Source organism: Hypomesus transpacificus, chromosome 9, assembly GCF_021917145.1.
Source record: "Hypomesus transpacificus isolate Combined female chromosome 9, fHypTra1, whole genome shotgun sequence".
Classification (NCBI taxonomy): Eukaryota; Metazoa; Chordata; class Actinopteri; order Osmeriformes; family Osmeridae; genus Hypomesus; species Hypomesus transpacificus.
This window is the reverse complement of record NC_061068.1, coordinates 13,630,905-13,755,273: the sequence shown is the minus strand read 5'-3', so window position 1 is coordinate 13,755,273 and position 124,369 is coordinate 13,630,905. Positions and strand designations below refer to the sequence as shown.

Below are 124,369 nucleotides of genomic sequence, written 5' to 3'. Positions count from 1 at the left end.
GATTTAACTATTTCTGAAGGGGAGTTATAATCAAACATCAATTAAACACGTTCTAGGTAAATGAGAAAACACACATTATAACACATCGACTACTGTCATTGAATTAGTGTCCATGAGCCATGTAGTCCTTGAGAAATATGTTTGTAACTCCACAAAAGAAAGTTCTCCCTTATACTCCATTGTCTGATACTGTGTGACCATGTGGTCTCTGTTCCTGACCCCATGCTGGGTCAGGGCTTTTGAAGCATCTTCTGGGAGATAAGGACAAAAGGGGGAAGGACCCTTCCCCCTTTTCGGGGGTAGGGGAAAAATGTGGATGGTACCAAGCTTTGTCTGTTGACTCTCTGCTACAACATTATTACCCACTTGAATAAACGCAACATATTGAATATAAGCCCTGTCTGTGCGTGTCTACTGTGATCCCCTCTCTCCCTTGACCTGCCCCCCCACCCACATGAACAAATTTAAAATGTGTGTCTAAGCAAGGAGGATTCTGTCAGACTGGGAACAGACTGTTGGTTAAGGCAGGAGGACTCAGTATAGAATGTACTTGATACTTTATTGCACACGATACAATACATGATTGTAACACTTGATTTGGCATAATGGTGCCATGCCGCACCCAACGGAGACACCGTCTCGACCTCCGAGCAGAGAGCAGCAACGCTGATGTTGAGACTCTACTAACCATAATCCTAACCATCCCCCTGCGAAAAGAAACACAGAACCAAGACTGGAGGCAGCAGGACGACTGACGTCTGTGTCTCACTAGCAGTGCATGTACCAGGATACTATTATCCTATTACGACTCTATTATCCTATTGGGACTCGCCAGACTTTCGGAGATGGGCATCACTGGCACTGCACTTCAGTCTCATCCTACCTGTCGGGAAGATCCTACCAGGTCTCCTGGGGAGGCAAAATATCGGCCCCCCGCCAGTAGGCCGTAAGGTGAAGCCGTTTTTCGTCAAACAACAGCAAACAACAAATCAAGCGGTTCCGGTGTTAAGTTCACTGGTTTCTTTCACTGGTTTCACTGGTTTCTTTGAACCTACAGAACAGATCCTGGCCCCATCTGCTGTGGTGGAGTTGGATCATTCGTGGCTTAACTGCATATACCGTAAACCAGGGGTCGGCAAGTAACTTGGGCAATAACTGCGGTCCTGAAACCACGGTCCTGTCACTGCAGCTCTCCGGCAATAGTATGAACCTGCGGAGCCGGAGACCAGTAGAGCTGCAGTTTCAGGACTGCAGTTTCAGGACCGCAGTTTCGAGACCACAGTTCTAGGACCCTCGTTATGACGTGTCACTAGAGTACGTATCACTAGATCGCAGGCCTTAAGGTGAAGCCGTTTTTCGTTTTATCCCGTTCCCACATATGGGGCACTACATTCCTTTGATTCTGATCAAAACACCTTTTGGTTTTGAGCAAGAGAAAAATGTGGAATCCTGCAGTTATTTTTTTTTTTGTGTTTAAAGTCAGCACTAGTTCTTTCATCGCGTGATTATATTTTGATCATGAGTGATGAGGAAATCATCACGTGCTTGCCGCTAGACCAATAAAGTGGCTGCTTTTTGTAACAACATTTAAAGAGTCCAAGATGTTTTCTCCATCAATCTCGTAAATATCAAGTAGCGAAAACGAAATTATTAAATTAAGGTCAGACCTTCAAAACTATGTGGTAAGGATTTTAAACAATGCTATATGCATCTCACGTCCAAAAAGAAAGAAAAACTAAGTATTTTACCTGCACACGGTGGGATATATTCCGAAACCGGGACAAACGGTGGCTTGGCTTGAAGGGTGAGAATCAGAAAGTAGCGGAAACTTACAAACATTGTCTAGAAGTTTGCAATGTTCCCGAAGACACTGAGTCTCACTCCACTTGCTACAGGCGTTTCATTGACATTTATGGGAAAGGCAAAAGAAAGGCATTTTCTGTTGCTTGTGAGAATGATGAATACCTGACTGCATTTACAATGGGTAGCAGTTTTAACCTGGACCAGTCTAACTTTGTTCATGTTCAAGTATTTTACTGTCAGATGCACAGAACAACACAAGGTCAGACTGGGCACTGAAATTCTTAAGACAAGACAACGTAAGCACCTGGCATAGCATTACATATAAGTACACAGAACATTAATTACATCTATGCTAAGCTTAAATAAGTAAACCTCCTAAATGTTCAGATAAATATAAAAATACAATATACTAAACCCTAAATACACATAATAACCTATTGTTAACCCTATAAACCTATTCTAAACTAAGTGAAGTACAATAGTGCAATATCACTGATAGTGCAACCAGTAGCTGAAAATGACAGTGTGTAAGTAGCTAGTAAGAAGTAAATCAATGACCATGTCAATGTCCATTCAGGAGCCTGATGGCAAAGTACAGTGAAATACATTAGTGCAATGTTAGTAATAGTGCAACCAGTAGCTGAAGTGACAATGTGTAAAGTGACTAGTGTGCAGTAGATCAATGTCCACATCAATGTCCAATCAGAAGCCGGATGGCCCTTGGATAGAAACTGTTGTCCAGTCTGCGTATGCGCGACCGAATGCTGCGGTAACGCCTGCCAGAAGGCAACGGGGTAAAGCGACTGAAGTATGGGTGGTAACAGTCTCTTAGAATCCTGCCAACTTTCCTGAGGCATCGTGTGTGGTAGGTGACCTGTAGGGCTGAGAGCTTCCTGCCGATGATAAACTCAGCAGAACAGACCACACTACATAGGGCCTTGCGGTCCCTGTCTGATGCAACCGGTCAGAATGCTCTCTATAGTGAATCTGTAAAAGTTAGTGAGGATGACTGAGTCCATGCCGAACTTCTTCAGTCTCCTCAGGAAAAAGAGGCGTTTACGGGCCGCGTTGACCACCTTGTGAACAGACCAGGGATGTGTTTCCCGATAACGATGGATCGTAGCTGTTACGAGGGTTCTCTACAATGAAAATAACGATCCATCGTTATTTCTTACGTGCGTTTCCCGAACATGCTCGTAAGAAAACCATTGTACATATCTCTTAAGTTGCACTTAACAAGACGCTGTCCATTGTACTGAAATGTGATTCTTCTGACGCAACTTGAAGACTTTAAAATTAAAACGTTAACCAAAATATTTGACGAATTACGGTAAAAAAAATATATTTTCTGTAGCTACAGAAAACTTTACATTTATTATAGGCTACTTATTTGAGTACTTTTCAATGTGATGCTACATGAAGGTAAAGACAGTAAGGTGAACGTGCAAACTATGCTGCATCTGAGTTTTACACCGGTGTTAGGACCTTGCAATCAGCGACACGGGATGCTAAATACCAATAGGAGGTCTTGGAAATTAAGTGGGCTCGTCTCCAAATTGAGGTGAGGAAGCTTTTGTTTGAAGAGATGAAGTTCACAAGGCCCTCCATTTCTGTGCCTATTCTCCTGCCCAATCAACAAGGTAGTGTCACATTTAGGTTACCTTATAGCCTAAAGCAGACAATGTTTATTTAAATTAAGTAAAGGCTGAATTGTGTATTGTATCATATATTCAGTGTTGCCTGTCCAATCCTTACATGTTCACCTTATAGATCCATGTGAGGAGCAGGAGCAGGGAGAACAAACTCCCATGAAACAACTATTTCTCAAATTACTTGTGCCTTGGTTTTTAACTCTTCTTGGTACTCCACTTTCCATAGGCATATATATATGAGTCCTATATTTACTACTTGATTGAACTACAAGGTTAAAAACCATGCATATGAATGGTATCACACATGGCATGTCCCAGCTAGCATCCTAAACAATTCAATGTACAAATACAAGCATCTCAATCCAACATATTTACTGTCTTATTTTATAGTGCTGACTATATCTACAATCTTGCATAGGCCAACAGCTTCCCAAGACCATGTTTGCAATCTCATAATTATCACATATTGGCCACAAATGACATTGTGACAAATGACAAACACATAAGTAATGAATACCCCATGTCTTCAACATGGAATCATTGTTTCTGACATGAATAATCAACTCTACTTTAATTGATGGTTGATCAATTATACTCATTATGAGTGTAAGATATGTCAGATGACATCATGATATCATGATGCTCCTGAACCACATAGAAGCAGACCTGCAGAGGCTAACAAGGAGGTCCTTTGCACTGACCCCTGTAACCCAACTACTGGTAGTGTTAAGGTTCTATGCCATTGGCAGTTTTCTGGAGGTTATTGGAGATGGATATGGGCTCGCCAAGGCCTCAGTGTCAAGATCTGTGCAGGCTGTCACAACTGCATTACTTTGCCACATCTCAGACCACATCCAATTCCCCATATCAGAGGGGACAAGTCTGCAGTGCAGGACTTAGGCTATCTTCAATGGCTTTTATGATTTTCGTACGAGTTTTCACTCCCTCCCAGCCCCTTCACCCTGTGTGACTTCCTAGTCAACCCTGTGGAGTCTTTCCATTTCCTGGGCGCCACCATCTCCTAACATCAGGCTCGGCTCTGCCACCAGCCTCTTCATCCACCGGGCTTGGCGTGCTACCAGCCCTATAATTCTAATAAACATCTTCAATGTTCAATTGTTGTTGTGTTATTGTACTCGTAAAAACGTTACGTTAATGCATTTCTAGTTTCTATTGCACATTACAACAGCCATATTTCAATGTTATAGTATTTTGAATAAGACTGACATGTGTTTTTTAAATACCTTTATTGCATGCGCCAAACCCACTAAATCAAATTATTTTGTTTAACCTAAATTTACTTGAGGATAAACCGGATTCTGATATTTTTTCGGCAGTTAAACTTGTATGGTTCACTAAGAAATATCCCAGTTCCAGCGTAACTGGTGTAAAAAGAGGACCAAAAAAATCTTATTTTCCATCGGAAGTAACTTTCAGCATGAGTTTAATGTAGTTTTCATGGTCGGCCTACGCGTGTCTCCACTGAGTCTCTGTGCTACGATGCACTTAGCGATCTACGACTGGTCTGGAGCTCTCGTTGATCTGCGACGATTTTCAAGTGCCTCTTTAGCTACGATGGTTTCGGGAAACGGCCCGTACAACTAAGATCCATCGTACGATGGACTCTACGATCAACTTAGGCTTACGATGCTTTCGGGAAACGCACCCCAGGTGAGGTCATTGCTGATATTCATCCCTGAGGAACTTGAAGCAGCTGACCTTCTCCACTTCGGATCCATTGATGTGTAGGGGTGCATGCTCCTCCTCCTGCCGCCTCCTATAGTCCTCAATCATCTCCTTGGTCTTGCTGACGTTGAGAGAGAGGTTATTGTCCTCAATGTAAATTAGGAAGGTGTGCCCCGACTGGAGGCAGCATTTTCTGCGGTTATTCACACTGAAAATCTGCGGAAATCTGCGGAATTCCGCCAGCCTTCCTGTTCTTATGTCGGAGCGACCGAAGATGTTCCACAACAGATTGACGCGAATATGGTCGATTAAATGTTGACAGACTTTGCAAAAAAGTATTGATCCACCCTCATAAAGATCGGCTGAAAACTCCCCGGCTCTGTATCCTGCTGTAATTTTGGTCGATAAATGTTTCCTTTTCAATTCTTAGCATTTTTGGCTAACATTTTTATAATAGAGACGTAATATGAGTTGAAAAGTGTATTTACATTTTGCCTCAGACCAATGCATTCTACTTGAAAATCTGCGGGTTTTCGTCGGAATTCTGCGCCTGCGTATTCCGTTTGGGCCTGCTGATTACATTTACATTTAGTCATTTAGCAGACGCTCTTTTCCAGAGCGACTTACAGTAAGTACAGGGACATTCCCCCCGAGGCAAGTAGGGTGAAGTGCCTTGCCCAAGGACACAACATCATGTGGCACGGCGGGGAATCGATCCAGCAACCTTCTGATTACTAGCCCGACTCCCTCACCGCTCAGCCATCTGACTCCCTGCTTAGCTTCAACAGAGCGATAGTCTGGTGTGTTTGATACATCCTCCTTTAAGGAGAAAGGGGGCAGCATCAACATCCTGACATGATTCATACTGGGGAGTGGAGTGGAGGGTTGGGGGGCACAGGGGGACATTTCTGGGCTCCAGGGCCAGGAGTAGGGTATCACATCCGCACACGGGCGCCAGCCCTCTAGAGGGCGACACTCACCCTAGAGCACCAAGCACTAACCTTCTTCTACACTGGGCTCCACACCTGCGGTGATCAACACTTCCTATTTAAGCACTGGGTGTCCTTCCCTCTTCACTCTGTCATGAAGTTTGTTGTAAGTACGCCTTCCGTTCATGTATTAGGTGTGTGCCTCTACACCGAAGGGGATACTTATTTCCTTTTGGATTGTACTTTTGTTTGTGGATTACCTTTTGTTGGACTAAACCATCCTACCGTGGAGTACCCCTTTGTTAAATTGGAATAAACCATTTTTGTTGCACCTGACCTGTTATCCGCGTGTGTGCCTGAAAACCCTGGCCTGGTATAGGGTGGAGGTCGGGGGGAGGGAGGGGAGGACTGGGCTCTCAGCGGAGGGGGGAAGGGAAGGGGAGAGTGAGGGACAGAGGGGAACAGGAGTCCAGGGGGGCCTTGTGCTCCTGCAGCCAGCACCCCCACAGCCTCCCTCCTGCGTCCTCCTCCACCCCCCTCTCACAGGAGGAGCTGCTGCCCCCCGAGCCCCAGCCGGGTCAGGCCAAGTCAGGCAGCCAGTCCAGCCTCAGCCCTCCCCCTCTCTGGCCCCCCCAGCCTTTGTCCAAGCTCACCGTCTGCTCCTCCTCTCTCTCCTGGTCCCCATCCCTCCTCCCCTCCGGCCAGAGCCAAGCTCCAGTACCAGAGACTGCGCTCCCTGCCCCAGTCCTGGAGGTTCAATTGCCCCCGCTTGCCCCTCAAAGCAAAGAGGCTCCAGCCTGGAGAGGGAGGTACGACGGGGGAAGACGAGAGAGGGAGACACACGAGCCGTCAGCACCACCCATGACCAGGCAACAGGAAGTAAGGACCCCCACTCCTCTATTAAGACCACTGCCGCCTTGGCAACCGCATGCTATGACCCGGTGGCCGTTGCTATAGGAACAGAGACGGAGGGTTGTGCTGTTTGCTGTCTGCTAGTGAGAGCAGCATGGTGACTGTAGACAAACTGTCTGAAATGTCCTCAGGTAAACAAGACCAAACACAGATAGGCCCAGAAACCAGCTTGAGCTAGATAAGCCCCAAAGCACAGATGTGACCTGTTTTGGAGACAGAAACACTGAGACATTGATAAGAAGTGCTGACAGAACACACACAGGACTGATCAAACAGCCAGACTGGACAAAGGGGACAGATATGCAGTGACAACATGTGTTTCTGTCCACTCATGATTAGGTGGGGGAGATTTCCTTGGGTGTATATAATTATTTCCTGTCTATTGCTCTGTGCACCCTGCCAGGCTTTCATGAGGATTGTAGAGAGGATTCATTTGTAAACCATGTACATGTCTCTTTTCCTTAGTAGTTTAGAGTTTCAGCCTCATTATTTGTAAGGATCCCCAAAGCCCAGAGTCCTCCTCTCCAGACCAACATGACACAGAGGGTTCCTGGACTCTGACCACCACAATACTGTCACAGCTCTGCACCTCTGATCCGTCATGTACTGTATACTCTCTATACACACTGTACCTTACGTATCACTTTGGATACAAATGTCTGCCACATTCATCACATGTTAATATATGAACTGAGAGAGTTCCGGATTGTCTGGAACCTCAACACCCTGATTGTTAGACTTAAACTTGACTTCTTGAATTGGTGTTGTAGTTGGTCCTGTTTTCACTCTCCTCCTTCACTAGACCTTTGCCCAATAACATCATATAAGGCCACAACACATAGTGCTTGTGTTGTGGAAAGTGTCCCCTTTAGAGTCCAACTTGATCCACATTTTTTTAACTGCTTACACACGTTTTTTCTTTTCATCATTTCTTTTCAAAACTGTACACACAAATCCAAGAATTGCACACACAAAATGCAAAATGCCTTGCATATCTTGCAAACATTTGTTTTATGTTGCATACACCTTTACCATAATATTACATTTTTGGATATATCATATACACACAGTTATTCAACACTTAAAACTCTTCTTTCATGAGCTCCTTTGTACATTTCTGTATTGGCACAGATGTTGAAATATTCATGGTTAACACGAAAACAAGATCAAAAACATTTTTTCAGTAGGCATTTGTGGTTGTGAATACATTATTACACAGTACGAAAGAAAGAGTGTAGTAGGACAGAAACCAAACCTAATTTAGAAAAAGGTGATTACGGAATGGTGTGTGTGCCATGAACTGTAGCATACAGTTAAATATATACTATGTTCTACAATATTGTCAGAGTGTCTTCTTACAGTCACTGTACCGTTTCACAGTATGATACAGTTATCCACCAGACTGTGACCAATCATGCAGTGTACTGCAGTCAATGGATGCATGGGTGTTACAGTTTTTCTCAATTGCTTAAGCACGATTTTGATAGTTTTGGTTTTCAAAACACCTCACACAATTAGCACAACCACACACCCAATGAGCAAAACACATCAGATCCTTTGCAAAATGAAACACTCTTGTAAAAACTACTTATTTAACAAAACCATATTTTTTTTCCATATGAAACACACACGTTTCATATGACTTAATTCTATTTGTACCAGTTACACATTGCTGTTGCACACTTGACACACTTTTAGCAATTCTACTTATCAGTGATTAGTGTAAGTGAAGTACACAGAGAAAGTGCAAATATACAATAAATTCACCAAACACACAAGACCGATGCTGCAGACTGATGAAAATCTAATTTATTTTTCTCCATATACCCAAATTTTCTCAAAATGGAGAATTACAACAAAAACAACAAAAAATGTCTCAGTTTTCATAGCTGCATACTGTGTAAGCTATCGGATAAACACAACATTGTATCCAGTACCCCAAAAAAAGAAGCAAAAAAAAGATCTGAAAACAAAACTGAAAATACAGTACAGAAAATGCTTTACATCATCTCTCCGCCTAGCTGGATCTGGCCAGAGAATTTCATCTACATCACAGTCAATATCCTCATTGGCAAGGCAACGTGGGAAGAACCGTCTGGAATGCTGAATCCATCCTTGTACTACCGCAGCGTCAATGTGGTCACAGGCCTCCTCCATGGCCTGAATGAGGGGTACCTGAGCCTGGGGCCGGAGATCGTACACCTTCCACCGCCATGGCCAGAAAAAGTATTTGATTGGGTTAAGAAATGGAGAGTATGGTGGAAGGTAAAGGATTATGAACTGTGAATGGTGTTGAAACCAGTTCTGGACCAGAGCAGAGCAGTGGAATGACACATTGTCCCAGACGACAGTGAATTGCATCTTGTGCATGTGGTTAACTGCAGTGATGATGTTTTGTATTGGTCCGAAAATGTGAGGATGTGAGCTGTGTTCTAAGGGCCCATATTGGCATGACGGAGGAGGAGCCCATTCTGGGTGATGGCAGCACAAAGGGTGATGTTACCCCCACGTTGCCCCGGGACATTCATGATAGCCCTGTGGACGATGATATTTCTGCCTCTCCTTCTAACTTTTGTGAGGTTGGACCCTGCCTCATCTATATTTATATAAATTCCTGAGGGATTGCCTCAGCATCCATCTGTAAAACTCTCTGAAATAAAGTGAAAAACAAGATTGTGTAGTTCTGAATACATTCAGCATAGATTTAGTATACAGTACATTTACATGTAAAAAGGTATGCAACATTAGAATCTTAAAGTGAACAATACATACCTCCACATACTCATGCCGCAGTTGTTTGGCCCTCTCTGAGTTACGCTCAAAAGGCACTCGATAAATCTGTTTCATCACAACCTGTTTTTTGGTCAGGATGTGTGCCAGTGTAGAAAGAGAGACCTGATTGACATCATGGAAAATGGCATGGTCGCCAATAATGTTGGCTTGGATTTCTCTGAGTATTATTGCATTATTGGCCAGAACTATGTAAATGATCTCTCTTTCTTGCTGTTGCTTGAATATGGGCGCCCACCCCCCCTACTCTCTAATATGTTCATGAACATATTTTAATGAAAAATAATTGTATTAATGTTTTATCTGTTATAGTGATAGATCTATAACTTATTTACCTACCTGCTTTTCTTGAAGTTATTCACATTTGAGACATCATTGGAAAGCCTAAGATGTCCTCTCAAATGGACAAAGAATAAGTGTAAAATAAATACAATGGGCAGTATGGTTGCAAAGTCACTAGTCCAAAACCAATGTTAGTTACAGAGTAGACAAAAAGACAAACTATTACCAGACAGCCCCATTTTGTCAACCTTTCTAACTGGACAAATCCCTCAGTGTTTAACCCTGGTCTCAACTTGTGTTCTTTCAGTTGGTTTCCCTCTTCCTCTTTCAGCTACGTGTCAGTTTCCGTAACACAGCTCAATGAGAGAACTGTTTCTCAACAGGAAATGTCCACTCCCAACCTGCACTCATAAAGAGAAGACACAATACAGTAAGTGTAACATACGTTATTTTATTTACTGAAACAGAGGAGATTTTATGAAATGATTTCCGGAACTCCATGCACCTCAATTAATTGACTTGGTGAACAGCACTGTTGGGTGCTTGTTGTTTACTGTGCTGATTCACTATGATGGTCAGTTACCTGCTGTAGACCTTCAGACCTTTATTCAACATAGATCTAGTTCAGACTCACATTCTGGTGGATCAACAGACCAAAAGACTGACTTTCCAGACTCCAGAGTGTGGTGTGTGTGAAATATTTACATTCAGTTGGCAAAAAAATCTACTGTGTGTTTTTGATATTTATCCTATTAAAGTTGTGGTAGCCAAGTGTTATTCAGACATAGTGAACCATGTTTATTCTACAGGAGTCTTTAGGTTACCTCCCATCTTGGTCAAAGTTCAAACCTATTTGTAGATCTAGCATGTTCTGAAGAGGTATTTGATCTGACAACAGACCAAAAATGGACTAAATACCTTTGGAGTGACATCAGAGGCGTTGTTAGACATAAAACTCTACTGGGGCACAGGCCCCTATTCATATCCCTTTTTTTCTTTCAAGCTTGTGCACAATGCATGACTATGCTACAGAAACTCCAGTTTGATATAGGCTTTGGCAGGGACATCAATAGTTAATGCGAGCGCGCACATTTTTTTCACTATCAGTTGAGTGCAAATACAGTTTTTTGAGCTTCATTTAATATTGTTGTTATGTTTTTGTCAAAATATAATGATTGGTAGGTCTATCATTTAGAAACTTTCTTTAGTTTTGTAATGTTTTCTTAGCCTACCTCAATTCTGACTTGTGTGCCGAGTCCGACACATGGACTTCTGTGTGCGTGCTGCAGTGGCTATTTGGCAAGCTCAGAGGGGCGCGCTGACATGGAATTCTGCGGCATTGGTTTGTGTTTTCGGTTAAACTGCTTTCATTTTACAAGTCTTGATTGGGATACTGCGTTAAAAAAAAATACGGAAAAAAATTACTAATAAAGTAAATTGTTAAAACTCAAACTTTTGATTTTACTGGGGCACAGCAGATTTATACTGGGGCACGTGCCCCTGTAAAAAGGGTCTAACAACGCCCCTGAGAAACATGCTGTATGCCACTTTATTATTGGCATTGAAAGGAAATATATTATAACTGACAGGTTGTAAATGAACTAAATGCTAAACAAAAGTATTTATTGTCCACGGCAGATACAACAGATACAAAACATATTTTAAAGAAGACACTCATCAAAGAGAGAATTGTAAAACAACAGTATAATTTTCTTTCATCTTACGTGCCTGACAGTGCGTTCACACTGCAGCGATGTGAATCGCTTCCCTTCCCACAGTTCACCACGCTCGGGGGCAAATCAGACAGATTAGAATTGTAGTTCTCTAAAGTCACTGTTGTCGTTGTCATGGCCAAGTGTGCAGACTTGGGTTTACGTACTCGCAACATCGATCAAAATACAACTTGTCTTCAAAATACAAAACTGTTTAATAGACATACACAATAGACATCTGTAAAAAATGTTTAATTATATTACTCAAAGTTTCTGCTAATCTGTCGATACAATAGGGAGTGCCAGCCGGGCTAGCTAGCTAGTTACCACAGAACGAAGTTACGTAATGTGACGAGACTGAATTTGAAAGTACAAGCACCAACAACTTCGGCAACCTTGCGCCACGGCAACTTTGCATCTCTGCTACAAATACAGCTATGCATCGTACAGGACTGGGTATGCAGCCACACAAACGATTAGTTTCTCCTCCACCTTGAAACCTAGAAAGCTAGAAATGTTTACCATGGTTGCTACGTTACGAGAAACAAGAAAACACTCCGATTGGCCATTGCTAGAGAAAATCACTCCTCGTTTGCATAAAGTTGATAAAATCTCAACTCGGTCGCGTTGCATCGCACGCAAGCAATTTGCATGGCTCCATAGAAAATGAATGGAAAACATGTTGTCGCTCGCATCGCTGCAGTGTGAACGCACTGTGACACTGTCATTTATCAGCAGTGGTGGGGGAAGTTACTCAAAAAAGTAATATATTAGTTATTCCTTTATTATTATACTTATTACTTATTACTGTTCAGTAAAAGTAATGTGATTAAGTTACATTATTACTTTCTGTCAGTTAAACGCATTTAAACGCATTCCACACACTTGTTTGGGCTTGCGAGCCGGCTTAAGAGTAGCGGAGCCCGTTTACGGATATTAGACATTCCCTGGTAGTAGGCTAATGTTACGTTTTTAGTGGATGGCGAGCGCGAGACGCCGAAATAGATGCCAATAAGATTCTGAATGGAAAGTTTACTTTAAAAAAATTACCAAATGGTTCCATTGATAAGACCAAAGTTATCTGTGTGTTTTGTCGTTGTAAACCGAGCTATCATCGCAGCACGTCGTCCAGTCTTAAGTACTACTTGATGGCCAAGCACTCAGCTGATGCGAATTCTCCGCCCTCTCGTCAAAGCCAGGCATTTGCAATGTTGTTTTCCATTTAAAAAAAACATTTGCACGAAGCAATACAAACCAATTTTCCATGTTGATAAGAGCAGTTTGCATTTAACTTGAATGTTTCTTCCAATATCTTCAACGAAAGCTAAATATATTTCCACGCTTTAAACGTAACACGTTCTGCGGCCATGATTGCTGTTGTGTTTGCCTGCAGCGTGAATCAAAGGCAAACTGTCAGGCTACTGTGCCCAGGGGTGTTGTTTAGGGGCAATTCCATGCAAAGGTCACCCTTACCATAGAAAAAAAAGTTGTGCCCACACAAATGTAACAGTTTTAAAAATGTTCACTTAGTTCTATATTTTGTTGCATGTAACCACTCTGATCTAATTTTATAGACAATTGCACTCTTTTACAAGGCTCTCAAGTTTTGAAGACAGGCAAGAGTGACATTCTCTCCCCCTCCCCACCCCTTCAGGTGGTCAAAATTAATTAATTGCTTTTCACCTGACATCTTTGAAAGGCAGCAATGATTAATGCATCCATGGCCAGGATATAATAATAAAATATGACATTATTTTAAAAGTCGAATCCGGCGTTTTCAAATGTCTCCGGCTAGGGGAGCGTATTCGAAAAGCTCTGTTTTCAGTGTCCGAATACGCCGTATTAGTGTGGACAGGAGGTGCAAACGCAGACATAGGTGTGTCTGCGTTTCTAAATTTACCCGGGCTAGTGTGGACGTTGCCTCTGTCTCTCAACCGCTCTCACCACTCTGCAAGAGATTAGGACTTCATGAAGGCCTAGGATGTTTTGTTTTTTTCCCGCCCACTTGAAATCAAAGCGTGATTGGTCGATTTGCCCGTCACTCTTCACACCAAAACACATAGCTTGGCCTTCCCCAGGATTTGTGAAGTCCTAACCAATGAATGAGCCAGCTAACTGGGCCTTAATATAGACAGACGATTCTGATTGGATAACATGTTTTCAGGACATGAACTTGACAGTAAGCTTAACTATAGAACATAGATGAGAGAAAATGTATTCAATGTATTGTATTAAATTAAATGAGATATATATATTTTTTTAATTATTTATTGAATACTTTATTATTAGTATTAAATGTATTATTATTTATAATTTGTTTAGGCCTTCTCTGAAGGCGTAGAAGGCCCTGAAGGTTCCCCACTGACCGATACACACCGGCTATATCTATGAACTACTCGTTCTGAGCAGGTGTTGTCAGTGAACAGGCTGTAAAACTGTTGGTTAAGAGACTCGTGAAAAACTGATGCTAATTATCTGGGAAACATTTTTTAACAGCAGTCAAATTACATTTACATTTATTCATTTAGCAGACGCTTTTATCCAAAGCGACCTCCAAGAGAGAGCTTCACAAAGTGCATAGGTCACTGATAATAACAACAAGATAGCCCCACAGCATTGCGGGTAGTCAAAAACAAGAAGTACATATTGTGAACAACCAAAAAATAGTGCTAAAGGGAAGAAACCATAAGAGCATGTAGTTAAACAAGTTAAAAATTACACAACATTAATCTCTAAGTGCAGGTGTACCTGTAGGAAAGCAATAAAAATAGGATTAACTAAAAAAGAATACAACAGTTTAAATCAGCTACCACTAACCAACAAGAGCAACAGTCTAAGCAAGAGTCATTGTGAACCTTGAGGACACTAGCGTTGGGTTCAGCAAACCAGTCCTAAGTACCATTGTACTCCCGGAACAAGTGTGTCTTGAGCCTTCTCTTGAAGGTGGAGAGACAGTCCGTGTCTCTGATGGAGGTGGGGAGTTGATTCCACCACTGGGGTGCCAGGCAGGAGAAGAGCTTGTGCTGGGACCGGGCGGTCTTGAGAGGTGGGACCACCAGGCGGTTGTCTGTAGAAGACCGTAGGTGGCGGGTGGGGGTGTAAGGCTGCAGGAGAGACTTGATGTAGTCGGGCGCAGTCCCGTTCACTGCTCGGAAGGTCAGTACCAGGGTCTTGAATCTGATGCGGGCCGTTATGGGTAGCCAGTGGAGGGAGATGAGGAGCGGGGTAACGTGGGAGCGTCTGGGTAGATTGTAGACCAGGCGGGCCGCTGCGTTCTGAATTCTCTGAAGAGGGCGGGTTGCGCATGATAGGAGACCGGCGAGCAGGGAGTTGCAGTAGTCCAACTTGGAGAGGACAAGTGCTTGGACAAGCAGCTGGGTGGAGTGCTCAGACAGGTATCTCCTGATCTTCCGGATGTTGTAAAGGGTGAATCTACACGACCGGGAGACCGCAGCAATGTGGGCCGTGAGGGAGAGCTCATCATCCATGGTAACCCCAAGGTTCCTGGGTTGTCATTGTTTGTGTCAAACAAGTTGTAAATTTGTTGTAACATTAAAACAGGACATCATGACTGTGCTCAAAGTGATGCTCGAGCTCCAGCGGTTTGCTTTGTAGGTGAACAAAACTTTCGGAAGACGTAGCAGAAGCACGAAAAATTACAGGATATGCTTTTTTTTGATTGGTTGTTGCATTAACTCTTACCCAGATACAATGGTGCTATTTTCCGATTGGCTATTGTATAGAGACTTTTTTTTTTTATTGGCTGATAAGTGTTTTAATATATTATATATATTAAATATATTATAAATATTTTTTTTCTGCGTGAGAAATACAATGTGTGGCGGGAGGGCGTGACTAAAGACCAAAATGAGTGACTGTCACTCTCAATGCGTGACACTTGAGAGCCCTGCTTTTACATAATATACAAGTTGAGCACTCATGCAAAAAAAACATTTGTCAAATGGCCGTTTTGTACCATTTCAAGAATGGGGTAAATGGACTCCAGTTTTCAATAACATTTTACCATTTAGCATTTTCCTGATCGACAAGGGAATGATAGAGCATTGTGTATGCTCAGCTTGAGTTAAAAGCACAACTCCTTAACTGCATTAAGCCTCTTGTTCAGGGACGTGCACAGGCTATGGCTAAGGTTGCCCGGGCAACTGCCCTTTTGCCCTCCTCGAGTCAAAGTGCCCCTCCGAGGAAAGTAAATAAATAATAGTGAATTTAAACAGCTGCAGAATTTCATGTAGACCTAGATTTTAAAAATCGCCACCCGAAACATTTCATAAAGTAGCCTTATTCACTTCCAATCGATAAGCCTATGGGCAACGAGAGTGGAAGTCACAAGGGGGAGGGGGTATGCCTCCTACTCTGTTTACTCTGCTGTACTGCACGCGACCGCTACCTGAGCCTGCATTTTCTTGCACTTAAGAGGCGGTCACGGTTGTTTTATAAAAACGGTTGTCGATAAAAAAACTGCTGTGACGTTGTCAGAAAAGGTGAGTTTTAAGTTGTAGAAATGTATAACAAACGAACAATCATCATCAAGTTTAATCAATCCAGGCTCAGTTTGCCACGTTTAGCCTAAATAATCAGACGGCTTGCTTGCCTACCAGACAACCAGCCTGTTATCACATGCTAATTCTTTGGTAGGAAAACTTAGCTACATGTCTGCTGAATGTTAGTTTATAAAATGTATTTTAACAAGAAGAATAAATGATGGAAGTAAAGCATTACATGAATTATTATCATTAGTGGGCAGGCTATTTCTTTTCTTTTTTTTGGGGGGGGGGGGCTTTTTTCAGGCCAGCAACTGCCCTTCAAAATTCCTGTGCACGTCCCTGCTCTTGTTTATGAGTCAGTAGTGATGGGAAGTTCGGTTCATTTTACTGATTCGGTTCTTTGAATCTCGTTCAGTAAAATGAACAAATCTTTTTTCGAGTCATTCGTTCATTTCAACGGGGGGGGGGGGGGGGGGGGGGGGGCTATACGTCCACTGCAAACACGTATGATATTCTCATATAGGTTAGTGCATGACATGTGCACCAGCAGATACTATTTCAAAAGAAATTCCTGCATTAAAATAATGTATCATGACTTTGTATGATTTGATTATGTATTATCACACTAGCATTTAATTATCACGTCAAACAATTACACTGCACTAAACTGTAAGTGTAAATGTTAAGTGAAAATAACAAAACCAGTCAGTATGATGACTTGAGCGAATATCATTCACGTCTTACTAAAACAGCGGCCACGCGAAAGGGAATAAGGAAACTGTTTCCTCTACTAAAAAATACAATGCGGGCCACTTGAATAAAGGATCCAAAGACTCGTACAAAGACCGAGTCGGGAAATGAACGAATCATTAGTTTCCTCTAGCTACAGAGCCTATGCAGGTCACGTGAAAAATGATCCAAAGACTCGTAGAAAGACCGAGTCGGGAAATGAACAAATCGTTTGTTTCCTCTAGCTACAGAGCCTATGCAGGTCACGTGAAAAATGATCCAAAGACTCGTAGAAAGACCGAGTCGGGAAATGAACGAATCGTTAGTTTCCTCTAGCTACAGAGCCTATGCAGGTCACGTAAAAAATTATCCAAAGACTTGTAGAAAGACCGAGTCAGGAAACGAACTAATCGTTTCCTGATCAAACTAATTATCCAAAGAACTAATCAAACTAATTATCCAAAGACTCGTAGAAAGACCGAGTCGGGAAATGAACGAATCGTTCCTTTCCTCTAGCTATCAGTACAAAGCCTATGCAGGTCACGTGAAAAATGATCCAAAGACTCGTAGAAAGACAGAGTCGGGAAATGAACGAATTGTTCTTTGAGAGGACTCGTTACTCCCGAGTCCTTGTAAGGATTCGTTCAAAATGAACGAATCGTTCACGAACGGCACATCACTATGAGTCAGTGAGTTCCAAGTCACGTCTGTAACGTTTTGCAGAATACGTTTATGCCTATCAAACAGTGCCGATGCTACAACATCCAAAGTTTCTGTGCAAAGCTTATTTATACCAATGGTTAGTGTAATACAAAAATCTTGCCCCTTTGTTGCTTTTTAATGATTAAAGAATGATTAATGATTTAAACTTTAATGATGTGTTATGGACGTGATGTTACGGACGCTACACAATGTAAATCTTCACAATACATTGTTTACAACACAATGGAAATGTTCTCAAATGAAACGGCAAAGCTATAATCGTGTTTTTGGCTGTTATAACCCCTTTCACCGACGAAAGTTAGTCTAAAGTCAATGGCGCGTTATTCAGATGCTATTTTAAGGGTGCATGCTTGGCCCGTGCGCACTACTGGCGAGGCCAGGCTCCTTTTCCTGCAAGCTACATTACATTTCTTCCATGTCAATGATTGAAAAGAGTTTCATGAGTCTCTGTATGTGAACTTGATTTTTAACAATTGTGGCAAATTCCGTTATAATGGTAATCCGCAAGATAACAAGCGCGCCTGCTCTTAAAGGAAATGTGAGATGTTGCTCTGATTGGTTTATTGCACGTTACGCCCAAACCACACCTATGAGTAATGTTGCCACTTCAGACCAACCCATTTTAGATTTGCGCCAGGCGCAGAGTCATTTATCCCGCCGGTATAATAGCAACAGCGCCGGAGACCCGCCCACAAAGTCACTTGCGTTTCACTTTTTGTTACTTACGTTTCAGATTGTTAAAATAAGGCCCAAAATGTCATTATCAATGCTATTTTGGTGGCCATCTTGAAAATCTCCAGTGACATTTCAGATGGTTTTCTTAATGTTAAAACTATTTCACAAGTTATTTTAGATGTTGAGAAAAGCGCTGTGAAAGTTTGATTCTTGATTTCCCAACAGATTCTGTGTGTATTTCAGACACGTCACATCCATAACAGAATAATGTCACATCCATAACGCAGGTTTTTCCTCATAAAATTCTGCATAAAAGAATAAATGTTTTAAAAGTGGTTATTTTTATGTTTACCTAAAACTCCATGATCATGTCAATATCAAACTTTCTACATTAGACTTAAGGGTTCACATAGTTACAGAAAAAAGTACAGTCTCCAGAAAATGACTGTCATTTTCTTATCGCATCCATAACGCAGGTGTTTTTGTAATAATTTTGTGTCTGAAAAATATTTTTGGCTAAAAATGGTTTTCCTCCTCTATTCTACCCATTGAGTACTTTCAGAATATGCATGATTAATTTATATATTGTAAGAAGCTTTGTTTTACTGAGAAATTGTCCTTGTCATTTTTAGTACAAATGTCACATCCATAACGCTGGAATTGCCCTAAGGCAACAAACTGTATTTATAGGGCTATTTAAGTCATTTGTTGAATTAATGCAGTAACTTGGACAAGTAAGTTACTTAAAGTTAAATATTACAGTTACTTAAAGTAAGTTACTTACTTAAATAAGTAACTGTAATAATATTACTCAATGTCAAAGTAACGTGTTACATAATATTATTATTTAAGTGAGTAACGAAGTAATATAACCAGAATATTACATAACGCGTTATCCCCAACACTGTTTATCAGTATCAGTTATCTCCCTTGTCAACACAGTCTGTATGGTCAAACCCTCACTGATATCATTAGTATCCAGATTCAGTCTGTATGGTAGAACCTTTAATGGTATCATTAGTAGTTTAGTGTATAGTATATAGAAAGTATGTGTAGTGTATAGTATATAGTGGGTCTGTGTAGTGTTTAGTGTATATTAATAGTGTGTCGGTGTAGTGTATAGTGTGTAGTATATAGTGGGTCTGTGTGGTGTATAGTATATAGTTAGGATGTGTAGTGTATAGTGTATAGTATATAGTGGGTCTGTGTGGTGTATAGTATATAGTTAGAATGTGTAGTGTATACTGTGTAGTATATAGTGGGTCTGTGTAGTGTATAGTATATAGTTAGAATGTGTAGTGTATAGTATATAGTGGGTCTGTGTAGTGTATAGTATTTAGTTAGAATGTGTAGTGTATAGTGTGTAGTATATAGTGGGTCTGTGTAGTGTATAGTATATAGTAAGTATGTGTAGTGTATAGTGTGTAGTATACAGTGGGTCTGTATAGTTTATAGTGAGTCTGTGCGGTGTATAGTCTATAGCAGGTATGTGTAGTGAATAGTATATAGTGGATCTATGTACTGTGTAGTGCAGGGGTTAGGGCTGCATAATTAGTCAAATTGTAATCACAATCAGAATTTTGGCTTCCCACAACCCAGATCTCGTGATCGAGCAATACTTAAAATGTGTCAATGTGTGTCATTAGTATTAACGTTTTTTTTTGCTTCCTAAAATATATTAACACAATGGAAAATGGAAAATAGTGCCATGTTGAAGTTTTGCTGCATTTTATTGATTGTTTTATTTATTTAATTTTATTTATTCTTTAAGGAGATGCACTGAATTTTGGTGAATGAGAGGACCTATTTTATTTTGATGCACATATTAGATGAGAAGTTTTCCTTCCTGATTCACTCAGCTCAAACTGAGAACTGGTTTTGAGCAGGAAATGTTCCCAACAGACCACAACGCTTCCTCTTGAAGAGAAGATGGAGCCTTGCACAACAAAACCTGTCTTGGCTGGCTTTTAGTCTGTGACAAAAACGATTGCACACATGGGGTTGCAAAGTTATTCATGTACTGAACTAAACTGAGAAAAGCAGTCAACAATAACTAAGGGATGGGATGTGTCCATTAGTGAAACAGTGAAGGGAGTGTGAGTTTGGGTCAGGTTGGTTATAGGTGCTGGACTGTGGGCATCTGTGAAGCCCTCTGTGACACTGCTGATTGGTTATAGGTGCTGATCTGTGGGCATCTGTGAAGCCCTCTGTGACACTGCTGATTGGTTATAGGTGCTGATCTGTGATCATCTGTGAAGCCCTCTGTGACACTGCTGATTGGTTATAGGTGATGGTCTGTGGGCATCTGTGAAGCCCTCTGTGACACTGCTGATTGGTTATAGGTGCTGGTCTGTGGTCATCTGTGAAGCCCTCTGTGACACTGCTGATTGGTTATAGGTGCTGGTCTGTGGGCATCTGTGAAGCCCTCTGTGACACTGCTGATTGGTTATAGGTGCTGGTCTGTGGGCATCTGTGAAGCCCTCTGTGACACTGCTGATTGGTTATAGGTGCTGGTCTGTGGGCATCTGTGAAGCCCTCTGTGACACTGCTGATTGGTTACAGGTGCTGGTCTGTGGTAGCCTGACGTTGTCATACTCATAATTCTAGTCAGAATATGAGTGAGAACTCTCTGTTGGGCTGTGACTATGGGAAGTGTTTCAACCGAACTCGTAAAACAAATGCCTTCACTCAATTGGATAGACCTACAAAATCAGAGCAATGTAATATGTTGTTTGTTGAAAGCAAATTCAACCCAAGCGCTCTTTGGTGACGTGGTTGATTATGTTACTGTTGATCATCTGTCCATCATCGTATAAAGCCCGCCCTGACAATTTCATTGCTCCGAACAGCTCCTGTTCGGACATAGTTTTTCCCCAACCGAGCTGCCCAGACCCAACTTCCCGACCAAATGTTTTTGTGGGCGGGGCTAAGTTGGGCAGGCAGCCAGGCTAGGTCTGTGGGCATCTGTGAAGCCCTCTGTGACACTGCTGATGAAAGGTTGCTGTTGAAAAGGGCTATACCAATTAATACAATGGATAAATTAGCGAGACATCAGAATATAGGGGTACTGGAAGCTACTGGAAGAGCTGGCAGTAAAGCTGAGTGGTGATGGTGAAGGGAGGGTGAGAGAAGAGCCTGCACTTCAACAGGTAGGCAGGCTGCATATAGAGGTCTGTACAGGGCCCTGTACTACCAAGCAAGTTCAACACAACCGGGATAAATTATCCTTATCTTGCTTCACTAAATCTAACAACCGCGATCACGCAAAGCAGTATCGCGACGGTGGTTATCAACTTGTAGCGTCGCGAGAAGAGCCGACTAGCGCAGAGTGAGGCAGTGCAACGGGGCGGGAAGGACAATGCAAACACAGGTTCAACAGCAAGACGGCACTTTATTTTCCATGAACAGACAAAAATAATAAATTCAGGCAGGTTCCTCCTCCAAACTTCCACAGTCCAACAAAAATCCACAAAAGTTAAACAAAAACTACTTTCCCCTTCAATGCCCTCCTTCACTCACCAAACAGGGCTTAGAATTCAAACTGCTATTCTGGTCCAATCTAACCAGCCATGTGCCCTTTGTCTCTCTGGTTTATCTCCCTGTTCTTTCCCTTCCCCCCTTTTCTAGTCCTAACTTAATTAGGTGGCTCACACAACTAAACCTATCCAATTGGTGGGAGATGTAGTGTCGGCCATTACCACAATTTTGGGGTGTTGCCACCTCACTGGTCCAGTAACATGGATGTAACATCCCTCCACTACCTGTCCCCTGGTGATGTCACAAACTCCTTAACTCAACCCAGGTGTCCCCAATTGAGCGATGAGCGCGTTCACATAAAGGCGTGCTTGCTAAATATGACCAACTAGACAGCATACAATTTCTGGGGAAATTGTGAGGGTGTGCTTGCGGCTGCCCCAGCTGCCCATAGTCTCCTGGTGTTTAAATATTTCAAAAAGCATTTAAATGTATGACTGTAGTTCTGACCATTGTGTTCCCTTGATAATAATTTTGTAAAAATTACATGTATCACTCAGATGGAGGAGAGGTGATACTGGTAAGGAGGAGGCCAAATGTAGCTCATGAAGATGCAGCGCTTGGTAACTTATTAAATTGTAATCAGATATAAACAACTTGTTGGTTGCCCAACAAGGGAAGACACAGCATCTGCTTCTTCAACTCTAATCTAATCCTCTCGAGGCAACTGTTGCACCTGGTTATGAGGTTGTAGGCTATGGGACATCTAATATTGCATTTGTCTAATTATGTGTAGGACCGTATTTCTCAAGTGGTAGGACGTTTTGATTCATAAGAGCATCTAAATGTAGCCTATCAACTTCAATATATTAATGTTTTCTGTTATTTTAAAGCAAGCTCAGAGACGTATGAATGTAGAGTTGCTCGCTATATGGAGTAGCCTACCGTATAGCCTACATCGTGAGCTGACCTCGCAATGCCTAGCCTACGTGACGCCGCTTTTTATGACACACTTCAAAGATGTAAAGATGGTACCATTTAACCCTGTAAGACCCCATGGTTGTAAAATTACAACGGCACTTTGAACGGTCTAATTGCTCATTTTTTTACATTATGGGTGGCTCTTAAAAGAGCCGTTGTTGTGTGCTGTGGCTAGAACAGGAGTCGTCGGAGACCGTCTTGGATGTTTCCCGAGAACACATTGTTTCCAACGTGATCAAGGTGGACACCGTCGGGTCGGTACATCCCCGAAGATGTTGAAGACAAATAGCTCTCTATTTTTTCTGAGACACTTGCGTCCTATTTTGTAATTTTACCGCCCTGAATGGCATCATTTGAGTAATGATGGCAAGCGCAGGCTTATTGATTAGACTACTTAAAAAACGTTATGTTTCATTATGCAAGATAGAGGAGTCTAGTTAGAAAAGGATTTAGGAGTTGTATTATTACATTAGCCTATTGTATTGATAATTTTCAGAGTAACCTCAAACCTTTCTTTTGTTTCTTTGACCTTACATTTTCTTTGAGGGCTTATGGTCTCGGTTTAACATCATTATTTATAGCGACATCATTATTTATAGCGAAGAAGCCTACCGGACAATGTTAGCTCGCAACGTAGACAAAGAATGCTCCTGCAACAAAGTTGTTACTTAACTTCATTGCCACAGCCTCAACTTTGTCAATGTCAAAACTTGTTCATGAAAATACTTCATTTCAGCCTAAACGGCTAGCTAGGATATACATTTCACTGGGTCTTGCAGCGCTGCTTGATTGAATTAGCCGGTTTGTAGAGATCTTGGGACGAAGACACTTTTTTGGTGTTTTACTGATGCAGAATTCGGTCAAATAAAATCGATAGACGTAGCCTAATGAGTGGCACATAACGTGAAGTAGGCCTAACATTGCGTTTCATTTTATTTGAGTTTTAATAACTTGTCCAGTGCAGTGGGGCAAGTAGCACTAGCATAAATTTGTCTTCCAGACTTCGAAAATCCACTCTTCCCGGAGAAGGCTTAGCTACATGGCTAGACTGTTGCTACAGATCAGAATCCTTCATATCTTGGACACCCAAAATCAGCAAATCTTGCAGCCAAATCAAGTAGCCTATATATATAGATAGGCCTTATATGGCTACAAACTTCTGCTGGGCGTCTAGTATATGGTCTAGCTGGCTATTTGTTATTAAGACAACTCTTTAATGTGACACATTAGGCTACTTATGCAGGTTTTAAATTGGCTAAATATACCGGTGTAAAAAATGACCTAATCTCTATGATTTAAACATCATTGTAAGTTTTTCCCTTCTCGTGATATTTTCAGGCATTAGTAGCCTACTCATTGCATTGATTCATAAGCTTCTTTTAAAAAACGTTACTGTACTGTACCAGCAGTAGTATAGCTATCTCAGATGGAATCGCGATTCAAATAGTATCATCTGCTAACTGAAAATATGCCCCCCAAAACGTAAATAAGCTTGACATTTATTTAGGGGGAAATCCCTCATTCATAAAAATGTCAGTGGTAGCGATCATTGTCAGTAACAAGGCAGAATGCAATAAGGCCTGTGTGGAGAAGCTGCCCCAGTAGATTGTACTACATACTAGACTGTTCGTCTTGGTACTGTAGCGATTGCGTTGGTTGAATTCGATTTAACGTTACATCCGTTTTACGGTCTAGGCTGAAATGAATTATTTTCATGAACCGATTGACAAAGTTTAGGTTGTGGCAATGGATGTGCCGCTGTTTGAATTCCTACTGTAAACAGCTGTGGAGATGTTTTTGTTAGCTAGCGTTAGTAGACTAGGCTACAGCGTTGCAGTGTCGTGAGCAATACTGGTTTGAAACCACTGGTAATGATAATTTCACCCACAAATCGTTTACTTGTAATCTAATGTCATAATATATCCGTGTGAGGAATGTTTATTTTAACGATTGAAAACAGATGCATCATAGACAGCTGTAGTATGTGTTTCCCGGGCAACAGAGGCTAATGTCATGATGCTAATGCTTCAGTGAAATAGTAGACTGTTTCCGAAAGTAGATGTACTTCCTTAATAATATTAGCTTATATTGTACATCACACATTACAACTGTGTGTCATATCACAAAGTAACATGAGCAAATAGTTATCACCCAGGCCTCTTTGCTTGTGGCGTTTCTGCAGCTGCCTTGCAGTAAAGCAGTTAGCCTAGCCATCTCCCATAAGTTAACAAGCTGCTAAAACTAATGTTCTGCTAGAGATAGTCACGCGAGCTTTCGTGACGTTAGTGACGTTAGTGGCGTCAGTGACTGTGGCTAGCAAGTTAGCCACCATTAGCTTCACCTTTCGCCACAAATTCTTAATGTCTACTTAAACCGTGTAACGGAACGTAAATCCCAATACAAGCAACTCAATCGCTACCAAGACGAAACTTTTGACACCTGGGTTGTCTATGTAGTCCAAATATTGACTGAGTTTTAGGGGTGTGAAGAGAAACAATAATAATAATAATAATATATATGTGAGATTACAATGGTTTGTGCTCGCCGAAAGGCAAGCACACCCCAATAATATATATGTGAGATTACAATGGTTTGTGCTCGCCGAAAGGCAAGCACACCCCAATTACGAACACGGACAAGTGTAGAGTGCCGTACTTCATACAAGAAGAGCAAACATTAATATAGAACAAATACAAAGAGTTTGAGATCATAGCGAAAATCCTCACTGTTGTTGCTTTTAATAAAAGAAAGGAATGTAGAGAATGTAGAGACCTGTACAGGTGTGGATTAGACTACATAGAGACCTGTACAGGTGTGGATTAGACTATATAGAGACCTGTACAGGTGTGGATTAGACTACATAGAGACCTGTAGAGGTGTGGTGGATTAGACTACATAGAGACCTTTACAGGTGTGGATTAGACTACATAGAGACCTGTATAGGTGTGGATTAGACTACATTGTACAGGTGTGGATTAGACTACATAGAGACCTGTACAGGTGTGGTGGATTAGACTACATAGAGACCTGAACAGGTGTGGATTAGACTACATAGAGACCTGTACAGGTGTGGATTAGACTACATAGAGACCTGTACAGGTGTGGATTAGATTACATAGAGACCTGTACAGGTGTGGTGGATTAGACTACATAGAGACCTGAACAGGTGTGGATTAGACTACATAGAGACCTGTACAGGTGTGGATTAGACTACATAGATACCTGTACAGGTGTGGATTAGACTACATAGAGACCTGTACAGGTGTGGTGAATTAGACTACATAGAGACCTGTACAGGTGTGGATTAGACTACATAGAGACCTGTACAGGTGTGGTGGATTAGACTACATAGAGACCTGTACAGGGGTGGATTAGACTACAGATACTATTAGACAATGATTTAATTCAAGTCCTTCCAATCTACATTTACAGATCAGGATCCAGGGTGAGTTTAGCTAAAGCCTCCAATTAGAAAACAGTGACAAAAACACACAAAAGGACATACCAACACTCACCACACAGACCCACATGGGAACCCATGGATGGACTTAAACCATACCACTGTACACATGCTTCAAAAACTGGCAGCAACTAATAAACTGACCACAGATGGTTCTTTGAAGTGCATCAATGAGTAAACACAGGGGTAACACAGTAGGCATATTCCTCCCTCTCGCCTCTCTCTCCTCAAGTTCAAGTTCAAGTCTTTTATTTGTCAGGTGCACAGAGCAACACAAGGTTAGACTGGGCACTGAAATTCTTAAGACAAGACAACGCAAGCACTTGGCATAACATAACATATAAGTACACAGAACAAATTTACATCTATGCTGAGCTTAGATAAGTGAACTTCCTAAATATACAGATAGCAATAAATAAACGACTATACTAACCCTAACACTAAAACTTCCTAAATTACAGATAACAATAAATAGTACGCTATACTAACCCTAATACACAAAATTTGCAAATTTACAGATCAGTGACTTTGTCAATGACCAAACAGGAGCCTGGTGGCGAGGTACAGTAGTGCAATGTTACTGAAGAGCAACCAGTAGCTGAAAGTGACAGTGTATAAGTGACTAGTGTGCAGTAAAAATGTCCATATCAGTGTCCATTGAGAAGCCTGATGACCCTTGGGTAGAAACTGTTGTCCAGTCTGCGTGTGCGCGACCGGATGCTGCGGTAACGCCTGCCAGAAGGCAACGGGGTAAAGAGACTGAAGGATGGGTGGGAACAGTCTCTTAGAATCCTGCTGGCTTTCCTAAGGCAACGTGTGTGGTAGGTGTCCTGTAGGGCTGGGAGCTTCCTGCCGATGATGAACTCAGCAGAACGGACCACACTTCGTAGGGCCTTGCGGTCCCGGTCTGTGCAGCTCCCATACCACACTGTGATACAACCAGTCAGAATGCTTTCTATAGTGCATCCTTACCTCTCTATCTTTGTCTCTCTACCCTCTCTCTCCCTCTCTGCCTACCTCTCTACCCCTCTCTCCCTCTTTCACTCCCTCTCTACCCTTCCCTCTCTCTCTCCCTCTCTCTACTGTATACTTTAAATTTAAAGTACTTTATTGGCTACATTTTATATTTCATTGGAAATATTTCAAACATTGTTAACCTTTAGAGGAGTGAGTTCTAAATATTACCGACGCTGCCAGCAGAGTGAGTTATTTTTTCGAAACGAAAGCTAGCTAGCTTTAGTTAGCTTCCGTTACCTAGCAACCTAGCATAATACTCGTAGCAATGCTACTACCTGCTAGTGTTACTTGTTAGCCTCCCAATTGTAAATTTTGAAGCCATACTATAGCGTTTGTCATATCGTTTTTGTCTATCGGAAAATAGTCGGTTGGAATGTTCAGAATCACATATGTGTGACGGTACTCTGTGGGGCCCGCTTTCGAACAATCACATATACGTGACGCTACTAATTAACGGGTTAAAGTATAAATGTAAGTATGTATACAGTATACATTTACATTTAGTCATTTAGCAGACGCTCTTATCCAGAGCGACTTACAGTAAGTACAGGGACATTCCCCCGAGGCAAGTAGGGTGAAGTGCTTTGCCCAAGGACACAACATCATGTGGCGTGGCGGAGAATCGATCCGGCAACCTTCTGATTACTAGCCCGACTCCCTCACCGCCCAGCCATCTGACTCCCCGTTAATAGTTAATCAGTGAATTATCAGAACGTCTCATGGAGGATGCTTGCTAATGCCACTTCAGTTATGTTACGTGCAATGTAGTTAATCAGTGAATTATCAGAGTAGCCTGTCTTTTCGTTCGTTCTGAATAGTTAACCTCTTCCACTTCATTCCTCATGCATTCGTCCAACTAAATATTGTGAAAAAATAATAATTTCATATTAACACAATTACGAGAGATCTACTCTAGCATTATACAAAAATATGATAAGCCAACATTAATTAAAACTTTGTTTGCACTTCACTTTTAAAAGCATTTTTGCACTTTAATTTGTATTACTATTTTGAATATTTATAATGATGTTTACATGTTTACACAACTTGTAACTCAACAGGGTTGATTGTACAATGTACAATTCAATACATTTGAATTCAAATTTCAAATGTTGTCGTTCTTTTAATCATTAGATAGTCGATTAATCGAAAAAATAGTCGATAGATTAGTCGATTACCAAAATAATCGTTAGTTGCAGCCCCATACAGTAGAATCTCCAGTAGAGTCCTCCACTGCCACAAAGTTACAAACTCAGAGAGGCAGTGAAGCAGCTCATCTTAAATATGGACCATCAGAGATGACCCAGCTTTTAGGTGTTTGGCTCAGTCACATATGAGGAGCAATAGAAAAACCCACACTCCGTTTACACCCATTCAGTTTGACTTGTTACAATCCTGTGTGGATCTTTGATCGGTCTGCAGACTCACACTTCCTGACTACCTCTACCTGTATCTCCCTCCAGCTCTCCTCCACCTGACTACCTCCACCTGTATCTCCCTCCTGCTCTCCTCCACCTGACTACCTCCACAGTGTCCTTCACCTGTTTCTCTACTGCTTGCAATGTATCTTCCAGCATGTTCTTTGCCTCTCTGTCAGGATGTTCTGTAGCAGCACAGTGTACTTCACCTGTTTCTCTACTAGAGTACCAGGATGTCAACAGAAGACACAACCAAAGTACCCTTTCAACTGTGTGGTGTTTTGCATGGCTGGCCTTGCCTTTACATCTACACAACCATAGTCCAACAATCTTGCTGTAAACACTTGTAAAGTCTTGACATTTACAAGTGTCCTGTATCACCACTAGGGGGCAGCACTAGGACATGGCTGCATTGTGAACCACTTATTAGTGCTTCCACACACAATAATGGAAAACATTCTCTATCCTTCCCTCCCTCTCCTTCTTACCTCCCTCTCTTTCTTACCTCCCTCTCTCTCTCTCTCTCTCTCTCTCTCTCTCTCTCACCCCCACTCTCTTTCACTTTTAATCAAAACATTTTAAGTGCTTTATTGGCAAGTTAAAATATATGTCAAATATTGACAACACAAACAGACTATACAGTATATATACAGCAAACCTACAAACATACACATATAATATTATTATTATATAAACTAGGGTGACCAGACGTCCTCTTTTACCCGGACATGTCCTCTTTTCTAGACCTAAAAAATGCGTCCGGCAGGGATTCCAAAATCGTCCGGGTTTTTACCTCGTTGGATATTCGTGTTTGTCTGGGTCTTTCACCAACTATTACACCTTTACAAGTTTCGGAAAGGGCAACTTCTTGTGCGAACTCTGACTGTAGAGAAAACTGTCATTTTGATGAGATAGTGCGGCATACAATACACCACGCCAACTCCCCCCCCCCCCCCCCCCCCCCCCCCAACGCGCCGAAGTGTTCTCTTTTTCACAAACTCAAATCTGGTCACCCTATATAAACCTACACACATACACATAAATACACACACCACACAGTGGTGTGCTACATTCTCCTCCACTCACACTTACATACAGTATATTTACATATACAGTACACTGATACAAACACATTCACACATATACACAGTGTACATTATCTTTTTCTGTATCTCTCTCCTACCCGTCAAGATTCAGGTTAAGAAAAAAAAAGTATCTGAAGTGTGAGTCACAACACGCCTTAACCAGGATCAAGTCCTCCCCCTCTCTCCTCCTCACCCCCTGTCTCCTTTACCTCCTCTCTCCTCCTATACTCCTCCCCCTCTCTCCTCCTCCCCCCTGTCTCCTTTACCTCCTCTTTCCTCCTCTACTCCTCCCCCTCTCTCCTCCTCTCCATCTCTCCTCCTCACCCCCTGTCACCTTTACCTCCTCTCTCCTCCTCTACACCTCCCCCTCTCTCCTCCTCACCCCCTGTCTCCTTTACCTCCTCTCTCCTCCTCTACTCCTCCGCCTCTCTCCTCCTCACCCCCTGTTTCCTCTACCTCTTCTCTCCTCCTCTACTCCTTCCCCTCTCTCCTCCTCACCCCCTGTTTCCTTTACCTCCTCTCTCCTCCTCTACACCTCCCCCTCTCTCCTCCCCCCTGTCTCCTTTACCTCCTCTACTCCTCCCCCTCTCTCCTCCTCACTTCCTGTCACCTTTACCTCTTCTCTCCTCCTCTACACCTCCCCCTCTCTCCTCCTCCCCCCTGTCTCCTTTACCTCCTCTTTCCTCCTCTACTCCTCCCCCTCTTTCCTCCTCTACTCCTCCCCCTCTCTCCTCCTCACCCCCTGTCACCTTTACCTCCTCTCTCCTCCTCTACTCCTCCCCTCTTTCCTCCTCACCCCCTGTCTCCTTTACCTCCTCTCTCCTCCTCTACTCCTCCCCCTCTCTCCTCCTCACCCCCTGTCTCCTTTACCTCCTCTCCCCCCCTCCCCGTCTCTCCTTTAAACCTCTGCCTTTCTCCCATCATGTTTGGGCATGCATGCACCCTTACATAAGAAAGTTCCAGTAATGAGACTCCAAACAGGATCAACCAAGAGTGAGGGTTTATGTTTGGACTTGAATTATACAGAATGTTCAATGAACAGTAACAATAACAACAGCAGTAAGAAGTGTCTTCAAGTTTGGGATTAGATGAGTACAAGGCAGCACTACAGGTGATCAGACTGTCAGCATTACTGTCAGACACACACAGAACCAGATGGAGCACAGAGAGGAGGCTGATGGTGAAACCAGACTTTTATAAAGGTCAGTAGAAGGTGTTTATTCATATGTTTGATTTACTGTCAATCCAGGATAGGTTATGATTAACATTTACATTTTACATTTAGCAAACGCTCTTATCCAGAGCGACTTACAGTAGCTAAGTACAGGGACATTCCCCCCGAGGCAAGTAGGGTGAAGTGCCTTACCCAAGGACACAACGTCATTTGGCACGGCGGGGAATTGATCCAGTAACCTTCTGATTACTAGCCCGACTCCCTCACCGCTGAGCCATCTGACTCCCCAATTAAGTAAATTAACATATCTATTCCTGGTCTGATGTCTTACCCTTTCAAATACTGGACATCTGAGCATAGATCCTAGGTTACACTGAACATTATTTAATGTTTGTTAAACATGTGTATTGTGTCTATAAATGTTATCATAGGCTATTGTGTGTTGGCAACAATGTTAGTCAGTGGTTAAGGACCTCCCACCTGTGCTGATCAACAGGAAGAGGATGTACTGTGTTATCAGTTATCAGTGTCCAGGGAAGGAGACAGACTAGGATATATGACAACAACACTATGTGTCATTAAGGGTTTAAAGAATATTACATTTGCATATAATTTTTAGAGTGCTTTGGTCCTCTATAAACTGGGGAACTAGTGCTAACAACTTTTGATAGTGAATCAAAGAGATAACCCATGGCAACCTTTGTTTACCCGGTTAACTCAGGGTTTTAGTTCACACAGTTAACTAACAGTCATAGTTTGCACGATTAACTAAAGTAGTTAACTCACCTATCAGTTAATGTGTTGATGTCAATAGGAATTGATACATGATTCCAGATTTAATTAATAGTAAATCATATGTGACTCCCCATTACCAAATGATGTGCTCATGATTAGTGCATCATTAAGTACTTTCTGAGGTATGTATTAACTGATGATGATTCATGCATTAGTTAATGCATTAATGAATGCTAATTAATGCACCCTTATTGTAAAGTGTTACCAATCAAACTAAACTCTACAGTGGAGATAAAGAGGGGGGAGGGTGCTGAGTAACAAGAATATTTCCTTTTTGTTGAAGAATTATTGGTAAATACAAAATGTCATTATGATTAATGTGGCAATGAAAATATACATTTTCTATATTTCATTTTGAGCACCTCCAGACAGTAGATTTAACTAGCTATCACTGTCAGCATAGGGTTAACTTTAGTTTACCTTAGTCTGTTTTTGTTGCTCCATTCTACTTGTCTTTGTACACTGCTGAATGATTTATTGGTGTGAAGTGGCATGAGTGGCATGATTATATTTATAAGGGACAGGTTATGTTTGTGGTCTACATCGACATACAGAATATCTTACCTATAAATATACCCAAAGCACAGTTACTATTTCATATCCCAAACTAACCAGGTTTCCAGTACTTTGTCATGGGATCCATAACTGCTGGTGCTGCCTGGGTTAAACTACAGATGTTTCCTCATTCATTACATAGTTCACACAGAACACAGAGGTTGGCAACACAGAAGATGTTATTTAGTCACTGTTACTACAGGAAGTTTATACTGTCAGAGAGCAGCAACATTTCCTCATACATGAAATTGTTTCATGTATGAGAGAGAGAGAGAGAGAGAGAGAGAGAGAGAGAGAGAGAGAGAGAGAGAGAGAAAAAGAGAGAGAAAAAGAGAGAGAAAAAGAGAGAGAAAGAAATGGAAATGGATATAGAGGGTGGTGGTCCCCATGTGCCCCATGTGCCCCCTGTTCAAAGGTTGTTTTCATAGTTTGTTTTCGTCACACGTCGTCGCGACCCAGTGACACGTCATCACACGCTAATAGTTTTCAGGGGTGTCTTACTTGGTCGCTGTAACACGCTTCTCATGCGTCAGTCCCAAGCTAGTCATGCATTATAGTCACACGTTAATCATACGCCAGATGTGTCCACCTCGCCCTAGATCGCTTGAAATTGAATGATTAGAACAGTCAGAGAACGTTGACCAGAACGTTATGGTGTGACAGGGGCTTTAGAATGACCAGATGTTGTGAGTCTATATAAGACATGGCATGTTTTAGCATTCTTATCACTCAGTTGAACGACACTTGTGTTACATGTCCTCCAGTGGATCAATCACAGAGTACTCTGTTCAGTACTTTTTTATATTGAATTCATATTTCTTTTGTAATCCGGCATCCTGACTATTTGAGCGCACAGTGTCTTCAGATTTTCCAAGACATACTGTAGGTCTAGGACTTGGTGTCATAAGAGATCAAACTAAAGGACAATCGTTTGTCCTCATTTGGTCCAGAGCACCTCTTGGGGGGTTCTGTCAACACCCACCATGACACACAGCAGGATCCCACAAGCTGAGCCCCCCACTCTAAACACCAAGGCAGCGCCAGCCCCCTTGACTGGAACATGAAGTCTGTCCCCCTGTTTCATTCAACTTGCAACACACAGTCCCTCATCGTAACACCATCCAACACACAGTCCCTCATCGTAACACCATCAAACACACAGTCTCTCATCATAACACCATCAAACACAGTCCCTCATCGTAACAGCCTTAGAAGTGCTGAAATTACTTTAATATGCTACAGTACTATGTAAAAGACAGATTACACAGTTTCACATTAGGCAATGCATTTACATTACTCGCATTTACATAATCTATAACTTCCAAAATATCCATCCTATGTGTAATCAAGTGAAGGATCAATGAAGACATTGTCTACAATCATTTGGCCAAATTCGTTTTTATACTATTTTTCAGATATACTGTAATTGTAACATAGGTATACTTTCTTTTACGTACGTAACTGAATGAGAACAAAACATAACATTTAGAGGCCCCATGCACACCTCTCTGACCTCTCTGTTGGTGCCCATGCCCACCTCTCTGACCCCTCTGTTGGTGCCCATGCCCACCTCTCTGACCTCTCTGTTGGTGCCCATGCCCACCTCTCTGGCCTCTCTGTTGGTGCCCATGCCCACCTCTCTGACCTCTCTGTTGGTGCCCATGCCCACCTCTCTGGCCTCTCTGTTGGTGCCCATGCCCACCTCTCTGACGGATGCCTTGTCCACAAGCTCTTCCTATTACCTGCTGTCTATCCTGCTCCATGTTGAAAGAAATTGCCAGTGTTTACACCCCCACTTTTACGTATATCTAACGACCAATTGTGGTTACCCCAATCTGAAATCAAGTATCAATATCGAGTATTCATCATGTGTGGTTAATTTATATGTTCGTACAAAAACACATTTTATTTCTGTAGTTCTCAAAATCGATATACTGTTTATTGCTGAAATGAAAATATATAGGTTTACCAAACGGTTCAGTAATTAACCATTAAGATCAGTTTGATTAAGTGTTGGTCAAATGTATTTACGCAAATTAGATGAGAAGCATATCAAAAGTATCGTGAGCATTGCATTGTGAAAGACAATTACTTCATATGAAAAGTATTTCTTTGATGACACACTGATTAGGTGTGGTGAAAAAGTGATTGTGTATTTCGTGCATTGTACTTTGTCAATTCAACATGTGATTACATGTTTGAAAAAACAGACTTTTTGATGATTTGCTTTGAGTTTTGTACTTACAGTTGTGAGGTTTTACCACATACTTGTGAAAATAGTACCAAAGCGAATAAAAAAAACTGTAATACACGTTGCTCAAAACAATAACAGCTTTCTCAAAACTGCACACACAAAACTGAAAACCTCACACACAAAGTGCTAAACCTGACACTCCCTTTGCGAGATGACTCTATGCCATCAAATCTCTTACCTGTTCACAAAATGGAACTCATGTTCTCATTTGGTACACACAAACATATTTTCAAATGACGCACACATACCATTCATAACAATACACACAACTAAGCATTTGCTGCACACTACCAAGCATTCACAGCACACTGTAGTGCATAATTGAAAACACAATTATAGAAATGGAACACAACATATGAATGACAATGACTCTGTAGAATGAGCCATTTCTCCTTTTGTAAAATGTCTCAGTGTAGGCCAACTTTTTTTCATAGTCACACCTAAAAAAGCACACAAATATGCAGCAAAAAAAGTGTTATTTCGGTACACACAGAGAACAGTACTGTAAACCGGCCTGCTCAACCTTCACAAAAATGAATTAGGAATCATGCCTTCGGTTCCTGTCTGACCAGAGGGCCTCATCCATACTCCTTGACGCGGCCTGTGTTAGGGGTCGAATGGGACCCTGTACACCTGTTTCATCCGCATGGCATTCCTGCGAAGAATACGGTCCAATGTAGGCTGACGGTCTGGACGTTCCTGAATGTAGCATGGTCAGCCAGGATCATAGTTTGTATTTGTTGGAGTGTGATAGCGTTGTTCCCACAAACCATATTTACAGTTTCAGTCTCGTGTGTGTTCTTCCTCCACAGTGTGGTTCTCTTTCAGTCCTGCAAAATACTGTGAGCACACTGTATTCTATTGATATGCAGTATCGCAGTACACAAGGCAAATATATTTCATACCTGTTCTCCATCCTGAAGTTTCTAATGATGGCAGCAACTGTGAAGCGGCTGAGATTTGGTTGGACCCTCTGGCCAGCCTTTCTCATGCTCAAACCAGGGTTGAGCACATCGTCTACCACAGTAGCCTGAATCTCATTAGAGACGACCGTTCTCCTTCTTTTTCCTCCTCCTCTTTCTTCTCCTTGTCCTTTTCCTCCTCCTACTCCTCCTTGTCCTCCTCTTTATCCTTGTCCTCTTCCTCTTCCTTCTCTCTGTCCTACTCCTCAACCTGCTACTCTCCCTCCCTCTTGTCCCCCTGCTTCTTGTCCTCCTCTTCCTCCTCTCACTCTTACCCCTTCTCCTTCTCTAGTTGTCGATCTCCTCAAAGTTCTCCATTGTTCACCAAAAACAGAGGCTCAAGGCACTTTTATGCTGCAGTCCTGATTGCAAATTTCTCAACAGACCTGAATGTTTAGAGATTTGAATATTTGTGTGCTATAGGCTGATGCTTTGAGATTTTACTTGATAAGTGTTTGCAACAACTGAACATTGTGTATAGTGTTTTGACAACAAGGTGGTGTGGAATTGACATCAGAGTGTAAAGAAAGAAAGTCAGAGTCTAAGTGTCAAATTCGGTCGAGCATTTTGTGTGTTGACAACTGAGATGACAACTGAGAAAAACTGTAAAACATTTGCAAGAGAAGACTTCTGCTGTTCTAAGAATGTGATGATGATCAAGTGGATCCCAGTTTCATTTAGTGTGTATGAACAAATGAGAAAAACAGTAACTGCTGTGCCGAGCTGACAGTTGGTTAGGAGAACTGTGTGAAGAGTTTTGAAAAAGTGACCAAGTATTGAGAAATGTGTCCTAGCGCCTGTAAAAAAAATAGTAAAAATAGATTAGAATGTTTTGTTACAAGAGGGAAGAGGAATTGGTGTTCTGTGCTCACATGACTCATGGACCTAGTTGTTTGACAGGCTAAGGAGAACTCATCTCTGGTTTCATCTTCAACAGGTCTTCATGGAGTGACTCTATCAGATAGTTACAACGATTAAGAGACGGAAAGAAAAAGGATAAAAGTGAAAAACAGGGAACAACTGAATAGATGAATGGTGCACTGAGGAGACCAGGCCATGGGGAGCAATTGTTCTAAATGTAGGAGAAGTGAGGAGCAGGAGGAGGAGGAGAGAGGAGATGAAAGGGGACAAGGGGAGTTGAAAGAGAAGAGAAAAGATATGGAGCCTGGAGAACATGAGGAGGATGAAGGGGGCCTGAACATTAAAAAGAAGAGAAAAGAGGGAGAGACAGACAAGAGAAGAAAACAGAAGGACACAGAAATACATCTGCAAAGAGACTCAAAGTAAGATAAAGGCCAAATCCCATTACTCTGTCTTACCCATTACATTACATTTACATTTAGTCATTTAGCAGACACTCTTATCCAGAGCGACTTACAGTAAGTACAGGGACATTCCCCCGAGGCAAGTAGGGTGAAGTGCCTAGCCCAAGGACACAACGTCATTTGGCACGGCGGGGAATCGATCTGGCAACCTTCTGATTACTAGCCCGACTCCCTCACCGCTCAGCCATCTGACTCCTCATCTGACTCCCCTACCCCTTACCCCTAGCCCTTAGTTTAACCCTTCCCTTGACCCTCGAAACTGAGGGGGAAGAGCTACATACCCCTATGAAATGAGACGCCACTTGGTTACGGTTACATAATCTAGCACGTATCAATGTCTCCAAAGAAAGTTGTGTTAGCACTGATATCAAACGAAATTTGCTGCTAAGGGAGTTTAGTTAAAACTGTAGACATGCGCTATCACATGTTGCCGGTCGCGCAGGATTCACATACCCCTAGGTTTCAATTAAGCTCCCGTTTTCACTTGGTTTTAAGAGGTGTATACCCCTTCGTCTTAGCCCTACCCCTCGCTCAAAAAGAGTGTTGGGACACCACTTACTCTCACGTGAAAGCGCAAAACTAAGGGCTAGGGGTAAGACAGAGTATTCGGCCAAAGTCAGCTGAACACAGTCCATATTATTTCTGTATTGAAGTTCAAGATTGTGGGCATACTGGCCAGTGTCATGAAGTACAAACTCACAGCTTCAGTCTTTAGATGATGTAGGACTACAGTACTGTGTGCGCAAGCCCTGGCAGGAAGACATACTTGACCTCCTTCTGCTTCCCCCCTCAGCCCCTGCTCCCCTGATGACGGAGGGATGGAGATAGAAACAACAGGTGAGCTTGTGGATATAAAAAGAGCTTTGTACTATTGTTGTTCATCTTGATGTTACAAGTAATGCGTGTTTGTAAATGACTAAATGTAAATGTTTGTGTGTGTGTTTGTGTATGAAGCAGCTACTCATCTATTCTCCAACAGAGCTCAGGATGGCAGCATTGTCATGTCTCCAGTGTTAAAGGACACAACTGTTGGAGGCAATGTGACCCACAACATTGGAGACAACATAACCAGCCTTACCACCAACGTAACCAACATTAAATACGTGAAAATTATGAAAATTGAGGAACCTCAGAAAAAAGGTGAAAACTTATTTGGAAAAAAAGAATGTGTTTTCACAGTCAGAGCCTTACTCTAAGACACAATATATACTGATAAGACATAAGAGATACTGATAAGACACAAATATACTGATAAGACACAATTGAGACTGATACATATCAATTACAAAGTCTAAAAAACGAAAGGTCAAGGCTAAAATATATGATATACTATACATATTTTTCCGTAACTCATTCAGCAGGAGAGCCTCCATCTGTTCTGAACTCATGCTGATGATACATGGTGGCGTTATACTGTTTGTTTCTGTTTGTTTTAGAGGATGCATTCCCGATCCCACAGACAAGCACTTCCCCACCAACGTAAGACAGTAAACCTATATTTTAATGTGGAATCATAAGATATCGTTAGAATTAAGTGTAGGTAATACCATCATTTTGACAAAAGAAAAATTATTTGTATGCTTACAGTAGGTGAGGCAGTTCCTCAAAGAAACAAAGTCGTCATGTTCAAATCAAAATCAATGTTTTGTTCATGCCGAAGGCAGCACAAGGGTTAATTCCCTTTTCTTCCCCATTATGATGATCGACTTGAACTTCAGCAAGTTGTCTTGACCACGTCTACAAGCCTAAAACCATAAGGTGGTGCCATGTGATTAGCTGATTAGCTATTTGTGTTAACAAATACTGTAGACTGAATTTAATCTGTGGACACCACTTGTTTTATTTCAACACTGAAATGTGCAGTCATGGCTTTAGCAAAGAGAGAACTAGAGATACTGTCATCTACAGCACCTTTATAAACTCTATAACCTAAATCTGTAGCACATAATCATGACAAACAAACTTGTCATGTTCAAATCAAAAACAATGTTGACATTCACCTTTTCAGGCAAGGCATCTATGAGGACAGAGGGAGAGAGACAAACAGGAGTGGTGAAGACAAGGGTGAGCCTGTATTTTGAACTTGCCTTCTTTAATTATTTTTGGGCCTGCCTTTCAAAAGCCATCAGCCAACAGCTTGATAAAGAGTAACAGCTCAGCCACACGTGCTCAATAGTACAAACCCTCTTTAGTCTCCCTGTTCATTGCAACACAATAGAGCGGAATGCTTCCCGTCTCTAAATACTGTATTAAAAAGTAATATCCACTTTGTATGTTGAGCTATGAAAGGTATTTGTAGTGGTACTGCTATACAGATTTAGGGATGTTGCATTGTATAGGTATGTTAATAAATATGAAATGTTTGTTGTTTTATCCAGCTGTTCTTATAGTGATCAACAAACTCAAATCTAAACTAAAGAAGAAGTTTCAGATTGTCTTTGAGGGCATAACTCGGCACGGAAACAAAACCATTCTCAATAACATCTACACAGATCTCTACATCACAGAGGGTGAGAGTGGAGAGATCAATAAAGAACACGAGGTGAGACAGATTGAGACAGCATCCAGGAAATCAGCAAGAACAGAAACAGCCATCACATGCAACAACATCTTTAAACCTTCAGCTGGACGAGACACACCTGTCCGAATTGTTCTGACAAAAGGAGTTGCTGGAATCGGAAAAACTGTCTCTGTGCAGAAGTTCATCACAGACTGGGCTGAGGGACTAGCCAATCAGGAAATCCAGTTCATCTTTCCTCTCCCGTTTCGAGAGCTGAATTTGTTGGATGGAGAAGAGTTTAGTCTGATGGAACTTGTCCATCACTTCTTCTCGGAAACCAGAAAATCTAAAATCTCCGACTATGACGATTACAATGTTCTGTTTGTTTTTGACGGTCTGGATGAGTGTCGACTGCCCTTAGCCTTCAAAAAGAACAAGAGCTGGTGTGATGTCACAGAGTCAACCTCAGTGGATGTGCTGCTGACCAACCTGATCAGAGGAAACCTGCTTCCCTCTGCTCTCATCTGGATCACCACTCGACCTGCAGCAGCCAATCAGATCCCTTCAGAGTGTGTTGACCTGGTGACAGAGGTACGAGGGTTCAATGACCCACAGAAGGATGAGTACATCATGAAGAGATGCAGTGATGAGAAGCTGGCCAGGAGAATCATCTCACACATCAAGACATCAAGGACTCTCTACATCATGTGCCACATTCCAGTCTTCTCTTGGATTTCTGTTACAGTCCTTGAACACATCCTGAGAACAAAGAAGAAAGAAAAGATGCCCAAGACCCTGACTGAGATGTACACAACCTTCCTGGTGTTGCAGACCAAACAAAAGAAGGTGAAGTATCATGGGAAAACTGAGACAGATCCACATTGGGATGAAGAGAGCATTAAGAGTATTTTGTCACTGGGAAAACTGGCCTTCCACCAGCTGGACAAAGGAAACCTGATTTTCTACGAGAAAGACCTGACTGAGTGTGGAATTGATGTCTGTGATGCCTCAGTGTACTCAGGCGTGTTCACACAGATCTTCAGACAGGATGGTAAAGTCTTCCAGGAGAAGGTGTTCTGCTTTGTCCATCTGAGCTTTCAGGAGTTTCTGGCTGCTATGTTTGTGTTTCTCTCATTCATCAACAACAATGAGAATCTGATGTCTCAGTCCACCTCAGACACATCTGAAGTCCACCTCTACAAAAGTGCTGTGGACAAGGCCTTGCAGAGTAAGAATGGACAGCTGGACCTTTTCCTCCGCTTCCTCCTAGGCCTCTCAATGGAGTCTAATCAGACCGATTTACGAGGCCTACTGACTCAGAAAAGTAACAAGACAGAGAGCCATGAGGAAACACTTAAGTACATCAAGGAAAAGATTAGAGAGGATCCCTCTCCAGAGAGATGCATGAATCTGTTCCACTGTCTGAATGAACTAAATGACCATTCTCTGGTGGAGGAGATCCAACAGTACCTGAGCTCAGGAAGTCTCTCCAGTGTGAAGAGTCTCTCATCTACACAGTGGTCAGCTGTGTTCTTTGTGTTGCTGACTGCAGAAGAGAAGATGGACGTGTTTGACCTGAAGATATACTCCAGATCAGTGGAAGGTCTTCTGAGGCTGCTGCCAGTGGTCAAAGACTCCAAAACTGCTTTGTATGTACAAAGCCATTTTAATAATAATAATACGATTTTCTAGCACATATTGTGATGTGATATTTGATTATCGTATGATCCTATCATACAAACTATGACTATGATGATGTCTCATGTTCTCCTTATCTCATGTAGGCTAAATGACTGTAACCTCTCAGAACGGTGCTGTGAAGCGCTGGCCTCAGCTCTCCCCTCCTCAGATCTGACAGAGCTGGACTTGAATTACAACAACCTGGGGGATTCAGGCATGAAGCTGCTCTCTGCTGGACTGGGGAATCCACTCTGCAAACTGGAGACACTGAGGTTTGTATTTATAGTATTTTTAGCTCCGAAGTGGTGCTATTTGCGAACCACGCACAAACCACTTACGAACCACTTTTCCGGTTTGTCGAAAGAGAAAGAACTGGTTCGCGATTAAGCACCGGCTCCGAACCAGCACCCAAAATGCGTTGGTGGAAAAGGGGTATATGTGGTCACTACTGTCTGAACCAGTATCTTGAGGAGTACTGTGTATGTGGTCACTATTGTCTGAACCAGTATCATGAGGAATACTGTGTATGTGGTCACTACTGTCTGAACCAGTATCATGAGGAGTACTGTGTATGTGGTCACTACTGTCTGAACCAGTATCATGAGGAGTACTGTGTATGTGGTCACTACTGTCTGAAGCAGTATCATCAGTACTGTGTATGTGGTCACTACTGTCTGAACCAGTATCATCAGTACTGTGTATGTGGTCACTACTGTCTGAACCAGTATCATGAGGAGTACTGTGTATGTGGTCACTACTGTCTGAACCAGTACTCCACGAGGAGTACTGTGTATGTGGTCACTACTGTCTGAAGCAGTATCATGAGGAGTACTGTGTATGTGGTCACTACTGTCTGAACCAGTATCATGAGGAGTACTGTGTATGTGGTCACTACTGTCTGAACCAGTATCATCAGTACTGTGTATGTGATCACTACTGTCTGAACCAGTATCATGAGGAGTACTGTGTATGTGGTCACTACTGTCTGAACCAGTGTAGTAGAATAATATTCTATTTTTCAACCAATTCTCAAAGTAAAAAAATAGCACTGGATCTCAGCAAGGTTAGATGCAAAGTATTTTATTGGAATTCAAAGCGCCAACGTTTCCCAATAGAACGTGAGCAAGATCCCAGGATCACACTAAAATATTTCTCTGGACATTTCTCTTACATATTTTCTCGATTATTTTATGATATCCTGCCATTGGTACAATACTTGTTGGTCACAGAATACATCATGCATTCTTACCCAGCTGTTGTCTGGTCCTAGGGGATTCAGATTGTAGGTGCACAGAGAACTTTCCCATTTCTTGGGCCTATTCTGACCTTGAAGGCCAGCTGCTAGGTTCTGGGCATAGGACCATAAATGAGCCACATTAGATAGCAGGGTTTTCTTGTTTTCTATGACAAAATCATGTTTGCACTTTGGGCTTATTATCTTCTATGTATTAGAGTAATGTTAATAATGGTAATAGTGGTAATACTAATCAGTCAACAGCTTTGCATCTGGTTTTCAGTAATATAGCATAAAAAAGTAAAAAAGGTGATCATGAGGTTAATTTAAATCATATACTGTAAATCAATAATCACTATCCATCTTCATTGGAATTACCATCTACAGTGTGATGTTTATTCCACTTCACCAGTATCATGAGGAGTACTGTGTATGTGGTCACTACTTTGGTAGATCCATTCCAAAATATACTAAAGCATGTATTGTGTTATTTTATCTCACTGGTGAATGTCACAATAACTCAATTAAGATAACAATTCTTGAACATGATCTTATATTCATTAGTAGTTTGATTGTGTCAGTAAGACAGTACCATTGATCTCATAGCATTGATCATAAGAGATACTTCCCTAGTATCGATCCTAGTACGAGGGGAATTGTGATCTGATTGGCTCAGAAAGACACTAGATAGTCTAGAACAGGGCTTTCCAATCCTGGTCTTCGGGCCTCCCTGCCCTGCATGTTTTAGATGTTTCCCTGCTCCGACACACCTGATTCCAATGAATGGTCGTTAGCAAGTTTCTGCATAACTAGATAACGACCCATTCATTGGAATCAGGTGTGTTGGAGCAGGGAAACATCTAAAACATGCAGGGCAGGGAGGCCCGAGGACCAGGATTGGGAACCCCTGGTCTAGAACAAAAGATTCACTGATGGCCTACATCTCACATTATACGATTTAGAAATACCTCAGGAAGACCACATGATGTCTCAGTATACGTTAGACTGGATGGTTGTACAATCCAGTTCAGTGAAATCAGCTTCTCAGGCAGGTTAATATTAGGTAGGAAAGTAGGATTACAGAGTGCAAAGGTACAAATAACACTTAAAATACAAATTTAAGTTTTAGATGTAACCTTAAACACCTAGACAGTGCCAGCCTCCCTAATTAAAACATGTAGTCTGTTCCAGGGGAGAGAAGCTCTATATGAGAACACCTTGTTCTCCTGTTGTTTTCAGCTTGCAACAGTAACTCACCTCAACACTCATAGGAAATGATCAGACTGATATTCTTTATTTCTACCTCTAGAGGGTATTAGTGTGTGTGATCCCTCCCTAATGATAATCTTCTACAGGCTGTCAGGCTGTCACATCACAGAGGAAGGCTGTGCTTCTCTGAGCTCAGTGCTGAAGTCAGCCTCCTTCCTGAGACAACTTGAGCTAAGTAACAATGATCTGAAGGATGTTGGCATGAAGCCGCTCTCTGCTGGACTGGGGAACCCACTCTGCAAACTGGAGACACTGAGGTCTGTATTTATGTTCTACATGTAAGGGATAATGCCCGACGAGGTGTCCAATATCACCTGATAATGGACGATGCGGAGGCGTGAACCGTCCTACGCGCAGCGGAAGATTCCGCGGAAGCAACCGTCTTCCGCTGCGTGTAACCAGCCATGTATGGCCGCAGCCTGTGGAGCGAGTTGAATAGCAAATGGATGTGAGATGACCACATCAAAGTTGACATATTCTCCAAACAGTAATTATAATTTAACAGTATGTTTAACAACAAGACTAGCCAGCTATCGAGCCAACACTGTTGTGTTGGCCGCAGCCTGTCTGATGTAGATTGACTAGCGAGGTGAATAACGAATGGGATGTGAGATGAGCGGTTACGTGACACTGACACACTACATTCACAGTGCCGGTCCTAGCACATTGTGCGCCTCGGGTGAGTTTATCACTTGGAGTTTATCACAATCAATTATTCACCTAGACCATGGTATAAGAGACAATAGTAAAGTTATAATCGCACAATGTTTTGTGTATGGTTGATTTGAATGAGATATGCCTTCAACTGTAGTCATCAGTGAGGACTAGTTTGATAAGAAACAGGCAGATTTGCTGCATCTGAAACACTCTAAAACATACTGTACATAATGATTGGCTTACATTTTATTTCATGTTTTTGTTTATTTTAGACAGAATGAAAATGTTGATGTAACTGTTTCTGAATGTGCAACTTGATTGCAGTCTCTTGTTAGGTCATCTTAACAATCTGTATGTCCTTACATATGGTAAACAGACAGACAAGTAGCCCGTCCAATCATTGCATTTGGTCCAAATGCTGTATAATCATTAGTTCCGGTCCGAACTTAATGATTTGTAATGTTTATTACAGTCCTGCGACGCCCAAAGTTATCAGATTGATTTAAGTTATTGATTTAATCACTTTATACTAATGTGCACGGCGTGAAGCTATGCGGGCACCGATAAACGTACAGGAAGTAGGTGGGACCATGACGTTGACTTATAAACTTATTATAGCCGTTTGGGGATTTCCCGTTTTAATATGATCCGAGTCACTGCCTACAGGGATAGCTTTAAGCGGAATGCTGCTCGGAGGAAGTGGCAGATATTGTCAGAGCCTCTGGTGAGTAGGCTATAGGTTTGATCCATGGCCAAAATGAAATGCTATAGGCTAGCACCTGACATGTATTTATACAAACCAGAAAAAAAGTGGGAATAATAGCTTGAATTTCTACCTCTATAGGGTATTAATGTTTGTGATCCCTCCCTAATGATAACCTTCTACAGGCTGTCAGGCTGTCACATCACAGAGGAAGGCTGTGCTTCTCTGAGCTCAGTGCTGAAGTCAATCTCCTTCCTGAGACAACTAGATCTAAGTAACAATGATCTGAAGGATGTCGGCATGAAGCTGCTCTCTGCTGGACTGGGGAACCCACTCTGCAAACTGCAGACACTGAGGTCTGTATTTATGTTCTACATGAGACATTAGTCATAATTGCTCAATGAATTTGTATTGTTGAAATAGACAACCGAGTTGAGTCTCAAGTTGGGTATAACCTGCATGCCAAGAATGGTATATGCCTTCTAGTCATCAGTGAGGACTAGTTTGATAAGAAATATGCAGATTAGCTCTGAAACACTCTAAAACATACAGTACATAATTGTGCTGATTGGCTTAATATTTTTTTTCATGTTTTTTTTGCAACTGTTTCTGAATGTGCAACATAATTGCAGTCATTTTGGGTCGTCTTAGCAATCTGTATGCCCTTTTCCAAAGGGTAATAACATACAGCTTAATTTAATTTTAAACCTTAAACCTGTTTAGCATGACAACACAACCTGTCATTCATCAAACTTTATGAACATCTGGGGTTTCCCTTTACACAGTGGAAAAATATTGACTTTAATCTGTGCGGTCATGGCTTTAGCAAAGATAAAAATTGAGGTACTGTCATCTTCAGCACGTGCCCCAGTAAAATCTAAAGTTTGAGTTTTAACAATTTAGTAGTCAGTGCATTCATTTAGATTGATAATCCTGGCAAGAAAACACAGTATCCCAATAAACGCTTGTAAAATCGAAGCAGTTTAACCGAAAACATAAACCGATTTCCGCAGAATTCCATGTCAGCGCGGTCTTCTGATCTTGCCAAATATCCACTGCAGCATGCACACAGAAGTCCAGGTGTCGGACTGGCAAACAAGTAAAAATTTGAGGTAGTCTAAGTAAACATTACAAAACTAAATAAAGTTTCTAAATGATAGGCCCACCGATCATCTCAGTTTGACTAAAACATAAAAACAATATTACATGAAGATCAAAAAACAGTATTTGCGCTAAAATGAATCCGAAAAAAACATGTGCGCTCGCATTAACTATTGATGTCCCTGTTAAAGAAAAAGGGATATGAATAGGGGCCTGTGCCCCAGTAGAGCTTTATGTCTAACAATGCCCCTGGCATAGACATTGCCAATAAAATACTTGCCTTTGCCTTACTGCACTGATCCAAGTTACCAACTATTGTATGTCTGGCAGAATAATGTCTTGGAGCCCAAATCTCAATCAACCTCCTCCCTTGATGTATCATACTCACTCATCATGTCTTTGCTTTATTGAATATTTCTCAAAAGATTGCTACCAGTGCTGTAGACCTATGTTGTAGATATTGACATTACCTTACACCTTAGAAATGTGTAGCTCCCATCACTGCAGTTATACTGGTGTCTGTCTAGTGTGATTTGAAGTGTAAACGTAATTCCCTAAGCAAACTAATACAGCATATTTGAGACTTATTATTTGTTTCCCTGCTCCAGCACACCTGATTCAAATAAATGGTCATTACCCGGCTTCCACAGAGCTTGATAACAACCCATTGATTTGAATCAGGTGTTTTGGAGCAGGGGAAACATCTAAATCATGCCTTTTACACTAAATTTATTGGTTGGGAACTGTATGTCCACATATACAATAAGGTTCACATTCAAACACATTTCAGTAAAAAGCAAATCAGTTTTTTTCTCTTACTGTTTACTAAAGGAAGTACTTAATAGAACAGAAAAAGTTTTACAGTAATGCTTACAGTGAACAAAATATTGGTTTGTTGAAAGATGCGTTTAATGGAGGCAACCATTGACCACCTCAACTTGGGTTTCACTCTTTCACCAGCCTCTCTTTGTGAAAGACCGTGGTTGATTACATGGTCATTGATAGAGGTACGAAGTTCATTACTGACTACTGTTCTTGCAGCACTTGGAATGCCACCACCACGCATTCTTACACCTCTACCTTGCCCTCTCCTTGGGCCTGCTCTTTCCCCAGCCCTGCTCCTCTCACTGCACCTGCACCTCCTTCTGCATCTCTCACTGCTTCTCCACCTCTCCCTCCATCTCTCACTAGGCCTGCTCCCTGGGCCCCTTGCTCTTCCTCGTCCAAACATTACAGTGTTTGTGTTTTTCTGTTTCTGTTTCCAAAAACATCATTCCTCAAAGTCCTTCTTTTATAGTAATTGAAGGAAATAACCCCTGCCACTGAGTCTAAGCTAGACTGGAATCAGCTGTGGTTGGCCCACTTTACCCAACATAAATCAGCTGTGTGTCCATTTTTCAATTGTCTTTATTTATTTTTTTCTGCTGAGATATGTTGTTTTTAAACTACAGTAATATAATTGCGGAAGCAGATGTTTTTATACTGTATCTAAGGTTTGGATAATTGTTTTTGCTATTGTGGGATGTTGTGTGTTAACATTCGTGAATACTACACAAACAATCCATAATTTTGTTGGGAGGTATAGCTTGTCTGTTAAGAAAATGTAAGCGTTGTGGAAATGTGTTCACTGACTGAATATTGTGTGAAAAAGACATAAAATATGTGAATTGTATGGCCAAAAAAGACTGATGCTGTGCTAATTGTGTTTAGAGTTTTGAAAATGTGACAACTGTTTGGACAAATGCTTGTTAGCGACTGAAAAAAACTGTAAGCCCCATTGTACCAAATGTTGTTGCAGTTCCACCAGAGTTCTACTGGAAGTGATTGCGGGCAAGTGCAAAATGAATGAGTCTATTGAGCTAAACAGCTAAATTTTTCTCTTTCGCTTGATTGTCGTAGAGAAATCTATGATTTGATTGTAGTTTTTGCATGTTCAACATTGAATATAGGTTAAAGTTGGATGAACGAGTACTTATGCCCTTTTGATTTCTTACAGGGTGAATAGTTTTTGCCCATCAAATGCTAGCATGCTGATTGGTTAGTGGAGGACTGACTATGAACAGAAATCCCGCTTGATGGCATCCAAAGTAGAACCAGAATGTCAGAGCATTAGCAACATTAGCAACAACATTATCAAACCAAAACTCTTTCTAGCATGTGTATTGACAGGAAAAGCCTAACCTGTCAGCTGTGTTGTCGATAGCTATGTTCGACTTCCTGCAGAACCTGCCAAATGAACCCCTCTGTGCTGACTCACTCTGGAGACCCAGATGGATTCTGTCACAATATTGATCCTCTTTCTACAGGCTGTCAGGTTGTCTGGTCACAGAGGAAGGCTGTGCTTCTCTGGCCTCAGCTCTGAGGTCCAACCCCTTCCACCTGAGGGAACTGGACTTGAGCTACAATCATCCAGGAGAAAAAGGATTGAAGCTGCTCTCTGCTGGACTGGAGGATCCACACTGCAGACTGGAGAAACTCAAGTAAGGAGATGTTAGTTTTTTATCTTCTTATGTTTATGTTCTTAATGTAATGTTGCTTAACACTGAATATACAAGTATGTTCATAGGCTTTGCATATCATGATAATATAATTACTGCATGGTTATTTAGGATAGTTGATTAGGAAGAGATCAATCTTATATAATCTACAATAGCCTCGAACTGAAAATGTTGGGGGCACAGGCAGAAAATTTAGGGGCGCACATCTTAAATCAACCTGCAACCCAATTATTCACATTTTCCCAATTTAAATGTATTACTGATAATGTGCTGTTTTATTTTAGTTTGCAGTAGGGCTGTGCATTATGACCAACATCTCATATCCTGATATAGATCCTCTCATATCCCGATAACGATACATAACACAATATGGCACATTTTCTTTAAATTCAATGAATAAATAGTTGATAAAAAAAATGACCATATGGAGAGGCTCAAAATTGCAGTCATTTTGGTTGCATATGCTCCCAAAATGTTATCTATGCGACCAGGGTCGGACTGGGACCAAAAAACTGCCCGGTACTTTGAAACGCAGACCGGCCCGCGACCCGGGTACAGTTGCTTAATACAAATGGGCTATATAATAATAAAGTATAATGCAGTACTATTGAAGACTGTTAACAAAATTATATCTTATACAGTATCTAAAAATGAATATGGCAATTTTCCCTTACTTTCTTTTTCCTTCCTTCTCTCTGTTTCTGCATCTGTTTTTTGATGTTGCAAAAGAACAATAATCAGTTAACTATAGTCAATAATGAAAATCAATTCAACAAACTTATTTCCATATAATAACCCTGTTAACATTTACATTTATGCATTTAGCAGACGCTTTTGTCCAAAGCGACTTCCAAAAGAGAGCTTTACAAAAGTGCATCAGTCACTGATCATAACAGATAGTCTATTGTGTACAGATGCAGTGCTGCACCTGTCAAAGTCTCTCCACTGGACCCTGTCACCATAGCAGCCTCCATCTGTTGCCCTGTGTCACTTGTGGCTGCTTTATTACACAGAACACAACAAATAAGACAATTGCATTTGATTCACATAGCACATTTAATATTTAAAGCCAAAAAAACATGTTGTGCATATTTACAAGAGTGCCTTTTTCTCTTGGCCATTTTTGTTTTCATTTAAAATATAAAGCCTACATGTATAATTTTGTGGTTTTTGCATGTTTTGGAAATTTGAATTTTCTAAATGTCGACAATCCAGCTGCTTGCACCTGACGCCTCTGGTACTGCCATATCTTTGGGCTGCAGACTCTCCCTCACTTAGCTTGACTTTTGCCGGTCTAAACATTTGTTCAATGTTTTACATTTGGCAGGAGTGCGCGTTGTTTTTTGTCTCCTGTATTTTCCGTGCCACCCTTTTCTCATTTTCTTTTCCTTTCCATTTCTTTGCAAAAGAGACAACAATGTTTCTCGGTTCCAGACAACTTTCAAAACACTGCACGCAAACTCAATGCTTTCACCCACTCCAACAAACTGGCCGTACCCGGAAAACGATTGATTTTTGACCAATCGCGATCTGTAAACCGATGGACCAGTGCACCTTTCACCTTTTTTTACACGGGGGGAATCCCCACCCCCACCCTTTGGATTTTGGATCACTCCAGTTAAACAGTTGCTTGGTATTCAGGCCGTCCTCAAAGTGAGCATTAACTATTAGGTTACATTATTTTTTTGCATAGTGCCGTGGCCATAGCGGCCGTTAGCTGGACCAGCCATTCGGGAAATCTCCCAATTCTCCCGATGGCCAGTCCGACACTGTATGCAACCCAAAAAATATATATTTGGGAGTGTAGCAGACTATTTGTACATAATTCAGGTGTGTGCCGCAAAGAGATGGAGGGAGAGGTTTATTTCTTCTTTGTTAATGTTAGCTTTAACTTCGTGAACCAATATTTCTATCTCCTGTTCGCTGAACCTTCTTTTTCTTTTCCTCGAATCACCCATGGTGGCAGTAACATGCAGGGAATTTCTCCCGGCTTTTAACAGCACGCTAATTAACATTCAAGGGCGGAGTAAGGCGCTGATTGCCCGACAAGGATCTGGTTTGATAAATACCACTCAAAATGCGTAAATACACCGTGCGCTATTTGCGGTTGGGCAAATGCGCAGATTAAGATGCGGTCGCAATGTTAGTAAATGAGGCCCATGGTCTTCAGAGGCTCGGATGAAGGAATAACTGTAAAAATACTTGTGTTTTCCGTTGTACATCCAAACTGAGCAAATATAATACTTAGCTCGTTTGCAAGCCATGATAAAAACACTTGCACGGTCGTAGCTCAGTTTCTTTTGGGCTGGCCAGATTCTCGGGGCGGGCAAAGCAGAGAGAGGGGAGGTAACCTTCCTCCTTGTGACGTCACAAGGAGATGATTTTCAAACCGAGCGTTTGAGCTTTCATTTTCTCAAAGACGGAGAAGAATACCCAGGGCTTGGTTTACACCATCAAAATTTCTAGCCACTGGGGAGCCAAAGGCAGGCTCATATTAATGTTAAATAACCTCCTAAAGTTTTCATGTCATGGGACCTTTAAAACAATACAGTTAAATACACATTGTCTACACACCACCAGTCTCTTCCCCCCCAGGTGACAAGAACCCCCAAACCACCCAGACTTCACGTCTCCTACTTAGGTGGTCATAAAACTGTAGGAGGCAACTCTAATCTCCATTGTATAAAGATCTTCCATCTTTTACTTGGGCATCCTTAAAGGGGTCATTTACTGATTTTATAGTATGGGTTTTTCACACTGTTCCTTAAGGTCTCTGAATAGGTTATGTAACATTGGATGGGCTGAAAATATCCCGGGTGCTGTTCTATGCGCCCTGATGCACCCTGTGAAATATCCCTAGAATAAAACGAGCGGTTTTCTCCCTTTTATGGTATGTTAATGAATATTTAGATGAGCTGCGCGCTGATTGGTTGGTTTACAACAAGCGAAGCTGTGAAGCAAAGACGCAACACGGCCAACAGCACTCACTGAAACATTGAAGGTGGGGACTTAGAATAAAAAACTGGAAATAAATCTATTGTGTCCAAACAACATTATTTTCAACAGATAGACTTGATATATAAAATTATAACGTTAGTTGTTTCCACTTCTGTTGTCGAAGCAAACGGGATCGACTTAGGTGGGTAACGTTACAGCTCAGCAACCAAAATATCGGGATTCATCTCAGCTTCAGTTAGCCACCGTATTTTTCGGAAATAAAACCGCAGCTTGTACCCCGATTTTACAGTTTTCTTGTGGTTGTATAGCTTATATTTTAAAGCGGCATATAACCCCATTTTAGATTTTAAAAGTGTCTTTGTCCCAAGATCTCTACAGACCGGGAAGCTAATCTAATGCTCACCACTGGAACGGGGGCTTATTGAAAGAGGAATTATTTACTGTGTCGTCTCAGTTACAGTATTAAGGCTTGGAAATACAGTGACTTGCTAAAGTAGGCAAATGGCTAGTAAAATATAACATAACATAATAATTGAAGGTAAATCAAACAGCTACCAGTGTAATGTTATATAAAGCTAGCAAACCAGCGTTTGCTACCATCGTTATCGACATTGGCTAATTCAACTTTGGTAGGCTGTCCTCAGGATTTACAAGCTAGCTAAACTTATACTAGATCTAAAATTATTTTGTAGACGTAACAATGGATTTTTCCACGCATGGACATACTATTCACAACCGAAGTGTCTTACGGCATGCTGTAAGATCGCTTATAGCCTACTTGCTTGGTAGTGTCGTGAATAATTGGGTGTGCTTGCCAACAGCAGGAGCACAACCTTTGTTCTGTCACATATATATTTATTTCTCAATGTTTATTTTTGCGCCCCTAAGCCTCAGTCAATATTTGGACTACATAGACAACCTAGGTGTTAAAAGTTTCGTCTTGGAAGCGATTGAGTTGCTTGTATTTTTATTTACGTTCCGTTGCACGGTTTGAGTAGAAATTACGTTTTTGTGGTGAAGCTAATAAAGTGAAGCTAATGGTGGCTAACTTGCTAGCCACAGTCACTGACGCTACTAACGTCACTAACGTCACAAAAAGTTGCGTGACTATCTCTAGCAGAACATTAGTTTAGCAGCTCGTTAACTTCTGGGAGATGACTAGGCTAGGCTAACTGCTTTATTGCAAGGCAGCTGCAGAAACGCCACAAGCAAAGAGGCCTGGGTGATTACTATTTGCTCATTTTACTTTGATATGACACACAATTGGGATGTGTAATGTACAATATAAGCTGATATTATTAAGGAGGTACATCTTCTTTTGGAAACAGTAGTCTACTATTTCACTGAAGCATTAGCATCGTGACATTAGCCTCTATTACAGCAGTCTATGATGCATCTGTTTTGAATCGTTAAAATAAACCTACCTCTCAAATACATTTTCGTTATGGGATTTATTATGACATTAGATTACAAGTAAACGATTTGTGGGTGAAATGATCATTACCTGTGGTTTCAAACCAGTGTAGCTCACTGCAACGCTGTAGCCTACGCGAGACACACTACAGTAGTAGCTAACAAAAACATCACAGCTGTGTAGTAGGCCTAGTACAATTTACTGGGGCAGCTTCTCCACACAGGGCTATATCGCATTTTGAGTTGCTACTGACAATGATCGCTACCACTGAGCTTTTTATGAATGTGGGATTTTCCATTCAATAAATGTAAAGCCTATTTACACTTTTTTAAGGGCATATTCTCAGTTAGCAGATGGTACTATTTGAATCGCAATTCCATCTGAGATAGCTACTGCCGGTAACGTCGTTGTTAGAAGCCTCAAAGGGGGTTCTTTATTAATGACTGAATGCAATATGAGTAGGCTAAATGCCAAAAAAATATCACAAGAAGGGAAAAACTTAAAATGACGTTTAAGTCATAGAGCTTAGGTCCATTTTTACACCGGTCTGCCAAATACATTCGTTTTGATGCAACTATGAGGCTGCTGATCACCATTCCCTCTTGCAGGGGAAATGAGAAGACAACTATTTCATTTTACTCTTAACTCTTAGTATTTTGAGTTGTAAACTAGCAGAAAAAATTATGCTTTTAAATCTATCTAATCTTTATGAATGTAGCGCCCCTCATGCCTCGTTTTCGGGCATAACTCAAATTAACTAGGGCGCCCTGAGTTCTTTTAACAAATAATGCTTACGCATCCAACTTAATAAACACACATATTTACATTTATATATATATAAGCCATTACAATTTAAATGACAATAACACTGGCCGTAATTAGCCTATTACTGCTAGAAAATAATACCCCCCAGTTCGTCACATGCCAACTGGTGTTCGGCTCGGGCACGTTGTTCCACAGCCTAAGGTGGCGGCTGCTGTCCGTGGGCAACACGCAGCACAACCAGCCACCTCGTGGCGTGGCGATGGTCAAAGAGCTGAGCGAGCAGGTCGGAAAGTTTGGTGAGCAGGTCGACGGTTTCCAGGAGAATTTTACCAGAGTTTGTTGAGGTCTTTGAATGTCCGTAAGAATGGAAAGCTCCTTGAATTTGGCTGTCCGCCAAATTCTGTCCTTCTCCAATCCGACGCAGTCCCTCTATGAATTGTAACCTGCAACGGAGTGGCCTATCCGACAGCTCACCAGTTACATGTAAGATATGGTTCCAGAGTTGGCAACACATTTATCCTCGCTATGACTGTCCCTTACGGAAAGAAAATATATTTACCAATATATGATTTGAAATACATTTTAATATATTGTAATATATTATTTTCCATTACATTGACCAATATATTATATATGGAAATACATGGGATAATATATTGATGATAAATATATTACTAATATATTATAAACTATAATATATTTTCATGTAATATATTGCAGAATACAGCAATGATTGCCGTTTTCCATATATTGCAATATATGGAACATTAATATATAATATATGTGGTTATATAGCCCAAAATATATGCAATTATGTATTCATAAATAACCACCATAATCTATGCCGCTTTATATGGGAAAATGTATGGGTAATATATGTAAAGATATAGTGTCACATGTATGCTTCATATATGGTAGAATATATTTTAAATATATGTAAAATAATATGGAAAGATATATTGTACAATGCATGTGTACATATATGAGAACATGCCCATACAATGTACAGACATATATGGTGATATTTACATTAAGTCATTTAGCAGACAATCTTATCTAGTGACTTACAGTAAGTACAGGGACATACCCCGAGGCAAGTAGGGTGAATTGCCTTGCCCAAGGACACAGCTTAATTTTCGCGCTTCCAGGAATTGAACCGGCAACCTTTTGATTAATAGCCTGATTCCCTAACCGCTCAGCCATCTAGAAGGTATTCTAATAAGGTTGTCAACAGCAGTATTTCAAATGGAATCCCGATTCAAACAGTACCACCTGCTAACTGAAAATTTGCCCCCAAAAACGTAAATACCGTAAGATTGACATTTTTTTAGGGAGAAGTGGCTAATTCAAAAGAGGTTTGCTGGAAGCGATCATTGTCATATTTCAAATATTTTCCCATAAATTTTACCTATATTTAAAATATATGCCGCAATATATTGAACACATATCTGTACATTTATTTCATGTATATCTTTCCATATAATTAGGATTCCCCGTCAGCAATAGTCTTAAGGTGACTTCCCTCTGAAGTACCCTGCAAAGTTTCACCTTAATATGTGAAAATATGACTGAATTAGAGCTGTTTGAGCTTGGACCAAATGTGACTATGAGTGCCATAGGAGAAACGTCTTATTTTATTATTCAGTAACTGAACACTGCAAAGTCTAGATCTTGGAATGGCTCAATTGGATGAGATGTTGTCCTGGGAACCGAAGGGTTCCAGGTTCAATTCCAGAAACAGGCGTTTTTTTTTTTTTTTACAAAACAGTTTCAAGTTTTTTGGGTAATCCCGGTGTAACTATCTATTATGTCAATTTTACAATATTTTGCCATTTTCAAGGAGGAATTCACCATTGCTGCTTACAGCTATATTTTTTTACATATAATTCAAATATATTCTACCATATATTAAACATACATGTGACACTATATCTTTACATATATTACCAATTCATTTTCCCATATAAATCGGAATACATTATGGTGGTATTTATAGATTTAAAATTGCATATATTTTGGGATATATAAACACATATATTATATATTCATGTTGAATATGTTGCAATATATGGAAAACGGCAATCATAACACTCTGCGCACTCTGCGCCGACGTAGTCGCACCAAAGCACCGTCCCGTTTACCTCTCCTGCGATTCTTCGCTGCTAGGACAAAGCCGAGGGTGGCTTTGACTATAATTCCCACTAAATCTTCCGCTGGAAGCAGAAAAGTGGGAAATAAATACACAGGAGTTGTAGTCCTGATGTTAAGAAGTGCTTCTCTTGTTAGAGAACCCCTGAAATCTTGGCAGAACACTGAATTAACAGATAAAACAAGACAAAACAGAGCACACCTACCTACCGCGGCTGCCATCGTCGGCGCCATCTTGAACCATGAATTGTTACTGCGTAGTTACTAGGTGAGTTGTACAGGTGAACATGGAGTGTGACCATTAAACTGAGTAAAGGAAACACTGTGTTTTCTATGAGTTTAACATTGGTAGCATAGGATGGCTGCCACAAGTTAGAAAATTCTGCCGACTTCCGATGAAGGAAAGTCGTTTGAAAGCTGGAAAAATTAAGTAGAAATGTGTACAAGAGTTACAGATCTTGGAAAAGAGAAGCAGGCCCTTGTGGTGGCTTTGGCGCTGACTGAGTGAGCACCAGAAACAGCTAAGTACCTATCGATGACCTGAACAAAGACTCTGGTAATCGACAACTTTGTTAAATGCACTTGATAAAATGTTTCAAAGAAACAACATAGACAAAAGAAAAGGACATAACGTATGAAGCGTATTCAAATTTTTATTGGATAACGAGATACATGTCAATGACTGACTACATCATTGACTTTGAGCAACGTTACTTAGAGGTCATTGACTGCAATTTTTATTACCTTTTATCAGTAAAGCATACCATGCGGTTCCCCGAGCAGCACTGGGTCACTCAGACCACGCCATGGTCCACCTGATTCCTGCATACAGGCAGAAGCTTAAACTCTGTAAGCCTGCTGTGAGGACATCAAAACAGTGGACCAGTGAGGCTATGGAGGAACTGCGGGCGTGCTTGGACTGTACTGACTGGGACATGTTCATGACTGCTACCAATAGTGTGGATGAGCTCACGGAGGCTGTGACATCATACATCAGCTTCTGTGAGAACTGCTGTATACCAACACGCACCAGGGTGAGCTACAACAACGACAAACCCTGGTTTACACCCCTGCACTAACGACTCCCGCCTGGCCAACGACCTGAATGAGTTCTACTGTAGATTTGAAAGACAATTGGACAGTCCTGAACAACCCCTTTCCACCCGTGAGGCCTCCCCCCGTCTACAGTGACGACCCTCTCCATTCAGGAGAGAGGAGTGAACAAACTGTTCAAGAGACAGAACCCCCGCAAAGCAGTTAGGCCGGACTCTGTCTCTCCAGCCACCCTCAAGAACTGTGCTGACCAGCTGTCTCTGATGTTTACCTACATCTTCAACACCTCCCTGGAGACATGCCATGTGCCAGCCTGTCTAAAGTCCTCCAACATCATCCCTGTGCCCAAAAAGCCCAGGCCAACTGGACATAATGACTACAGACCCGTCGCCCTGACCTCTGTGGTAATGAAGTCTTTTGAGCGCCTGGTGCTGGCACACCTAAAATCCATCACAGACCCTCTACTGGACCCCCTGCAGTTTGCCTACAGACAGGTCTGTGGACGATGCAGTTAATATGGCCCTCCACTTCACCCTACAGCACCTGGACTCCCCAGCATCCTACGCCAGGATCCTGTTTGTGGACTTCAGCTCTGCTGTAATACCATCATCCCCGCTTTGCTTCAGGACAAGCTCTCCCAGCGGAACGTGCCTGACTCCACCTGCAGGTGGATCACAGACTTCCTGTCTGACACGAAGCAGTGCGTTAAGCTGGGAACACAAGTCTCTGATTCCCGGTCCATCAGCACTGGATCTCCCCAGGGCTGCGTCCTTTCTCCTCTGCTCTTCTCCCTGTACACCAACAGCTGCACCTCCAGTCATCCGTCCGTCAAACTCCTGAAGTTTGCGGACGACACCACCCTTATTGGGCTCATCTCTGGTGGAGACGAGTCTGATTATAGGTGGGAAGCGGACAACCTGGTGACCTGGTGCAGCCAGAACAACCTAGAGCTCAATGCTCTCAAGACAGTGGAGATGGTTGTGGACTTCAGGAAGAACACAGCCCCACTCACCCCCATCACCCTGTGTGACTCCCCAGTCAACACTGTGAAGTCCTTCCGCTTCCTGGGCACTATCCTCTCCTAGGACCTCAAGTGGGAACTGAACATCAGCTCCCTCACCAAAAAAGCACGACAGAGGATGTACTTCCTGCGGCAGCGGAAGAAATTCAACCTGCCAAAGTCCATGATGGTGCACTTCTACACAGCCATCATTGAGTCCATCCTCACCTCCTCCATCACCATCTGGTACGCTGCTGCCACTGCCAAGGACAAGAGCAGGCTGCAGCGTAACATCCGCTCTGCGGAGAAGGTGATTGGCTGCAATCTGCCTTCCCTCGAGGACCTGCACACCTCGAGGACCCTGAGGCGAGCGAAGAAGATTGTGGCCGACTCCTCCCACCCTGGACACTCCCTGTTTCAGTCACTCCCCTCCGGAAGAAGGCTGCGGTCCATCAGGACCAAAACCTCACGCCACACAAACAGTTTCTTCCCTTCCGCTGTTGGCCTCCTCAACAAGGCCAAGAGTTCACACTGACTTTAATGACTTCATGTCTTAAAACAATTGCATTTGCCCTACTTCACAATTCGTGTAATATTTGTATTTTATATTGTATTTTATACTGTAAATTGGCAACTTATATTTTATTTTATCTTATGGCAACTTATATTTTATTTGAATTGTATTCCCCTTAGTATTGATAGTTTATGTATCCTTAGTATAGTTAGACCATATATCTAAATTTAAGATTCCTATATGTTTATTGAATGCACCTTCCTGCCAAAGCAAATTCATTGTCTGTGCAAACTTTCATGGCGAATAAATCCCTTTCTGATTCTGATTCTGACAACATCTGGTTACATTGTAATGATGGCTTTTGAAAGTCATCGTGCACGTGCTTTGCTATACTCAGAGTTGATTGGACTACCTCAGATCAGCTGTTCTGGAAGTGATAACTGTGTTTCCCATCTCAGGGATCAAGTCAGAGTTCAGGGTTAGGCTCAGAGTTTGTAAAAACTGCTTTCTGGAATACACCTCTGATGATAAAGATATAAATATAAGTCAGTTGCTAAGTCACTTAGCAACAAGTGTAGTGTCATTTCCTCATCCTCATCATTACTCTGCCCATCTCTACAGTGTGGATCATGGTGGAGAGTGCTGGATCAAACCTGGCCTTAGGAAATGTGAGTATTGACTGCTACTTGGTTCTAGTACACAGGGTCATACAAGAGACAATACCATTAGTGACTTGAGGTCAAAAAGGGACACAACACTTTGTAAACACTACATTTAGGAGCAGTAATTTAACACTTGTATCCACATGACTATTGTGTGTGTGTGTGTGTCCATCCCTTCACCCTCTCTCTTCTTCCCTTTTCTTCTGTCCTCCCCTCATTCCCGCTCTTCCCTCCCTCCCCTCTGCTCCTGTCCTCTCCTCCTGTCCTCTCATCTTCTCCCCCCTTCTCTTCTCCCCTCCTCCCTTCTCCTCACATCTCCTTTCATCATCTTTCCTCTCTTCTCTGTTCTTCTCCTCCTCCCTCCCTTCCTCCCCTCTCTCCTCCACCTCTCCCTTTATCTACCTTGCTCCCCTTCCTCTCCTTACTGTGTGTGCGCTACCTCCCATCCCTTCACCCTTTTGTTCCCTCTTGTCCTGCCTCTCTCCTTTCTCCTGTGAGCGCCTGGCACGCTCTCATACGTGGATTTCTGCTCACTCATCTGATTTCTGCTTGCTTGAGTCTACATGATTTTTGACAGTTTGTGGGTGGAAAGTTTATGGGGTTTATTGATGGGCTAGACTCCTCAGTGTCCCTGTGTCAGGCCGGATAGACCCCCCCCCCCACACACACACACACACTTCCCTTCTCAACTCATCTCAACTCCACTCCCCTACCTTTTCCAGCGCTCCCTTCTCCCCCTCATCTCTCCTCTTTTCACCTCTATTCCCCTGTCCTCCTCTCCGTTTGTCCTCTCCTTTCCTTCTCTCTGCTCCTGCTCTCCTCCACTCCTTAACTTCCCTCTCTTCTCTCCTCTCTTCCTCCCAGTAGCTGGTGTGTGTGTCCCTCTTCTCTCCTCTTCTTCCTCCCCTCCCTTCTCTTCTCCCATCTCCCCTCTGTCAATGTCTTCCTCTCCTCCCCTTTCTTCTTCCCTCCTCTCCCCCTCTCTTATCCTCCCACTCCCCTTCCCTCTCCCCCTCCTCTCTTGATTTCTCTTCTCCTACCCTGTCCTCTCCTCCCCTTTCTTCTTCCCTCCTCTCCCCCTCTCTTATCCTCCCCCTTCCCTCTCCCCCTCCTCGCTTGATTTCTCTTCTCCTCCCCTGTCCTCTCCTCCCCTTTCTTCTTCTCTCCTCTCCCCCTCTCTTCTCCTCCCCCTCCCCTTCCCTCTCCCCCTCCTCTCTTGATTTCTCTTCTCCCACCCTGTCCTCTCCTCCCCTTTTTTCTTCCCTCCTCCACCTCTCTCTTATCCTCCCACTCCCCTTCCCTCTCCCCCTCCTCTCTTGTTTCCTTACCTCTCCCCCCTCCATTCCTCATCTCCTCCCCTCTGCCCCGCTTCTCTCCTCCATCCCTTTTCCTCTCCTCCCCTCCTGTCCTGTCATCCACCCTTCTCTTTTCTTCTCCCTCCCTTCTTCATTCCACCCCTCCATCCTCTCCTCCCCTCATCCCTCCCACTCCTCTGCTCTTCTCTCCTCCTGTCCTCTCCCCTCCCTCACCCAGTGTCTGGTCTAAGCTCCAGTAGCGGGTGTGTGTGTGTTCCCTCTCCTCAGTGGCGGTTCTAGACAAATTTTACTGGGGGGGCCAAGGGGGGGCCAGTGTTTAATCAGAGGAGCACATTTAAAAATGGAAACAAATTATATTTCAACATTAAATACTTAAATGTTGTTTTACATTAAAATCATACAAACGGCTCTGGCTCTCCCTCTTCCAGCTCCTCAGCTCTCTCAATACCTTGATATGTTTCTCTAACTTTTGTATTTACTTGGGAAAAAAGGCTGCAATGTCCCTACCTCGTTTCATGATGACTACTAGAAGAAAAACGTGTAAAAAAAATAATAATTGTATTCAGTTAGCTCGGGGGCCACAGGGGGGGACCAGGGACATTTTTACAGGGGCACTGGCCCTTGTGGGCCCCCGTGTAGAACCGCCACTGCCTCTCCTCTCCTCTATGCTCTCTTAAGTTACCTCATTTAGAGTGATTGGATGAGGATCCAGAGAGAGAGAGGGGGAGACCATGGGAACAAAGTGGTTGTAGAGGAACACAGGATGGATAGTTGAGAGAAAAAGGAGGATGAGGAGAGAAAAGTAAAGTGTAGAGAGGGGTGGGATAGAGAGAGAAATATGTGGAAGGAACAGGAGGAGGATAGAAAGATGGAGTGATGGGGGCATATCAGGGGTAAAGAGATGAGGGATGATGGAGAGAGTGATGTGGAGGGAGATTGGTTGCAGGTGAGGGAGGGAGAACAGAATGAGAGAGAATGTAAGGAAGAGGGAGAGTGAAAGAGGTTAGTCAGTGGCTCATTCAAAACAAGTTGGTTTTAATTTTGATAAAAACAGTTGCTGTGTTTTTCAATTAAAAAACACAACTTAGAACAAAAATGTCAAATACATTTGCAAAATGATAAAATACAATCAGCAACTCGATTCAAGTATCTTGGGTTGGTCCTTGACCCCCAACTAAAATGTGATAAACGTATTGAGAAAATATGTAAAACAATAGAACAAAATTTAAATTGTTTCAAATTAATTCGACATTACAGTCCGCACCAGGCGGCCCTGCTGTACATGCATGCTATTATCTTCTCTCATATTTCATACTGCATGACAGCATGGACCCAGGCAGCCCCCTCAGCTACAAAGCACATTGGTTCACTTTATAACCAAGCAATGAAAATTATGGATAGAAAACCAATTCGCTTTCATCACTGCCACATTCTCAAGAAAGTTTTGAAAGCTTCAGCAATTTATGTTTTCTCAAATTGTGACCAAAATGTTTTGGCTCCTGAACCCCTGAGTACATTTATTCGGAGACCAAATAGCAGTAGAGTGACGAGGCTCCCTAAACCAAAACTGTAAAATCCCACAGCACAGAACATCTTTTGGTACATCAGCCTTTTCTTTCAGGGCTTGTAAACTGTGGAACTCACTGCCCACAGAAATTAAGTTCATTTCGGAGTTAAAAATGTTCACCTCTAGGCTTAAAGGGGCAATTGACTGCAAAACCGATTTTACCTTGTTATAGTTGAATAACGACAGTTCGGTGGGTAAACTGAACATACCGTGAATATCAAAGTCCATTGACACCTCTTTCCTATGCAAATCTCAAAAAGAAAAAATTTGGCTGTGAAATGTTAACTTTTCAACAAAGCTACTGGTCCTACGTAGGACCGGTGATCGCCCTCTTATTGGCTCTGGTCTGTATCTTTGTCACGCCCCAGAATTTACATCCAGACCAGCCCGAGGTAGCGTCTATCTCCGATACTAGTTTAGCTGCGCGCTGCTCTGTGTAGGCTAATTATAAGGAATTACAAAGAAGAACGTTTTGAATTATAACAAGGATTTTGAAAATGGACCACGGTCGTAAATGCTGTGTTCCAGGCTATACAGGGAAGGCTAACTCACCAAGGAGGTCTTCCCAAGGAGCCAAACATTCAACAGGCATGGCTGCTGTTGTCTATGAGAAGATCACGGCGAAGTTCGACACTCAATCATTCATTTGCTCTGAACATTTCACCCAAGACAGTTTTGACAACCTTGGACAATTTCCAGCAGGATTTGCTAGGAAGCTGGAAAGAGGTGCTGTTCCGACCGTATGCTCATTGCAACCGCAAGCTATAAGGACAGTATGATGTTGTGCTAACAGTTATTAGCAATGCTAACGTTTCCTGTATATAGCATACCAGGTAGAATGCTAAATACGTTTCTACACACATCAAATGACTCTAGATAGACTAGCTGTAGTCGGCATTAGAAGGGAAGCTTCCAAAAAATAGCCAGAAAACGAACAGCAGTCTGGCTTATTGCTAACGCCTGTCTAGATAATCTATTTGAAAGAACTGGAGAAAGGAAGGTGCTAGATACAGGATACGTTAGCATTGCTAGTAACTGTTACTAGTAACACCTAGACTGTAGGCATGTAAACAAGTTTAGCTTGCTAACGCAAGAGCATAGGTAGAATGTGTGATATTTTAGCCTAGTTAATTGGCAATGGGGCTAACATTGTTTCATGTTCCTGACTGTGTTTCATTCAAATAAATAACCTGTGTAATGAAAATCTACAATTCACGATGCATGTTTGTCCAGATCTTTGTCATGTTATTTTACAGCAAGATATCTACAGCTAGCCTAGCTAGCTAACTGAAGCCGAGTAGAATCACGATATGGTTTGGTTGCTAAGCTGTAGCCTAATGTTCTACCCACCTAAGTCAATCCAGTTTGCTTCAACAACAGTGGAAACAAGTAATGTTATCATTTCAAATTATATATAGTCAATCTGTTGAAAACAGTGTTGTGTAGACACAATAGATTTATTTGCGCGTTTTTATTTCAAGTCTCCAACTTCGGTGTTTCAGCAAGTGCTGCTGTTGGACGTGTTGCGTTTTTGCTCACAGCTTCACTCGTTGATAACCAACCAATCAGCGCGCAGCTTATCTAAATATTAATGAGCATACCATAAAAGGAGAAAAGCTAGTGTTTTTTCCCGGGAACATTTCAGAGGATCTGTCACAGGGCATAGAACAGCACCCGGGCCATTTTCAACCCAACCAATGTTACATACCCTATTCGGAGACCGTAAGGAACAGTGTGATATACCCAAAAAACCCAGTCAATTGCCCCTTTAAGGCATGGCTGAAAACAAACCAAAACTGTACCCATTTGTAAATGTCTGAGAGTGAATGAGTGAGTTTTCAATCTGTTCAATTGCATTGTGTACATTTTGAATTAGTTTTTAGAATAAGTGTTTTCTGAATATGTAAAATTGCACTGTGTATTTCTTTATTTTGTATTTTTAAAAGTGTATAATGTTTGTATTATGTGCTATTGTAGAAAGGCCCATCCAGGGACGGGAGTTGAAAATTAGCTCTTGCTATAAACTCTATGTGCATCACATCAGCTGCAAACTTTGCTCTGTAGCTATGTTCAACTGCATTGTCAAATAGATTAATGAATTCAACAAAATAACAGAGGGGTGGACGGATGTACAGTGAGCAAGTAGCAGGGTAGAAAGGTTGGAACAAAAAGAGAGAGAGGAAGAGTGGTGAGAGAGTTATAGTCAGATGCCAGCATCGAGAGAGAGATCACATCATAATGTCAATAATGTCAGTAATATATTGTGTCTTGGTCTCCCCCATCAGATGCCTGTGAGCTCACACTGGACCCACACACAGCACACAGAAACCTCTCTCTGTCTGAGGAGAACAGAAAGGTGACATGGAGGGAAGAGGAGCAGCCATATCCTGATCACCCAAAGAGATTTCACTACTGTCCGCAGGTGCTGTGTAGAGAGGGTCTGTCTGGGTGCTGTTACTGGGAGGCAGAGAGGACTGGAAGATGGGTTTATATAGCAGTGACATATAAAGGAATCAGCAGGAGAGGAGGGGATGATGACTGTGTGCTTGGATACAATAACAAATCCTGGACTCTGTACTGGGATGATAACAGTTACTCTGCCAGGCACAATAAGAAGAGAACTGTCATACCTGTCTCCCCCTCCAGCTCCCACAGAGTAGGAGTGTATCTGGACTGGCCGGCCGGCACTCTGTCCTTCTACACAGTCTCCTCTGACACACTGACCCACCTGCACACATTCCACACCACATTCACTGAGCCCCTCTATCCTGGGTTCTGTGTTGAAGATTCTGACTCCTCAGTTTCCCTTTGTCAGGTAGAATAGCCCCCCCACACACACACACACACAAACTGTGCTCACATAGATGTTATTGTGTATGCTCAAGCCTTCGGCGAGCACAACCATTGTTCTCTCTCATATATATTTTTTATTTTTATTTTCCCACCCTTAAGGGTGGGAAAATTGGACTACATAGACAATGCCGGTGTCAAAAGAATTGTCTTGGTCCCGATTGCGTTGCTTGTATTTTTATTTACGTTCCGTTGCACAGTTTAGGAGGTTACAATGTTTTTGTGGCAAAAAGTGCCTTATGTCATTGAAGGGTACTCGGTGCTAGCCTACGTCACAACGTCGACACATGTTGGCAGTGACGCATTAAATACGACGTGCATAGACGTGCTAGGTTGGATAGACTGTTGCACAGTAAGTACTATCGTATCGTGCCGTGTACTAGCAGCATCATAAATTTAAGCAATTCAAGACTTGCATGTACAGTAAGTAATGTCACATTAAATAATGTATTTAAACTCAAACTTGTGTGGTGCGTTTCTGTCTTCAAGCCACAGGTTAAACTTGGTCAAAAGAAACGTTTTTCATTTCTGGCATATTCAGTGAAGTTTGGCTAGCAACAGCAGCTAGGCTAGCTTGCTCGTAGCACAAATCAGCTTCTCCATGCAGGGCTCTAGACTGAGACACAATTATCGCTTCCAGCAAACTTTTCTTGAAGTAGCCATTTCCCCCTAAATTTATATCAAGCTTATTTACGTGTTTGGGGGGCTATTTTCAGTCAGCAAATGGTTCTGTTTGAATCGCGATTCCATTTGAAAAATACTGCCAGTGACAACGTTGTTAGAATATCTTGTTTCAAAGGGGGTTCAGCTTGTTTATTAAATGGACCCATCTGCAACTGACGCAAGCAAGCACACCCTACAATTTACAAAAAACTCCTCTAGTGAGTCCACTGTCACCCTGGAGACTGTATACCATGACCCGGTGGCCGTTGTTAAGGGGAGCAGAGATGAAGAGTTGAAGAGGAGGAGAGGGAGAAGGAAAGGGGAGTGAGGGAGAGGAGGAGCATCACATCAACATGAAACAGCAAAAGGCAGAGGAGTAGAGGAACTTATTTAAGTTCTTGGAGTTATTTCCACACTTTGCAATGCTACGGCTAATAATCAAGGGGAAGACTCGGTCCTGCTAGCCCCCATGTTGAGACAGCGTGCGAGGTGCAGGACCAAATGTCTAAAACTTGCCAGGAGCTCTTGACAGGGTTCGTACGGTCATGGAAAACCTGGAAAAGTCATGGAATTGTTTAAATGGTTATTTCCAGGCCTGGAAAAGTGCTTGAAAAAATTTTTATCCCAAAAGTTTTGGAAAAGTCATGGAAAGTTGTTATAATCATATTTTCATGTTGTTCATTTACGCTGAGTTTTAAATAATTCACATGCGTTTAAAAGAAATATGTTCAAAATATAAGCAGGCATACGCTCTCATACTAACTGAAAAGTTAGATGGCCATAGCAACAGTAACTCAGAGAAGCGCGAGGGATAATTCAAAATGCCAGGAAAGTGTAGCTTTAACGATGCTTGGCTACAAATGGAAAGATACATTAAACAGACAAAGACCCGGGACGAGCAAAATGTCGGTTGTGTGGTGGAAAATCATTCGACATTTCAAACATGGGAGAGGCGGCATTAACTAGCCATTCCAAAGGTAGCAAACATCAGAGCGCTGCTGCTGGCAAAGCTACAGCAGCCAGGTGATGGGTGCTGCTAGCAAAGCTACAGCAGCACCCATCACCGGCTTTCTCACCACAGCGAGGTCCACTGCTACGCCTACTAGCAGCAAGGGTCGATAACCGATGCTGTGACAAAAAATGTCCTAACTGCGGAGGTAATGTGGGCTGAAGGGGCTTATTTTCCCGACTATGACCGGCGTTCTATACATTATGCCGCTTACACGGCTACTTGCCAAAAAAACAACTTAACACAGTGTCTTTTTACAATTTATTTGTTACCGTTCGTAGTGTTGATCAGCAGAAAAATAGTTTGACGTTGAACCAGAGCCTGTTTAAGGAGAGCCTGCCCACTCCCTATTAAGCCCCATTGTACCGAATTTTGTTGAAGTTCCACCAGAGTTCCACTGGGAGTGATCGCGGTCGAGTGCAAAATGAATGGGAGTCTATGGAGCTAAACAGCTAAAGTTGATAAATCTCAGATTTGATTGTAGTGAATGAACGAGTACTTATGTCCTTTCGATTTCTTACATGGTAAGTCGTTGTTGCCCATAACACGCTAGCATTCTGCTAACGAATGCTGATTGGTTAGGGAAGGACTGACTACGACCAGAGATCCCGCTTGATGGCATCCGAAGCAGAACCAGAATGTCAGAGCATTAGCAACATTAGCAACAACATTAGCAAGCCAAAACTCTTTCTAGCATGTGTATTGACAGGGAAAGCCTAACCTGTCAGCTGTGTTGTCGATGCCTCGAGAGTAAAGTGGAAGTAACCAGAGCTTGCCGTCAAGCAGTAGCTCTGGTCGTACGATGTGTGTGACGTCAATGCAATTTTCGAAGGCTTTTTAGAACAGAAAGGCGACTTTTAAAAAAATCCAACACCCAGTGGTGTGTATTTCTTTTGCCTCCCCTTTCGATTTCAGAATTCAAATTACTAGACAAAAAATTATATCCTGAGAAAAGTGTATTTTGAGGGGTATAGCTCCTTAGACCTCCATTCATTCTGCACTCGACCGTTAGCGCCCTCATATGGAACTTGAGTGGAACTGCAACCAGTTCAGAACCCGTAAGTTTCCCGAGAGTGGGAGTTCTCTCTTCATTAGACATTCTCGGGTTGAACTTCATAGACGTTGAACATTCTTTAGGCTTCAAATCAGCTGACGTCGCTAAGCAACGGAGTACGCTGGGGTTGAAAAGTTACCGGACTGCTTGCGGAGTTGCTACAAAAGATGTGAATCTGAGGCAAAAAGGCCACTTCCATTGACAGCGGTCAAATATGCATAGCATAGTTCAAATGTAAAAAAATTGTTCACCGAAGAACGTTGGGAAGCCCCATTTAGGTGAATGGAGCATTCTACAGTATTACGAACAGCGGTGTAATACAACGTTTTAACGTATACACCAAGATTTCACAAAAAGTTTGGTCATGAAAATTTGGTTTAAAGTCATGGAAAAGGCATGGAAAAGTCATGGAAATCCGTTGGTCAAAATGTGTATGAACCCTGTGCTGAGAGAAGCAGCAAATGTCTCTCACCAACTCCCTAGAAAGTTCATGAAGATCCTCCATCGCTCTATCCAGGCTCTCTACTTCAGACCAGTAACTGACTGGCCATCGGGAGTATCGGGAGAATTCCCGATGGGCCGAGACACTTCTGGGCCGGAGGGCCGCTTGCCTTATAATAAACTATTAAATAAAATGTCGGCAGAAAACTGAGGTTGGCCGGCCCCCCTTTCCCCCAAGGCTATTCCAAATAAATGTATATGCAGCCCTTAGTCCCGCCCCCTTACAGTGCATTCACACTGCAGCGACGCGATTCGCTTGCCATCAGTCGCCTTCCCATAGTTCACCACGCTCGGGGGCGTATCAGACAGATTAAAGTCGAATTGTAGTTCTCTGAAGTCACTGTTGTAGTTGTCATGGCCAAGTGTGCAGACTTGGGTTTACATACTCGACATGAAAATGAAAATGCAATCGACTGGGGGCGCTGTTTGGCGTATTGCATTTGAATATTGTCCACACAGTATTACAAGACCATGAAATACTTAATGAAATAGTGAAATAATTATAAATGTATTTGAAATTAAATGAATTGGTATTTTAATGAATTCGTGACACATTAAATAACACATTTATGTATTTTATTCCTATTTTAATTAATGACACATTTAAGTAATTATTTAATGGTGTATTTATTAAATTAATTTTGGCACTTTTAGTCCTCCACATGGGACACACTGGCATGTTTGTTTATCCAAATATCATATGATATAATGTATTTTATCATCCTGCATCGAATTCGCAAGCGGGTTGCAAAAAGATTTGACCAGCTGCCGAAACGATCGCTGCAGAGCGCGAGCCGCTAACTCAATTCACCTCGCTAGTCGATCTACTGCAGACAGGCTGCGGCCAACACGACAGTAGCAGCAACATGGCCGATTATTTTCTTCTTAAAAATATAGATTTTATTTGGGGACAATTACATGGCTCGATACTTGGCTAGTCTTGTTGTTAAACATACTGTCAAATTATAATCACTGTTTGGAGAAAATATCAACTTTGATGCGGTCATCTCACATCCATTTGCTATTCAACTCGCTCCACAGGCTGCGGCCATACACAATGTTATTGCCTCTGAATCCTGCTAGCATAACGTTAGCTTTCGGGCTAATATCTCAGCCAAGGGAAAGCCGGTGTTGGTTCTATGAGCTGAGCAGACTATAAAATATCGTTTTTGGCTAACGTAAAAAAAAGATTTCTTTTGCAAAACGCCCGAAAAAATGAATTAATGTTTGTAAAAAAAAAAATGTGGCAAGTGACCATGGTATAAGCGGGATAATGCCCTTCGAGGTGTCCAATATCACCTCCGCTGCGCGTCGGACGGTTCACGCCTCCACATCGTCCATTATCAGGTGATATTGGACACCTCGTCGGGCATTATCCCTTACGTAGCCTACACTACAAAGTAGGCTTGACATGCTCTAATACTGCACACTACTACCTCTGCTCCACTGATGTTATCATGTTCATGATGTTCATGGAAGATCCTTTGCAAGCTTCCTGCACTATATATATTTTTTCCAATATACTTTTTTGAGTATCAAAGCAGTTGTTTAATTTAAAGTTAATAAGTTATGGATCTGTTAATTTAACAAGTTAATAAAATATGGTTCACATCTCACAAGTTCCTCCAAAAGTCAATTTTTTGTGGTCTCACTGTCAAACTTTGTTGGCCCATGTTTATTATCGTCATAGCTGTGTATTCATATTTTCATGATGTCCATGTATCAATCTTAATATTTTTATGAAAACATGTTTTAAGTTTAGATTTACCACCACTGGCACGTCATCGGGCCTGTGGTCATCGTGGTCCAGCTGCGGCAGGAGTCCCTTATTTTTCTGTATTGAAAGTGGCAACTCACGTTGAATGCATGAGTCTTGAGAACACCTACCTTGTCTAGTTAATTACATGCTTTACCACTAAACTCTTTCCATAGAAACCAACGGGACGCCAGCTTTAAACAGCTTTGATGCTGGGTCTGTAACATACAGTCTATGGCAGGGGTCGGCAAGTAACTTGGGCCACGGGCCAGTATTTTTCCTCGCCACTAGACGGCGGGCCAGAGTCTGGGTTACTGCCTATTTAGACGCTGCGATAGGTGCCCTTGCGATACGTGCACTCGCAACAACTAGGCCTATATGGAGAATGGGTAGGTCTACTACAAATAGCTAACGATAATAAACCATGTGCATGAGCCCATTGGTGGTCTGTTAACGAACTGTATCAACATGGTCGTCACTGTCATCCCAACGTGGTGGGTCGTCATCGTTGGTGCACATAAATACTGTCATCAAGTGAGAATAGGATTACTAGGACCTAGTCAAGGTTTTAATGTGAGGTGAAATCGGAACTTCACATTAATGCGAGCAAAAATTTAATTTTTTACCTGGCTTTTTCAGTTCCTCCTGGGATCTTATCCCTTCCATTTTATTTTTTTCGCTTCAGCTTAATCTAGCTAACTCCCTCCACAACAATAAATTATGGTTTGTGTTTGAGAAACATGCGCGACAACTGAACTGCACTTTTTAATGCACGGTCTGATCATGCGCTTAATTAGATTAAAACATAATGTAGCCTATTAGCTTACTTTTCAGTCACACAGTAACTTAACAAACTTAAGGCATATCCTGTTATTCGGTGTGTGAAAAAAACAAAGAGAAAGCAGGCGATCTTCTGGCCCAATTTATAAGCGGGCAAAGCGGCCCACCGTGAATTCTCCCTATTCTCCCGATGGCCATTCCGGGCCTGAAACTATAAATTAATAAGCAATGTCGTGGGGGGTGCTATCGGGGTGCTTTGGTCTTTCTTGGGGGTGCTGAAGCACCTGCTAGCCCCTTCCTAGCGCTGCCATAGAGAGCGCTGCCCATGATTACTAACCATAACTGTGCTTTCACCTCAGGCGATCTGTCAGCCGTGAGGTGTAGCGATCATATGGTAGCGATGACATGGCGAAAAAATACTTCAGAAAAGTCAATAAGTGTATTCGACTTCATGCAGCGACGGCAGCGCCGACAGCCGGCTGCCTTGAAGCTGAGAATGCCATTGGTTACTTCAAGTCAACCGGGCTGCAGGCGACGCCGGCGCTGCATGAAGTCGACAACATCTAATGACACCATACCCAGTTTCCGGTTTCAAAATAAAAGTCGACGGGGAAAAAAACGTTATAAAAAATATATCATTGGAAATATTTTGACGGGCCAAATAAAATCGCTGGCGGGCCACAATTGGCCCGCGGGCCGCCTGTTGCCGACCCCTGGTCTATGGTCTACTACAGTAGCCTATGTCATATGTAGTCAAGCCACAAATGATCAAACCCCGCCACAGCAGATGGCGCTAAGGTTGGAAGAAGCCAGTGAACTCATCACCGGAACAACTTGAGTTGTTACATCCGATCCGGCTATGAAAGAGCTTGGGGGAGAAAGCCAACTTCGTCGAGCTACAATTTCGTAAAGTTTTTCAACACCAGAATGTCTAAACTAGAGGTGTTCAGGGATTTTATCACTGAGCGATTAACAACATCAGTTTTGGAGATATTCGCAGCCGCTGAGAAATCATTTGCCGAATTCGAAGAGGAGATTTCTCGTTCGAAGGAGGAGTGCGCGCGACTGCAACGATTGTTGGACATTGTAACTCAACCTGAGGTCAAGCTTCACCGAAAAGGTTCAATATAATAACTATAGTTGATCATAACATGCTATGTTTATATTCATTATATCTCATTTGATGCTGCACAGTCAAACCCAGATGTCGTTTGGGGAGTAAATAGATCAAACAAGATACCCATCTAACAAAATGACGGCCCCAGGACGTCCACTGAACGTCCTCATAACATTTAGGGAACGTTCAGGGGACGTTTGTCTGCGACGTCATAGGGACGTTCCCTTGCGACGTCCCGATAACTTTCGCATACCAAATGCAGAATCAATTTCTCAACCTTAATTTATAGTCACATGTATGCATTTAATGGATATGTTTTGTATACAAAGTATAAAATGCATATTAGCCTATAGTGCATAACTAAACTGAATGTGTTCACTTAAACTCAACAATGTAATTTAACTTCTTTATTTAAAAAAATCAACTTTAAGTATAACAGGCTGCTGCTAAGTATTGTGTATTGTAACTTATTATGTGTATGCTTGTAGAAGAAAAAACACGATTTACAGTATAAACAAACACTTTATTCAAATGCATTTTAAAAGCCTTAATTAATTTTCTTATATTTTAACTGTGTCAACCCGTCCCCTACTCCTATTCCTCCCCCTCATCCTCTCCCTACTCCTCCTCGTCCACCACCAGTTCGTCCGGAATCAACACCTGCAACATGAATTAGCTACAGTTAGACAGCAGATCATATGCAAACAACATTAGGTGGAAGTGTATTTTATCCATATGCTCCTGGAGTTATTTTTAGGACTGAATTAATATACATTAATTTTCGATATGGCTATTTCACGTTGGATAAACATACAAATACATACATAGTAGAGCTAAAGTTTGTATTAAAACATATTCACCTGAAATTCTGTCTTTCAGGTGGCCCACCTTCACAGGAGTGCGCTAAATTATTCTAAACTAGCCAGCTACACAAAAAACACTATTAAAAACACAATAACAAAGAACTAAACTATCAACACTAAAACTTAAGTTGAAGATATATTTACACAAATTGATTATGGAATCAAAAGGTTTTTTCCGCGAGAGATGTGCTGTAATAGGCTAGTATGGAACATTTTTAGAGACGCAGCTGTTGCTTGGATAGGCTGGATCCAGCTTAGATGTTTTGTTTCAGTGATGGTACATCCCCAAATTATTTATGACTATAATGTATTACTTCGCTCAAATGCAAGTTATTGGTATCATACATAAACAATTGATTTAATACTGTACAGTTTCCAGAGTGACAGTAGGCTATAGCTCGAGCAATTCACATCACAGAATGACACACAAAGAAAATATCAGTTAGGAATTTAGATGGTTACGTTATTACCAACGAATGACGTTCTGGAACCCCCCGAAAGTTTTAAACATAATGTCATATCATAACCAACCAGGGACGTTCCTGGGACGTTCCTGGAACGTCCCCTGAAAGTTTAAAAATAAATGTCTATAACCCACTAAATTGTGACCTTTAAGAAACTTTAATAACGTTCTAGGATAATGTCACGGTATAACCTACAGGGGACCAAATAGGAACGTCACCGAACATCCCCAGGACGTCCCTTGTTAGCTGGGTAGTGAGTCCAGTTTCTTTTGTGAATGGACAATGGAGTTTTAAAGGGGCGATTGACTGGGTTTTTTGGGTATTTCACACTGTTCCTTAAGGTCTCCGAATAGGGTACGTAACATTGGTTGGGTTGAAAATGGCCCGGGTGCTCTTCTATGCCCCCTGATTGATCCTCTGAAATGTTCCTGGGAAAAAACACGAGCTTTTCTCCTTTTATGGTATGCTCATTAATATTCAGATAAGCTGCGCGCTGATTGGTTGGTTTTGAACGAGTGAAGCTGGGGAGCAAAAACGCAATACGGCCAACAGCAGCACTCACTGAAATACCGAAGGTGGAGACTTGAAATAAAAACACGCAAATAAATGTATTATGTCTATGCAACACTGTTTTCAACAGATTGACTACATATCATTTGAAATGATAACATCACTTGTTTCCACTTCTGTTGTTGACACAAACTGGATTGACTTGGGTGGGTAGAACGTAAGGCTTAGCAACCAAACCATATCGTGAATCAACTAGGCTTCAGTTAGCTAGCTCTAGATATCTTGCTGAAAAATAACCTGACAAAGATCTGGACAAACATGCATTGTTAATTGTAGATATGACACGGGTTATTTATTTGAATGAAACACAGTCAGGAACATGAAACAATGTTTGCCCCATTGCCAATAAACTAGGCTAAATTATCACACATTCTACCTATGCTCTTGCATTAGCAAGCTAAACTAGTTTACATGCCTACTACAGTCTAGGTGTTACTAGTAACAGTTACTAGCAATGCTAACGTATCCTGTATCTAGCACCTTCCTTTCTCCAGTTCTTTCAAATATTTAAACTAGTAAGACACTTGCTGTGTCCCTATTTAACTATCCGAGTGACATCAACCAGAATAGCAAACCTCATAACCGCTTTGAGACAAGCGAACGAACGTCCAGAACAGTAGAGCTAAAAGCTAAATTCAAAAGAAAACATCTACAATGTTCAATCCCCGCAAGAATTGAATGGTGAATTTGTTACAATATAATTACATAATTGATATATTACAAAGTGTTAATATATCAGTATTTAAGGTTATAATAACACTTCTAACTATTAGACCTCCTATGCCCACATGCATAGGCTGCAGTCAATTGTCTATGAACCAAAAGTTTAATAAACCAAAAATACATTCATTTATCCAAAGTAAATTTTGCATACAGAAAGTAAGAATCATAAGTGTACAAACAGTATTTCAGTTGTCTGAGTCGAGGGCTTGTCTGTATTTACTAGTCACATTGCAAAGTAGCCACATATCAGCAGCATGGTGAACAGTAATAATAGTACAGTGTAAGGGTGCAACCATTCAACAAGCCCATGGTTCGGTTTGTATTGCAGTTATGGGTCACGGTTTCGTGCACATTAGGGGGAATAAAAAAAACATTACCATTTCAGTGTTCTCTCTGTATTTTCTCTGCATGAATAACATTGTCTTACATCCAGAGATTTGATAACATAAGAAATCAACATTTAATCGAACCTTTCGCCTACACATCTCACACACCATCTCCATTCTCCACACTGGCTGTTTATCAATCACAAGAACGCAAGTATGTTCTTATAAAGAACGTTCTTGCAAGCACCCTTGCGAAAACGGTCCCGAGGACGGAGAACGATTTGAGATGCGTCTGTTCTTGCAATGAGTTCTGGGAAATCTTATGCGTTCTCGCTGACCAAGTCACCATCCGATGCATTCTCGATAAAAGGGGCGGATCAAAAACACTTCCGGGTATTTTTGGTGTTCTTGGTAACTTGTGTTGTTTGGATTAGAACCGTACTTGGGAAATGAAAGATGACGTGAAAAGTGTTCGCAAGAACACAACAACTGAAAAAAGCGTGGATTGATAAACAGCCATTCTTATCTTGCCTAGCTTCGTATGATTTGCCTCACTCCTGTTCCTTCCAGTACGTGACTCATCATTGATATACTGACAGTTCATTGGACAGGTACTCTCCAGGACAGGGTACGGGAAAGGACAAAAGGTGTTAGGTTGTGTGTTCTCGTAGATCCGAAAAACCGCGGCTTACATAGTGGTTTGTGTGTTGAATAATTCGTTTTTTTTAGGGTCGATTTTGCACACCTAGTACAGTGGCATGAAAAAGTTTGGGCACCCCTGGTGGCCAAAATGTCTGTTACTGTGAATAGGTAAGAGAGTAAAAGATGAACTGCTTTCCAAAAGGTATATTTTAAGCAAGGTAACTTTTATATTTCCATCTTTTACAGTAAAAAATAAAGGGAAAAGGTCATGAAGCTAAGTTTGTGCATCCTGCATGTTCAGTACTTAGTAACACCCCACAAAACAAAAGACTAGTCCACAACAGACACAGGTTCCAATCTCAGTTCAGATGTGTACATGATGCTTGTGGCCTGCAGACACTAATCAAAAGCAATGGTTTCACTGTATATTGGAGTGAAACCAAAGGAGATCTGGCATCAGTCCTGGCTAAGGAAATTGATTAAAAAAAAATTGAATTAACCTACTAAGTTGAGTCTATGAATAATGACAGTCACTCATGAGCCTTCTCAGAAGGCTAGATAAATGTTCCGATATGTGTAGGGCTGTCCCCACTTAGTCGATTTTCTGGTCGATATGCTCTTGGTCGACTAAGATCTTTTTAGTCGAGCTGCCATATGGCAGACTGAGATCTGATTCCCGCTTGTGTAATCATTGCTGAATTAACGAAATGTTCAACAGAAATTGTAGATTATATTATTTAAGACAAATAATCAAACTGGTAAAATATATAATTGAAAAGAAAAGGTGTTACTGTTTTCCCTTTCGTTAATCTGCGATTTGTTTTGGTTTGGTATTTTGCACACGGCACAAGCACAATTGGCTGCAGAACTACAAACTCTGCCATAGCCTACTTTGTCGGTGTTATTAGTCAAAATGGCAAAGGAATCTGTGGTATGGCAGCATTTCATTAAAGTACATTTACAAAGTACCGGGTTACTCGAAAAACGTTGAATGCAAACTCTGCCAACAACGGTTTATTTTTCATAGTTCGACGTCGAATATGATGTAGCCTACCACCTGAAAAACGTAAGTTTGTCTAGCCCTACTTCACTCATACTAACGCCTTGGGTTGAAAAATGAATATGCCTATTATAAGAATCACATCCAAATCGAATGACATTATCTTCTCCGGCCAAGACAACAAAATCTTTCTCTGTTGCAACGTTCCCCACTCAGCTTCTACGTAAGTTTGCATGCTGCAAGTTCAGGGAGTGATAAGCGCGCTCTGATGATTTTGCATTTTAAACAAACAATATTTTTAATTTGTATTACATTGTAAGAGATACTAAATACCATCGGCATCCGGTTACAACAGGACTGGTGATACGAGTCTTATTATTAGTAGGCTATTAGCGGCTGAATCTGCAATGTCCAGCAGCCATTGAATCAGATCTTGAAAATGTTTTTACGTATTTTTATTTTTTTTAAACGTTTCAAAGTTTGATTAGTCGATTTTCAGTGGTTTTTGTCGAGTCTTGGACGACCAAAGAAAATCTTAGTCGGGGACAGCCCTAGATATGTGTTATCTCCAACCGTTGTGCTGCCTTTGGGTCACATGACCCGAAGGTAGGGCCGGGCGGTATAGCCTAAAATGTGCATCACGGTATAATTCGTAAGCACTGACGGTATCGGTATTAATCACGAGATATTAGTTATTCTTAAAATGTCATGACAATGCAATCCGCACTGCAGAGGCTAACCTACCGCACTCGGACGGATTTGGATTGGGTAACTCCGGTGTGTCACTGTCACATGAGTTGAATTTTCCAAATTTTGCAGCGTTAAATTACCATGGAAGATCGACTTCTCAGTAGCCTACACGTTCAACAGTAGCCTACGTTTATGGGATCGCAAAAAACTGTTTAATATTTGTAGAGTTAGCTCTAGCTATAAACAATTATTACATGGCTGAATACTCGATTCTGTTGGCCTACAATAAACATACATTTCGCAATTCTAACCAACCTGGCTTTGGAGTTGTCAAACGCATTCTGGTAGATTCATTTTCGCGCACATGCATGGCTTTCAGGTGGTGAAAGAGATTACTTGTGTTTCCACCTTTGGCTAGCACAATTTGACGACACAACTTAAGAGTAGGATACTGTTTGTTGATCGATGTCGGATAACTTGAAACCAAATCATTTCCAAACGACAGAGGCTCAATTTTTTTTAACCAATTCTTCTTTGTCCGGCAAATCAACCCCACTGGCGTTATTTTCAGACATCATTAATGCTCGCTTACACTTTCCAACAAAAGCAGTTTACTCATATGTATGTTTGCTTCCTCGAGTTGCGCTAGCTTGTTTGTTGACTTTCATTGGCTGGCACAATGCGTGCAGCGTCAAAGCTGCATGTTTTTTTTGTAAAAGATACACATTTGAACTAGCCCACTAGGCGGTATCACTGGACTTATATTTTATACCAAACAGAAACACTTTACTAATACATTTATTAATATATCGTGATATCCATGATATGGTAAAATCCATATCATGGAACAACGCAATACCGGTATTCGCGTTCATACCGGTATACCGCCCACCCCTACCCGAAGGTTCACAACAAACCATCGTTGTGTTGCGACAACTTTACCAAATACAAAAACAAATAAAAAGCATTTTCTTTTAACCTTCGCGATGTGGGGGCTCTGAGACAGCCCGACAGTTAAAAGAAAATGCTTCAATTTGTTTTTGCATGCGGTAAAGTTGTCGTAATATGACGATGGGTCACAAAGATCGTTTGTAAAAAAAAAAATACAAAAAAAAGACTGATGGGTCAGAATGACCCAAAGATAACACAAGGGTTAAACAAGTCATATATCATATGATATCAGAACTACCAGCTGTAAAATGTGCTGTAACAATAGTGGTGGTGAAATTGATTGTGAAGTCAGAACATCTTTGGATCAGGGTTGGGTGGAGTGTTTGGACTATTTGGAAGACCATCCCAAAGACCCCATTCGATGACCTGTCTCTACATACTTTAGTTTGTCAATCTAGGTTGCCGAATAATGAAGCAGACCACATCTAACTGTTGTCTTGCCTCTTCTTCCCCCCCAGATGTGCATCAGTTCTCTCTCCCGGAGCCCCCACAGATAATGAAGGAACAGGAGCTGTGGACCAGTCAGGAGGAAGAGCAGCTCCAAGGACTGCAGTCTGAAACTACACACTCCATGTTCACTTCTCCCAGTGAGAAACATGACTGGGAACAGGAGCGCTTTTCTGAATTTTCACATCTTGACCAAACTGGTAAAGTAGAGAACAGAGAAGGAGACTCTTTACCCAGCAACACAACAGAGGAGCAAATAAAAACAGAGCCTCATGTACAAGACTATGCAGCACCAGAACTGGACAGTGACTCTCAGCCCCTCTCTGTTGTAGTTCCAGACTGTCCTACAGCTCAGAGTTTGGAGGAGGAAGAACATGGAGGAGTGCAGCTTTTTCTGAACAGAACACAAGACAGTGAGGCTCTGCCAAGGGAACATATACCACAGAGACGTCACACAGGAAAAACTAAACATCAGTGTCAACAATGTAACAAAACTTTTAGTAAGAAAAGTAATTTGTTTACTCATTTGAGGACACACACAGGAGAAAAACCATATCAGTGTCAACAATGTAACAATACTTTTAGTCAGAAAAATAATTTAGTTTCTCATATGAGGACACACACAGGAGATAAACCATATCAGTGTCAGGACTGTAGCAAACTGTATGCTCGAAGTGATTATCTGTTAAAACACATGAGGACACATACAGGAGAGAAACCATATCAGTGTCAGGAATGTAGCAAACCCTTTTCTCAAAATAGTTCTCTGGAAAAACACATGAGGATACACAGGAGAGACACTGCATCAGTTTCAACAAATTAACAGATCTTTTGCAGAGAGGCTGATGCCTAAACAGAGCAAGTTCAATATACCTGGGATATCTTTTAGTTAACTTGCTTCACTAAGCCTTTTTCCTGGCTCAGAATGGGCCTTTGAGGAGTGACTATGCAAAACAGTAAGCATGATCGGTCTGCGTTCAGTAAAAGCACTGAGTTACCTTATGGGTGAAATCTATGCAAGTTGTTATCATTTGGGATGGGGTTGGTGTTGTTGAGGAATAACACTTTAAAGCTTTGTGTCTCTTTTTGGCCTATCTGGTCTTAAGACTATACTTTAATCCTCTAGTCAACCCTCTTTTGATGAAGAATAATAATGCACTAAGGTTTTGGCCAATTTTTCTAAGTTTGAAACAGCACTGAAACTCAACAAGGTCTGATGCAAAGTGTTTATTAGAATCCAAGACAACAGAATGACAGGGATTCCAACAAACTGAGGGCCTCATGTACTAACGCTTTTGCGCCCACTTCAGGCATATTTGTTTAGCAATTTGCGCGTAAAAGCATGGCGAGGTAAGTGTTTTTTTTTCTCTCCCACATTCCAGGCCTACGTTTGGCCTTGAAATCCAGCTGCGCTGGGCTGCTGACCGTAGGGTCATAAATCTGTCCCATGATATCGGGGCCTTGTAGTTTTCTATGGAAAAAGCATATAGCCTACACAGTCTTCTCTTGCCCTCAGCCCCTAAATATCCAGATTTGCACTTTGGGCCTAATATCTTCTCAGTGGCAATACTAATCAGTCAACAGCTTTGCATCTGGTTTTCAGTAATATAGCATATAAAAGTAAAAAGGGTGAGGTTCATTTTCAATCACATAATCCATAATCCTTCTCCATCTTTAGTGTGATGTTTTTTACACCACATTTTCCCTCCCTCATCTCGCTTTTCTTTCTTTTTGTCTCTGGTTGTGAAGGAAAATATTTAGTTGCTGTGACTCAGTGTTTCTCCAAGGGATCTTCAGAAGTTGTATAGCTTAATTACTAATTAGACAGAGGAAGAAAATTAAACTGACCAGGAAGAAACAAGCAGGAAGACAAAAAATTGAACATGACCAAAACAGACAGTTTGCATTGTGAGAGACACAATATATAAATCTTTATTTCAGACGGCAAGTTCTATATAAAATAACAGACATAGAACTATAAAAAATAGAGAAAAAACAAAAAGATACAACATACGTAATACAGTGCATTAAAAAGTATAAAGACTTTTGGGCCAATGTCGTCTTAAGCTAGAAGTAAATCGATAGCAGCTCTTTAGAGGGTTGACCAGAGCCTCTACTATGCAGTTCTCAGACTTGTCCAGTTGACACATGAAACATCAATTGTCTCAAGAGCGCCTCCCAGGTTGGTACGTGCTTAGACACAAACGTCTGACTAGCACTATGTCACCTAGGCACATGAAGCAGCACTATGTCACCTAGGCACATGAAGCAGCACTATGTCACCTAGGCACAGGAAGCATTACTATGCCACCTAGGCACATGAAGCAGCACTATGTCACCTAGGCACATGAAGTAGCAGCACTATGTCACCTAGGCACATGAAGCAGCACTATGTCACCTAGGCACATGAAGCAGCACTATGTCACCTAGGCACATGAAGCAGCACTATGTCACCTAGGCACATGAAGCAGCACTATGTCACCTAGGCACATGAAGCAGCAATCTAAAAGTATCATTGTAAGCTACTTTCAGTCTCTGTATACTCCTTAGAGCTTAATAGACCACAAATTAGCATTGTACAATGGTGTTATGTAGGTTCCAAACAGGGAACATTTAACTGAATCTGAGCACATAGAAAACTTCCTTACTAACTTATTAGCCTGGGAATATATTTTACAGCGCTGTCGATATATATCGTTGTCATCTGTCCAATCATCAGAAATGACATGGCCCAGATATTTTATTTTACTCACAAACACGAAGGGAAATGCCAGATAAATAAAAGGTAGGGAAGGTTCATTTCCTGTCCTGATTACTTCTGACTATCATTATGTGGTTTTCTTTGCATTTTATTTTATATCATGATCTAAGCCATACTGAGAGCACACCCATAGCATCTGTTGCAGCCCAGCACTGTATGGGCTGAGTAAAACCAAATCATCTGCGTACATCAGGTGATTGACAATAGATTCACCTACAAGACAGCCTGTATTTGTCTTGTTCAGCTGGCTTGATAAGTCGTCCATATAAACATTAAACAAAAAGGGAGATAAAATTTCTCCTTGTTGAACTCCGTTACCAACATAGAAAGGAGCTGATACAACATTGTCCCATTTAACATGAAAAGTTTGAATGGCATTCCAGAACACCAAAATCCTCACTAGAGGTTTAGGGACACCTCTCGCTAGCAGCTTCATAAACACGTTTTTCATGACAAATTCGATCGAAAGCTTTGGAAGCATCAATAAAGCATAAAAATACAGAGGAATTAAGACTTGTGTACCTAGAGATAATCTCCTTCAGATAATAGATACAGAGATCAGTACCATGTTTTCTTTTAAAACCAAACTGATTGTAAGAAGTCAGAACATACATTTCCGATTTCATTAATAGAATTCTCTCAAACACTAGACAAGATACTGCCCAATGCAATGGGTCGATAGTTGTCTATGCTGTTCAGTTTACCAGCCTCATATTTAAGAACAGGCACTAACAGCACTGACATAATAGAGTTCGGTAGAACACCATGAACCATAATTCCAGTGAGACACATGGCTAGTAATGGACTGAGTCTATAACTGGCATTTTTTAGATGCTCTGCAGAAATGCAATCCTTACCACAAGCTTTGTTGTTGTCTAGCATGTGGATGGCATCATAAATATCTACTGATCTAACTATCAAGTCTGCAGAGATACCTTTATATTAATTATCAATTCTCACGGTGTTACTTTTAACACAATTAAATAGTTTACTGTAGTGCACACCCCATAGATCAGCAATCTTCTCTGGACAGCTAACCTCCTTGATATCAGAAGGGAGGGGAGTTCTGTTATTATTTATGATCTTGACCTCCTTCCAGAAGTCAGTAAGATTGTTATTCTGCATCTTTCTGGCCAGCGAGTCTGCTCTCATTGTGTTTTCATTTTTCTTAATAAAACAAAGTGCATATTTAAATCTAGCATTTGTGAGTTTTTTGTTATCAAGCAGCACTCCCTGTCTGGGTCTGCCTGCCTCTGACCAGACTCTAAAGGCTTCTCTAGCAGCAGCATGTTGCTCAGACACAAACTCATTCCAGCCAGGCCGTGTGTTAGGGACCTTACTCTTGTGATTAATAAAAGGTTCACTGGAAGCATAAAGACATTTGACAATATCATCATACATGGCACAGAGCTTTTCAGCATGATGTTTATCCTTGCAGTTCATATCCGTGCACATTAGGGCATCCCTAGGCAATTAAACATCGCTGAGTAAGCTGTCAGTTAATAGAGAATATCTGTACATATCCTCTTTGGTCAATTTTGACCAGTCCAGTTTTCTTGAGGGGGCAGCATTACCATTGTTGGCCAGCAGGGGTATACTCAACATTTAGCAGCATAGAAACTGGTATGTGATCAGTGGTGGCCAGCCCATAACATTTCTCTATACTTTCCAGTGAGTCATGAGCATCGGCTGTGGTCACCAAATGTTCTAGCCAGGAAGTTGTGTGCCACGCTTCACTTAGATAGGTAAAACTTGTATCAGGCAATAAAGCTTTACTTGATATAATTAATTTAGTTTCATTACAGAACTGCTGCAGATGTTGTGCAAATAAAGACTTATCTGATATGTCAGCATTAACATCACCCTTGACATTTACATTTATTCATTTAGCAGACGCTTTTATCCAAAGCGACTTCCAACATTGACACAAGATGAACTGTTGTACTCTATGAAGGACTGAATAAAAGCCAATCTGTTCAGAAATGAATCCCCATGGTCATAGGATTCATATGGTTCGTACACATTTAAAATAGTAAATTTATTTTCATTATGATTAAACTCCAACCCAATAGCCCAGTCAACATTAAGACACACCACCTTTACCATTGGGTCATATTTGATGTTCCACAGTATAGTTACACCACCAGTTATCCTCCCACAAACCATTCTCATGCTGATATCAATGAAATAGGTTATGAAATTAGGTGATGCATTACTTGATATGGGGACTTTTTTTGAACTTCCAGCCTTGTAAACATGTAAAAATGATCATGGCAACATAAAGCACTGACAAATAAGCCTGGTGTAAACATTAATACAAGAGTCAGTAACAAATCACACAAACTAAAGTGCAGTTTGCAGAAATATAAAAACAAGTTTGACTTTACAACACTAAGTATTTAGACTCACTGTAATAAACATGACATGTGGAATGCACTTGTTAAAAGCTGTAATCTATCTGGGAATCGAACCATCAAAGTTCCGATTAAAAGCCCGACTCCCTAACCGCTCAGCCATCGGACCATCAGAGTGATGTTATTCATTATTCATGGTTTCAACTAAGTAGGTTAATTCAATTCAAACTTCCCTAGCCAAGACTGATGCCAGATCTCCTTTGGTTTCACTCCTATATAAATTACTATAAATTACAGATTGTGACGGGAAACGGTAACGTTAACTTAGGTATTCATCAGGGAATTAAAGTACATCAAATTCTTAAAATTCTTAAAATCGTCTCCCAGCATATAACTAAGCAAATTAGATTTTGTTAGAGATCCCTCGGCTAAACCATGAAAGGATATCCCATGTTTGCCAACGCTAGCTGTCTCAGAAGGTGGGAGGGGATATGTAGAAACGCAGAGTTTGGCATGGAAAACCTGCTAGCGAGCAGGTTAGTTTCACGGAGTAAGTTACCATGGAAACTTACCAAAAGGTTTCGTTACCTCTCTTCCTGGAACGGAAACCATGGAGTAAGCCTCTTTCAGGGTTAAACAACTCAAAGTTTTTACTAAACCCGCTACCTGGAATACCCCCCAGTGCTGCAGACTGAGGATAATGTTTAGATTAAGATAGGATAGATTTGATTGTTTATAAAACACCTATATTATTTTATTATATTTATTATACTACAGCCTACAAAAATCTGTCTGCTTGTTTAAGTATTTGACCAAGGTCAAACAGGGGGGCTACATCACTGACAGGTAACACACCTGCAGGCATCTGATGAATATTACTAGATAATGAAGAAGGAGCTTACATCCCAACCTTCAGCCAGGAAGCTTGATCTCTCTCTTTGTCCCTTGATGAACAAAGTGTTTTGTCCGTCTCTTCATTAACGGAGAGACTTAGTTCAGGTGAGTTCTGGATTTTAATCTGGATTTTTAAGTATTATCTGTAACACAAGAATGGTCCGTTGTTAATGAGTAGCTATGCAAGAAGTAATAGGTAGTTCTACATTAACACCGAACTTAATACTATTAACTAATATGGAATCAAGATTTACTAAGCAGTAAGTAATAGCAATTAGTACAAAGGTAGTTCCTTGGTATATACTTGATTACTACTAATTAAATATATCCTCATCGGGGCGCTGTGGCTCAGGGGGTAGAGAGGGTCATCTGTTACTCGCAAGGATGGCGGTTCAATCCCCGACTCTTCCCAGGCCATGTGCCAAAGTATCCTTGAGCAAGACTCTGAACCCCAAGTTGCTCCCGATGGGCAGGCCGGCGCCTTGCATGGCAGCTCGCCGCCGTTGGTATGTGTGATTGTGAGTATGAATGGGTGAATGAAAGGCAAACATTGTAAAGCGCTTTAGGGTGCCGCTAAGGTATAAAAACGCGCTATATAAATGCAGTCCATTTACCATTGAGAACTACTATGACCAACAGGCTAAATGATGTAACATAGAAAATAGCTATAATATAAATATAAAAATACCAAAATACAAATAGGGTAACACAGTGCTAATATGGCAAGGTGTTATTGTGCAGAGTAAGTGTTAAAGTCAATGTGAGCCCTTGGCCTTGTTGATAAGGCTAATAGCGGAAGAGAAGAAACTGTTTGTTTTGGCGGAGGTGAGGATGGACTCAATGATGGCTGTGCAGAAGTGCACCATCATTGTCTTTGGTAGGTTGAATTTCTTCAGCTGCCGTAGGAAGTACATCCTCTGTTGTGCTTTCTTGGTGAGGGAGCTGATGTTCAGCTCCAACTTGAGGTCCTGGGAGAGGATAGTGCCCAGGAAGCGAAAGGACTCCACAGTGTTGACTGGGGAGTCGCACAGGGTGATGGGGGGTGAGTGGGGCTTTATTCATCCTGAAGTCCCCAACCATCTCCACTGTCTTAAGAGCATTGAGATTTAAGTTGTTCTGGCTACACCAGGTCACCAGGTTGTCAACTTCCCACCTGTAATCAGACTCGTCCCCGTCAGAGATGAGCCCAATGAGGGTGGTGTTGTCCACAAACTTCAGAAGTTTGACAGACGGATGACTGGAGGTGCAGCTGTTGGTGTACAGGGAGAAGAGCAGAGGGGAAAGGACGCAGCCCTGAGGAGATCCGGTGCTGATGGACCGGGAATCACAGAGACTTGTGTTCCCAGCTTAACGCACTGCTTCCTGTCAGACAGGAAGTCTGTGATCCAACTGCAGGTGGAGTCGGGCACGTTCAGCTGGGAGAGCTTGTCCTGAAGCAGGGCGGGGATGATGGTGTTGAAAGCAAAGCTGTAATCCACAAACAGGATCCTGCCGTAGGATGCTGGGGAGTCCAGGTGCTGTAGGGTGAAGTGGAGGGCCATATTAACTGCATCGTCCACAGACCTGTTGGCTCTGTAGGAAAACTGCAGTGGGTCCAGGAAAGGGTCTGTGAGTCCTGTTGGCCTTGGCTTTTTGGGCACAGGGATGATGGTGGAGGACTTGAGACAGGCTGGCACATGGCATGTCTCCGGGGAGGTGTTAAAGATGTTTGTAAACACAGGAGACAGCTGGTCAGCGCAGTGTTTGAGGGTGGCTGGAGAGTCAGAGTCTGGCCCAGCTGCTTTGCGGGGGTTCTGCCTTTTGAACAGTCTGTTGACTTCTTTCTCATAAATGGAGAGAGTCGTCTCTGTGGTGGGGGGGGGGGGGCTCTTGAGTGGGCAGGTGTGGGTCAGGACAGTCAAATTATCTTTCAGATCGACAGTAGAACTCATTCAGGTCATTGGCCAGCCGAGAGTTGTTAAAGGAGTGATTGACTGGGTTTTTGGGGTATTTCACACTGTTACTTAAGGTCTCCGAATAGGGTATGTAACATTGGTTGGGCTGAAAATGGCCCAAGTGGTGTTCTATGCCCCTTGATACATACAGTGAAATCTTCCCGGGAAAAAACACTAGGTTTTCTCCTTTAATGGTAAGCTCATGAATATATAGATGAGCTGCACGCTGATTGGTTAGTTTATAACGCGTGACGCTGCGGAGCAAAGATACAACACGGCCAACAGCACTTACTGAAACATTGAAGGTGGAGACTTGAATTAAAAACGAACTAATAAACCTATTGTGTCTACACAACACTGTTTTCAACATATTGACTAGATTTCATTTAAAATGATTACGTTAGTTGTTTCCATTTCTGTTGTCGAAGCAAACATGATCGCCTTAGGTGGGTAACGTTAGCACTACAGCTTAGCAAACAAACTATTGTGATTCAACTAAGCTTTAGTTAGCTCTAGGTATCTTGCTGAAAAATAGAGCTGGACAAACATGCATCTTGAATTGTTGATTTACATGACAACATGATTATTTATTTGAATGAAAAAGTCAGGAACATGAATTTACGTTAGCCCCATTGCCAATAAACTAGGCTAAATCATCACACCTATTGTCAAGGTATCGCATAGGATACCTAATATGCATGCGCCACTTCAGTAGCCAATCAATGAGTGAGCTGCAAGGCAGCCTAGTGGCTAAAAGTAGGAAGTTGCCAGTTGGTAGGTAGTTTGTCACATATCATAAAGTGTATGCATGCTGTTAGCAATAGTTAATAAGCGAACATCCAAAGGAGTTCAAATAGACTGTGTTCGACAGCAGTTTCATTTGACATGGTGTCAGAAGTATTCTAAGGAAGACTCAACGTGCTGGCGAAGTTTAAACCACCACAAAACTTCAACTTTGAGAAGCCGGGAGAGTGGCCTGCGTTGAGACAGAGGTTGACACGATTCAGGTTGGCGACAAAGCTAAGCTATGAAGACGGTGACGTTCAGGTTAGCACACTCATTTATGCTATGGGCAATGAGGCCAAATATATATTAAAAACATTTGTCTTTGCCCCTACTTGAGTCACCACCTTACCGCGGTGGAGGGGTGTGCGTGTCCTAGTGATCCTGGAAGCTATGTTGTCAGGGGCTTTATGTCCCTGGTAGGGTCACCCAAGGCAAACAGGTTCCAGGTGAAGGACCAGACAAAGCGTGGCTCAAAAAACCAACCATGAAGAAAAACAGCAAAGGTTCTCAGTTGCCCCTGCCCGGAAGCGGATCACCGGGGCCCCCCCCTGGAGCCAGGCCCGGGGGTGGGGCTCGATGGCGAGTGCCTGGTGGCCGGGTCTTTTCCCATGGGGCCCGGTCCGGTACAGCCCGAAGAGACAACGTGGGACCCTCTTCCAGTGGGCTCACCATCCGCAGGAGGGGTCATGGGGGTCGGGTGCAGTGTGAGACGGGCGGCGGCCGAAGGCGGGGGCCTTGGCGGTCCGATCCTCGGCTGCAGAAGCTAGCTTTAGGGACGTGGAACGTCACCTCGCTGGCGGGAAAGGAGCCTGAGCTGGTGCGCGAGGTAGAGAGTTTCCAGCTAGATATAGTCGGCCTCGCCTCGACGCACAGCAAAGGCTCCGGAACCAGTCTCCTTGAGAGGGGCTGGACTCTCTTCCACTCTGGAGTTGCCCTTGGTGAGAGGCGGCGAGCTGGGGTGGGAATACTTGTTTCCCCTCGGTTCGGCGACTGTACATTGGGGTTCACCCCGGTGGACGAGAGGGTAGCCTCCCTCTGCCTTCGGGTGGGAGGACGGGTCCTCACTGTTGTTTGTGCTTACGCACCAAACGGCAGCTTAGAGTACCCACCCTTTTTGGAGTCTCTGGGGGATGCTGGAAAGCGCTCCTCCCGGAGATTCCCTCGTCCTCCTGGGGGACTTCAATGCTCATGTGGGCAATGACAGTGAGACCTGGAGGGGCGTGATAAGGAGGAACGGCCCCCCCGATCTGAACCCGAGTGGTGTTTTGTTGTTGGACTTCTGTGCTAGACACGGCTTGTCCATAATGAACACCATGTTCAAGCATAAGGGTGTCCATATGTGCACCTGGCACCAGGACACCCGAGGTCTCAGTTCGATGATCGACTTTGTAGTCGTGTCGTCGGACTTGGGGCCGCATGTCTAGGACACTCGGGTGAGGAGAGGGGCGGAGCTGTCAATTGATCACCACCTGGTGGTGAGTTGGCTTCGATGGTGGGGGAGGACGCCGGTCAGGCCTGGCAGGCCCAAACGTAATGTGAGGGTCTGCTGGGAACGGCTGGTGGAACCCTCTGTCAGAAGGAGCTTCAACTCCCACCTCCGGGAGAGCTTCGATCATGTCTCGGGGGGGGCGGGGACATTGAGTCCGAATGGGCCATGTTCCGGGCCTCCATTGTTGAAGCGGCTGACTGGAGCTGCGGCCGTAAGGCGGTCGGTGCATGTCGCGGCGGTAACCCTCGAACCCGGTGGTGGACTACGGAGGTGAGGGATGCCGTCAAGCTGAAGAAGGAGGTCTATCGGACTTTATTGGCCGGTAGGACTCCAGAGGCAGCTGATGTGTACCGGCAGGCCAAGCGGAACGCGGCTTTGGCGGTCACGGAGGCAAAAACTGGGGCATCGGAGGAGTTTGGCGAGGCCATGGAGAATGACTTCCGAACGGCTTCAAAAAGGTTCTGGACCACCATCCGGCGACTCAGGAGGGGGAAGCAGTGCTCTGTCAACACTGTATACGGTGGGGATCGTGCGCTGCTGACCTCGACGGGGGACGTCCTGGATCGGTGGAAGGAATACTTCGAAGACCTCCTTAATTCCACCAATACGCTTTCCGACGTGGAGGCAGAGTCTGGGGACATCGGGGGGGGCCCTTCTATCTCTGGGGCTGAGGTCACCGAGGTGGTTGAAAAGCTCCACGGTGAGGGCCCCTGGGGTGGACGAGGTCCGCCCGAAGTTCCTTAAGGCTCTGGATGTTGTAGGGCTGTCTTGGTTGATGCGACTCTGCAACATCGTGTGGACATCGGGGACAGTGCCTCTGGACTGGCAGACCGGGGTAGTGGTTCCCCTCTTTAAAAAGGGGGACCAGAGGGTGTGCTCCAACTTAATAAGCTAACTGCAGAATTTTGAATGAGCTGTAGTCTTTCAGTGGTTTTCTTGGGAAGACCAGTGAAAAGTGCGTTACAGTAGTCCAGCCGGCTGGATATAAAAGCATGAATTAACTTCTCTGCATCATTTTGGTTCATGAATGGTCGTACCTTTGCTATATTCGTCAGGTGAAAGAAAGCTGTTTTGGTCCATTTATTTATGTGAGAGTTGAAATTCAAATCTGAGTCCAGGATTACACCGAGACTCGTCACCTCTGGTTTAAGACAGGGGGTTAAGCCTCCTAGATTCTTAGTAATCATCTTTCTTTTGGAGTTGGGGCCACATAGTAGGACTTCGGTTTTGTCTTCATTTAATTTAAGAAAGTTATCATTCATCCATTTGTTTATTGCCAACAGGCAGTTGGTAATGGAATTGATGGCCGTTGCATCGTTGGGTTCAGTGGATATATATAGTTGTGTGTCATCCGCATAGCAATGGAAATCTATGTTATGTTCTCTGATTATACATTTACATTTAGTCATTTAGCAGACGCTCTTATCCAGAGCGACTTACAGTAAGTACAGGGACATTCCCCCTGAGGCAAGTAGGGTGAAGCGCCTTGCCCAAGGACACAACGTCATTGTTGACACAGCGGGGAATCGATCCGGCAACCTTCTGATTACTAGCCCGACTCCCTCCCCGCTCAGCCATCTGACTACCTAGGTTGTGTGAATGGCAATTTGGCACACAGTAGGGCCGCCGGGGAGGCGGACACAATGGACGCTCCTTCCATAACTGTCCAGTCAGGGGCTGCCGCACTCTTCCCCATCCAGTACAACAGCAATCTTATATTAGCTGCCCAGTAGTAGTACATGAAGTTCGGGAGTGCCATCCCTCCCTTCTCTGTAATACCTGCCTTTTGATCCTTGGTGGCTTTTTGCTCCAGATAAAAGCTGATATCTGATTGTTCAGTTTTGAGAAAAAGGATTTTGTAAGAAACAGTGGGAAACACTGGAAAACATATGCAAATGTATGCAGCACATTCATCTTGTGCCCCGTTTGAGTTTGAAGTAGGTGGACATTATTATTAGTACAAACAGAAGCCCTCGGAGCCGTATATAGAAGTTTGACCCATGATATGAACCTGGGACCAAATCCGAACCTCTCCAGTGCGCTGAAAAGGTAGCCCCACTCCACCCGGTCAAAAGCGTTTTCAGCATCAAGTGAAAGCACTACTTCCGGGGTACCAGGTGGAGAGGGGCTATAGAGGATATTGACAAGGCGTCTGATGTTGAAAACAAGAGTAACGATTCTTTATAAAAACCTGTTTGGTCTGGAGATATAATGGATGGAAAAAAAAACTCCATGCGGCGTGCCAAAGTTTTAGCAAGGATCAGTATTCAACAAAGAAATCGGACGGAGCCGCACTCAAGAGGGTTCTTGCCTTTTTTAAGGAGTAAGGAGATACCAGCATCACGCATAGTAGATGGCAAGGCTCTCAAGGAGAACGACTCCTTGAAAACCAACAATAGCAAAGGGGAGAGTTGTCTTGAAAACTTTTGATAGAAATCTGTTGGATAACCATCCGGTCCTGGGGACTTGCTGCTTTGCATAGAGCCAATCGCTGACGCTATCCCCCCGACCGAGAGTTCCTCCTCCAACCCTGCAGCTTCCCCTGGATCCAAGGACAGAACATGCATGGTCCTAAAAAAGTCTTCCAACACAGAAGGGTCTACAGATGGGCTGGAGCTGTACAGTGACATATAAAAAGCTTGAAAACTTAAATAATGTTATGACTATCTGTACATTTTGAGCCCTGCCCATCATATACAGTGCCCTCCAAAAGTATTGGAACAGTGAGGCGAATTCCTTTATTTTTGCTGTAGACTGAAAACATTTGGGCTTGACATCAAATAATGAACGTGAGACCAGAGATCAACGTTTCAGCTTTTATTTCCAGGTATTTACATCAGGATCTGATGCACAACTAAGAAAATATCACATTTTGTTTGAATCCACCCATTTGTCATGTGAGCAAAAGTATTGGAACAGATATACTTAAAACATATTTAAGTGAATAAGACTTAATATTTAGTTGCAAATCCTTTGCTTTCAATAACTGCAGCAAGTCTGTGACCCATTGACGTCACCAAACTTTTGCATTCTTCCTTTTTGATGCTTTCCCAGGCTTTCACTGCAGCCTCTTTCAGTTGTTGTTTGTTTTGTGGGGTTCCTCCCTTCAGTCTCCTCTTAAGCAGGTAAAATGCATGCTCTATATGGTTTAAGTCTGGAGATTGACTTGGCCAGTCTAATACCTTCCATTTCTTGCCCCTGATGAACTCCTTTGTTGTTTTGGCAGTGTGTTTTGGGTCGTTATCTTGCTGCATGATGAAGGCTCTGCCAATCAGTTTGGTTGCATCTTTCCTTAAATTGGCAGACAAAATGTTTCTGTAGACTTCCGAGTTCATTTTGCTGCTGCCATCATGTGTTACATCCTCAATGAAGATTAATGAGCCCGTCCTAGAAGAAGCCATGCAAGCCCAAGCCATGACATTACCTCCACCGTGTTTCACAGATGAGCTTGTGTGTTTGGGATCATGAGCAGTTCCTTTCTTTCTCCAAACTTTAGCCTTTCCATCACTTTGGTAAAAGTTAATCTTTGTCTCATCAGTCCATAAAACTTTGTCCCAGAATTTTTGAGGTTCATCTCTGTACTTTTTGGCAAATTCCAGCCTGGCCTTCCTATTCTTCTTGCTAATGAGTGGTTTGCATCTTCTGGTGTAGCCCTTGTACTTTTGTTCATGAAGTCTTCTGCGAACAGTAGATAGTGATACCTTCACTCCTGCCATCTGGAGGTTGTTGCTGATCTCACTAACAGTTGTTTTAGGGTCTTTCTTTACAGCTCTCACAATGTTTCTGTCATCAACTGCTGATGTTTTCCTTGGTCTACCTGTTCGACGTCTGTTACTTAGTACACCAGTAGTTTTCTTCTTCTTCAGGACATTCCAAATGGTTGTACTGGCTATGGCCAATGTTTCTGCAATGGCTCTGATTGATTTTCCATCTTCTCTAAGACTCACAATTGCTTGTTTTTCACCCAAAGACAGCGCTCCGGTTTTCATGTTGTTTTCACCTCTGAATACAGTCTGCATAGACAAAACCTATCTTACCCAATCTGAACCTGAGTGTAGACATTCAGTGGTATTTATTGATTGAATAATGTATGTAATAGGACACACCTGGGCAACAAAACACACCTGTCAGTCATATGTTCCAATACTTTTGCTCACGTGACAAATGGGTGGGTTCGAACAAAAAGGTGATATTTTCTAATTTGTGCATCAGATCCTGATGTAAATACCTGGAAATAAAAGCTGAAACGTTGATCTCTGGTTTCACATTCATCGTTTGATGTCAAGCCCAAATGTTTTCAGTCTACAGCAAAAATAAAGGAATTGGCCTCACTGTTCCAATACTTTTGGAGGGCACTGTATTTCAGATATGGTCAGATTATCAGTTCCCTGTCTTAGCTGGTGAGCGAGAATCCGTCCAGCCTTTTCCCCGTGCTCATAGAACCTGTTTCGTGATTTGGAGATAAGACACTCAGCCTGTTTCTTCATTAGAAGGTAAAAATCTGTCTGCAGTCTGTCTCTTCATAGAATCCACAGAAGGTAGTTGACTATGTGCCCTATCCAGCTCAAGAATCTCTTCCACCAGTTCTTTAAGGGGATCACACTCCTCAGCCTCCCTGGGAAAGTCTATTCAGGGGTCCTTGAGAGGAGGGTCCGTCGGATTGTCGAACCTCGGATTCAGGAGGAGCAATGTGGTTTTCGTCCTGGCCATGGAACAGTGGACCAGCTCTATACCCTCCTGAGTCCTGGAGGGTACATGGGAGTTCGCCCAACCAGTCTACACATGTTTTGTGGATTTGGAAAAGGCGTTCGACTGTGTCCCTCGGGGGCTCATGTGGGGGGTGCTCCAAGAGTACGGGGTACCAGATTCCCTGATCGGGGCTGTCCGGTCCCTGTACGACCGGTGCCAGAGTTTGGTCCGCATTGCCGGTAGTAAGTCAACCTTGTTTCCGGTGAGGGTTGGACTCCGCCAGGGCTGCCTTTTGTCACCAATTCTGTTAATTACTTATATGGACAGAATTTCTAAGCGCAGCCAGGGTGTTGAGGGGGTCTGGTTTGGTGACCTCAGGATTGGGTCGCTGTTTTTTGCAGATAATGTGGTCCTGTTGGCTTCATCGGGCCGTGACCTTCAGCTCTCACTGGAGCGGTTCGCAACCGAATGTGAAGTGGCTGGGATGCGAATCAGCATCTCAAAATCTGAGGAGAGGAGAGGAGATCTTGACCCAAGCGGAGGAGTTCAAGTATCTCGGGGTCTTGTTCACGAGTGAGGGAAGAATGGAGCGTGAGATCGACAGGCGGATCGGTGCGGTATCCGCAGAGATGCGGGCTCTGCATCGGTCCGTCGTGGTGAAGAAGGAGCTGAGCCGAAAGGCGAAGCTCTCTATTTACCAGTCGATCTACGTTCCTACCGTCACCTATGGTCACGAACTATGGGTAGTGACCGAAAGAACGAGATCGCGAATACAAGCGGCCGAAATGAGCTTTCTCTGCAGGGTGTGCGGGCTCTCCCTTAAAGATAGGGTGAGAAGCTCGGTCATCCGGGAGGGGCTCAGAGTAGAACCGCTGCTCCTCCGCGTCGAGAGTAGCCAGCTGAGCTGGCTCGGGTATCTGATCAGGATGCCTCCTGGACGCCTCCCTGGTGAGGTGTTCTGGGCACGTCCCACTGGGAAGAGGCCCCGGGGAAGACCCAGGACACGCTGGAGGGACTATGTCTCTTGGCTGGCCTGAGAACGCCTCGGGGTCCCCCAAGAAGAGCTGGTGGAAGTGGCTGGGGAGAGGAAAGTCTGAGCCTCCCTGCTTAGGTTGCTTTCCCCGCGACCCGACCCCCAGATAAGCGGTAGATGACGAGACGAGACGATGACAAGTGTGGAAGCTGACCCCTCTGGACACTGTGTTATTGTCGTAAGTCAAATTTATACTTTTCCTGTCATTTTGGTCAATGTTTATGCACCAAACTGGGATGATCCAACGTTCTTCACAAATGTTTTTTCATCGCACTACTTTATCCTTGGCGGTGACATGAACTGTGTGCTTTCCCCTGGGTTGGATCGTAGCTCACCCAGATCCTCTTCCCTGTCTGGGGCGACGCGTTCTATCCAGATCTTCCTTGAGTCGAACGGAGTGGTGGACGTTTGGCGTTTTCGCAACCCTGCTTCCAGGAGTTACTCCTTTTTCTCCTCAGTTCATAAGACATACTCCCGCATAGACTATTAAGAAGATGCTTCCCCTCATAACCAGTTGTGACTATGGACCCATAGTTATTTCAGATCACTGCCCCTTAACTATGAGACTGCGCATCATGGATACGCAATCCACCTACCGCCCTTGGAGACTCAATCATGTGCTTCTATCGGATGATGTTTTTATTAGTTTTATTGCATCTGAAATTTCGGGTTTTTTGGACATTAATCAAACACCTGGAATGTCCTCCCTGACGATTTGGGAGTCTCATATCTCATATTGTGATAACCAGAGGAGGGTGAGCACTGCTCGACTTAACCAAAACTAAAAGGAGAGAACACATTAGTCCTGTCCTAGCTACTTTACACTGGCTCCCTGTTACCTACAGAATTGACTTTAAGGTCCTATTCCTCACATACAAAGCTCTACACTGACAAGGACCTAGCTACATTGCTAACTGTCTTTTAATGAACTACACACCAGCTAGAACACTGCGATCATCAAATGCAGGCTTATTAGAGGTCACCAGTCATAAGAATATTGGTGATTCAGCCTTTGCTAATTATGGATTATGGTAATTTGTTCCAAAACTATGGAACAAATTACCCATAAATATTAGGGAAGCAAACACGCTAGACATTTTTAAAAGACAGCTTAAAACCTACCTTTTTACCGAAGCATTTAAGTAATTTTATCTCAGAAGGGTTTTACTACTTTTATTAGTTATATTATTGTTGTTATTTTAATTATTACTTTTATCACTTGTATAATTGTTTTTATTGATTTTATGTAAAGCACATTGAGCTACAATTCTTGTATGAAATGTGCTATATAAATAAAGTCTTACTTACTTACCTTCCCATTGTACCCGTCTACTTCACTGTTGAATGCCATTTCTTTACGTACACTGACCAGGAAGCAGACAGTAAGGGTCATTTATGATCAACTCGGCGTGCATGATTTTTCGTCCCTGGATTTACTTAAGAATAAATGGGAGACTAATCAATTTCTGATAATGATTGGTGCAAAGTCATCCAGGGGATTTTTTCCTCCTCCATGTGTCTCAGGCATGCAGTTGTCCAGTTTAAAGTTGCTCACCGTTTGCATTGGTCCAAAGCTAGACTCTCGTGGATTAATTCCGACGTAGACCCCACATGTGATCGATGCATACAGGCTCCGGCCACGCTGTTGCATATGTTCTGGACATGTCCAAGGCTGTTCACCTTCTGGCAGTCTGTGTTTGGAACTTTCACCAAGATATTGGGGAGGGTAGTACAACTGTCCCCTCTTATTGCAATATTTGGGGTGACCCGGAGAATACTCATTTTAGATGGTATGAGATCAGCATGATGTCCTTCCGCACTCTCCTGGCCAGAAGATGAATACTGTTTAGATGGAAGGATCCTGCTCCACCGGTGTATAGTCATTTGGTTAGGGAAGTCTTGTGTTATCTTAAATTGGAAAAGATTAGATACACCGTCAGGGGGAGCAACTGGGAAATTTTACAGGATCTGGCAACCTTTTCTGTTCTTTGTTAGAGACATGGATGCTGACAGTATTGTTATTTGATCATTGTCTACAGTTGTATTTCATTTTTTTTTTTGCTGTCTTCTTATCTATGATGGTCTGGCTTTTATAATATGTACTATGTATGTTCTTTGTCTGGCACGGGTTGGGGTGGTGGGGGATTTGTTCTATATATTCTGTTGATGTTTAATTTGAAAAAATGCTAATAAAGAAACCTTGATTAAACTGAGATGGTTACCTCATGTGTTTTTCTTGGTGTTGCTAAGGAAGAATTCGAATGGCGCTGTGTAAATCTGAATCGTCAAGAGATATGGTTTCAAATACAATTTATTTAGATTATACAATTACATATGATTTAAACAAAGTACTTTGTGATCCATCTTGGCGAAGGGTGTGCTAGCCACAAATCGTTCGCAAGAGTGATCCTGAACATCCAAAAATCACAACCTCATATACACTTCAGATCAAATGGCATTCTAAAAGGTCAATCAATCAATGAAACAAACTCTGTGATTGGCCAACTCAACTTGGTGACAGTTTGAAACAATACATCTCCCTAGCAATTGTTTCACTGTTCTTTGATGGGGCATATCTCCCCAAACCAATAGATAATAAAGCAGCAGGAGTTGACCAGCCAAATGGTCAACTGTCCTTTGTGTGACCATCTTCAAACAAGAATTTAATTAACATCACCTATGAAGCAGGAAGGGTCAGAGCAGCGTGATCCATTTATCTACCTTCCCCCAGGTCACAAGAACAATACAGCATTGTCCTTAGACCTTAGACCAACTGTCTCTTCCCCCAGGTGTAAAAACTCTTTCAGGTCACCCAGACTTCATGTCTCCAAATGGCATCACTACCAAATGGAGTTAAATCAACAGTCATTGTACAAAGCTTCTTAAATCTATCTTAAAACTTCTCTTAAAGCACATTTATTGTACATATGACTAAAATTTCCTCTACATTCCCACACTTTTTTTTTTTGTACAATCAATGTCAACCAACAGTATAAACCATAACCCAAAAAGAAACCATTAAGAAAAATAAGAAACAAACATCAGTACAAGCAAATCAGAAAACAATACAAATCATTACAAAACATCCACACTGAACACGTGCAAATGAAAAATAAAGTCAACCCCTTTAATCAAAACAACCACCAAAAACGCAAACCAAAATTGACTATCAGTATGAACAGGCACACTGAAAAATGCATTGCTTAAATCTACAACACTGAACCAACCACAATTATCTGGAACTTGATTTAAAATCGTAAAAGGGTTCGCAACATTTGATGCTCTTGGAAAAACCGCGTTATTTACTGCTTTTAAATCTTGAACAAATCTCCATTCAATAGGCTGCCCCTCATCTCGAATTTTCTTTACAGGAAATATTGGCGTTTGAACTGGAGAACCTTTGCAAGGTACAATCACCCCTGCTTTCAAAAGCGACTCAAAAACTGGTGTTATGCCATGGATTGCTTCCTGTTTCAACGGATATTGGTGTACTCGAGGCCTTAAATCTGATTTAGGCATAATCACAATTGGTTCCATGCTTTTAATTAACCCAACATCATATTTACCCTGAGCCCAGAGCGTTTTTGGTATCCCCTGCAATTCAGGCATTGAAGTAACATCACATTCAGGTTCAACATGCGCAAACTGAAGTGTTTTCTCTTCTAACAAGACAGACCTCTCTGTCTGTACCACTGAACACAAAACCTTTTTGAACACATTTAACTCTGGGTTGTAGGTCACGCAAGAATCCTGTATTTGTTGCCAAAATTGCTGTCCCTCACATTGCTTTACCCATAAACCCAAATTTGACCATGACTCATGTCTATCCTTGACAAGAGCTACATGAGGAAACGAATCAATCTGGCAATATGAGGAACCTGTCTGGTTATCTTTTCCAAAACGAGAGTAAGCCAACTTACAATCTTTTCTTATATTCGACAAAGAAACAGAAACAGCACATCTGTTTTTAGACCAAAACATATTTTTCAACGTCAATTTTTCGTTCAAATGATCTTGTCTAAACCATTTTTCCTCAAAAACATCATCTTTGCCCTCACTGGTATGAGCTACCACGTGCAAGTCTGTCACATCATAACAATCCACATCTGTCAAACTGACACGCATGCGCGCTTCATCAACCAGTTGAGAATTCATTGAACACACAGCCAACGAATTCAATCTCCAGCTATATACATACATCGGCATACCAATGCCGTATTTCACAAATGAATGGTTTAACGTAATCAATTCAACCTCATTTTTCCTCAACAACGTAATCCCGTCCGGTGTAGAAATCAAACAAATACCAAGTTTACACATTAAATCTCGACCCAACAAATTAATCGGACAGCAAGTTGAAAACAAAAAAGAATGTTTCACAATCCCTTCCACAGAATCTTTACAAGTCAACGGTACTGTATACCACTCTTTAGTTAAAGTACCAGAAGCTGCTATTGACTCAGTACTCCTTCCACTGAACTTAGGAGGAACTGGGAAACTATCCTTTGTAATAACGGACACAGTAGCTCCTGAATCAACTAAAAATTCAACATTTTGTCCTTGTATCAATAATGTCATAGTCGGCAAACATCTAAAAGGTTCTGAAGAAAATTTAACATAGGTTCCCTCCAATGGAATCTCACTCTCTTCAATTCGCCTAATAGTGTTTACAATTTGTGTGTGTAAATTGGGGTCTACGTCACCGGTTTGAAGTTCACCGTCTCTCTCCGTCCGCGATTCGCTCTCCTCCTGGCGGCCCACACCTAGTCAATTCCCAACCTCCACAGCCTCTCGACAATCTCGACTCCAGTGTCCCATCTGTCCACAAACAAAGCAGGCATCCCATCCTGCCATTGGTTGTCCATTCTTGGCAAATTGTCGAGGTACTTGACCTCCCTGGTTCCCTCTGCCACGGCCTCCTCGTCCACCACGACCACAGCCTCTCATTTGGTTTTGATTGTTCTGGTTTTGCTGATTCTGGTTCTGCTGATTCTGGTTCTGCTGATTCAGCTGATTCTGGAACATCGTGATGGTAGCCTTCTGCAGGTCTTGTTCACGCTTCTCAATTTTTTATTTTCTCGCATCTCTCAAGCGTTTTTCTGCGTGATTAACATGAGCGACAATCATGCTTAATTTGGCACTGTCCCACGTCACACACAAATCCTTAACTCTCTCAGAAATGTCGGCATCTATTCCGTTCAAGAAACAGTTCCTCAAATGTGCCTCCCACACTGTGACCTCAGGCAGGTTAATATCAGCCGGTACATCTATTCCTGAGTGAGCATTGTGTAGCTCTGTTAACCGTACCAGGTACTCATTACAAAGTTCTCCATCTTTTTGTCTACATCCATTGATTTTTGTCATGTCCAATCTCAAAGGAAAAGCGACACGAATCCGACCGCATACGCCAGTTATAGCTAAACGGTACGCATTATTGTCATTATGGTCCCAATCTGGATTCGAAAGTTTCAAGTCATTATCCGGCCAACCGACATTGATCCGAGAAAACTGAGGTCCAAGCTTTGTCATCAGCAAACGTCTTAACTCGTGGGTAGTCGGCCTAAAGTCTCTGCAGAAAGTCACCAATTCAGCAGCCATCCTATTGCCGCCTACTTCTCCAGGCAGCGGCAAATGGACCATCGCCTCCTTGATCTCAGACATGGTCCATGGTCTTTGAACAAGTACAGTGTCTCCGTTAACTCCAGGTGCCTCCACCATAGCTAGCGTTAAGTTTGGAGTAGGTTCAACATTCCCCACAAAAGCCCTCTGGTACTGATATTTTTTCCCAGATCTCGTGTGGTAGGGAGACTGTCCACCATCTGTTTCCAGTTCCTCTTCGTAACGTTCCGGAACGGAAGGATAAAGTCGTTGATATCCTGGTGGTGGGCTAACCGCAGGTGAGCTACCTGTAGCCGAAGGTCCCCTCTCTGGAATTAGCGCTGACGCTGATGGCGGCTGTGGTTGGCATTGCCGCTGCAATCGTTTTTCTTGGAGGGCCTGTAGATTTAGGATCTGCTGCTGCAGGTCCGGTTGAAGGAACACTCCCCGAATATCGGCCACAGGTTCGCCCAATAGATCCTGGTCCACTGGCTGTTGAAGGTCCTGGGCTGGACCTTGGACTGGGGCGACTCCTGGTGCGGGCTGGTGGGCTGGTCCTGCAGCTTGTGGGGCTGGAGGTGGTGCGCGTAGTGGGCCAACCAGGAGATCTGAATCGCAAACTTTGAAACACTGAGAAATGGGTGAATCTGTCCCTACTCTACTCTGCTCTGCTCTCAATAAACTCTCTTCTTTCCATTCCCCGAAAGCTTTCCAGTCTGGCTGAAATCTATTTCGTTTCAACAAACAATCTTTGGTTTCTTGCTCTTTCAAAGTCAGATTGAATTTCAATTTCTTAAGTTGTTTAATGGAAAACGACCCTTCTTCTGGAAAACCACATTCATCAATCCAAACAGAAATTTGCGCAATACTACTGTTGCCATAATTTCGTTTCATGTAATTGATATTTGGACAGGTTAAATCTGTCCCCGGACCATCATAATTCTTGCTTGAACTACAACCCATGTTTTCGTAATAAGAACAAACAAGCACAAAACAAATCAAATAATTGTCCTTTCCTCTCTTTTTTTTTTTTTTTTTTCTTCTTCTCAACTCTTATATTTGGCAATATCACAACCTTTCAATTTTTCAATACAATCGTAAATCACAAATAATCAACCAGAAATTAAAATAATGAAAATTTTGATTTTGGTAATTTATATATCTTTTAATCTGACACCATTAGTTACCCATACTGCTTTTAACCTCAAAAAACATATCTCGCAAATAAAACAAAACCATTTAACACGAGCATTTACAATTTCAAACTTCTATTTTGAAATACCGTAGGCCTATATCCACTATTTTTTTTATTTTTTTTTACACAGCTGGTTGCTCACAAGTATACTTTTCCACTTCTCTTCTGGACTTAGAATCATGTAACGCCTTAGTAATACATAAGAACTGTTATGACCACAATAGCCAATACAACTTCTCAAACTATCACCAATCCAACATATTCTAATCCTAGGGTCTCCAAGAAACACATAACACGATATAACATGTGAATTTTTTTCCCTCTGTGTTGTTTCGTCAAACACAAGACCTCTATGTATGTCCGTCGACACACTCTGCAGATTTGTTTTTTACGACTCTCACGTAAAAGATAGGTTCAACAACCTTAACTTATTAATTCGTACGACTCACACGTACAGGACACTGTTCCTCTGACACTGCCCAATTACTAACTTTTAACCGAATTATTGACAATAGCCTATAACCATATTTAGACAATTCAATATCACACAGTGACCAAAAGGAATATCTCACCAGTTCTTTTGAATCCCGCGTCAGCCACAGCGCAATCAGCCAAGCACCCTCAAAACGGCCCCGCTGTCTCCTGTCAATTTGAGGACGGAGGTTTAGGCGGTTTTTATACCGGACTGATCAGATCACCGTCGGAGGGAGACTGTCCGAAGTACGCCGAGCAGACGAGGATGCTCGCATCCTCCACCAATTGCTAAGGAAGAATTCGAATGGCGCTGTGTAAATCTGAATCGTCAAGAGATATGGTTTCAAATACAATTTATTTAGATTATACAATTACATATGATTTAAACAAAGTACTTTGTGATCCATCTTGGCGAAGGGTGTGCTAGCCACAAATCGTTCGCAAGAGTGATCCTGAACATCCAAAAATCACAACCTCATATACACTTCAGATCAAATGGCATTCTAAAAGGTCAATCAATCAATGAAACAAACTCTGTGATTGGCCAACTCAACTTGGTGACAGTTTGAAACAATACATCTCCCTAGCAATTGTTTCACTGTTCTTTGATGGGGCATATCTCCCCAAACCAATAGATAATAAAGCAGCAGGAGTTGACCAGCCAAATGGTCAACTGTCCTTTGTGTGACCATCTTCAAACAATAATTTAATTAACATCACCTATGAAGCAGGAAGGGTCAGAGCAGCTTGATCCATTTATCTACCTTCCCCCAGGTCACAAGAACAATACAGCATTGTCCTTAGACCTTAGACCAACTGTCTCTTCCCCCAGGTGTAAAAACTCTTTCAGGTCACCCAGACTTCATGTCTCCAAATGGCATCACTACCAAATGGAGTTAAATCAACAGTCATTGTACAAAGCTTCTTAAATCTATCTTAAAACTTCTCTTAAAGCACATTTATTGTACATATGACTAAAATTTCCTCTACAGTGTCCACTATAGAAGCAGGTCTTCCCTGCAGAGAAGCAACTTCCTGAGACAAAGAGAACTTCCCTGGCCAATGCACAACCAAAGCTGACATAAGTTTTCTATTTTGTTTATTTGTTGTTCATTAAACGCACCGCCGTGCAAACCTAACTCACCGTGTCCGACTCCTTTGATTTGGCTGTGCTGCTTCACAGTTTCAGTGGGATTTTCACAACGAATGTGTGTGATTTATCTTATGTGTGTGTGTGCATACTGTGGGTGGGTGTGTGCATACTGTATACGGTATATGTATGTGTATACCTTATGTGTGTGTGTGTGTGCATACAGCATGTTTGTATACTGTGGGTGTCTATATGTCTATAGATAAACTATGCTGGGCCTGCTGAAAGTATACCTATGTTTCCTGACAGATACTGGTCAGGAAAGCATTACTTCTGTCTCTGAAGACCCTTAGTGCTGGTGGGATAAACACTCTTTGTATAATCGAAGCACCTTCATCCACAGGGTTGTCAAAAAAGAGATATGCCATAAGTGGTTGTAACTTGTCTAGATGCACTGCTTGATTTAGGCCTTATTTTATACATTTTAGGACTTTTTTTTATTTTTATTAAAGGTCACATGAAATGCTGTTTTTGGATGCTTTTATATAGGCCTTAATGGTCCCCTAATACTGTATCTGAAGTCTCTTTCCCGAAATTCAGCCTTGGTGTAGAATTATAGACACTACGAGTAGTCCTACAATGAGCTTTCCTCAGAACGCGCTGTTTCTGTGCCTGTAGCTTTAAATGCTAATGAGGAGGAGAGAGGCTGCACCATGCGCTAATGTTTACAGTGGATGTATCGCAATGGCTCGTAGACCCGTTGCTGTAAGATGCCTCGAATTTGCCCATTCTCATCTGATAACCCTGGTTTACAGAGCTGCACACTCATTTCATTCATTTCAGTCAGTCATTTCAATGTGGGGGAAAGGGAGATATCGTGTGCCATAACACCAACAGCAGAACGTCATCCACATAACAACGAAGCATAAAATTAAGCAATAAGCCCCAAGAGGCCGTGGTTTGCGCTGATTTTAGAACAGGTAAGGGGAGTTGGTAGGCGCGAAGCGGAGTGCTGTTACCTGTTCTAAAATCAGCGCAAAACATGGACTCGCGGGGCTTATTGCTTTTCTAAAACTGCTACTACAAATATTTGATATGGTTTCATAAATAAAAACAATTAGAAACAAAATAGTTTAATAATAAACCGTCATCCTTCCGCCACTACAAAGTATAGTTCCTACATAAATCGTTGCCACGCAACAGCCAGATGGACACCTTTGCAGTGTTTTTTTATTTGAAATATTTGATGCGCAGTAATATGGAATGTTAAAGAATGTTATGAGGACAACCTGTAAGGTTATGCTGGATTTTACAACGGCATGGAACGCGATATAGCCAATTACAATCAAAGATGGGAATAACCAGTTTTAGAACACTGCGTTACAGAATGTGTATTCACACACATACTTGATGCTATCTACCTTTACATCAGCAACAGTACCTCAGCTGTTAGCTGCAGAGCTAATGTTACAGCCAGATTCTAAGGGTAGCAAGCTAGGTAACCATATAGTAAGCAACAAAAGGATATAGCGTTAGTTGACTTACTTGTCCGAGGTTTGTAGCTGGACCAAGGAGTACTAATCCAGAATTTAAGCCTTCATTTTCTAAAAAGGCGGAGAAGAACACCCAGGGCTTGGTTTCCACCTATCGAAAATTGTAGCCACTGGGGGACCAAAGGCAGGCTAGGGGAACTCATATTAATGTTAAATAACCTAAAGTGAAGTTTAAATGTCATGTGACCTTTAACCATTAGCTTGTGAAAACAATGACATGATTTCATAACTTGTTCATTTAAATGAATACGTTCTTTGGAGATAAAGTAAACGTCAATTATTTCACGCTGGGTCATATTGTGAGAAAAAAGTCTGCCATTATGTTTCCGAACACAACAAAAGTACTGGAATTCACTCAACGGAACTGTAAAGATTCATTTTGAAATCTAAAAAGACATCTCTCTCGAAAACACGAAAGTGTGCTACGTGAACACGCTGGGAAGAAAGCAAAAGATCAGCAAAGTCAGGTGGCTGAGCGGTTAGGGAATCGAGTTAGTCAGAAGGTTGCCGGTTTGATTCCGGGTCGTGTAAATGGCATTGTGTCCTTGGGCAAGGCACTTTACCCTACATACCTCGGGGGAATGTCCCTGTACTTACTGTAAGTTGCTTTGGATAAAAGCTAAATGACTAAATGTAGCAAATACATGTATTTGTGCTCTTTAGATCTTTGGGCTGGTGTTTAATCAAAAAGTGAAATACATGCATATTTTTGCCCTTTTTAGGAGCGAGCGGTAGGGCGATTCGAGTGGAGCGGGATGCTATCTGCGTTGAGCGATAAGGAGTGGAGCGGCCTGGTGCGGTTTTGAGCGGGGGAGCGGAGATTCTCACCGCTCCCTTCCGCTCATATGTTCTGACACTATCAGGTATACTCAAGAATACAAACATACCGACCACATGCTGTGCCACGTAAGGAAATATTCAGTGGAAAAATATCAAGAACCACAACAAACAAGACAGGACCGTATTGTTTTATTGTTTATTATAACAGTGCTTAGTATTTTATAATAAGGTTTTCATGCTGTACAAATAAAGTTATGTGGCCTACTTTCTTGCGTCAGTGAGGGCTGACGTGAGAAAGGATATCATGATAGCATTCATACCGGTATACGGCCCACCCCTACTCAGCCAACCAGCAAAATATCTGTTACATTGTTGTTACTGATGCGGTTTCTCTCCTGTGTGTTGTCTTGTGTTTAAGCAGAGAACGACTTCGAGCAAAGACTTCGCTGCACTCCTGACATTGATAAGGTTTCTCTCCTGTGTGTGACCTCATGTGCATAACCAAAGATGACTTCAATTTAAACATTTTGTTACATTCTTGACATTGGAAAGGTTTCTCCCCTGTGTGTGACTTCATGTGCACAGCCAGATTACCCTTCTTACTAAACCGTTTACTGCACTCCTGACATTGATACGGTTTCTCTCCTGTGTGTGTCCTCATGTGCAGAACCAATTGTGACTTTAATCTAAACATTTTGTTACATTCCTGACATTGATACGGTTTCTCTCCTGTGTGTTTCCTCATGTGCACAACCAATTGTGACTTCAATTTGAACATTTTGTTACATTCTTGACATTTAAACGGTGTTAATAAATGTCTCTGCATGTGTGCAACTAGAGAATGTTTTCGAGCAAATTGTTTGATACATTCCTGACATTGAAAAGGTTTCTCTCTAGTGTGTGTACTTGCGTGTTGTATCAGATGTTGCCTTTGAGCAAAGCGTTTGCTGCACTCTTGACATTGATAAGGTTTCTCTCCTGTGTGTGTTCTCATGTGCAGAACCAGACTAGAACTCTGACTAAACTGTTTGTTACATTGTTGACACTGATATGGTTTCTTTCCTGTGTGTCTCCTTACATGAGAAAGCAAATCCTTCTTTACACTAAAGGTTTTGTAACATATTAGACACTGATGTAGTGTTTGTCTTGTGTAACGCAACATATGCCTTGGCAGAGCCTCATGGTTTTGTGTTCTGTTTCGAATAAGCAGCTCTCCTCCATGTTCTTCCTCCAAACTCTGAGCTGTAGGACAGTCTGGAGCTACAACAGAGAGGGGCTGAGAGTCACTGCCTGGTTCTGATGTTGTATAGTCTTGTTCATCAGGGTCTGCTTTGATTTGCTCCTCAGTTGTGTTGGTGGGTAGAGAGTCTCCTTCTCTGTTCTCCACTTCAACAGTTTGGTCAAGATGTGAATATTCAGAAAAGCCGTCCTGTTCCCAGTCATGTTTCACCCTGGTAGAAGTGAACACGGAGTGTGTAGTTTCAGACTGCAGTCCTTGGAGCTGCTCTTCCTCCTGATTGGTAAAGGGCTCCTGTTCCTCTTTAATCTGTTGGGGTGCCGGGAGAGAGAGCTGCTGCACATCTGGGGGAAAGAAGAAGTTTGTGATCAACTTAGATATTATGCAACCCAACATGTCTGACAGCTAAAACCAGACCAATTCTTGTGATCTTAGCATTAGTTAGTGCTGTCAAACGATCAAAATATTTAATCGCGACTAATCGCATTAATGTCATAGTTAACTCGTGGTAATCGCACATCTATTATAAATGTCACTTAATTCCTTTTTGTCCCATAATTTTTTGTATTTGTAATGCTCTTATCAAAATGGAAAAGTGGATCGCATTGCTTAGTGCAAATTGAAAACAACATTGCAATTGCCTGGCTTTGACGAGGGGGCGGAGAATTCGTATCAGCTGTGTGCTTGCCCATCGAGTGGTATTTCAGACTCAACGTGCTGCGATGATAGCTCGGTTAACAACAACAAAACACACAGATCACTTTGGTCTTGTCAATGGCACCATTTGGCAACTTTTAAAAAGTAAACGTTCCATTCTTATTGGCATCCATTTTGGCGTCTCGCGCTCGCCATCCACTCAAAACGTAACGTTAACCTAATACTTTTTGGCCGGCTTGCAAGCCCAAAAAAGTGTGTGCGGCGTTCCTGTTTTGTTTCCTGTCTAGCTACATCCGGTGTGGTGTTGTCGTTTTTCTAACGTCAGTAGTTGTTCCAAAGGCATGTGAAAAAGTTTACTAGACCAAAAAGAATGTTAATCTTGGGATAGAAAAATTGCCGCCGTTAAAATGGGTTTGCGTTAACTACTTTAATAACACGTTTAACTGACAGCACTATTAAATATTTATCCAAAATGAATGTCTAGCAGATTAAGACATGTCCGTAGGTACCTAGCAAAAAGTAACCTCAACTTTCCTAGACCTTTAGCTACGATACTAATGCTGAAGGCTTGCAGAAATGGCTATCTGTCTTACTAGAACGGCGTATGTATGCATCGTTGCAAACGTGTGCTGATGTTGTGACTGTGTGTGTGTGTGTGTGTATGTGAGAGAGACAGAGAGACGGAGGGAAAGCAGGGAAAGGGAATGCAGCTGAACGAATACGCTGCGTGTTTTAGCCTAAACAGTGTTACAATTTTTTTTTTACGAAACGCAATATGTGGTGGCCGGTGTCAATTCTGTGGCGCACCACCACAAATTAGTCTGTGTGGGAAACACTGCATCTTATCGACGTCCCCAAAGCAAGTTGTGTTATGCACTGATATCAAATGAAATTCGCTGCTAATGGAGTTTAGTTAAAACTGTAGAAATGCATGGAATCCTTTCAAGAAATGCAGGACTGTTGTGCAAATCTGCAATGTAACGTTAGCGTAGCAAACTAGAGATATTTTTAAAAGCTTCAATAAAAAAACATGGTTGCAAATGTACAACAGGACTGTGTAGAGAACAAAACAAGACTGTCGTAATTTTAGCCATATATTTTAGTACATTTATGGGATTCTGGACGATCTGGCCGCAATGTTGCCGGTTGCGCAGTGTATTCTGGTTATCCCTTGGTTTCAAGTAAGCTTGCGACAATAGAGATGCGGTTAGAACCAAACCTGTACAGTACTGTTGCCAGTGGTCCATGACAGTGCCTCCACTGGCACATAAGTTACTATTCTGTTAATAGTGGTACACAAAGTGTATTGTCGCAGTTGCATTGGGTGTCTGCAGCTTTTTTGTTTCCTGTCGTGTAGGGCTGCAACTAACAATTACTTTAATATTTTTTTCAAATTAAACGATCGGATAAAAACAACAAAAAACAAAAAAACATTAATTTCCAACCCTTTATTCAAAAACAGAACTGACAGTGCAAATTCACATTGCAAAGAAAACTTTAGAAAGTGCAAAAACTAGGGATGGGCATAATTAATCGACGATCGATTAATTGATCATTAAGAATTTTGTCTATGACATTATTTGTTTATCAATAAAACTAACGCGTGTTCTGTTGCGTAGTGTTAGTCTTGAAGGAATGCAATGGATTTCGCTATGTGGCAGCAATTAAACATTTTACCACACAAAGGCAATGTTTGGGAAAAACGCCACAGGCCTACTCAGTTACCGGCGAGTTTCCATATATTTCAAAAGTAAACATGAAGAGGTCACGGCGAAGTGTAGCGTGAGACCATTTTGACTTAAAAATGACATTGTTCACTGCCAACACTGCAAAGCTGAGTATAAATACAACTCAATCCACAATTCAAATGATGTACCACTTGAAGAACGTACATCCGACCCTGGTTGGTGGCGGTGCATCCTGCTCTCTGTGTTAACACGGAGGAGCTGCGATGCACAACGGGCAGAGAAAATTACCCAACGGATCTGCAAGTCCATCGAGATGGATATGCTACCCTTAAGTATTGTTGAGGGCGAAGGTTTTTATGAAGCGAGTACAGAAAGAGTTGTTCTTCTTGTAATACAGATCTCAATGCGGAAACACGGCAGTTGTTTTTTACGGAAATATATGTTGGACTGTTTGACCTCTTAGACTACGTAAATCTTTTGGGGGGGGGGGGGAATCAAGACAATTTTAGAATACTCAATGCATTTTTTTCGGAAGAGAAGATACATTTGTACTCTGATGTGAAAATGTTAGCTACCTTAGCTAGCTAGCTACTGGCAAGTAGCTTACATTAGCTAACGACGTTAGCTACCAACTGGTTGTCAGTGCAAGCTAGTAAATGTTAGCCAGAGCCTCATTATGGCTCTGATGTTAGCTCTAGCTACTGTACACTCACATAACTCCCATTCAGCACACCAGCATGAGAGTCACAACCTATAGACAACGAGCCTCTCGTCAAAAGAAAATCCCAGGGTATTTACTTTTTTATATTTTGCGAACTCAAGTAAAGTAGATACTTTGAAGGCAGGGTTTTTCCTACATACAAAAATGTTGGCGTGCGCCAAAGCCGTTTTCCCAAGCGCCAATGACAAATCCCGAGCGCCAAACCTGTGTTCATCACGCGTGCAATGCATGTCAGCGAATATGTTCTCAATAGTATGTTTCAAGTAGGCTACAGCCGAACCCTCGTTCTGTTTTGATCAATAATAATCGAGTTGATAAGCGTGTGTTCTTGTCTGATCAATACGCAACTGTGAGGTGCGCGAATGGACAGAGCGGCAACTAAACTGTCGTTCCGCTGCGAGGGCCAGCCCGACGTGCATGAATAGTACACCTGTAGCCTACAAATGCTTATTACATTTCCACTCAAAATGCTGACAAAAGTTTAATTTACGATTTCAAACGCAGCCTCCATTGGTATTCTTAACCTGGAATGATAACATATAGTGCAGTGTTTCCTCTATGGCTACATTTCTGCCGCCACGGTATTAGAAATCAGGCTGTACAAAAGTTTAGTCCGTATATCAGCAGTGAGTGCATGTCGGAGAATAGCACGGACTTCACACCGCAGTTGATATTGCGCGTGAACGTCCTTGAGAACTGTAAGTTGTATAACTTATGTTGTCAATTCTTAAGCCCGTTATTGTATAAGTCTATAGTTCTTGCAAATTAAAATAATTTCCATTGTTTGTATTCTTCCCCTGCTAGCTAAATTGCACATGTCTGTTGATTTGATAGCGATTGCTGCCCTTTCTCAGGTTTGTATTTTAGCATTATTATGCTGAAGTAGTTTTAATTAATAAAAAGTGGGTATATTGTTAATATTAGCTACAAGATCAAATGAAGCAGGCAGTGTACATGCTTCAGAGCGGCCTACCTTAATCGATACTTACCATTTACAATAAGTTGTTACGTTAATTATTAATTGGCAGCATTTATGCCATTTAGAACATACTTTATAACTTTATTGCTGGGGGGGGGGGGGGGGGGGGGTGCAAAACACTTGGGAATAAATACATTGATTAGAAAAAAGAAAAAAAAGAATATATACATATATATTTTTGGGGGGAGCACCGAAGACCCATTTTGACCCAGGAAAAACCCTGGAAGGTGTAACTAGTAGGGGTGGAACGGTACACTTAAGTCACGGTTCGGTTCATATATCACGGTTCCGTACGAGTTCAGTACAATGGGGGAAAAAGCTAAACAAAAATGCAGAAGCAGGGCTCCAGACTAACTACTGTACATGCAAGTCTTAGCTAAATGTCTTAAGGAGACATGACATGAAAACTTTATTTCATGAGGTTATTTAACATTAATATAAGTTCCCCTAGCCTGCCTTTGGTCCCCCAGTGGCTAGAATTTTCAATAAGTGTAAACCAAGCCCTGCGTGTTCTTCTCCGCCTTTGACAAAATGAAGGCTCAATTGCTCTGTTTGAAAATCTCCTCCTAGTGACGTAGATAGGAGGAAGGTTACCTCCACTCTCTCTGTTTTGCCCGCTCAGATCATCTGGCCCACCCATGAGAAACTGAGCTGCCACTGTGCAAGGGCGAGTGCAATAACGGTTTTTCCTGGAGACACATCATGGCGAGGCAAACAAACGAAGCATAACAGTTGCTTAGTGCTTGGATGTGCAAGTCAAAACAAAAGTATTTCACATTTCAGCCTCTACTGTTTCCTCAACTTGAGCCAATACAAAACTGGCCTTGCTGAAATAAAATTCTGGATCATTACTAACTTTCCTTGGTCAAGCTACAAACCTTGGACAAGTAAGCTAACTAACGCTATATCAGCTAGCTCTGCAGCTAACAGCTGAGTTACTGTTGCTAATGTAAAGATAGATGGCATCAAGTATGTGTGTGAATACAAATGCTGTAACGCCAGTGTTGTACACTTTAGTTATTTGGATAACCGTTATGCTGTTGGTGTTATGGCACAGGCGATATCCGCCTTTCTCCTCATTGAAATTATTTATGAGTGTGCACCTCTGCAAACCAGGGTGATCAGATGAGAATAGGCAAATTTGAGGCATATTACAGCAACGGGGCTACGAGCTAGCTGAGTTATTGTCGCTAATTTAAAGGTAGAAGGCATCAAGTGCGTGTGTGAATACAAACGCTGTAACGCCAGTGTTGTACACTTCTTTGTTATTTGGATAACCATTCTGCTGTTGGTGTTATGGTGCGCGATATCCGCCTTTCTCTTCATTGAAATGACTGAGTGTGCACCTCTGCAAACCAGGGTGATCAGATGAGAATGACTAAATTTGAGGCATCTTACAGCAACGAGGGCTACGAGGCATTGCGATACATCCGTTGTAAACATTAGCGCATGTTGCCGCCCCTCTCCTCCTCATTAGCATTTAAAGCTACAGACACCAAAACAGCGCGTTCTGAGGAAAGCTCATTGTGGGACAACTCGTAGTGGCTATAATTCTGTAGCCTGGCTGCCAGCCCAACTTCTCCCCGCCCCAAAAAAAATTTGGTCGGGAAGTTGGGTCTGGAGGGTCTCGTATTGGGGACCAACAACAGAAAACCAGAATCTGGGCGAACCAATGAAATTGCCAGGGCGGGCTTTATACGATGATGAACGGATGATCAACAGTAACGTAATCACCCACGACACAAAAGAGCGCTTAAGTTGAATTTGTTTTGAACAAACATGGCTACCGGTGGAGATCTGGGATGTTATGATTCTGCCATCGAGGCTGTTTTAGAAGACATCGACAGCGCATTAATTTTGAAAGAGTAACAGAGAGACGCAATCAAGGCATTTGTCGATGGAAAATATGTTTTTGCCGTCCTTCCTACGGGAATCGGTAAAAGTTTAATTTCTGTTTAAACTCTGTTGCTCTGATTGGTTGTAGATCTATCCAATTGAGCGAAGAGGCATTTGTTTTCCAGGCTCGTTTGAAACACGCCTCGTAGTCAAAGCCCAACGGAGAGTTCTCAGACTCATATTCTGACTAGAATTATGAGTATGACAACGTCAGGCTAATAATTCTGCACCATGGCTGAATTTCGGGAAAGAGACTTATAAGATATAAAATAAGATACAGTATTAGGGGACCACTAAGGCCTATATAAAAGCATCCAAAAACAGCATTTCATGTCTCCTTTAAATGTATGATGCGCTTGTCGATCAATCCTCCTACACCACGATACGATAGGCTACTTGAGGAGCAACAGCGCAAACACAGGCAGGGATACAGTAGCAGCAACGTTAGTGATAAATAAGTATTAAGACATGTTCGTAGTCTAGGTATAGCGAAAAATAGCCTAACTTTTCTAGACTTTTAGCTGCGGTACTAAGGCTGAGGGCTTGCTGATATCGCTTTCTTACTAGAACGTGCATCAGTCATTTATTTAGCAGATGCTCTTATCCAGATGAGTCGTTGCTTACGTGTGCTGATTTTGTGCACACCCAATACATTCCAAATTTGTAGGTCGCACATGCGCGAGTACCAGTAAAACATTCTCGCACTGTCTCAAAAAACTGTCTGGAGCACCGAGAACTTGAAGCCAATTTTTTTTTATTGTGTATGTCTCCTATCAGTTCCAGTCTCTCCCCTGAGCTAGCTGCAACAGTATGAAGTGTGTAAAGTAGTAAATAGTAAGTACCCCACATAATCTCCAGACTCCATATGTAACTTGTAAACGAAATAAGAGTTATACAACTGAAAAAACAGCATCTCTTATTTATTAAGTACATAAAATACCTCCTCACGAAGTCCTTGTCCTATCCACTACTACTCTATAGCCTGTACGAGAGTAGCGTTAAGTGACTGGGAAACCGAAGTCGGCGGGTCCTCTAGCTTGTGTGTGTCGCCACCACTCGCCATATTCGTCTTTAGTGCTGCTGCTAGCTATCTATGACTCACTCAGGCACAGCTCGGCTACACAGGTGGCGGCGACCATAGATATATATAAACACTAGATGTCTCGTCCGCGTTGCCGGACAACGGAGTCGAACGTCCGCACATGGCGGCCATCCTAACCCTAACCCATGGCGGCCATCTTGCTACATGGCGGCCATCTTGCTACACCCCCCCCCCCCCCCCCCCCCCCCCCCCGGGAGGAAGAAATCTTGTGCCGCCCCCTACCCCGTTGGCCGCCCCCCGACAGCCGACGAAACGAGCACCGCTACTACCTGGCGGCGGCAAACGAAGGAAAATGCTGCACGGCACAATCTCAGCAAGCAGGGCTGCCTGCAGCGGCCTGAAGGGGAGCCAATATGCCAATTCCCCACAAACTGAAATGATAGATAAGAGAAAACCACGCAGAGATTTCTTTATTTTTTTATGCTCGTGCGCCCCCCATGTGACATGAAAAAATGCCGCCCAGGGCAGCTGCCCGGTCTGCCCGTGCCTAAAACAGCCCCTGACTATTGGATTAGTTACTAGTAGTAACTAAAGAATAGGTACTAGTATCTAATGAAAGTTACTAATAAAACGGGAATAGATACTAGTAACTATTGGATTAGTTCAGTTCAGTCCGATTAGTTACTAGTAACTAAAAAATAGGTACTAGTATATAGTGAAAAGTTACTAGTAAAACTCTAGGCAGGGAGGACAAACGTTCTGCTCTCAATGTAATCACAACGGAGAGTTCCAAGCGTCAACAAATGCCAAACTGAACTTATTGCTCTTTTAATATTGTGATAAAAAACACAATTGTGATATTTAATGTACAGTACGATGTACGCTGATATTATCAGTACATTTGCTTTCAAAAACAGTAGTAAATTTTCGCTTGTTGACTGAGGCGTTAGCATAATTAGCCTCTGTTGAGCGAAATATACGATAGCGGTCTGTGATACATCCGTTTTCAATCGTTAAAATAATAAACATGCCTCACATATCGATGAACCTTTTATGATTTATTATGACATTATATTACTAGTAAACAATTCATGGGTACAATTGTCCTTATATACCTGTAGTTTTATACCAGTGTAGCTCACTAATACTGTACGCGACGCGGTTTAGAAAAACTGGGAATTTTACTGCTGGTTAGGAAGCCAAACGGCGACAGTAAAATCTCGGCACTCCCCTTACAAAAATCACAATTCCCAGATGGGTTTTTCAATTAGTGAATCAACCTGTCACTCAAAATAGAGCAAATCCCTGTGTGAATACCATCCTGTATGTGGCACAGAGGTTTTCCCATATTAACAGTGCGTGTCCACTACAGCGACTCGATGCGAGCGACAACATGTTTTCCATTCATTTTCTATGGAGCCAGGCGAATCGGTTGCGTGGTGCATTGTGGGTAGCGACGTGACAGAGTTGAGATTTTCTCAACTTTATGCAAATGAGGAGCGATTTTCGCTAGCGATGGCCAATCGGAGTGTTTTCTTGTTTCTCGTAACGTGGCAACCATGGTAAACATCTGGTGGAGGAGAAACTAATCATTTGTGTGCAAAAAAACGATGCATGGCCCAAGGTTGCCGAAGTTGTTGGTGCTTGTACTTTCAAATTCAGTTTAGTCACATTACAAAACTTACGTTCTGTGGTAACTAACTAGCTATCCCGGCTGGAACTCCCTATCGTATCGACAGATTAGCAGAGACTGAGGAATATAATAAAACGTTTTTTACACATGTCAACGTGTATGTCTATTAAACAGTTTTGTATTTTGTATACAAGTTGTATTTTGATCGATGTTATGACTACGTAAACCCAAGTCTGCACATGTAACAGACGTGGTATTGCAAGTTCCGTCAGAGGTATACGAGCCACTGTCCGCTCCAAGCGGGAGTCGAACTCACCCCCTCTGACTTCCCAAGCGCCACCACTACCAACTACGCCAACGAAAAGCTAGCAATTCGTTGACGCGGGTGGCCTGTTACATACTTAAAGAGTGAGTTTCACCACACACCGGCTACATTCACCCCTCAAACTCACTCCGGTCGGCTAGCTGATGCTAACCTTGCGATCCGGGTCACGGCACCACTGTAACAGACGTGGTATTGCAAGTTCCGTCAGAGGTATACGAGCCACTGTCCGCTCCGAACGGGAGTCAAACTCACCACCTCTGACTTCCCAAGCGCCACCACTACCAACTATGCCAACGAAAAGCTAGCAATTTGTTGACGCGGGTGGCCTTTTACATACTTGAGGAGTGAGTTTCACCACAAACCGGCTACACACACTTGGCCATGACAACTACAACAGTGACTTTAGAGAACTACATTCTGCATTAATTTGTTTGAAACGCCCCCGAGCGTGGTGAACTGTGGGAAGGCGAGCGATGGCAAGCGATTTGCGTCGCTGCAGTGGACACGCACTGTAAGAGGTCTGTAATTGGCTGAGAGTACTTTGAGCCATTGCCTACTAACCTGAACTTCAATGCCACAGCCTTAAGTTGATGTCATTGTGTTCATGAAGGTCTCATCTACAGGACTGTGAAAACCGCGAACATTTCCCAGCTGGGGGATTTGTTTTATAATCGGGCTTATGTCCTAGGAGTGCCCCTGTTTTAGGGCTACATTTTGAGTGCTAACAAACTCCCCATCGCTCTACCCAGCTAGTTAGCTTGCCACGAGCATTCCTCTCCCTGCTTCAGTAACAAAATATGGACAGAGCAGCGCGTTCAAACAGTCCCCTCAATAAAGGTTGGCTAGCAAGTTACAGCAGCAGCCTGGCCCTGTGACAGGCGGGGGGAGGGGCGCAAAGGGCACACTTAAAAGTGGTATTTTGTTCCAACTCATTTTTTAGACAACTCATTCATTTGTAGCAGATAAACATCTAAAAACATGCAAGCTAGTAGGCCCAAAAACTAGGATTGAGCCAATGCCTGTGTGAATACCGTCCTGAATGTGGCACTGGCGTTTTAACACTGTAATAGGGGTTATGCGCAACATTCTTCTACTACTTCTGGCCGGCCGCTTTTGAGGTAAACACAGCGTAGTAAAGGCCACCTACTATAGCTGGTGTTTAAGGAGCTACCCTTAATTACAAGTTCCCATGTACACAGGATTGCCAAACGGACTTCCAGAGCCCCGAGTACCCTGGGGAGTAGCCTTTTTTTTTGCTCGCAGACGATTAAAACAGTCAAACGAAGACTGTACCTGTAGAAGTCCAAGTGGACTCAAAGAATGCAGTGTTTGGCAATCAACTGCAACAACTACCAGTGTGACAGTATTTATTTACAGGTCAATTTTGTCGGTAGCGTAATCTTATACACCTGCTAACTTTAATGCTTTTTTTTGGCCTAGTAGTAGGCTAGTTAACGTAATCCTTCTAGGAACGATAGGTCCTAGCTATAGAAACCAGAATAATGATATGGATATGACACTAAATTAGCTTAGAGCTCTAATATGAGCTTCTTAAATTAATTTGCTGAATTCATATATTTCATTGATAACTTAGCACTAGTTGTGTAGCTATGTAGCCTACTGTAACGTTGTAGTTAATGTGTAGAGCTAGTGTTAGTGCTACCTCCTGGAAACGGTCTAACGTTAGGCTATTATAACGTTATATGAACTCATCACTTTCCTGTCACACTTAGCCTAATGTAGAGAGTAATACAACTTATAAAATCCTTGAAATTCCCTGTCAATATAAGTTATTTGGATCACCTAGCGCTGCAGATGTGTACAGAAGTGAGAAGCGGAAACGATTACATCTGTTTTCCGGTTCGAACGCTGAGCGCTCCGCATAACCCCTATTAGCCGAGTGGTCTTTACACCCTTGGCTACTAACCTGAACTTTAATGCCACAACCTTAACTTGATGTCAATCTGTTCAGGAACATTTCCTCTACAGGATTGTGAAACCGCTAACATTTTCCTGTTGGGACTTTTGAGATATTTGAGTTTAAGTCCGAAGAGTGCCTGCACCTAGCCTGGCTGCCAGCCCAACTTCTCCCCGCCCACAAAAAAATCTGGTCGGGAAGTTGAGTCTGGAGCAGGTGCGTGTGTGCATGTGTGCGTGCACAGTGCGTGTGTGCATTATTATTCCCCGTTGCCTTCTGGCAGGCGTTACCGCAGCATCCGGTCGCGCACACGCAGACTGGACAACAGTTTCTACCCAAGGGTCATCAGGCTTCTCAATGGACACTGATATGGACATTTTTACTGCACACTAGTCACTTATACACTGTCACTTTCAGCTACTGGTTGCTCTTTCAGTAACATTGCACTACTGTACCTCGCCACCAGGCTCCTGTTTGGTCATTGACATAGTCACTGATCTGTAAATTTGCACTACTGCACTGTACTCCATTTAGGTTAGATTAGTTTATAGGGTTGTAACAGGTTTTTTTTTTTTTTTGTGTATTAGGGTTAGTATAGCGTACTATTTATTGTTATCTGTAATTTAGGAAGTTTTAGTGTTAGGGTTAGTATAGTCGTTTATTTATTGCTATCTGTATATTTAGGAAGTTCACTTATCTAAGCTCAGCATAGATGTAAATTTGTTCTGTGTACTTATATGTTATGTTATGCCAAGTGCTTGCGTTGTCTTGTCTTAAGAATTTCAGTGCCCAGTCTAACCTTGTGTTGCTCTGTGCACCTGACAAATAAAAGACTTGAACTTGAACTTGCATGTGTGCATGTGTGCGTGCCCCATGTCCATGTGTTTATGTGCTGATCTGGAGTCAGTTTGGTAGGATTTGGGCATAAATAAATTATTTCATTTAAAATACAAATTTTTATTTCAAGACTTTAATGTAATTTGCATGCAAAATAGGTCTACCTGAACCAGCGGACAAAAAAATCAACCCGCGTCAACACTTCAAAAGAAGCCCAATTCCGCGGGAAAACCGCGGACCTGGCAACACTGGTCTGGAGGGTCTCGTATTGGGGACAACCAGAGCCATAGAAAAAGAGAGTTGCGACACTTCCATAGACTCCCATTGTTATCGAGGAATGCGGAAGTTAAGCGTGTCTCATGCAACCTATAGTTCCAAACATTGTATTTTCCACCGTTGAACCCCATTCATTTTCAGTGTCTACGAAGTAAGTTAGCTGGTAAATTGATGAAAATCATGCATTTTTTCATATTTCAACCACCACATATCAATTGTTATGAGTAGTATTTCATATGGCCAACTTAAGATAAACATTTTCGTAAGATTATAGCTTGTTAGATTCTAAATGCAGTTAGAGCTGTTAGAGCCATATATGGCTTATGGGGTCTGAAGCAAGTGAGCTGGTAAATTGATGAAAATCCTGAATTTTTTCATATTTCAACCACCACATATCAATTGTTATTAGTAGTATTTCATATAGCCAGCTGTAGAGAAAATGTATTGTAAGATTATGGCTTGTTAGATTATAGCTTGTTAGATTCTAAATGCAGTTTGCGCTAGACTATAGTAGAGCTATGCAACACTTTTACTGTAGCTAGCTAAAGAGCATGTGTATCAACCAGAAGTTCGTTGGTTTATAGTCTGTCAAATTAGTTCTAGTTATTGGTGTTCTTTGGCATACACAGTTTACAGAATACGCTCTTATTAGCCTATAGTACATCTGATTATATCTAGCAACAATGAATTGCAGATTAAAGCCTTGGGTCCGCTATCGTCCAGCAACGCTCGGCAGGAATTTCAGGTCCACTCAATAGCTATAGTAGCTAGTTAGTTAGCTCAACTAGATGCATCTACTACTGCGGTCTAAGTTTTGTGAAAAGCAGACATTAAGATCACCTGCTCACTACAAACAAAAGGAGTGGAAGAACACTGGACATATTGTACAATAAAATGTTTTATTGAATTGCAGTTGGTTGCCTTGTATATTCTGTTCAATTTTTTTCTATTGAACAGTTGCCGGTGATCATGGTTAGATTCAACTTGCATCAAGTACAAACGTGTTGTTAATGTGGTACATTGTAAGTGGGCTGATGAAGAAAAAAAAAGTTGAACAAATCCCATTTACTTCAACAGTCGAAGGTTAAACGTTAAGTGGAACAATATAGGCTAGCATAGCCATTTCCAGCTCTGCTTCACAATATTGCGTTATGCATTATAAGTTAATGTTATACATACATGTTAATAAAGTAGCATACATACATGATACAACACACCAGTAACCAATTGATATTGTGTTAATATACCGAAAATATCCGTGAATCGAGATGGTGCTGCTGTCGGTCCCGCCGAAAACCATTCAAACACGTTGACAGCAGTGGGTTTTCATTTAACTACAGCGAGCTACCGGAACCACGTGACAAAAAAGCTCTAGCTTTTTTCCTGCGTTTCACTGGCAGTGAGTGTTCACAATGTTGTAGTTCACTCCATTTTTCACCAAAAACGTCAGCGAGGACTGCCTAATGTAGATAAGAGTCAGCTGAAGATAGCCAGAATATCGGATTTCTTCAACTGAGCCTGTTTCATTCGTAATTTGCCTGAGAAAGCGACTTCCGTTGGCCAGCTCCATTGAAAACCATTCAAAAAAGTTGACAGCAGTGGGGCTTTTTGGAACTACAGCGAGCTACATGAACCACGTGATCACGTGTCGGCGAGATCAAAGCGTGTCGCAACTCTCTTTTTCTATGGCTCTGGGGACAACTACAGAAAACCAGAATGGGGATGGACCAATGAAATTGCCAGGGCGGGCTTTATACGTTGATGGACAGATGATCAACAGTAACGTAATCAACAACGTCAGGAAAGAGCGCTTGGGTTGAATTCGTTTTCAACAAACAACATATTACGTTGCTCTGATTGGTTGTAGGTCTATCCAATTGAGCGAAGAGGCATTTGTTTTACGAGTTCGGTTGAAACACGCCAATAGTCACAGCCCAACGGAGAGTTTTCAGACTCATATTCTGACTAGAATTATGAGTACGACAACGTCAGGCTAGCCTGCACCCATTCACTGCAACGAAATAGCTTCATACCACTCGACTCGGAATCTGAGCTTCAGGGACGCTTGACAAAAAAAAGAGTACATTTGGTGTGTCAAGCATTTTAGAATTGTTAATGTGATGTGTTCCCATCGTATTAAGACGAAATACTTCACAAGCAAGAGGTTTGTTAATGTAACTGTATACATATCTCACTCATACTCGCTAATCAGCTCACATGTTAAAGTAGTTTACATCCAAAATCGCTTTCGTAAAACTATCCTCATTTTCACAAACTACTGGAAGTAGCTTCGAGGTAAAATTAAAAACCTTTAAAAACGTCTACATTTAGCAAATATTGTTGATATTATTGTTCACAGGTATTTTAGTATCGTGAATATGTCATTTAATTCCATAATTTCCCCAGGAATAAGTAATAAAACGTATTTCAGGGAAAAACACTCAAACGGGTTTGTCCTCCCTACGTCTATGTACTGGTAGGCCCTCAATTTCAGATCAGCCTAAAATAAATTATAGCCTAAAATAAATAACGTTCTGATCCAGTGGGTCGGTTAAAGGACACTATTCGATGTATCGCTGCTATTCACAGCCAGTTATGCAATATGCGCTAGTCATGTTAACTCGATGGTAAAGTAGCTAGCGACTAATGTAGGAAACGCGCTAGCCGGATGTAGTTCAGGGTCTTACGTTCTAAACTGATTTGTTATTGTTTACGTTCCGAAAAGGTCTACATGCTCATTTTCTGACCGTGCAACATCAAATAAGATATCATGAATATAAACACACCGGATTATAATCAACTATAGTTATTAATATCGAACCTGTTCGGTGAAGCTTGATTTCAGGTTGAGTAACAATGTCCAACAACCGCTGCAGTCTCGCACTCTCCTCCTTTGAATGATTAATCTCCTCTTCAAACTCGGCAAACGATTTTTCAGCGGCTGCGAATATCTCCAAAGCTGCCGCTGTCAATCGTTGAGTGATCAAATCTCTGAACACACCTAGTTTAGACATTCTGGTGCTGAAAAATCGCAACGTTTACAAAACTGTAACTCGAGGAAGTAAGTTGCAAGGCTCATTCAGAGAATGGCTGTGTCTACTACCGCGCACTTGTGCACTTCGAGCACTGACTTTCAGTGCTTAGGGCGCTTCACTCACAAAACCAGAATAATTCAGTGCACTGAAAGTACCAGGATGGCGCACTGCAAACTGTCCAAAAAAACAGTCTACAACGATGGACACTACTCGCCATAAACGGGCGCCATCTTGGCTACGTAGCGGAAAAGGAGGGGCCCTTTCGGCAGCTTTTTCCACTAAGTGGAGAAGCGCGTTCATTTTACCAGGTTTTGCGGGTGTGGCGAGCAGATTTGCGTCCGTAACTTCCACCAAGTGTTTAACTAGCAGTGTTCCATTTGAGACAGCACTTATCAGCGACAAAGTGCACTGAATATGTAAGTGCACTGTTTTGCAGGGCACTGTATTGCAGTGTAGCCTACTTCATAAAGTGCGTGGTAGTAGACACAGCCATAGTCTCTGGCTCATTCTTTCTTGCCTGATGTAAATAACTCTTGCTGTTCCAGTGATGAGTTCACTGGCCTCTTCGAACCTAGCGCCATCTGCTGTGGTGGATATAGATATATAAAATATTTTTTTGCAGTTTACCACTGCTACACTGTACATAGGCCATGTGTAGTTTTTAATTAAGCATTTTTTAGATAAGGAGATTCATGTCTTGTATGTAATACGTATTCTTGTATAGGCCGCGCCTGAAATAAACATTGAATGAAATATAGACACAGTATCAAAGCGGTTTAGAGATGTTGTCCTGTTACTAGCTCTATATAACATGCTCAGTTGCAAAGCATATAGCCTAAATTACTAGATAAAAAATGTTTTATGAAGAATGTTAGCTAGCTATTAGCTGTTTTAAACCAAGGCACTTTACCAAGACAATTGGCTTCCTGACAGTTAACTAGTAAGCAGCCGGGGAGTCAGCCCCTCTTAATTTGTCTGTCTAGATGCCTGATAAGTATCTAAAACCAACTGGATGCCTATGAGTTAACCTGTATACCGACTACTTGGTAGCCCTTGGATTAGGGCACACACCCTACAGGCAGGAGTGGGAGCCATAACAGTTATCTTTCCCTTTTATCTTAAATCTCAGCATTTAGCCTATCAGTTATTAAATGCGTGTGGCAAAGTTATTTTGAAGTGATTTTAAACATTATTAGCCCACATCAAGTGCAATTAACCATGGCTTTCTTCAGTGTTTTGAATTTTATCCTACAATTTTCAATTGCTGCCACGTTCTCTTTTGGGCTAATATTATTTTCAATCTCCTGTTGAGAATATCGGCCATAGGCTAGCCTACTGTCAGAACGGTTTCAGACAGCTCATCAAATTACGCTAATTATCAGTAGGCCTAAATGCATATATATATATGTTAAGTCGATTTGGTAGGTTTACAATTTACGCATGTTAACGCTCGTAATGGTTTGATAAGTTGTCTCCCTTGCCATGTTAATTGCGGCAACATTGCCCTTTTTGGGCAACTCCCCAAAAACTAAAAAAATCTATTTACGCTGCTGAAACAACACCCCTCTGCTGCTTTACGCTTCACTTTTTGCGACATAACTCCTCTTTTCGACGATCGCCTGATCTGGGCTGCAGAGTCTAAGCTTATTGAGGTCTAGCTTGAATTAGCGTGGCCTGTTAGTGGAACGGAACGTTAGTGGAACGGCTTGAGGCTTAAGTCTAAGTTGACGTTTACCCAAGTGAGACTTATTCGTGTTAGCGCGACTTGCGTTAGCGACGTTGATGGAACACCCCCCAGGCCTACCCGTGGCTACGCCCCTGCCTCACACGCAGGCCACTCTCCCGGCTTCTCAAAGTTGAAATTTTGTGGTGGTTTAAACTTTGCCATCGCGTTGAGTCTTCCTCAGAATACTTCTGACACCATGTCAAATGAGACTGCTTGCCAGCAGTTTCGCCAGCAGGGCTCTCAAATGTCATGCATTGAGCGTGACTGTCACTCATTTCGGTCTTTGGTCACGCACTCCCGCCACACATTGTATTTCTCACACTGAAAAAGTATTTATATCGGCTGTTTATCAATCCGAAGAACGCTGAGAACGCAAGTACATTCTTTTGAAGACCATTCTTGCAAGCGTCCTTGCGAGAATGTTCTTGCAAGTCTGCAAGGACTTCTGGGAAATCAGAAGCGTTCTCGCTGGTCAAGTCACCATCCGATGCATCCTCTATAAAAGGGACGGATCAGGAACATTTCCGGGTATTTTGGGCGTTCTTGGTGACTTGTGTTCTTCGGATTGTAACAGCAACAGACAATGAAAAAATCATATCCTGGAATTGTTCATGTAATTCTGCTACAACATCTTCCGAAAGTTTTGTTCATCCCAGAGGAAACCACTGGAGCTGGAGCATCACTTTGAGCACAGAGTAGCCTAATTCATGATCTCTTGTTTTAATGTTACAACAAATTCACAACTTGTTTGACTCAATGACAACTTGACTACTGTTACATTTTCCCAGGTAATTAGCATCAGTTTTTCAATGGTGTTCAACAGTTTTACAGCCTGTTTACTGACAACACCTGCTCAGAACAAGTAGTCTAGGCTTAGTCATATTTTCGTTATTACATGTAGTCATTTAGCAGACGCTCTTATCCAGAGTGACTTACAGTAAGTACAGGGACATTCTCCCCAACGACACAACATCATGTGGCACAGCGGGGAATCGATCCGGCAACCTTCTGGTTACTAGCCCAACTCCCTCACCGCTCAGCCATCTGACTCCCCATCATACAACGACTGACATATTGTAAGAGCTCTGTACTTGTTGATTTCCAACTGCTGCATTAAAGCTGATATTATCGGACCTCTGCGACTCCAGACCACTCTTTTGTACTCTAGTCGTGTCATTGAATGCCATCATTACATATTGACACAACAATTAAATCCTTCAACTGGTGACCCCGATGCTGAAAAGAGGGAGTCCAGAGGGTTCTGGCCCGACCGACAGATCGGGAGAGAGACCCATACATCGGTACGAGGAGACAGACGTAATCGTCAGGCGTGCCTCAACATAAAAAAAGGTAAACAGACACCTGTTGATTCCTACTGCTATTTGGAACTGAGAACCAAATTTAGATGATTACTGTTTCATCGTAC

The 124,369-nt window shown here is 42.2% G+C and overlaps 3 protein-coding genes across 9 annotated transcripts; 2 read left to right on the top strand and 1 right to left on the bottom strand.

The window, feature by feature from the left end:
• The first annotated feature begins 10,410 nt into the window (after positions 1-10,410).
• On the top strand, positions 10,411-65,238 carry LOC124471298 (NACHT, LRR and PYD domains-containing protein 12-like). 7 transcript variants are annotated; one of them, XM_047025751.1, is made up of 13 exons: positions 10,411-10,484; positions 36,511-36,856; positions 37,692-37,735; positions 37,856-38,038; positions 38,335-38,377; positions 38,907-38,962; positions 39,277-41,047; positions 41,183-41,350; positions 43,668-43,838; positions 45,127-45,297; positions 48,349-48,522; positions 59,014-59,060; positions 64,223-65,238. In XM_047025751.1, the coding sequence occupies exons 2-13, from the start codon at positions 36,630-36,632 to the stop codon at positions 64,759-64,761; spliced, it is 3,594 nt and encodes a 1,197-aa protein (XP_046881707.1). In that variant the 5' UTR covers positions 10,411-10,484; positions 36,511-36,629; the 3' UTR covers positions 64,762-65,238. The 7 variants fall into 7 exon arrangements, with proteins under 7 accessions (XP_046881707.1, XP_046881705.1, XP_046881709.1 ...); XM_047025749.1 differs by having other exon boundaries at positions 37,853-38,038; XM_047025753.1 differs by having other exon boundaries at positions 10,412-10,484; positions 37,878-38,038.
• A 6,169-nt stretch (positions 65,239-71,407) lies between these two features.
• LOC124471360 (zinc finger and SCAN domain-containing protein 2-like) lies at positions 71,408-81,908 on the top strand. The gene is made up of 2 exons (XM_047025846.1): positions 71,408-71,670; positions 78,355-81,908. Exons 1-2 carry the CDS (start codon positions 71,478-71,480, stop codon positions 79,164-79,166), a joined length of 1,005 nt encoding a protein of 334 aa, XP_046881802.1. The 5' UTR covers positions 71,408-71,477; the 3' UTR covers positions 79,167-81,908.
• Positions 81,909-105,155: 23,247 nt separating this feature from the next.
• Positions 105,156-121,418, bottom strand: LOC124471340 (zinc finger protein OZF-like). Its single transcript, XM_047025822.1, has 2 exons — positions 121,004-121,418; positions 105,156-106,554 (listed from the first exon to the last, which is right to left on the bottom strand). Exons 1-2 carry the CDS (start codon positions 121,194-121,196, stop codon positions 105,338-105,340), a joined length of 1,410 nt encoding a protein of 469 aa, XP_046881778.1. The 5' UTR covers positions 121,197-121,418; the 3' UTR covers positions 105,156-105,337.
• Between the last annotated feature and the right edge of the window lie 2,951 nt (positions 121,419-124,369).

Coding starts and splice junctions, on each gene's coding strand:
- LOC124471340 (XM_047025822.1), bottom strand. CDS start 121,196: ATGTCTAAACTAGGTGTGTTCAGAGATTTGATCACTCAACGATTGACA. Junction 106,555..121,003: donor AATCAAGCTTCACCGAACAG/GTTCGATATTAA, acceptor TCTTTCCCCCAG/ATGTGCAGCAGCTCTCTCTC.
- LOC124471360 (XM_047025846.1), top strand. CDS start 71,478: ATGTCTAAACTAGAGGTGTTCAGGGATTTTATCACTGAGCGATTAACA. Junction 71,671..78,354: donor GGTCAAGCTTCACCGAAAAG/GTTCAATATAAT, acceptor CTTCCCCCCCAG/ATGTGCATCAGTTCTCTCTC.
- LOC124471298 (XM_047025749.1), top strand. CDS start 36,630: ATGGGGAGCAATTGTTCTAAATGTAGGAGAAGTGAGGAGCAGGAGGAG. Junction 38,039..38,334: donor TGAGGAACCTCAGAAAAAAG/GTGAAAACTTAT, acceptor TGTTTGTTTTAG/AGGATGCATTCCCGATCCCA. Junction 45,298..48,348: donor TGCAAACTGCAGACACTGAG/GTCTGTATTTAT, acceptor CTCTTTCTACAG/GCTGTCAGGTTGTCTGGTCA.